The sequence below is a fragment of the Sciurus vulgaris genome (assembly GCF_902686455.1).
Source record: "Sciurus vulgaris genome assembly, chromosome: X".
Classification (NCBI taxonomy): Eukaryota; Metazoa; Chordata; class Mammalia; order Rodentia; family Sciuridae; genus Sciurus; species Sciurus vulgaris.
This window is the reverse complement of record NC_136471.1, coordinates 99,756,954-99,901,132: the sequence shown is the minus strand read 5'-3', so window position 1 is coordinate 99,901,132 and position 144,179 is coordinate 99,756,954. Positions and strand designations below refer to the sequence as shown.

The 144,179-nt window shown below is 38.1% G+C and overlaps 1 protein-coding gene across 1 annotated transcript; it reads left to right on the top strand.

The window, feature by feature from the left end:
- The first annotated feature begins 66,463 nt into the window (after positions 1 to 66,463).
- MAOA (monoamine oxidase A) lies at positions 66,464 to 136,965 on the top strand. Its single transcript, XM_079123494.1, has 15 exons — positions 66,464 to 66,724; positions 84,500 to 84,594; positions 89,833 to 89,970; positions 109,852 to 109,956; positions 110,686 to 110,777; positions 118,038 to 118,179; positions 120,160 to 120,309; positions 120,592 to 120,751; positions 121,619 to 121,715; positions 126,140 to 126,193; positions 130,009 to 130,066; positions 131,292 to 131,389; positions 133,272 to 133,383; positions 134,287 to 134,349; positions 134,524 to 136,965. Exons 1-15 carry the CDS (start codon positions 66,613 to 66,615, stop codon positions 134,668 to 134,670), a joined length of 1,623 nt encoding a protein of 540 aa, XP_078979620.1. The 5' UTR covers positions 66,464 to 66,612; the 3' UTR covers positions 134,671 to 136,965.
- Positions 136,966 to 144,179: the final 7,214 nt, after the last annotated feature.

Sequence of the window (144,179 nt, the reverse complement as noted above, 5' to 3'; positions counted from 1 at the left end):
GGATGGGGAAAAACATACCATGCACATGGACTCAGCAAAAAAGCTGGAGTATCCATCCTCATTTCCGATAATGTGGACTTCAAGCCAAAGTTAGTCAGAAGGGATAAAGAAGGTCATTTCATACTGCTTAAGGGAAGCATAAATCAGCAAGATATAACAATCATAAACATCTATGCCCCAAACAGTGGCTCATCTATGTATGTCAAACAAATCCTTCTCAATTTCAGAAACCAAATAGACCACAACACAATAATACTAGGTGATTTTAACACGCCGCTCTCACCACTGGACAGATCTTCCAGACAAAAATTGAACAAAGAAACCATAGAATTTCTCTACTTTGTTTCTTTTTTTCTCTTTCAGTCTGACCTTTACTAATACCTTCAGCTTTTATTAGATTTCATTTCTCTTTTGCTACTTTTTCATATGAAAGGTGTCCTTCATTTGACACCTTTAGGATTTTTTTTTTTTTTTTTACTAATATAGGTACATCATGGTAGCATTGTCCCATAAGGACTTTTAGTTCCCTCCCATGAAACTTGACATATTGTGTTTTCATTTTAAGTTTAAAAATCTTTAAAATTTCTTTATAAGTCTCTTAACATGTCTCTCTTTAGAAGTGTGTTAGTTTCCAAATATTTCAGGATTTTCTTTATTTTTTTCTGTTAATTTCTAATTTAACTCCATTTCAGAGTACATACCTTATGACTTGAATCATTTGTATTTCCCAGAATATGGGCTATCTGTAAGAGTTGCAGGTTCACCTGACATGACTGTATATTGTACTATTGTTAGGTAAAGGGTTCTATAAGTGTCAAAGGTCAGGATGGCTAATAATATTGTCTAAGTTTTTTGTAACCACTTATTTTCTGTGTTTGGGAATTGTTTATGGCAATTATTTGTATATAATTGCTTGTATCTTTAAATATAAAAGTAGATTTACCTATTTCTCTGTGCAGTTCTATCAGTTTTTTCTTCATGTATTTTCAAGCTGTTTTACTTGGTGAATAAACATTTCCTATTGTTATGTCCACTTTAAAAAGAGAAGGGTATATATACTACAGTAATTTGAGAGACAGATTCATGGAAATTTTCTTATATTGTTGTTAATTGTTCTATTAGTTGTTAATTTCTTGTTGTGCCTAATTTATAAATTAAACTTTAACATAGGTATGTTTATATAGGAAAAATCAGAGTGTGTATATATGTATATATATATTTATATATGGTTTGGAACTGAGGTACCAGGCATTTGCTGGGGGTCTTAGAACATATTCCAGAGAAGGGGGGATATTGTATTAGTAGATTGTGCAATGATAGGGGTCATATACACTGTGAATATGGCGAATAACAGGTGTTTTCTCAATGTTTTTGTATACTGTTAGGAAATAAAGAAACACAAGGGCACATACAAGATTTTGAGGGGTTGTGTATTCTGTGAAAACACTCCACACTTAAAATAATTTTTGAAAAAAAACAGATTTATAAACCATTTTTCTAGGAAAGCACAGAAATATATATAACCACAATGCTCGAAGGAGTGCTTTACCAAGAGGAAGCTACAATTTAAACTTCTATCCATTCCTTTAACAAAAGATTACTGTTAACACCTGGAAACACTGCAGAGCTCTTCAAAGAGGGTTTTGTTGTCATTTTTTTTATTTGCCTTTTTCGTTTTGGGATTTTTTCCCCCCTTGGGTATAGGGAATTCAATCCAGGATCACTGAGCTGCATCCCCAGTCATTATTTTTTAAGATAGATCTTGCTAAGTTGCTGAAGATAGCTTCAAACTTGCAATCCTCCTGCTTCAGCCTCCAAAGTGGCTGTGATTACAGGCATGGGCTACTATATATGGCTGTTATTTTTTTTGTGTGTGTGGTGCTAGGATTGAATCCAGGGCCTTGTGCATGCAAGGCAAGCACTCTACCAACTGAGCTATATCCCTAGCCCATGTTGTTTTTCTTAATAGCAAAAGTCAACCACAGATTCATCATCTTTTCTTAGAGAATTCTCAAAGAGTTTGGCCTAGATGAAGATGACATTGATTTCTTAAAAATGTCTTTGAGTAATGACCATTTTACCAAAAGTGTTATATAGACTCAATGCTATTCCCATCAAAATACCAATTATATTCTTAGAGAATTAGAAAAATGTCCTCAAATTCATATGGAAGAATAAAAGCCTCAAAATAGACAAAGCAAAAAGAGCAATGCTGAAGGCATCACAATCTGATCTCAAATTATACTACAGAGCTATAGTAAGAAAACAGCATAGTATTGGCATGAAAATAGACATGAAGATCAGTAGAACAAAATACAGGACAGACAAACCCATATAAATACAATCATCTAATACTTGACAAAGGTGCCAAAAAGATGTTGGAAAAAAGATAGCCTTTTTAACAAATGGTGCTGGGAAAACTGGATATCCATATTGATTTTAAAAAAATGAAACTTTCACTCTGCACAGAAGTCAACTCAAAGTAGATCAAAGACCTAGGAAATAGACCAGAAACTTTGAAAATGCTACAAGAAAACAGGTTTAACACTCCCACATATTGATGTAGGCTCAGACTTCCTTAACAAGACCCTAAAGCTCAAGAAATAAACCAAGAATCAAATGGGATAGCATCAAATTAAAAAGCTTCTGAACAATGAAGGAAATGCAAATCAAAATTACATTGAGATTCCATCTCACTACAGTTAGAATGGCAATCAAAAATACAAATAATAAATGCTGGTGAGAATGCAGGAGAAAAGGTAGACTCATATTGCTGGTGGAACTGAAAATTAGTACAGTCACATTGGACAGCAGCATAAAGATTCCTCAAAAAACTGGGAATGAAAACACCATATGACTCAAATCCCACTCCTTGGTATTTATTCAAAAGAACTAAAATCAGGCACATGAGTGTTTACAGCAGCACAATTCACAACAGCCAAGTTATGGCACCAGTGCAGGTGCCCATCAACACATGAATGAAGAAAATGTGATATATATACGCAATATAATTTTACTCAGTCATAATAAAGATGAATGAAATGATGGCACTGGCTGGTAAATGGATGGAAACGGAGATCATCATGCTAAGTAAAATAAGCCAAACTTGGAAAGTCAAGGGTCAAACATTTTATCACAGATACAGAAGCTAGACTAAAATAAGGAGAAAAGAAGGGGATACCATGAAAACTGAAGATAGATCAATAGAATAGAGGATGGGGGACTGAGAAGGAGGGAAGAGGGATGACAAAAGGAAAGAACTGTAATGAAGTTGACCAAATTATTTTATGTACATATGACTATACCACAGTGTACACCTTTATGTACAACTATAAAGCACCAGTTAAATAGAAGGAAGACCAGTGTAGTAGAGGAAGGGGAACAGGGGGAGGAAGAGAGGAGGGAAAGAGAAGTACTGGGAAATGAAATGGAACAAATAATATTCCATGCATATAGGATTATGTCAAAGTTAACTCATTATGTACAACTATAATGCACTAACATTCAAAAGTTGCTTTGAGATATGTCATGAAAATATTAGTCTATTTAAGATATGTAATTCAGTGTTTTTTTAGTATATTCAGGAGGTTGTACAACCCTCATCACTATTTGATCTCTGAACATTTTTTCACCAGAAGAATACCATACCTTTTAGCAATTGTTCTTTCTTACCCAGCCCCTGGAAACTACTAACCTGTATTTTTTCTATGGATTTGCTCATTCTTGTCATTAACATAAATGGAATTAAACAACAGTCCTCTTGTGACTGGCTTTACTTAGTGTTTAAGGTTCGTCCCTTTTATTATCAACATTCCCATTGTATAGATATGTATAAGTGTCAAATTTTGTTTATCCATTCAATTGTTGTACATTTGGATTTTCCCCCACTGTTTTGGCTATTAGGAATAATACTGCTAATGAATAATTAGGTACTGATTATTGTGTGGACATGTTCTAAATCGCCTTGGGTATATAACTAAGAGTGGAATTTCTGAGTTATATGGTCATCCTATACCTAACATTTTAAGGAACTGTCCTATTCTCTTCCACAGCAGTGGCATCATTTTACATTCCCAGCAGCAATAAATGAAAGTCCAATTCCCCACATCCTTGCTAACATTTGGTATTGTCATCTAGTCATCCAAGTGGGTGTGAAGTGACATCATGGCTTATGATGTGCATTTCTCTAATAACTGATATACTTATGTATTTATTAGTCATTTTTATGTTTTTGAGGAAACGTCCATTCAAATCCTTTGTCCATTTTTATTTTGTGTTATTTCTCTATTGATGAGTTGTTAAAAAATGATTGATCAGAGTATGAATGTTTTACTGCAATTGGAATTTAACTCAAAAGACTACAGGAAACATAGGTGTTTTTGCCTTGCAATGTGAATTAGAGAAACTATTTTTTTTTTTTTTTTTGTGGTGCTGGGGATTGAACCCAGGGTTTTGTATATGTGAGGCAAACACTCTACCAAATGAACTATATCCCCAGTCTTTGTTTTGAAACAACGTATTTGTAAAATTCAACCCTTGTATTCACTAAACAAAAACTCAGAACCAATTGGATGTAAAATATAACATGTATATTGTCTTGTCCAAAAAACGACCCTTGATTTAATATTGATTCAAATTAAGCAATCTTTGCACTGAAGTGTTTTAATTTGCCTGAACTTAAAATACATTGTTATTTAATGCACTAAAGCACATATTTATGTCACAATGTTGTTTTAAAAATGATACTTTTGGTTCCTTTCCTTAAAATCTCAGTATTTTATTTTATACCTTTATACACATTGTGAACTGCCCATGAACCGCCAAAGTGGTCCATGGGAAAACAAACAAAAGAGCCCCTGCTCCAACTACAGAGAGGAACACATCTTCTAAAGGGCAAGAATCACTGTAGCATTTTTTTTTAAATGCTACACAAATATATAGTCAGTGAGTCTCTGGCTTATTTCAATCTAATTCTGCACACTGGAGTGGCTAATACTGTTCAGATGATTGGGAGCAAAGGGAAAGATAAAGCCTTTGGCTTTTCTATGTGAGAATACATTAACCCTTAAAAGATGGAAGGAAATCAATATTTGAGAGAGTGCTGGTAATTATTGCAATCAAATTTGTAAAGCACATTTTATGTGAGCCCAAAACAGCCATGTGTGCACAGCTACATTCAATTTCACACAAATCTCTCAACTTTCCTTAGCATTGTGGGTAGCAGAGTTGATGCTGGTTTGTAAATTTCACTGTTGTCTTGTAGATGTACACAAGATTAGGTTTTCCAACTAAGCCAAATAGTAGAAATATAAGCCAAAGTCACTGGGGCCTAATAGAATACCCTCACCCCAATAAAAAACTTCTGAAGAACAGTATGACAGACCACATTTGCTGTGTACCTAGGGCAACTGTGCATTGCAGGTAGGTTCTTTGGGAATCCCCAGGATCTAGAATCCCCCACACAGGATATAGATATTTTAATATGCTGAGGAAATTTGGCTCCATGACCTAAGTCCCATTTAATTGTCTCAGAAACAAGGCAAACTAGTCAGAATAAAAGTCCATACACTAGAAAAACTAGATACTCAGGACACAACTGATGGAGGTAGGGTCCTCCTGAAGAGATAATGATACCTCTGCTAAATTCCCTAGATCTAATTTCATTATTTTTAAAAATAGTATTTCTATCGACTTCAATCCTTTGAGTACCTGTTATGTCAGGTATTATGCACTAAAGATGAAAAGATAAATGTCTGCTCTTGACCTCAAAACAGTTTGTAGCCTGGTATTAGGCATTTCAAACTTAACACTCTAAAAATAGAACTCTTCAGGGTCTCTATGCAGCTCTCCCTGACCCAGTCATACTCATCTCAATGTTACCATCTCCACTCAATTGTTTGAGCCAAAATTTGTGATCCTCAATTATTTTCTCTCATACCACAGCCAAACCATCAATATTTGTGCAAGTTCAGGCTTCAAAGTTTTCAAAATAAGATCCACTTGTTACTACGTCTAATTATCTCCACCTCAGCCACCACCACCAAGCGGACTACTTCCAAATCTGCCGGGGTCCAGCCCTAGCAGGACTCCATGGGTTCCACACTGGTAAACGGGGCGCGGGGAGACAGCGTCGGTGATGGATGGAGAATGAAAGACACAGACTCTAGTTCTGGTGCAATCAATCCCACTTTATTCTGGGGAAGGCTGGGTTTATATACATTTTTCTTCAGGCTTTGATGACAGGCTTACGATTAATAAAATCAAAGAGGTTTCCAAAGCATAGGCAGAAATTGTTTTTACCAAAAGATTATGAGAAAACACTAACCTTACAGATTATCCTTAATCACAATTATTTTAAGAATATCTAACTACATCAATGAGCTAATACAATGTTTATTTCCTTAATATCTAAACTATATGACCTAAGACTATTTTTATTATTTTTGCAGTAAAGTGATAGACAAATAGTGTCATGTGACCATCTCTACTAGGTCCTTCTGGTTAATATCTAAATTACTGAGTTAAGGGCTACAGGAGGGCAGCAGTCCCAATGGTTATTATGTACCAACGTTTATTATAGGGCTGACATATTCTTTGTAGGAAGGAATGTTGTGAAACCTTATACTTTTACCTTACCACCACACATAAACAAAACCATCATCTGAATTAAACCACCCTGTAGGAGACAGGGGGAGATCTATATCTACCTTCTCTAAGGGCTTGCCATTGATAAAATAAGCTAGTCCATATCTAGTAGCTACTGTGGGAGGTGCTTTGTGCTTAGAACTTGGGGAAACATTGTTATCTATAAGTTTCTGTGCCCCAACAGGTTCTGGCTGTGCCAGTAAATGCAGTGTTTGATTTTTAACATAATAAAAACATTCTCCTGTAGTGAGGTTAACATCACAGGGTTTCAACATGTGTTTTGTCTCCGTGATGTTTTTCTGGAAATTTGTAGAATTATTCCCATCACCTCTAGCAAGATCCTCAGACTGAAGTGAGTAATATATTATTAGGAAAACTCCACAGAATAACATCCAAGTTAGGGAGGCATACATCTGGCTACAATCCTTTTAGGATGAGTCTCTGCAATCATCCTTGAGTGGAACTCTGTCAAGCACTGCAAGGAGAGCCAGGTGCCCCTGCACAAATCTTAATTAGCCCTGCTCCATTTTCACTCCTACACAAGTCAAGGTGACATTTCTACCCAAATGTCAAATATCATGACTCTGCTTAAAACTGCCCAGTGAATTACTACTCAACTATGGCCTAGAAGATCCTACATAATCCAGTCCCTATCTGCCTCCTTTCTCTCCACTTTCATTATTCAAAGGCTCCTCAGCCACACTAGTCACATTTGTCTCTCAGCATTTAGCGTTCTGGTAAACAGAACACCTCTCTTCCCACAGGTATTCATTCTGGGGTTTCTGAGACGTGTGAATGAAAAAACCTGTCTCCAGGTCAACAGGATTGTCTCTTAAAGAGAATTGGCAGAACTGTGAACCAAGACACACTCTGAGAGGTCAGGACAAACTAAGCCATCTGTTGATGGATAGCCCCTGCAATCTTGGGGCAATATCTCAAGACTACCCCCTGGAGCTACTGAGAGATAAACAGACTTGTGTTTTACTGTGAGTTTACTGAGCCTTTGGCATTGAGGTTCTTCCAGCATTAACCTCATTGGAATTATAAAACCCAACCATTGGCTTATCTCACTTAGCATGATATTCTCCAATTTCATCCATTTGCCTGCAAATGCCATAATTTTATCATTCTTTATGGCTGAGTAATATTCCATTGTGTATATATGCCACAGTTTCTTTATCCACTCATCAATTGAAGGGCATCTAGGTTGGTTCCACAGTCTGGCTATTGTGAATTGAGCAGCTATGAACATTGATGTGGCTGTTATCACTAATAAGTGGAGGATGACACATAATGGGGGGGAGGGAAGGGTTAGTGTTAGAGTTAGAGTTAGGGTTAGGGAGGGGGGCAAGTATGGAGGAAGGAAGTACTGTATAGAGGGTAAAGAGGGGTGGGAGGGGTGGGGGGAAGGGAAAAAATAACAGAATGAATCAAACAACATTACTCTATGTAAATTTATGATTACACAAATGGTATGCCTTTACGCCATGTACAAACAGAGAAACAACATGTATCCCATTTGTTTACAATAAAAAAAAAGAAAAAAGAATGAAAAAAAAAAAAAAAACCCAACCATTATTTTCTCAGCTGTGTCACCAAAATTGTACCACTGTTGCCGCCTGCAGCAACAATTTCGCGGTAATTTATCGGAGGTGGACTGGAACTGAACTACTTCTATTATCTTTATCTGGGCTACTTCCTTGCTTATTTGCTTGTTTGCTGGTTTATAGAGGAAGAAAGGCTTTGCTTATTTTTAGTTTTAGAAGAGGGGCTTTGCTTAGAGGAATAGAAACTTTGCTTAATTTTAGAGAATGCTACTCTTTCAGAGAGGCTATGCTTATCAAAGGTCTACTACTTCTTAAAGGTGGGTCGCTTCTTGGAGGTGTGGCATGTGGCATGCAGCATGCAGCCTACGTCCTACAACCTGCAACCCCCGCATTCTACGATCTGCGATCTGGAGGTGTCTTCTTAGCCCCTCTTCTGCGATCTATCAGAGGTGCTGCTTATCAGAGGTGCTTCCTGTAGGTGTGTGTCTTATATACCTAAGGCAGCCAATCAGCTTAGGATTAAGTAGCATGGTTGGAGCATGCGCCACGGTACCAATTAAGAATGAGGAACATCTGTTGACCACTGGTGCAGAAGAAACATTAACTAATCAGGCAAAAGTAGATCACGCCGTGTTAACACTAATTATGCACCACCTCTTGACTCAACGCCAGCCGCCATTCTAGAGCTACCCAAACTTGTCTCTGCATACCACTGTGCCCTCCTCCTATTTAGGAACCCAGTGCTCCAACTCTACACATATTCAAAGAGAGAAAGTTACCTCTGTATACAAAAGAGCTGCACAACTAGCCTAGTTTCCAGGAGCTATAACCAAAGAGACTCACTTTTGGAAGCCACATACACAGTTTATTGACATCAACTTGCAGCGGAGGTGATAGAAGTGCTTTCCTAGTGGGGACTCAGTTTTTCATATGACCAAGAACCTATCCTTTAATTGCTCTTGATCATTCACATCTTAAGGCCGCTGTGCTTCAGTAAACCATGCCTCTGAAATAATTCCAGTTTTACCAACCTTCAAAGGGCTTTCACCTGTTACTAAAGCCAAAGAAAATAATCTGGCTTCAACAATGAATAGAGGTCTATGCAAGGCAAGAACAAAATCTGAAATTATAGATGGAGTTAGGGTGGTTTACCTAGGCACCATCTCTGTGAGAGGCTTCTGTTCATCTCTTTCTTTGGACGTATCTGGGGAAAAAAAGTCTCTGGTTATTATTCTTGAATACTAGGTAACCTTAGAGAAGCTCTTTTTAACGTCTGAATTTAGATTAGAACAAGCTTGGAATATCCCTGGATTTTGTATGCTTTTACCAGAGCTATATTCACCCTGGGAACATCCTCAAAGAAATGCCATTTTCAGAGTTAACACAGGTTTACTCCAGTCACCACCTTTTGAAAAAAAAATCTTTACAACCACACAGACCAAATCACTTTATTTTCAAGACAGATATCTTTTGAGGATAAGCTTAGTTGCAAGTCTGCACCCATTTCTCCTCTCCCATCGCTCCCAGGTATCCAAGGTATATCAGTGGGGTTTCAGGAATAACCATGCAGTTTTATTTTCCACAAATGAAATCAATGTTGAACATACTTTAGCAAGCAAGTTCATCCCCAAAACAACTCTATTCCAACTATAGCTTTTATCCCTCAGACATATACCATTGATTGCTCAGCAAATGGAAGGTACCTGGGGGATATGACTCTTCCCCATTTTCAAAGTTCTGGAGGTCCTCACATAAGAAGACTCTGTTGCTCATGACTCCCTGGCTTTTTGGACTAATTACCCTTGTAAATAGATTGGAATTTTATTCTATGTGTGTGGTGATGCTGGGGATGAAACTGGGAGTCTCATATAAGCTAAGGAAATGCTGTACCACTGAGGTATACCCCCTACCCCCATGAAGTATTATCCTCAGGCCTGGGGTGTAGCTCAGAGGCAGGGCATGTTCAACCCCCAGTCCACCCCCCCTCAAAGGATCTTCCTCTGATTTGGCTACTTTTTATTTGTTGGTGAGGCAGTGTTGGCACAGGGTATTGCCATTTCCCACACTGACCTTGAACTCCTGAGCTAAACAGATCTTCATGCCTTGGGCTCCCCAGTAACTGGAACTACAAGAGCACACCACTGAGCCCATGTAAATTTCTGATTTGTCACTTACGTTTAAGATTTCTTATATCTGAGTTTGTTGTATGAAGCAACACTTCTTCCTAGTCCATTCCTCCCTCTGCTTTCAGTGGCATCTGTAGAGTCCCTCTGGCCTACCAGACTGACTCAGTTCTCTACATAAATAGCTTTTCCACATCCTTGCTCAGTAGGTGCCTTCTATGCCTAGGGATCCCCACTGGTTTTAGGCCCCAAAGGCTATTACACCAAGGCCAGTTCAGCAGAACCCTAGTCCTATGCGAGTACATGAAAGAGAAGCCCAGTATGATTTTAATGAAACCGAACAGCGCCCTTGGTAAGGAATAATGGTGCAGCTGGATGAACCTTTGCAAAAGAAAACCTACCTAAGAGCCCCAAAGGCCTCTGGGAACTGAATGGGAAAGTCTGTAACATTACAGAATCCAACAGATTTTATGCACACAGAATGAAACAATTTACCCTTTCCTGGACTGGGAAACTGAGGAGGAAAGAGATATGTACAAGAGAATGGCAAGTTACAGGCCAAGTCATGGTCCCTGCAGGTCAAATCAAGCCCCAAATGCCTTAAAGCGTATCACTTCATGGCTTTAAGGTTCAATTTTTTCTACACAGCTAATTGGTTCAGGTATCTTAGAACATGGAGGCATTTAAGAGGTAGAAGGTGTTGCTCACTGGTTAAAAGTAAATTCTGAATCAGTTTAAAAGCTTAAAGAAAAAAAAATGGGTTTCCTTGTTTTCAGTCCTGAGAAATTAGGCCAAACAAAGAGTTTGCCAAAGGGATTGCCAACAGGTAATTTTAGTTTTTTAACTGTCACAGACACAGGGAACAAGTGGTGGGTGGCCCCCAGAAATAGTTTGATCTAAAACATTAACTCATTTGACCACTGAATATCCTTATCAGGTTATGAGCGAGACTGAGAAGTTTGTTGAATGTTATTTTCCAAGAGAAACCAGTGTTATAGAGGTTTTTTTTTTTAATTTCTTATTCTCAACTGGAAGATTGAGTCAGTTGTACAGAGGGATAGACAACATACAAAGCACAACTTAGAAAACCACCCAAACAACAACTTCCAACAGATTCAGCTCTTCAGAAAAAATTCATATGCTGGTGTTTTTTGAAACATTCTTCCAGGAAAACCAACCCACCCATTGGTCATCCATCTTGGTTCAAGCAGCCTGAAACTGCCAAGAACAAACCTGTAGTCCAATAAATTCAAGTTTGTTGACTTGCAGCAATAACGGAGATGGGACAAAGGAGTCATGGGACAACTCTAGATGTGAAGTGTTGTATTCTGAAGCCTTAGGCCACTTCTGTCACAGTGGTTCTTTCAGGTCAGAGTATGTTTCATGTTACAAATCTAATTTCAAACAGTTAAGTTTCCAATAATCTGATTTTTAGGGGATGCAGTTTGAGTAAGAAAGAAGTAGTCAGAGAAGGAGGTGCTTTTGATGATTTGCAGCTGCAACTACCTAAAGAAAAATTTTCTTGATAATTTGCAGCTGGCTTTATCTCTATCTGGGGAGCCAACTTGATGAACAGCGGGGCAGATTTTTGTCTCCTCCCTCTAAACTAATTTTTACTATATCACATCAGAGTTATCAGGCCCCATAACTCCTCTGTTATCAAATCTCTCTTCTTGTAGTGAGTCAACAACCCTAAACCTGCTTGAATGTGATACAGTGAAATTTTCCTTAATTTATGAAATTAGGCCTGTTTTCCATCTCTTATTAGATCTAATAAGTTCAAATAGTACCATAAACACAAAAAACCAAGGGCATTAATATTTTGCAAATGAGACCCCAAATACAAACATTTTCTTGAGTCCTAATCCTATTATAAAGGTAGGTTCCTATGTGAAAAAAAGACTAGGAGAAAGCTTTCAAGGCAACTGATTGAGCAAGAGCCTAGGAAAAAGCAAGGTTAGTCTGAATAGAACAGAACGAGATGCTGTTTCACTGCAGTGACAAAAACTTTTCAGTGGAAACAGCTGAAGTTAAAAATAAAGTTAACCCTTTGACAATTTGAAAACAATTCTTTGTTATTGCCTCCCTTATGATTTGATTAAACAAAGCCGCACACTATTAATTCTGGCCAAAAGATTTCCGGGCCAAAACAAATTATGTTTGAAAGTCACTGACATTGACTATGATCAAAATGTGAAATCCCTTCTACTGTTAACCACGAGCAGGGACACATGGAACATGGGGGTGGTGGCAGTCCTGCTAGATCTTTGGCTGGTTTTGAGTCAAAACCAAAGAACTTGCTTGGCTAGGAGAAATAAAGCTAAAGTATCATCCAAACTCATTCACTTACTAATTCTATGTCTTTGGGCAACTACATATTCAAAGCTTTAACTATCTGTGTCATGCAGTACAGATCTCACTGAGATACCTAGAGATGAAATGAGAACAAAAGTGGGTAAACTTTGAGCTGCAGGGCACTGTACATTATAAACTATTACTGCTGGTGAGCCAAAACTCTGGTCCATTTAATGGACAAAGAAAAGCCAAGGAACACCAATTCTGAGATAAGTCTAAGACAAGAATAGTACAATGGAGATCCCTATGACTTCCCCCTTAGCTCTCTAGACTTATGGTACAAAACCACTTTTAGAAGTTATTAGAGGGTTTTCTGAAAAATATTCTTGATTAAATTCACAGCTCCACCACTGAAAGTTCATTAGATTCAGATGAGAATTGGCATATGAGAGAACTAGAAAGAGAGGCAAACAATAATGTTGAGTGTCTGAAACCCTTGCTTTGTGGTTAACTCATACAGTGTTAGTCTTTAAGAAACAAAGGTGCTGGGCACAGTGGCACGTGCCTGTGATTCCAGCAACTAGAGAGGCTGAGGTAGGAGGGTCACAAGTTCAAAGCCAGTCTCAGCAACTTAGACAGACTGTGTCTCAAACTTTAAAATAAAAAAAAGGACTGGGGATAATGCTCAGTGTTTAAGAGACCCTGGATTCAGTCCCTGGTACAAAAACAGTACCTCATATACCTCAGATAAGATTTTAATTTCTGATTTCTCATCTGACCAAAGTAGTTGAGTTAATCAGGTAGAGTTTTCTAACTTAGAATTGAATGACAAGACATTTGATTTAGATGTAGAATTTTAATCCCATTTAAAAATTTAGAGTAGGAGAAAGTCAAATGTTCCTGGATTAAGTGTTCTGTCTACTATATCATTCTACTAGCACATTCTTTCAGTTATTTTCTACAGTTTCCATGCATTGGCTATACTTCAAAATGTCCATGTTTCATCTTAATCAAGGACAAAGTAAAGTTGGTCCTCTGTTCTAACTTACTGTTATGAAACCTGTTACTCAACTGAACTGCCATTTCCCAAAGGACAATGGTTGACAGAAGGAAACAGAAAATAGAAAAAAAAAGGTAACTAGAAAAAGAACCATAGCACATAAACAAAACAAAACAGAGCAACTTAGAGGAAGGAGTACCTACCTTGACTACATTCAGAAAACTCAAATACTGTTTGTCTACTCACATAGATTGACTTCCTGATGGACTGGTTGAATACTGACACCTGGGACTCATTGTTGCACTTCTCACACAGGTGTTCCTTTTAACTTTGGCTCAGATATATACCTATAAGAAAATCATGGCCATCAAAAGAGGACTGATGAAATAAGGCTAAAATCTGCATATTACACCAGTTTTTTCATATAAACCTAATGAAATCCACTAACATCTATGTATTATACTAATGGTTTCTTAGTTTTCATAAATATATCATTGCTATTATGTAAGATGTTAACATACAAGAACTTTATGTCTTATTTTTGTAACTACTCCAAATAGAAAATTATTTCCAAAAAGTTATTAACCAAAAAAGGCTACTGTGTTTCCAGTACTGTGCTCTACAATGCAATTGTTGACCTCCAACAACTGGATATATCCTTCTTCTGTCAAATGCAATCTCTACAGTCAATTCAGAAATACAAGGGAGCTTACCAGGCAGTGTTCATCACAGATTTCCTTGAAGAAAAGGAGGAATATTTCTAGAAACAGCTCTGTCCACAATGGAAAGGAATTAGGGGCTCTTTAGAACCTGCTATTGCCTGCCTACATCACCCCCAGAGTTAGCATCAACTGGATTCTGAAATCCATCTAGAAGGCCCCAAGAGGAATGTGACTGTCAAAGAAATCTTCACTAGTAGGCAGACTGTTAGCACTTTCCTCTTGCAAATGCTTCTTTAAAAAATGCTCATGTACTCCAGTTACATGTGAGATAAATGCTGCCAGTTTACTTCGTAGGCAGGGAGTTCTCCCTTGACATACTTTGTGTCGTGTGTGTGGGGGGGGGCTCTGACCAAGGAAACAGATTCAGGGGTCAGCAGGTAGAAGAAGATGCAATATGCAGTTAGGATAGTAGACATGCTTTATTCAGTGGTGATCGTGGTAATTAGCCAGCCCCCAGCTTCAGCTTCAGCCCCCAGTCAGTCCCATTTTAGCCCCACTCCCTAGCCCATTTCCATACACCCTTTTTATATGCAGGCCAAACAAAGAAGGCACACTGACATCAGACAACAGGTTACATAAGGGGAGGGCACATGCTCACAAGTTCATGTTTATGACCTTGAGTCTATTTGTTGAATCACAGTGTTTCTGGTCTTGACTAAGAATAACATAGCCAGTTACCAGCCCTGGCTATACACAAAAACATAACATAGCTTGCTGGAAGTCCCAATGAGGGAGCCTAACTATAGTCATTTTGGGCCTGCCCCAACAATCTATCCTATTAGGATTCCTTGACATACAATCTACACATCAGAAGTCTTCTGCAATGATCCCTTAGTGAGGTGGGCACAGTCCTGCTCTACAGTGCACAACAATACAAGCTATAACAACATACAACCAAAAGACAAGCTCCATCATTTATGATTACTGAAAGTTATTGCCAGTTTTATCCCATATTGGAGTAGCAGTAAAAGTCCTTCCCAGTTACATCCAACAGTTCAGGGACAGAATGGATTCACCAGGGTTGTCCAGCAATACTCACAGGCATTTCAGTGCATACCCAGCAGGCACCTCTGGTGTAGGTGTGTGTCTAGTTCACAGTGGTGTTGTGAGGACACGCCTACAGATGAAAGGACAAAGCAATCATAGGCATTAGCACAGGTAAATCACATCCATCTGGGAAAACGCATGCCAGCTTTGAGTTCTGGGAAAGCACAGTGGCTGCCTGAGGCAGCTTCCCTGGGCAGTGATACCACGCTTGTACAGCTTGGTCCTGAACTTCAGCAGACTCAGTGTGCACCAGCACCAGGGAACTCATAATTAGCCAGAGAGAAATAGCAAATGTGCCCTTTAAAATCTGTGTTCCATCTGCAGGACCTAGCCAAGTCACATGTACCTGGGGGTGGGGGGCATTCACTAGTTGCCCATGGCATTACAAGGAGATCACACACCAAACCTCTTCCCAGTGGTGCTAATAGCACTAACCAATGAAGATGTGGGGGCCTTCATTGTCCAGAACCATGTCCAATCCAAGAGTTTGCCCCCAATTTAATCCAGTGGGAACAGACAAGAGAACATTCCCTTGTTTCCCAAACCCAGGCTTAAGCACAACATCCTTTGTTGTCACCTGGATTTGTATTGGTTCTGCTGTGTGCTGCAGCAAAGCCTCCACAGGAGCTGATCCCCCTTGCTGGGGAAATTCATGCAGAGCTCTCACAGGTGCTGAGCCCACCCCTTCATGGAAGGTGGGTTGACTGCAGTCCTAAGTCCTTGCTTAAGCAGACCATTATATCTCTCTATCATGCCTGCAGTTTGTGGATGATATGGGACATACAGCTTTCATTGAATCCATAACTGAGTTGCCCATCACTGCACATCCTGACCTGTAAAATGAGACATTGGTAACTTTCTATTGTGATGGGCAGGCCATACAAGGGCATCAATGTGATCAGGGTGTGAATCATTGCATGCTGATTTGCTTGACCACAGGGCCAGTCAGACAACAAACCTGTAGCTGTATCCACTGTTGTTAAGGCAAACATGGCCCTTCTGACCTCAGTAAAGGGCCACTATAGTCAACCTGCTATTGTGTCAAAGGGATGCATCTCCACGTTACCTGGCCACCTATGGCTCCAAGGTGTCGGGGATGTGGATATTCCTGAGCACAAGCCACACATGCCTGACAAGCCTCTATCAAGGCATCCCATGTTAAAGGCAGACCCCACTGTTTGACTACATTCCACATAACCGTCACACCTGCATATTGTATGCGGCAGTACTACTAAGCCACCAAGTTGGTGGGAGGCACCCATTCTAACCACCACACTCTAAACAAAGCATCTGCTTCATCATTCCCTAGGCTAGTCAGGGGTCATGGCCAGTAACATGCCCTATAGTCATCTGTTCCTGGTGGCCTAGCTCCCAGAGCTCTTGCCACAAAACTTGTCCCCAGTACACAGCACAACTGTTGTATGTGTCACTATGGGGGATACTTCATTTGCTATCACCATTTAGCTCAGTTCACTGGTTTCCTTGTCTTACACCTGTATCAAATCAGACAGTGTCTCTTTCTGATTCCACATTCACTGCCATCAACACAGGCAGTTGTCCATGGCTGGAGTCATCAGTATACCAAAGACTGAAGAGTAGAGGTGCCTAACCTCAGAGGTATGGACTTGTTGCTGGTTCACCTATATAGGTAATAGGCCCTAGTACCTCTCTCTTCTTTTGCCCCCTGCTGACTTCTAATACACTTGTACTCTCTTGGCCCCCACTGGCTCCTGGCAAACCTGGGCTCTCCTGTACCCCAATGGCCTCTAGCACATCTGGGCTCTCTTGGCCCCTGCCAGATTTAAGCACATCAGGGCTCTTCTAGCCCCTGCCAGCCTCCTGCACATCCAAGTCACAAGGTTTTGTAGGATCAATAACATTTAGCACATTGGGTGTCTTGCCCCTGTCAGCTACAGAAACCCCTAAATCTCACAGGCATAACAGCAAATAGACCAGGGGCTCTCTTGGCCTTTGTCAAAATTATTTCCCCAAGTCCACCAACTCTGCTTTACAGGCAGAACATGGTGAACTTGGTTACCTGGGCCGTCCTTGCCAGCAGCTGCCCATCAGAACCATCAGCTGCTGCTGTTTCATTTTCTGCATTACCATTGGCTGGGCTTGCAGGCATTAATCTTCCTCCTCCTCCTGGGACTCCATCAACAATATGGGGGAGCCAGAGGAGTTTTTTTTCCAAGGTAGGGAGAACCTCCTCCAGGGATCATACTCCGGCTCTCAACACCTCTTCCTCGTCTTGTAACTTTCTCATCTTGGCAGTCTCTGGTAAGGCTGTATCAATTTTTGTTCTAGGAGCTGAAAGAAATATTCATATCACAGCCCCAGGAACTGTGTGCACAGCTCCTTGTGTCGTTTCTCTGTCTCATCTGCACTGCCACTGCCATCTTATCCTTGGCCATGAGCTGGTGTCTGAGCTCCATAACTCAGTTCACAGTCCACTTGGCTGGATCTATGTTCACTACAGGCAATCAGAAGTCTTCTCTGTGCTCACAGGGAACCCATTCACTGTATACCAAGTCTACACAGGACTCCATGTTAATAGGACCTTGGCAACTGAATGCTTGGTGGCCACAGATCCCTCCCATCCATGGGGGTTAAGGCATCTCTTACCTGCAGAACATCCTGCCAACTACACTAATTGTCATGCTGGAGTTCTGACCCAGGAAGTAGATTCAGGGATCAGCAGGTGGAAGAAGATGTAAGACAGTTAGGATAGTAGACATGCTTTATTCAGTGGTGGCCATGGCCATTAGCCAGTCCCCAGCTTCAACTTTAGCCCCCCAACCAGTTCCATTTTAGCCCTCTCTTTTACCAAAAGTCCTTTCCATAGGCCCTTTTTTATTTGCAAACCAAACAAAGAAGGCACACTGCCAACAGGTTTCATGGGGGTTGGGGGGCATGCTCACAAGTTCATGTTTATGACCTTGAGTCTGTTATCTGAATCACAGGGTTTCCGGCCTTGACTAAACATAACATAATCAGTTCCCAGCCCTGGCTACACACTTAGAACATAACATAGCCCTCCAGAAGTCCCAGTGAGGAAGCATAACTACAGCCAGGTTGGAATATCTTCTTAGGCAGAACTGGTAATGCTTAGCAACATCCTTGACACCCTTGTAAGTAAGAGGCACTCTTACTGACAATCCATAATGATGATATAAGGAGTGAATCCCTATAAAAGACCTTGGTGGATGTTTTGCTGCTCAGAAGTATTATGCACTAGATGACCTTTCTGAAATTCACATCCTTGCAGATGGTATATTATTTACCCATTCTTTGTTGAAGAATTCCTGCTTCAAGTTTGGGATACATTAAACCTAATGTTTTCTGTTCCCTTCCTATTTATATTCTATAGCTTTTTCTTGTAGTTTAAAGAAGCTTTAAAGCCACTTGGTTAAACTTTGTTTATTTGCAAGTTCCATTACTAAGCTGTCCAGTACTAAAGTGACTCAGTGAAAGCTTTTACTTGAAAAGTAAACATTTCAGATCAAATCAATCAACTGCTTTTTTCAAGCTATGAAAAAACTATATAATCATTTGCTCATCATACGTAAGTGAAAGGAAGATGAAGACATATTGATGTGTGTTGTGGGGAAACATAAATTAGCATTCACTATAAGATGCAAGAAGCATCATAAATATAATAAGGAATGAGACAAGTTTCCTGCCTTCATGGAGCTTATGTGTTCATGGAGAATAGAAAGAAAAACCAATTATTTATAGATATCAATAAAATAACTATATGTTGCCATAGATGTAGGATAAAAACAGGGTACTTAGATAGGAAATCTGGTGGAAGGTAGGGTAGCACTGCCTTGGATTGGACTGTGAGGGAAGACCTCGTTGGAAAGATATTTGAACCGAGACCTGCAGGAAGAAAGAATCGGCCCCACAAAGATTGGAAGGGAAATGCTTTGTAGTTAGAGGCAGTTTAGCTAAATCCATGAAGTGGAAAATGTAGGCATGTTGAGAGCATGAAAACTAGTGGGCTGGGAGCCCACTGATCAAGGGGGAAGTGATACAAGATTAGGAAGGAGCACTGAGCAGGAGCCAACGGGTACAGGAACTTGTAAGACCATTGGAAGATGGTGATGGGTTATGCCTAGAACAGAGAGAAGCCACAGAAAAAAACTTCAAGCTAGGGAGTGGCATGAACTGCCTTAGATGTTAAGAGGATCATTTTTGCCACTATGTAGAACGATGCACTAGAGCAGATCAAGAGTAGAACAGGGAGGGTTGGGGATGTAACTCAATTGTAGAGCACTTACATGCTTAGTGTGCACAATGTCCTGGGTTCCATCCTAGCATCACAAAAAAAGTGAAACAGGAGAGTCAATTTGGAGGCACTGCTATGGTCCATACCTGCATGAAGAAGATGCCAATGGGGAATGGTAAAAGTGAGCAAAATCAGGATATGTCTTGGAGAAAGAAAGTGTTAGATTCTCCCATGGATTAGATGTGTATGGTGAGGAGAAGGAAGGAAAATAAATAACACCCAATTACCTCTTGTATAACAGGGACAATAGGATTGTCATTTCAAATTAAATTTTTAAAAACTGAAATTTCTTTTTTATGAAATATTAATCACAATTATTTAGAATAAAGGTTTATGTGTTTGGTTTTCAAATTTTGATGTGCATTAGAATCCCTTGTAGACCTTTTTTTCTTTGCTTAAGATAAAAATTCCTGGTTCCCACCTCAGCCCTGCTGAAACCAGTTGAAGGAACTGGGGCCCAGGTATCTTATCTTATCTTATCTGTTTTTTCTTCTTCTTTTCTTTCTTTCTTTTTTTTTTTTTTTTTTTTTTTTTTTTTTTTTTTTTGGTACCTGGGATTGAATCCAGGGGCACTCAACCACTGAGCCCCATCCCCAGCCCATTTTTGTATTTTATTTAGAGACAGTCTCGCTGAGTTGCTTAGGATCTAGCTAAGTTGCTGAGGCTGCCTTTGAACTCTCAATCCTCCTGCCTCAGCCTCTGGTGCCACTGGGATTACCAGCATGTGCTGCTGTGCCCAGTCAGGCATCTGCTTTTATAACAAGTCTTTCAGGGTTCTGATGTCAAGTTTGAGACCTATTGATTTAAGGAGAAAAACATGGGATGCACAGACATAGCAGTTTGGTTAAGCATAATAGATCAAATTTACTTAGAAGTTCATTGAAGCCTTTGTTTCTGGTTAATTCAGAAATGGTATTCAGAAAACAATGATAAAGAACTCATGAATACTGCAACAAAATGTGTTTCTAAAAGATAAGTTGAATGACTGGGGAAAAAGAAAGGCAAGTATCAGTTTCTAAAAATAAAATTATTTCTCGTGTTTCTCTGAACCAATTTGATTAGTGTTGGTAAAGATATAACCAGTAGTATAATTATACATACATGTGCTTAATTTGGATAGTTTATCCAAATACCTGTTACAATGGGAATTTCAGTCAATTTATAGAATTTCAATGTGTTATTGATATTATTAGAAAAATAATGATGAATTCAATAAATATTCAATGAGAGACCCTAGAGTAGGCACTCTGGAATATTATGGAGTACCTATGAGTAGGAGACAGGAGTGGTGCTTTACCATGATGAATAAAGATGGGAAGGACAAGGGTGTGTACATGAGAGAGATTCTTAGCATATATTATTTCACTGAATCCTTATGTAAGACCACTCTGAGACTTAAGTCAGTATGTTCAATTTTGAGATGAAAATACTGAATCTGAAGGACATTGTGTGCTATGCTGTCATGCTTCTAGAAAGCAACAGAACCAGAATTCAAACCATGTCTGTCTGGTTCTAAACCCTTTTGGTGTCTTTTGTGTGGGTGCATTTGTGGAGAAAATCAAGTCATAAGTCATCTCTCAAAATGTTCAGTTAATCCTTGTTGAAAAGATAGGACTATGAAATAATTTCTAGAAGCTGAAATATTTCTTCCTCCTAACATATACGATCTTTTATCCAGTCTAACAGGAATAAATATGACTTTGGCATGATCACAAGACAGGCAGTTCATGGCATTAAGAAGTATATTTACTGGATTGTGTTGTTAAATCACTCTGCAGCCCCACTGTGACTCACAGTTCTGCAAGTATTGAATCATTGAGGTTTCCTGAAACTTGGATTAAGCTTAATATTAGATTAAGTAAACATATTGTTCCATGCAAAAAGTGTGGGTTGGTTTGGTTTTTGGCATGTTAAATACAATTTTAGGTTAAATATAAATTTGAGGAGTCATTAAATCTATATGAGGTTTTTGCCTCTGATAAGGTGTTGACTACCTTTGAGATATCATTTATCATTCAGATACAGAAAGGGCAAAGCAAATTATTCCAAACTTTTTAATATCATGAAGGTGGCACAGTCTCATGAAAATTAAACAATTTTAAATACAAGGTTTCCTGTAAATCTCACAAAGCTAAAAATGTTGATTCTTTATTCTCCACAAATTATTAGTTTCCTTGCTCTTTGTGTGCCACAAGATAAAGTCAGACTTGTAGAAGAAAATGAAGGACCTCTTTCCCATGAATATTCGTGTGAAAGAGCCCCCTTCCCCTTGCCTACCCATCATGGTGGATTACTTACCTGTGATTGTATTACTTACCTATGATCGAACAATTTACCCCAAAACTTAAGGACCCCAAGGCAAGCACTCTACCACTGAGGTACTTTCTCAGCCCTTTTTTATTCTGCGATAGATTCTCTCTAAACTGATGAGGCTGCCCTCAAACTTGTGATCCTCCTGCCTCAACTTCCTAAATAGCTTTATATTCATCTTTCTAAAAAAGCTTTTTCCCTTTAGGAACAGGATGCAAAACCACATAGCCAGAGGAAAAGGATCTGTTGTATACTAGCCTCCATTCCTTGTCCCAGTTCCCAAGGGTATCTGTTGACTGAGTGAGTCAATCTCTGAGAAAGAACACAATTATGATTTCCAGTCCTGAAAAATTTCCCAACAGATAAGGTAGAGGCAGCAGGACTATACCAGAATTGTTCTAGAAAGAACACACACAGAAAAGTCAAAAACTTTAGCTTATATTTGTAAATTAACAAATGATGTCCCTTAAGAAAGTAGGGAGGGACCCCAGCAAATTCCTTATTTACTTACAAACTTCCCACATTGTGGAGTAAAGTAGCTTTTTCTGAAGTATTTGCCTAGTGTCATCCTAAAAGGCAATAAGCACACCAATGTGAAAACAAAGAGTTTATCTGATCAAATATGAAGATGGTCACCTGGGGAGGATGCATCTAAAATTAGCATTCCCCTAGTGGCAGTAGAAGAGTATGCATTTTTATAGAATTTTCAAAAAAGAAAAACAAAGAAGGAAGTTACAGCAGACTGGTTGTTACAATTGTGTTGGGTGACAAGAACAACACAGGATGTGATTGGTGTTCACTTTTGTTATACTTTTCAGTTAAGAATTGTGATAAGAAGGAAAAGGCTTTTGCAAAGTTTATTTATTAGCTCTATGGCTTGGGGAGTTTGCAGAAGCCTGCCAAGCTAGATCAGAATGACATATGAATGAGGTTTTGCAACTTATGTTTCCTTGGGCTAAAGAATTTTGGGACCTAGGGCTGGGACTGTGTAGCTCAGTGATAGAGCACTTGCCTAGCATGTTTGAGGCACTAGGTTTGATCCTCAGCACTACATAAAAATAAGTTAATTAATTAATTAAAGGAACTGTGTCCATCTACATCTAAAAGAATAAAAAAAGAATTTTGTAACTTCACTTGTGTGTGTGACATTTTAAATTATTTTTCACTAAGAACCAGAATATAATTCCTTTTTTTCCTCTTTTTGCACACTAGGGATTGAACTTGGGGTCCTACACATGTTAGGTAAGCTCTCTACCACTGAGCTACATCCCTAACCCCTTTTAAACTTTATATTGGGATAGTCTTGCTAAATTGCCTAGGCTGGCCTCCAAATTGTGATCCTCCTACCTTAGCTTCCTGAGTAGCTGGAATTACAGGTCTATGCCAAAACACCTAGCAGGAAAAGAATACAATTCTTACTTAAATTCTGAATTTTTCAGTTCAGTCACACATTCTTATCAATGGCAGGTAGATTAGTCATGAAATAGTAACAAACTCAGATATCTCAATTACTTAACACAACAAATGATTATTACTCACATTGTACAATCAGGACCCAAGTTATAGAAGTGTCACCATCTTGAGGTTATACCATTCAGAAAATATGGACACCACTTCTGTGCACAATTCATTATACAGTTACATGATTGAAACCTCAATGCAAGGGAATTAGGAGACTGTAACCTTCATATGTATCCCAATAGTGGAAAATGAAATGGGGTTTGGTGAGCATATAGCACTGTCTCGATATGATAAGGAACAGCTATCTATCTGGTTCTAGAAAATTTGTGATGAACCTTAAAACTCTCAGTTGTTCTTACTATTTCTTAGAGTGCTGGGTATTGAACCAGGGCTCTGTACCGGCTGAACAGGTTTTCTGAGAAACATTTCCAGTCCCATCAGCTGCTCTTAGTTTTGTCAGGGTTCAATAATCCTAGATTTGAAACTGCATACTGGCAACACAGAAAAACTGCTTTTGGGAAGAGGACATTAAATTTTACTTTTAAGACAAAGTGGTACCCAGAATTTATTGCCTTAGCTTATTTATAAACCTTGAAAATGTTGGGCCATAAAAATAGTGAGTACAACCGAAAAACTGTTTCTATGTTAAGGTTCAAATATTTTGGAAACAGTTTTCACAATTTTAGGAAAATCAAAATCAATGGGAAACTGGTATTGTATCAAAACAACAAGAACCAAGATAAGCAAACTTTCATATTCTCCCTACGAAAATAAAGTAGCTCCTTATGGATGTTTCTGTGGATAATTTCTCTTAAATATGAATAAACAGAATGTTTCCAGCACATTAATGCCATCTACACTCATGTGTAAATACAATATCTGAATATCTTTTATTCATCCCATCTCTTTCTCAATTCAATAGAAATTTGATTCATTAGCAGACAGGTACCACAAGTTGCTATTCCAACTCTCCTAATTCAATAAAACCATGATTCATTGGCAGACATGTACTGCAGTTTGCCTCCTTGAAATAAGTAAATGATTTATTTTTCCCTACAAATATTTATTGAACACATAATATGTGTGAGGCAGTTTCCTCTGGAGATATGAGTGATCATAGCAGAAAAACTCCCTGCTCACTTAGGGCTTACACTGTAATAGACAAAGACAAACAGACAAATAATTCAGTAAAATAAATAGTGTGTCAGAAGGTTATACATGCTGCAGAGAAATAAAAAAAGAAAGAAGAATAGAGCTTGACATTGGGCTTGTCACAGTTTGGAGAATGAATTGGGAATTAGGGTCTAAGGGAATAAAAAAGAAGTGACAAAATTCTTATGTAGACTCCCATAAACAAAGATAAAGGTCTTATTCAGACAATTTGATTCTCTTAAAGCAGATGTTGGACAAGTCCAAGATGGCTACAGTTAGGCTCCCTCACCAAGGCTTTCAGAGGGCTATGTTTTTAGCATGTAGCCAAGGTCAAACACCCTGATTTGGTGTATGTACTTAAGGTCATAAACATTTGCTTGTGAGCACACACTCACTTATGTAACCTGTTGTTAATGTACCTTCTTTGTCTGGCCTGCCTACAAAAAGACCTATGGAAATGACTAGGGGTGGGGGCTCACTCGGGGCCTGCCCCTGCCTTTGAATAAATCATGTCAATTATCCCAACTGAACCTCACATCTTCCTTCACTGCTAGACACCCAAACCTTGCTTCCTGGGCCTGAGCCCCACCAGGATAATTGGCATAGTTGACAGGATTTTATGTAGGTGAGAGGTGGGTCAAACCCACTGGACAGTCCTGTTAGCATGGACTCTTGTGGAGAGTTGGACTATGGTAGATGGGTTCCCTGTGAACATGGAGAAGACTTTACAAGCAGCTAGCTCCCACCTATGAAAACTACTCAGAAGGCAAGTGGGTTGAATTTTTCTGATTGTCCTGCAGGTGAACATGCAGCCAGCAGGGCAGACTATGAACTGAGTGGTGAAGCCTAGGTGCCAAGTAGGAAGGTAGCAGTGGTGGCATAGATGGAATGGAGAAATGGCCTATGGAGCCACACACATGGCTGCCGGAGCCATGAGATGGGTGTTTCTTACAATTCTGAGAGCAAAAACTGATTCAGCCTTTTAAGAAACTGCCAAGATGAAGGAGTTGCAAGATAAGGAAGAGGCCTTGGAAGTCAGAGTATGGTTACTATAGGAGGATCTCCATACCTTGAAAATACCCCTCTGCCTCCCCTCTAGTGCTGATGGAATCAGAAGAGGAGGAAGAAGAAGTTTAATACCTGCAAACCTGGCCCGTGGTAAAGCAGAAAGTGAAACAGCAGCAGCTTATGACTCAGGTGGGCAGATGGCAGGGTCTGACCAAATAACCAAGTTTACTATGTTCCACCTGTCAAGAAGAGTTGGTAGACTTGGGAAAACAATTTAGACAGAAGCCAAAAGATCCCCTGGCCACTTTGTGCTTATGCTTGTAAGATTTAAAGGTGAATAGCATTATATGTAATGCCCTACAAATGGAGAGATTAGCACATCTTACAGCAGAGATTGCAAAACAGCCAATGCCATGATGGTATTTAGAGGGGCAAGAGAGTCCAGGTGTGCTAGGAGGTGACAGAAGATAAGAGAGAGCCCAGTTGTGCTAGGAGCCATCAGGGACAAGAGATTTTAGGAGGTTCTAGGGCCTGTTACCTCTGTAGGTGAACCAGAAACAAGCCTATCACCTTAAAAGTAAGGCCCCTATACTGTCTAATGCTTGATACACTGATAGCTACAACCATGGACAACTGTGGAGCCAGAGACAGACACTATCTGGTCTGATACTGCTACAAGACAGAGTAGCCAGTGAGCTGAGCTACATACTGTCTGAATGGTGATAGCAAATGAAATAACTCCCATAGTGATATGTACTGACAGTTGAGCTATGTTTTGGGGGCAAATTCTGTGGCAAGAACTCTGGGAGTTAGGCCATATGGAACAGATGTCTATAGGGCATGTTATTGACCATGCCCTCTTGGCTAGCCTAGGGTATTATGAAGCAGATGTTTTGGCTAGGGTGCAGTGGATACAGTGTGCACCTCCCACTGACCTGGCCGCATGACTGCACAACCACTTACACCATGCAGATATGAAAACCCATGTGGAATGCAGTCAAATAGTGGGATCTAACTTTAGTGTGGAATGCCCTGGTAGATGCCTACCAGGCATGTGTAATTTGTGCTCAGGAATACCACAACCTCAATGCTTTGGAGCCATGGATGGTCAGGTAATGTGTGGATGGACATGTCCCCTTGACACAATGGCAGGTTGTCTTCATTGACCCTTTACAAAAGTCAGAAGGGGCTATATTTGCCTCAATGGCAGTTGATAGAACTACAAGCTTGTTGTTTGCCTGACCCAAGTGAATCATTTTACTATGACTCATGCCCTGACAGTGTCAATGGCCTTGTATCACTGGTCCATCACAATAGAGAGTAACCATGGCACACATTGCACAGGTCAGAATGCTGCAAGTCCCATATCATCCACAGGCTGCAGGCATGATAGAAAGATATAATGGCCTGCTTCAACAAGGACTTAGGACTGCAGTGAACACACCTTCTATGAAGGGGTGGACACAGCATTTGTGGGCAGTTTTGTGAGCTCTGAATGAGTGTCCCTGATAAGTGTGACCAGCTCCTATGGAGGCTTTGCTGCAGCACACAGCGCCCCCTATACAGGTCCAGGTGACAGCAAAGGATATTGTACTTAAACTTTGATTTGGAAAACAAAGGAATGTTATTTTGCCTGCTCCCACTGAATTTAATTAGGGGTAAACTGTGGATTGGACATGACCCTGGGCAATAAAGAACCCCACCTTCACTGGGTAGTCCTGTTAGCCCCATGGGGAAAAGGTTTTGATTGAGATCTCATTGTAACACCATGGGTGACTTGTGAATGGCTCCCCTGGGTACAGGTGACTTGGCCAAGTCCTACAGATGGGACACAGATTTTAAAGGCACATTTGTTATTTCCCTGTGGCCAATTATGAGTTCCCTGGTGCTGGTACACCCCAAGCCTGCTAAAGTTCAGGACCAAGCTGTACAAGTGTGGTATCACTACCCAGGGAAGCTGCCACAGGCTCCCTTGCCAAGGCTTTCAGAAGGCTCTCTTTTTAGTATGTAGCCAAGGTTGTAAATACCCTGATTGAGTGTATATATTCAAGTCCATAGACATTTGCTTGTGAGTATGCATTCACTTATGTAACATGTTGGTAATGTGCCTTCTTTGTCTGGCCTATGTGTAAAAAAGCCTGTGAAACTGCTTGGTGTGAAGGGGATGAATAGTGGGCTTCTTCTGCCTCTGAATAAAGCATGTCACCTATCCCAACTATACCTCACATTTTCCTTCACTGCTAAAGCCCTGAAGTTTGCTTCCTGGACCTGAGTCCCACCACAACAGCAGAGAGTGATGGTAAAGATGTGATTAGGGAAGGAGGAAGTGGAAATCTTACCAGAAACATGCAGAGATTTGGTTTCCCTTTCCATTTCTGCCAATGGTGGTATGGAGGCTGAGGAACAGATTATTGTAACCAGAGAATGTACAACTCTGGAGCACCTTTGTATTCTTGTTGTCTAATTGATTGCTAGTCCCCTGGAACTGTAAATTCCTTGAAGGCAGGAATTACACCTCCTACCTACTGGGATTCAATAAATGTTAAATGAATAAATCTATGAAATGCATATTAAATGTTATGGTATAAGCAATCTGTAAGAGTAATTTGGTGGTGGCTTTACAATGTATCAACTTGGTTAGGTTTAACTACATTTTCCTGAATTCCATTTCTTATACATTTTGGTTAGGGTCAGTCACAAGAGAGATTCTTGGAAGGTTTAGAACAGAAGGAAAGTAGCAGTCTTTTTGTAGCTCACACATGATGCTAAACTACTGATTTACTCATTTCTGTGAGGTATGCCAAATATGAGTGACCAGGGACACAGATTCAAGTTACCCAGAATTATGTGTTCCAAAGGGAAAGAGGTTACATGAACTTTTTATATTCAAAAACAAAGAAAGTACATTGATGGGACATTAGGTAGGTGGGCTACAGCAAAGCAGGGAAATATTTTCTGTAGGTTTCAAATGTTACATCATTCTTAGCCTCAGGATTGGTGGAGGGTAGAGATCTGTTAATCTTAAAAATACATTCTGAGAGGTTTACCTTATAGTCACAAGAATGTTAGATAAGATACAAGTGCTAAAATAAATTACTATTTTTCTACAGGGCCTAACGTAGCCCAAGATAAGTTGAGCTCTGGACATGCCACATTCCATCTCTCTACAAGCAGAATGTTCTCTTCAACTGCATGATTGTTAATATAGATACAGCTTCTTCAGAGAACTTCAGCCTCACAGATAGCAGTTAGACCTGCGACTCTTCTTTCCCTAGTCTTTCTTCAGTTTTTCCAATTCCTGAGGCAGGTGTATGTTTAACCCTGTGATGAAGCAGAATACCCACACCACTAAAGTTAGAGGTAACAAAAACCAACATGGATTTTAGACTGGTCTTGGGGGTTTTTAGCCTGCATTTTCTCTTCTCCACTTTACATTTATCTTCCCTTTCTGACAGCCCGCCTTGTTGATTTCACAGTCTGGTATCAGATACAAAGAAGTACACAAATATGTGCTTGTACGTGCTCACATATCCTCATGGTTCTGTTACTGACCTAGGGTTTTTGGATCCAGAGTTGTCAAAATGAACAATGGACCTGGAAAGAATTTAAATGCAGGCAGGGTTTTATTAAGGACTTTGGCTTGAGGCAGAAGGGAGATAACACATGGTGGACAGGGATCCCAGGCTAACGGAAGCAAAGAACAAAATGTAATAACTTATATTGTGTTTGTTGGATAGGAAGAAACTTGGTCTCTTGACATCATTACAGGTAGAGTTAGGACTTCAGTCATGCCTGCACTCTTCTTCATGCATCTTCACGTGTCACATGTCCCCAAACCATCTTAATTCTCCACCTAGGGGTATGAGTTTTACCATATTAATATGTAAAAGTAAATGTGGTTTATTTTAGTGACTATTTTACACATACATTTGACTCTCACCACCTGAAAATACTCTTATCATCTGGGGTAGTTTTTGATGTTATTTTCAGAATAGTGCAGACCCTACTTTGTCTGGATTTAGCTGGCATATCTGTTGACTACATAATCTCAGAATGCTGAGCTGACTTTCCCAGTCTCTCATGTCCTGGCATATTATCTCATTCCCATAAAATTGAAAACTAGTTTACCTTTTAATTCATAATTTTCTGGTATGTCTCTTAGCCCCATAAGACTTAAAGCTAGCTTGGCTGTCTTTCTTCCCCTGAGAGGTTTTATCTCTTAGTTCTAAAGAGGTCCTGTTTTCCATGGGGTCTCTGACTGTGTCAGTTATGCCTCTTTACTTGTACCATAATGGATATAAATACTTTATTAGTATTCCCAGTAAATTAAAAGAAATTATAGTATCCATGAAAAAATACTAGGATACTATAACAGAAGGGGCATTCAGAAAACAACCCATACCAGGCATAGTCATGCACACCTGTAGTCCCAGATATTCAGGATCCTGAGGCAGGAGAACGACTAGAGCTCAGGAGCTCAGGTCAACATGGGCAACACAGCAAGACCTTATCTCAAAAATATTATTAGAACTGTTAGACTAAATTAAATTTGATCTAAAGCTTCCTCCATACATAGCTAACTGTAACCTAACTTAATATAAAAACAAACTGCAACTTAACTTGACAGTATGTTCTTACAACAAGTAGCTGAGTCTCAATCATAGCAACTGTGCTTTCAGCCAATTACAGACTGAAAACTGCTCAGACATGTCCAAATAAGTCAAACACCAAACTATAACCAATCAGGTTATTTCCATGTATCACATCCTTTTTCTATAAATACTGCCTATAAATTCTGGATAGAGCTCTTGGAACATTTCCTGGTTTGGGGTACTGAAAAATTCATGAATTGTTTCATTGCTCAAATATTTTCAGCTAAATTTAATTCATCTAAAGTTTTTCTTTTAATGGAACTCAAAAGCATGATAACACTTTTTAATTAATAGGCTTATAAAATATAGATGAGGAAGTCTCTGAAATTAAAACACCTTACTCACACTTTTTATTCAGTGCTGGGGATCAAACCCACTTACTCACACTTGCTCTCTAGTTCTTGCTTGTGTGTTTGCTCTGATGAAGCCAGCTGCCATGTTATGAACTGTTCTATGAAGAGGCCTATATAATAGAAAGCTGAGAATGGCCTCCAGGTAACAGCCAACAAGGAACTGAGACTTTCTAATAATCATATGAGTGAGCCTGGAAGTGGCTCTCTCCCCTAGTAGAGGCTTGAGATGACTGTGGCCTCTGTGGACATTGTAATTGCAGCTTCATGTGAGAACCTGAGCCAGAGACTCTCAGCTAAGAGGAGCCACACTCTGTTTCCTGATCCAAAGAAATCAGGAAATAATAAATGTTTATTGTTTTAAGCTGCTAAGTTTTAGGGTAATTTGTTATGTAGCCATAGATAACTAATGCCTTATGGTGGATGATCATTAAGTTAAAATAAGTTGATCTTTATTCAGAAGACACAGTGAAGCATAATCACTCATTACTAATACACATCTCAATAGAATATATGAAGGTTTGGTGTAGAGCATAATAGTTTTGCACTATAATAAATAATGTAAAAGTTGTTCTACTCCCTCTGCCATGGAGTAATATGGCAGTGAACAACAGGACATTCTCAGAAGAGGAAGACCATGGGGAACTGGGATTGTAGCTCAGTGGTAGAGTGCTTGCCTAGCATGTGTGAGGCACTGGGTTCCATCCTCAGCACCACATAAAAATAAGTAAATAAAAAAGATATTGTGTCCACCTACAACTAAAAAATGATACAAATAAATTTTTTAAAAAGACTATGGGTCCAAGACTAATACTTGAAGTTGAGAATCTGAAATCAAAAGAAAAGGAAAACTGTGTTTGTGATAAGGATCTGCCAAGAAGTATTTAGAAATGAATAACTTGCACTTTAATATACTGAGATACCTATCCCTGGGTGAATTGTGCCATTATTAATGGTGTCTACATATAAGTGTATGTAGGACTGCCTTACTGTAAGTTATAAACCAGTGCAAAAGGTCAAGTCACTCCAGTTTCAGAATTAACTTTAATTATGAGATTATTCTTTTTTCTGTCTGTTTTTAGAGAAATACGTCAATATGCTAAGTTTTGACACATTTATAAAGCCAAATAATATGTCAATCTTCCTTTGGTGAGGGGCACTCACCATGTAATTAATAATTATATTTAGGAAATATATACCATGAAAGCAATGACAACTGTGGTATTTAGATAAATGTTCAAGGATTTTGGTTTAGAAAGTGTGTATCAAGGAGCTGCCTGCTTTTGTAGATTCTAAATAGAGATTTCATGTTGTAATAAATCTTTCATATGGATTTTTAAATATTGAAGATGGGGAAAATGAACAGGATGAAATGAAATTTACATTGTTGAAATCCAAAGGAACTAGTAGTCTTAGATTAGAAAGCTTTCTCATGTGATATTTGGAGTCAGCATTCCACCAATATTATGCAATGCTCCAGAGTATTGATTTTTTAGTATTTATCTTCTTGCTTCAATTTTATGCCTTACTGAGACAGAAAAAATCAGCAAATAAAAATGTGTGTAAACAAGGACAGGAAAATATAATAAAAAATGACTTCAATAATTTAAAACTCTCTAAACATGGGAGGATTATCAAATTTGCTTTTGACTATGATAATAGGTTTGTAAAATGGAAGAACTGGCTAGAACCATTAATAGAATTTCTTATTAAAAGAATAGCATATTGTGTTTTTCCTATGGAAAAAAATTCTGCAGTGCTAAGGATTTAATCTAGGACCTGTGCACATGCTAGGCAAGTGCTCTACCACTGAGCTACCTCCCCTGCCCTTTTTAATTTTATTATGAGACACCATCTCACTTAGTGCCCAGACTGGCCTTGGATTTCAGATTCTCCTACCTAAGGCTCCCAAATAGCTGGAATTACAGGTGTGCACCACTGAACCTGAATATTTTTCCTGAAATTTATCTATTTAATGCTTAACTACTTAGGTAGGTAGTGATGGTTTAAATCTGGAAATTAGTCACTTGAGGTCTGGAGTTCTGTTTTTTCTTTCCTGAATGGGTGTGAGAAGAAGAGTACTGAAGAAATATCTGGCAATACACAGAAAATGAAAATAACTTTTCCCCACTTTCTCTTCAATCACGTAAAAGAAAGTTTATTCACAGTTGGGGATGTGGCTTACCCATAGAGCACTTTCCTAGCATGTTTGGGGCCCTGAGTTCCAACCATCACTCTGAATTTATGCACATATGATTCTAACATATTTCATTCATTCATTGAACAAATATGTATTGAGCATCTATTGCTCTATATCTAGCTCTAGCGCCCTATCTAGTTATTGGGATTACAACAGCAAGAAAAACAGAAACAGTTCCTGCCCTCATGAATCTTACATTGAATAGTAGATATAGATAATAAATTGATAAATATTATAAGTGCCATTATTACAGAGGAATCAAATAATCAAGGGAGCATATGGCTTCAAATAAGAAGTTTAAAGGTGTGGACTTCTCAGGGAAATGTAAACTAGTGACGGCAATCAGGTAAGGCTTCCTGAGTAAATGGTAGTTTAACTAAGAAATGATGCCATTAAAATGGTGACACACACACCTGTAATCAGAGCTACTAGAGACCCTGGGTTCAATCCCAGTACCACAGGGGGAAAAGAAATGTCATGAACTAAGATACTGGAAAGGGGTTTAGGGTATAGCTCAAAGGTATAGCACGTGCTTAGCTAGTGTGAAGCCCTGGGTTCAATCCCCAGCAACTCCCTTGCCCTCCACACACAAAAGTAAGAGAGAAAGAGGAGCAGTTATGCAAGTATAGGGGAAAGAAAAATATTTTTTTCTTCCACACTCATAGGTTTAGTATTCTAGAATGAACCTCTTTAACAGATTGACAAGAGAAAAATAATCAAGTTTATTACCATGTATATTTCACATATATGGAGGCAGCACCCAAGTAGGTCTCAAAGAGAGGCCTTTGAATTTTAGTTTATACAGTAGTTTTGACAAAACAATAAATTTTTAGAGAATTGATAAGAATTTTGAGTCTTTAGGGCAAGCAGCTTGGGAAAGCAAGTAACTGGCAGATAAAGGCTAGGTTTTTAAGTTTGTTAAGATACTTCTGAGACCACCTCCAGGCAATAAAGGTCCTAAGCTGTCTTCATTGGTTTTCCTTTGTTCTCCTTGGTAGAGAAGAAGACAGGATACTGTTAGTCTTTGTAAATCTATGTTCTGATTTTAGGCAAATAGAGGGACAGCTCCTATGCACCGGCTTCTTCCTAATTTTCTTTAGCACATCAATCCTTCATATTTGGGAGAGGTATATATTCTTGTATCCCACATAGAAAAGATGAATTTTACTCTAGATCTGTCAAATGAGCTTAGGGTACCTATGCATAAGTGATGATAGATTGGTGGCATTCAGATATATCTTTGGCACTGTGGATGGTGTAGGGGTGAAGAGAAATTTCTCCTCTGACCTATGAAGGTTTGCTGGAATGAATTGACAATAGATGAATAAAAGAAAAAACACAAAATTATTAATGGGTCAGGGAAAAATCACAGCATGGGAGTCATATACATGTATGAGACTGAAAGAACAACTATATAATTGAAGTTTATGTACTCTTCTTCATGGGGGTAGTTAGATCTTGAGGGATCTTAAATGATTATTAGGGGAATGAAGGGATCCATAGATGGAAATTAACTTATATATAAAAGGATTCTCTTTGAAATTTGAATAAGCCCAAAAGACTAACAAAATATAATGCTAGAAGGGATTTGTAACTCCTGTCCAGGTATGGCTACAGTCTTCAGTCTTCTGAGCCAAATAATGGGACTCCAGTCAGAGATGGAAGTGAATTGCACTCCCTTTTGTGAACCTAACCTTAATACAGATAAAAGAATTCCAGAGACAGCCTCTTTCTGTGTTTGGGGAAGGAGAAATAAGACAAAGTTAGAAGGACCTTGAATCTGAGACAGTGTCTGAGTCCTCTTAAATATATCAAAGTGCCAATTTGGGGAGTATCATTTTCTGAACACCAACATTAGCAAAGGAAGCCAGAATAACAAATTCACCAGTCAGAAGTATGGAGTGAGAAGAAAGGACACAGAGAGCAGAATCATGACAGACAAAAACATGCAGAAACAGGTAGAAGAAAAGGAAACAGAACTGCAAGAAAAAGCAGAAAAAAATCCAAGAGTGTGGTGTGCCAGAAGTAAAGGGAAATGAAAAGTTCAAGGAAAAAGGGAGTGAGGAAGGCTGGCGAAAGCCAAATAAAATGAGACAACTGAGAAATTTTAATTAGATTAGTAACAAGAAGCTCATTGATAAACCTGGCAAAGACAGTTGGAGCAGAGTGGCAGAGACAAAATGCAAATTGCTAAGGAGTGGGAGCTGAATTAGGAGAAACATCCAGTATAGGCAACTCACTCAAGACACTTGGCTGTGAAAGGAATTGAGAGAGCTACAAAGTTTTAGAGCGAGAAAATGAGACTGAATTGAATTACTAATAGTTGAAGTACAATGGGACCAGAAGGGATTTTTTTTCTTTCTCTTTTTTGCTTTGTTTTTCTTAATGGAAGAAACAAGAGCATATTTGCATTTTTCTGGGAAAGCCAGTGTAGATAAGAGGGGATTAAAAACAAAAGCAAAAGGGGTTGGGTTTGTGGCTGAGCAGTGGAGCTCTTTTCTAACATATGCAAGGCACTGGGTTCAATTCTCAGCACTGCATATAAACAAATAAATAAATAAAATAAAGGTTTAGCAACAACTTAATACAATCTTTAAAAAATCTTTTTTATTTTTTAGTTGTCCATGAACCTTTATTTTTATTTATTTATTTGTTTATATGTGGTGTTGAAAATCAAACCCACTGCCTCACACATGCCAGGCAAGCACCCTGCCACCCAGCCACAACCCCAGCCCATAAAAAAAATTTAATAAAATAAAAATAAAAGCAGAAGGACTGAGCTCAATGGTAGAGTGCTTGTCTGATATGTACAAGGCCTTAAATTCATTCCCTAGTACCACAGACACACAATTCCCTTATCTCATTCAAGAGGAAGCCCTATTTATTCTACTTCCAAAACAGGTCTAGAATTTAACTTCTATTTTCATCTCCTCTGCCTCAACATTGACCCCTGGCACTGTAGTAGTCTCCCAACTGGTCTCCTCATATCTACTCTTGTCCCTTTCCATACATATTCCACATAACAGCTATAACATAGATCATTACAATCTCCTACTTAAAACCTTCCAAGATTTCCAACTGCTCAGAAGTAAAATTAAAAAATCCTAACCATACACTGTCAGATCCTATTTGAACATTCTCCTGCCCACCTTCAAGTGAGAAAAAAAAATTTTTTTCCCTCAAACTTTATGAGCTCTTATTTGGATGGCCCCCTGCAACAAAAGACAGATTAACAAAAGCAAACCAAACAACTTTGTTAATGAACAAAGTACATATCAGTTAAGAGAAATCACAGTGACAAGTCAAATCAGGGACTTGGAATTCCACTTACATAGCATCCTCAATGAAGAACAATAAATTTGTAGAGAAATGACAGAAGGAAGGAATGAGGTGTTAGGTTTACAAGGGTTGAAAACTGTGGGAAAGTAAGTACATGGGAAGAAACTAATGGAATAAGTTTTGTTTGCAGATTCTTCCGGTACCATTTCTAAGCTGTTAAGAGTCTTTTATTTCCAATTTTTTATTAAAAATCATAAATTTACATAGGGCAATGTTGTTTGATTCATTCTGTTATTTTTTTCCCTTCCCACCACCCCTCCCACCCCTCTTTACCCTCTATACAGTCCTTCCTTCCTCCATTCTTACCACCCTTCTTATCCCTAACCCTAAACCTAACCCTAACCCTAACCCCTCCTACCTTAAATGTCCTCATCCACTTATCAGCGAGATCATTCATCCTTTAGTTTTTTGAGATTGGCTTATCTCACTTAGCATGATATCCTCCAATTGCATCCATTTGCCTGCAAATGCCATAATTTTATCATTCTTCATGGCAGAGTAATAGTCCATTGTATATATATGCCACAGTTTCTTTATCCATTCATCAACTGAAGGGCATCTAGGTTGGTTCAAGGGTCTTGAGTTGTTTCCAATAAAGCAGGATTTTGTTTTTGTTAAATAAGTGTTACTATTATTATTGAATATAGCATTGTCTTCAGGCAGAAAAGGAAGTGGATAAAGAGAACTCTTCCATTTGCTGCTTCTTAAAAAAAAACTAAATTTGTTTGTAAACTGGTACATAAAAACAAAAATTGTATATTAATGGGGTAATGTGATGTTTTCAGAGATATAAACCATTTGCTGTTTCTTAATTGCCTTCAGCTCAAAAATAATTTTATGTCAAAAAGGCATATTTAGGGGCAACATATTATGATTTCCTTCATACCTTTCCAAACTCATCCTTACCATACTTCCCAGTTCAACACACTCCCTCCACATGAGCCCCATTTTAGTTCCTAGACTATGCCAAGCTTTATTAATCCAGTGCCCCTAAACTTGCTGTTTCTCTGCCTACAACATGCTCTCCCTAGCTTTGGGCATAACTGGCTCTTATAATTCAGCTTTAGTTTCACTCCTGAGGAAGCCCTTCCTTGACAATTGTTCACAAGTGCTTCATTTTCAATGTCTATTAAAGCCCTTTGATGATTCCATCATGAGGGATAGGACAATCCTAGAAATTATCATTTATCTATGATAAATTTTGTGTTTATTGTCTATCTTCCCCATAGAACGTAGTTTCCATGAGGGCAGGGAATATGTTTATTTTGTCTCCAATTGCTAGGACTGCACCTGCATATGGCAGGTATTTAAAAATGAGTTAATTAAAACAACCAATAAATGAGGCACAAAGAAAACATTGAAATACACATAAAAGCTATAAGAATGAATAAGAAGGCATAATTAATTCTCCTTGTTAAATGAAAATAATTACAACGAGAAAAAGTTTAAAACAAAATTAATCTACACTGTCAAAAGTCATGATGATGGTTTCTCTTGGAGGTGGGTTGTAGGTGGTGACTAGAAAATCAGATTTCTAGGGAGCTGGTAATGTTCTGTTTCTCTATTTGGATGCTGATTATCTAGGTATATTCAGTTTGGGTCGTTATACGTGTGTGTGCTTTTCCCAATGCATAATGTTCTTCAATAAAAATAATTAACAAGAAAAAAACAGTTTATGTGGATCATATTGCATCAGAATAGAGTAATTAATGTTCATAACACTGGCCTAAGTCATCAAAAACTTAACTCTCAGAGCTGGGGGAATAGATCAGTAGCAGAGTATATTGCATAGGACCTTGGTTCAATCCCCAGTACCAGACAAAGACAGGAGAGAAGGAAGGAAATGTAGAAGGTAGGAAGGGAGGGAGGAAGGAAAGAAGGAAGGAAAGAAGGAAGGAAGGAAGGAAGGAAGGAAGGAAGGAAGGAAGGAAGGAAGGAAGGAAGGAAGGAAGGAAGGAAAAGGTTAAATTTAGTGTGATTATTTTTAAAAAACTTCAAGTATATAATATAGTTTTTTAAATGATTTCCACTTAAAATAAAAACAGTTAATATTAGGCTACCTAAGCATGACCATTACCTGAATAATTGACTTTGGTGGAATATCGTATATTTGAATGATGCTCATGATACACATTAATGTTATTAAAATGACCACAAGTGCCAAGTCAGGATTATTGCCTCTATTTTACAAAGGAAGAACCTCAGGTGGGTCGTCTGATTTCTTCATAGTTGCACATAGAGATAGTGGTTGCTTCAAGACCTAGAATTCATTTACTTCAGCTCCAGGAGTGGGACAGTATGCATTTTGCTATTTGTCATGAGTGACTGATAATCAGAAAGAGAAGAGGCAAAGCCAATAGAATTGAGCTACTCCAACCAATATATTAAAAAAAAAAAAAACATAAAAAACAAAAAGCAATTTAAAGAATACAAGTAACAATAAATGTTGGTGAGGATGTGGGGAAAGGGTACACTTATATATTTTTGGTGGGATGGCAAATTGGTGTAACCACTCTGGAAAGCAGTATGGAGATTCCTCAAAATACTAGAAATGGAACCACCATATGACCCAGTTATCCCACTCCTTGGTATATATCCAAAGGATTTAAAATCAGCATACTACATTGTTGCAGCCACATCAATGTTCATAGCAGCTCAATTCATAACAGCTAAGATATGAAGTCAAGTTAGGTACCCCTCAATAGATGAATGGGTAAAGAAATTGTGGTGTATGTACACAGTGGAGTATTACCCAGTCATAAAGAAGAATGACTTTATGACATTTGCTGGTAAATGGGTGAATCTGGATACTATCATACAAGTGAAAGATGACAATCCTAAAAAAACAAAGATCTATGTTTTCTCTGATATGTGGAAGCTAACCCACAATACAGAGGAGGAGAGGAAAAATAGAAGTTCAGTGGATTAGACAAAGGGAAATGAAGGGAAGGTAGGAGGATGGGAATGGTAAAGACAGAAGAATGAATCTGATATAACTTTCCTATGTATACATACATGAATACACCACAGTGCATCTCACTCTCATGTACATCCACAAGAATGGGGTCCTAATTAGAATAAGATATATTCCATGCTTGTATAATTACATCAAAATGGACCCTACTACCATGTATAAAGAAAAAGAACCAATAAATATTTAAAAAAAAAAACCTTAAAAAGAAACCAGTTGTTCCAGGTAGAAGGGTCTGCTATGAATACACTTTGTATGGCCCCCATCATCCTCAAGATTCCCCTTATCATCTCCCGTGCCGCCTCCTCACCTCTTTCAAGTAGTACCTGGCATTCATTTAAATTACAGAACTGTGAGTCTTCAAGCATTCATAGAGTCTTACCATGGTTATAACTGGGCTAATTAGAGCCATCTTTTCTTTCTTGTTGGGGCTTCAAAGCAGATAGAAGCATTTAAGCTAATGCATAGATAAACACTTCATCATCCAAGTTCAAGATCAAATTGACTTATGACCTCATCAGGATTATCAGGTGCACATTGAGTAGAATATGGGTCATTAGAAGAAAAGGAAGTAATGAGGCCTACTCTGGTACATGTTGGTTCTGAGAAGATTGGGTTTTCCAGAGTCCTATCACATCTGGAGGACTTGGTACAGGCCTCTTCATGGGCCAATAAGGTGAGTGTGTGTTCATCAAAAAACTTCTCATAGCCAGAGAGTCCCATGAGCCTCAGAGAGGGGCAATTCCACATTACAGGGAAAGCCTTAACTTGATCCAAACATAGCATAGCTTTATCTAACAGATTAGGCAAACCAAGCCACATTCATGAACCCAAGACTTTGGAAGTCCAGATACTCTGTGACACAGGAGTCTCTCCTTACAGCAAATGCAAGTTTTGCCAGTGTTTTTAACCCTGTAGTAGATGCTGTGATCTGTCATCCCAGATTCCATTTTCAGGACTGAGACATTCATTATCCCAAATTCCAGAAGTGTCTATTACCCCTCAGCTGAGTCTTTCCAGGAGTTATCATAAGCCAAAAAGAGCTAAATGTCTTAAGGTCATATTCCCTGTCTAGGAATAAATATCATCTGATTATTGGTAAAGACTAAAATTGAAAGCTTGGTCCCCATATCTCCAAGTAGGACATTATAGAAAGGGTCATTCTAGCTTCAGAGTTCCCTGGAAGATCAGCTAAGATCTTTGCACAGCTCAACTCTTCCAGGTTTTTCTTCCTGTATCTCCACATTTCAGATGTTCTCTTCAACTCTTTCAGATGTTTATCATGAACATTTTGAAATGATCCTTAACCCATTAAGTCCCATCATCCCAGATATGGGACACCTATAAAAATGTAAATTAAGCAACAAATGTACTTTTGGTTATGTTTGAAATAAATATTGTTTTTAGAGTCCCTTTGAGAAAAGTAATATGTGAATGATTAGATCACTTGAAAATATGTTTTTTGTATATATATGCTAAAATATATATACAAAGAATATATAATCTCTACATTATGATTTCCAACCTATTTTAATACATTTGTATCAATTTTGTTGCAATATTCACAAAACTGAAAACTTGGGATTTAGTAGGTTAATACACTTCTGTATACTAAGCTCTGGCTCAGTCACCTTTCTAGGGAACAAGGAACCTGACCTCAAAATATCCCTTATAAAACATAGAAGGTGTTATAAGTTAGGAAAACAGAAATTCAATGAGTATAAATAGCTATAACTAAAATATGAATGCAGCAGAAACTACCTCATTTAGAATATTGTTTTAAAAGTGGAAAGCTTTAAAGTCAATATGAAACTGATTTTTTAAGAAGATTCAGTTTTAGTAATATTTCATGCTACAGTTATTTTAAAACTCGAAATTTATGCAGAAGTGCTGAGTTTTCATTTGTGATAAATTGTACATGCATAGGCCAAGGGTTGATATTTCTAATGACTAAGAAGCTCATATGCATTAATAAATGAAAACATGAATAGTTCAAAAGATATAAATGTTTAATGATGTGAGTAGACAGCTCAAAAGCAGCAAATAAGAACAATCTCCAGTAATATAAAGTAATTAAAACACAACCATATTTTTCCTGTTAAATTAAAACACATTAAAAAATTATAAAATGCCTAAACTTGGTGAGGTTTCAATGAAATACACTCTTAACTTACTACCAGTAGGGTACAAATTGGCATAGTCTTTTGAGGAAGCACCTTAACACTTTGCATTAAAACTAAGATAGTAATATTCTTTGTTAAAGCAATTCCATTTCTTACAATGTATCCTAAAGAAACAATTCTAAATATAGAAAAAACCATTCTACATATTTTATCACATCACTAATTCAAGATGCAAAAACAGAAGAACACATAAGTATGAGCCTTGTTTTAAAAAGTCATCATATGCATTTGATGAAATGTTATGCAATCATAAAAAGTTACGAGTACATAAAAATTTGGAGAATGCCATAATTTAATGTTAAGTGAAAGAGAAAGATATATACATTCTGCATTTCCTCTCTATAATTGAATAGATAATTTCTCTTCCACCTGATACCACTCATAGATAATTATATCCTGAATCTAAACTATTTTTTCTCTCAACAATTTAAGATACTGAAAAGGTATTATCTATATAAGTTTAACATAGTTTTAAGACAATCCTTATGTTGATTATCATTAATCCATATCAATTTATCTAGGAATTAGACAGAATGGTCCATTGAAATTTTGATTGGAATGCAATACTCAGGTTAAAACATTGCCCTGTGTATCATTTTCAAGAATTTTAGGTTTCTTAAATAGTGTAAAGTCCTGAATCATTGCCCTAACTCTATTTACTCTAGAAAATGCAACAAAAAGACTTTGTCTACTGAACTAAGGGATTTTGTCTCAAGGTCATTTGACCCATAAAGGCATCAACAGTAAAGCTCAAGGACCTTCTGGCAGGAGACTACATTATCCATTAGCTCTGTACTTCAAGTTGTGCTTCATCATTAACTGGTTGGTCCCCTTGTTCTTTTAGCAGTGTGCAGCCAGAAGCTAAGGTAATGGCTTTATGTTTCATACAAATATTCTAAAGTAAAACCCATAGTGAGGTACACAGAAATGCTTCTATTATATTTCTAGAACTTTTTCTGCAGTGCTGAAGATGGGACCCAGGTCTTAGTGCATGCTAAGGAAGAACTCTATCATTGAGCTATACCTCCAGCCCTAGAAGTGCAATTCATGAGTGTAGAATGCTCATCAGATAGCTTGGTCTGTGACATACCTGACATACCTCTTTAGCCTCAATGCCCCAGATGAGTTTGATCCACTAAGAAGTCTATTCCCTGTGCTGGAGCAGCATGTGCAAAATCCCTTATGTACTACTAAGAAATGTGTTCATTCTCAAATGCTTTCAATGTTTGTTTTTTTTAATTTATGTTTCAAATGAGAAGATATAGTAAGAAATGTATCAGCTGTCCTCTTGCGATGTAACTGCAATTTTTTTCCTAATGTGCTAAAATATCTTAGCTATAAAAATACGAAGTTAACGGTTTTCTTATTTTTTACTTGAACTTTGTTACCTTCTTTTTCTCAGTAGGATGTGATATTTTATAAGAAGTTAATAGAAATCTGGAGTTTAAGAGAAGGTAACATTTGTTAGAAGAGTACTATTATTTTTCCCAAACACAGATAATTTACTTGCATTCCTTTACAAAAGGAAGAAAAAATTTTCTCTTTAGTTGCAATTATAGCAAATTCATTTGCCAAAGTAACTCTCAATATTCAACAAAAAATGGCCAGGATGGGGAGGAACTAGAGTATTCATAGATTGCTGGAGAGGAAGTAAAATAGTACTACCACTGTGTAAAAAGTCTGTCAATTTCTTAAAATGTTAAATATTCACCTGTAATCCCAGTTACTTGGGAGGCTGAGGCAGGAAGATCACAAGTTCAAGGCTGACCTGGGCAACTTAGCAAGACCCTATCTCAAAATAAAAAATAAAGGGGGCTGGAACTGTATCTCTGTGGTAGAGTGCTTGCCTAGCATCCACAAGGCCCTGGGTTTCATCCCCACTATGCTTTCAAAGTTAAATATTGATGGAAACCAGAATATGTCACCTCTTTGACATAAAAACTATTTTTGAACTAAAGGCAATTAAGAAGCAGAAAAGGGAGGAAATGTTCTCCCTATTCTCCCCCTTTTCTGCCTAAAGACAGAACGTGAACTCTCCCTTATTGGATACAACTCTTATCTACTCACAGGCAGCACCAGAGGAATCTATAAACAAATCTTATTCCATTAGTTTCATTCCAAATATTTACTTTGTACCTATGGGAAGGAAGCATTAAAAACTTTTTTCCTTTGTCCCGTCACTTATCCACAAATTTATTGTGTTTTGTCAAAAAATCTGTATCACTCCCTGCCTTGAGCTGCATTTCATTGAAATTTCTCCCATGTGATATGTATCACGTGTTAATAAACTTCCTTATTTTTCACTTATTAAGTCTGTCTTTTGTTACAGGCATCTGTCCCAATTGTGAACTTATGAGGGTTTAGAAGAAATAGTATTTCCTCCTTAACAACAAACACCTATTATATGATGTAGCCATTCAACTTTTAGATATTTATCCAGGAGAAACTAAAGTATAAATGCATACAAAGTCTTGTACACAAATGTTCATAACAACTCTACTTGTAATAACCCAAACTGGAATCACCCAAATGCCCATCAGGAAGTGAATGGAAAAACAAATTATGCTATATCTGCAATTGTCCAATATCCACAAATATCAGCAGCAAAAAAAATGAATTATTGATACACAAAATTGTCTTGAATTTCAGAATGATTATGACAAGTGAAAGAAGCAAAATAAAAAAGAATATGTTCTGTTTGATTCCATGTATACAAAATTCTAGAAAATATAAACTAGAGTAACAGAAAGCAGATCAATAGTTGCCTGGGAGTTAGATGTATGAGAAGGGCAGATGAAAATGTTAATAAAGGGGTTCAAGAAAACTTTTGGGCCTGATTAATACATTTATTTTCTTAAGTGTCATTATAGTTTCAGCTATACATACTCAAGCCAAAACATATCACGTTATAATGAATTATATATGTATGAATATGTGTGTAGCTTGTTTAATGTCAGTCATACCCAAATAAAGCCCTTAAAATAAATACAAATAAGATAAATAAAATAATATTCAACAGAACAAAGGTTTTTTTTAAAAAAATAATAAGATGTGGGGCTGGGGCTGTAGCTCAGTGGTAGAGCACTTGCCTCCCACATGTGAGGCCCTGGGTCCGATCCTCAGCACCACATAAAAATAAATAACGATATTGTGTCAATTTACAACTAAAAATAGTTTTTAAAAATACGATGTAAAAATAAAAATAATTTTAAAATAATAAAAAATAATATGGTGGGGCTATAGCTCAGTGTTATAACGCTGGCCTAGCCTGCACAAGGCCCTGGGTTTGATTCCCATCACTAAAAAGAAGGAGGAGGAGGAGGAGGGAGAAAAGAAGAAGAAGGAGGAGGAGGAGGAGGAGGAGGAGGAGAAGAAAGGAGGAGGAGGAAGAGAAGGAGGAGAAGGAAGAACAACAACAACAATTGTTCTATCTCAGAGAGAGGCATATAAAAAATTTAAAGGCTCCTAGAAATCACACAGGGCACTCACCTCACAAATTATATGCTATTACATAGGCTAGAAAACAGTAGTTGGGAATGCATATAAAGATAAACATCATCCTGCAAAAATCTCTTCTTTTAATAAAACTCTGCACATGTCCAATCTACCCAAACATCCATCAATATATAAAACTTAAAACCAATTGAAAGATTCTACATTTCACTTAGGGACAAGTGCAGGGCAGAACAGACAAAAACGATTAGAAGCCTGGGGGTCTGCCATCCCTAATTTTGTGTGCCAGGAAACAGATACCTTATGTGAGCTGGGATTATTGGATCTCCCTTCCTTGTAAAACAGGGAAATAATCCTATTGAAAGTATCTTTCCTTTGAGGATGCTTTGGAACTGCTGATTCACTCTAAGTCTTCTCTGGATATTCTTGGCAAATGGCTTTGAGATGACAAGATTAAAATGGGCTCTAAGTCTTGTTTTGAATTACCTTCAAATAAGCAGCATGATAGGCTCCCATCTAAAAATTCTGACATGGACAGTGGTGAGTGTTAGAAGTAAAACAGGTATGAAACAGGCAAGAAGATGAGAGAAAAACAAATATAAGAAGAGATTAGAGGAGGAAAAAAGATACAACATATGATTATTTGGGAGTCGGGGAAGGAAAAGAAACCATATTGCTTAGAAAGGCAGACCCTTGGAATAACCAGGGCCCCACAAAATTTACTGATGGATACAGCTTTATAAGGAGATGATGATTCATTTTGTGTAGAATAATGAATAAGGATCATCCAGGTAAAAAATTATAAAAAGGAAGAATGAAGCCCAGAAAGCAGCACAAAGAAAGGAGCAGCGTTAGGAAACATCATGCTACTTTTGCTGGTGTATCAAATGTGTGTATGCTGGAGGGAGAGGACAGGGTATGTGAAGAGTCAAACTCAAGAACCTGACACTGGACAATACAACTAACTGGACTAAAATATTCCTCAGATTTCACCAAATTAAAATGTCTTTACAATTGAAACATTAATATTTCAATAGTGATGTTACAGAGCCAGGGCCTGCCACAGAACCAACACAGCTAGGGTGTTCCTCTGTTACTATTTCTTGCAATCACACTGGAAAGATTACAGATGGTCTTTCAGAATAGCAGGTATGAGTTTATTAGAAGGCATAGGAAAGATGGAAAGGGGACACTCTCAAGGAAGACAGTAGACCCTCTCAGAGAGGAGAGTGATGGCACGCTCTCCTGCTCTCCAGTTTTATTGGGAGAACAAGAGAAATTTCTAGAGAGTCTTGCCCAGGTCCATCTCATGGCATTTGACTGACAGCAGAATTGCATCAGACTTTACAGTCCCCACTGTGCATGGTAAAGATCCAAGGTAACTCTGGGTCACTTTGACCCATGCTGACTAGTTCTAATGAGAACATGTTCTTACAGATTTTTATAGTTGGGGAAATTACCCTTATCTCCCTGAGTTCTGGAATCTGATCTGTGTAAAGGTCACAAAAGTTCCCCCCTCCTTCAGGGTAATGTCTGTTCTTATCAGTTGGGAGGAGACTTTCTTCTGGCCTGCATTTTTCCTGCAGATAGTAGGTTGTTTGCTAAGAAATGTAGCATATCTTATTGATATAAGACAGGCAAGGCTGCAGGTAAATTGCTTTTTAAAAGAAAGCATGTGGGGGACAGCACAGTCGGCCTAGTTTATAGAATTATTCCCTTAACCTTATGTTCCCACTCTTCACATCTGTTACCTACCAGTGATACATATATACGGCAAGTATAATTGCTAACGTCTTGTGTGTACCATCATTTAGAAATAATTCAGTGATTCTGGTAAGCATGTATCAAGGTATTTAAATGCATTTCTGTATGAGACATAGAAAGCCCCTGTTTTATATACATGTACAAACCAATTAGGAAGTTGGTATTGGGGAGGAAGATAATTTTCTCTCTACTCTTCATAGTTCTTAGATGGGACAGGCCCTCTAATAAAAGAAAGACTGATAAGAGAAAAACAAACAAGTATTCAATAGCATGTATATATCATGTATATGTGGGAATGAGTAAATCTCTAAGAGATGACTCTGAATTCAGGCTTAAAAACTCTTATTCTCTCAAACAAAGAAAGAAGGGTATGGGGGGAAGGTCAGTTATGAATAGATGTCCAGGAAAAAAGGTAAAGTTTATTATATACTCAAGTTGGTGACTTCTCCATTGATAAGTCTTTAGTGATTTCTTCTTAACTTTTCTCCCTAGTACTAGGGAAGAATAAGAATGGAGAGTCCTTTGATAGATATAAAATTGCCTTACAGGTGGGTAACATCTCTGTTTTGAGAGTTTCCCTGTGGCTCTCATTTATCAAAATAGTTGACTCAAAATAATTTTTGTGCTAAAAAGGAATATTTGAGGATGGCATATTCTAGTCTCCTACAGTCATATTGTGGGTTGGCATAAACTGGTGTCTTACACTAAACAATGCAAATAAGAGATGAATACACAATCCAGGTTCTTAAGGAAAGTTGGAGGTACAAGCAGTTCTTCAGGAAAAACTGAAAACTTGCTTGCAGTGGTGACTCCAAGTAACCAAAAGATAATGGGGCATGAAAGTAATTAGATTGAAATGGTGAAAGGGAACTGGGCATGGGGCACATGCCTGTAAACCCAGCAGCTTGTGAGGCTGAGGCAGGAGGATTTTGAGTTCAAAGCCAGCCTCAGCAACTTAGTAAGGCCCTACACAACTTAGCGAGACCCTAAAAAAATTTAAAAGGGCTGGGAATGTGGCTCAGTAGTTGAGCGTCCCTGGGTTCAATCCCTGGTACCAAAAAAAAAAAAGAAAAAGAAATTGTCAAAAGGGCTGCTTGCTCTTTCTGATAAGATAGCACATCGTTATTAAGCAAACAATGACTTTGACCTATGAACTTGGAGGCTTTGTCCTTTGTTCCTCGATTATGGGCAAATGAAATTTCTAAAATGGTAACAAGGACATAGTTTCTAGGAGCACTTTTCATGGAAGTTATTCCCCACTGGACTCAAAAGAAGCTAAACAACTATTCTGATCGATTAAAGGGTAATGACTGAAGAGGTTCTTGGACTCTAAAATCAATAGAGATTAAAACCTTTAACAATTTCTGAGTCAGTGCTAGTTGTTTAAGGCAGATGATCACAAAGATTTTTGTGTTATGGACACCTTACCAGTCCAGATAATAATGTTGCTAAAAGAATAAAATCAAATTTCTAAGGTTAAAAAGGAAACCAATTACATTGAAACACAGCCACCAGTAATAAAATTTTATAGTACAATATGGGTGATTCTTATTAGTGCATTAAATAGCAAGGTCTAGTAGTAGGCATTTTGAAAAATTTTGAAGAATTTCATTTATCATAATGGACTTTCGAGATACCTGTAACAACTGCTATATAATATGACAATGTCTGGGATTTTTGTCGGTGACCAGGTAATAGCTACTGCTAATAATATAGTGGTTTATCATCTATAATCATAATCAAAAGACCTGTTAATTTAAATTAGAAGTCAGTGAAAATGAGGATGTATTTTTTTTTCTTTTCAAAATCATAAATTTGCCTGGATTCTATTTGTTGACCTGAAGTTAAGAACATCTGGTTCATAGCTGGTGTGGGGGCATGCAGAGTATAGCTTAGTGGTATAGTGCTTACCAGGAATGCATGAGGCCTTGGGTTAGATCACAGCATCAAAAACAAATGAAATCCCTCTGGTCTCAAAATCTGTGGTCTTATTCTACACCTCCCATATTGAGTCTGCTAGTGTGTCCTGAGAAAATACTCCCTTACATACCAAACTATGTGCTCAGAGACAACTAACTGTCAAGCATTTCCAAATCCCTTACATTCTCAAATAATAGAAAAGTAATCTGAATTGTGTGTAGATCTGGGTAACTCTACTTGCATATTTTCTGTTCATATCATTTTATCCATAAATCTCTCTGACTTCCCTATGTCCTGGAGGCACTCTTATTTTTTTATAGCAGTAATCATGGTTTTTTTTTAACTTTGAGTTCCCTCTGAGAAAAAAAAATTCTTGCTAAATATTTATATTAGCATATCATAGATGTAAACTAGAAGGATTTCCACAAACATGGGTGATCTACAATTGTGGTAAGAGTTATTAGCTCCAAATATTTATTCCAAACATGAAAGACATTGGAAATAATGAGAGGTTGACTCATGCTCATGAATACCAATTTAAAATATTCTAAAGAACCTTCACTCCCAAGAAAAGGATGCTGCACTTTCTCTTTTTAAACATTCTTTTATGGCTCAGAAAATTTAGAATAGTGTTATATACTGTGATCACAACCTTATTTTTGAAATATTTTAAGGTTCTCATTCAAAAGTACATATCCAAAATAGACATAGCTCCAATGTCTGGCTTATCAGCTGCTGTAGTAGGTCTTATTAACACAGTTGACCATTTAAATACATCTGAGAATTCTGAATAGACTTTTTAAGAAAGGAATATTCACAAAGTTATGGGCTGAATTAAAGGAACCACCAGGAAATGGTGAAGCACCGGGGACTAGCCACTACTTGATGTGACATGGTATGGAGAAGAAATGATGTTAAGGAATCCCAGCTAAAGTTAGAGAGAAACAACCATGGCTGTGACCTCAGCTAAGCAGCGGGGGCGGGTGGGTGATGTTAGTCATGGAATAAACATCCTGATCTTTCTCTCCTGCCTTTAGTTTCTTGCCAGGCTCCGCTCCCATGGCCCAGCCCAACCTTCCAGAAGTTTAAAGGCTGGGGCACCAAGGTGGTGCAGTCCATGGGGGTCAGAGCAGGGCAGAGAAGGGCAGAAAATCACTGTGGAGGAGGAAGAAATGGAGAATAACTAGCACATGTCCTCAGCCCTTTTGAATAGTGTTTACACAAAAACAGATTGAGGAAATTGAAGGCAGTTATCTGGTTTATAATTCAAGTCCCTCTTAAAATGATGCTTTTAAGAAAGGTCTTGTTTGCCTAATGTTCCATATTGATCAAATTGTGTAGATAATTGTTTGTTTACCTTACCATTTTACTTTGCCTTCCTGGTCCCAGTCAGTGGGAATGCCTGGAGCTGTAATCTCTTAAGCAAGGCTGATTTGAACTTAATTGCTTATTTGCTCAAAGGAGGGAACTGCCTGGCTATTTTTTTTTTTTTTTTTGTAATTCTTGTGGTTCAAATTGTGTCTTGAAATATTGAAAGTTAAAGGGATAATTTGAAGAAGAGACTGGACTTAAAATTGCCTAGAGCCACATGATTCAGAGGATTCTCTGACTCTTGCCTATGTATGTGAAGAAAAGAGTAAACACGTTTATAAATGTCAGACATAGCCCCTGTAGGAGCTATCACTGCAGACAGCCAGAGCCAGCATTTTAAAAATTATTCAAAGGACTTGATTCAATATCACTGCTGACCAGAAGTCTGGGGAAAAACTGATATTGATGTGCTTGGAAAGTTCGACTTTTCCCTGATCCTGTGTCCTTGCACACAAGAACTTCTTTAAAGATGAAGTAGCTCTTGTGGTTTGAGGCTAGAAAATACCTTCAACCTCTGAGCAACTGGGATGATGTATCTCTCATCTCATCACTATACATCTAGTGCCCCAGTCTGAGTTCTTTACCTGTCATTTATGAAGGAACTCAACCATATACATTTATACTTCTTGAACCTGGGAGAGCCTTTTGAGAATTTCATTTGGTCCATATATCTCATATCTCAGAAATTCTACTCTGGTTATCACTATGATAACCAGTACAACTCCTTGGCACAGTGGGTTATAACTCAAAGTATTATTCTGATTATTTTCTATGTTTTCCCCTGTCCCTTTTCACTGTCACTGATACAACAAGGACCAATTTCACTCTTCTAGTCGACATAAAGGGTCAAATAAAGGTATATGAAAATATTCAAAGAAATTTCCAATTTGTGTGTAACGTGTGTCTTACAAATGTGTATGCCAGCTTTTCCTCTCCTAAAGATGAAATGAGACAGAGCATGGGTAAAGTAAGAAGAAATGGTAAACTAGAGACTCAAATGGAAGAGAAAGGACAGAAGAATGGGAGGAGTGAACTTTTTATCACAATAATCAGATAGATGAATAAAAGGGATTCAAAGGAGGGGCTATCTTTGAGTGAAGATTTTCCTTCCCTTATCCCTCCCAATTCATAACCTATGACCAATTCCCCTTTCAGTAATATTGAACTAAGTCTGGGGATGTGGCTCAGTGTAGAGTACTTACCTAGCATATGTAAGGCCCTGAATTCAATCTCCTATCCTTGACCAAAAGGTATAGATGGGAGTCTTGAAAGGAGAACCTCAACCTTGGTAAGGTAGAACTGAATAGGACCAGTTGGGAGTATCCTTCTTAAGCAGAACAAGAGTAGACACATATTTATTGTTCCAAATTCATTTGAACAACTAGGTCAGTAGGATTAAGATTGTGACTAACCACCCCCCCCCCCGCAATAATAGTGCCTTAAACAGAATGAAGTTCATCTCTCATGTAAAACAAGTCAGCAAATGCATATAATCTTTCTAATCACTCTGCCAGCCTCCTTCCATCTTATGGTCTCAGATAGCAATATGAGTTGTAGCCTTTATGTCTCTGTTCCAGGTAGCAGGAAGAAGGAAAGAAAGAAGATGAGACCATCCTTCCCTTTAAGCAAACTTCCTGAGAATTTCACATGAATTTTCCAGTTATATCTGTTGAACAGAATTTAGTCATACTTGGCTGTAAGGGAGGCAGAGAAATTATAGTATTTACTCAGAGAAGCAAAAACTATGAGGTCTATTTCTAAAGAAGAAAGGGAAAATAGATATTGGAGGATAAGTAAGTGTCTGATAATCACATGATCTTTTATTTACAATAGAGTAGGAGATGGGTAGATTAGAGGAAGAAAAATAAAAGAACAGAAATAATGAATAAATTCTTGGCATTTATGCTGTTTTAAAAATTGGTACATTACAATTATACATAATAGTGGAATTCATTATGCCATATTTGTATAAGAATGTAACATGATTTTGTCAATCTCATTCCCCAGGACCTTCCCTTCCCTTCCCCTCCTCCCTCCCACTCTTGCTTTCTTCTACTGATCTTCCTTCTATTATTATTAGATTAATTTTTACATTATAATTCTATAAACAAGCAGGGTTAATTGTGGTATATTCATATAGGACATAGCATAATTTGGTAGGTTTCGTTCCATAGTGCTCTCCCATGCCCTCTCTTCTTTCCTCTCTCTTGATCACCTTCCTTTATTCTATTGATCTCCCTTCTATTTTTGTGAGATCTCTTTTCTTCTTTTTAAAATATTTTTAGTTATTGATGGACACAATAACTCTTTTTTTTTTTAATGTGGTGCTAAGAATGAAACCCAGTGCCTCACAGGTGCTAGGCAAGCACTCAGCCACTGAGCCACAACTCCAGCCCCCAAGATCCCTTTTCTTTTTCCATTTTTTTCTCTCTAGCTGCCACATATGAGAAATAACATTCAACCCTTGACTTTCTGAGTCTGGCTTATTTCAGTTAGCATAATGTTCTCCAGTTCCATCCATTTACTGGCAAATGCCATAATTTCATTCTTCTTTATGGCTGAGTAAAACACCATTGTACATATTTACCACATTTTCTTTCTTTTATGGTGGGAGGCAGTACCAGGGATTCAACTCAGGAGCATTCGACCACTGAGCCATATCCCAGCCCTATTTTGTATTTTATTTAGAGACAGGGTCTCACTGAGTTGATTAGCACCTCGTTTTTGCTGAGGCTGGTTTTGAACTCTCAATCCTCCTGCCTCAGCTTCCTGAGCTTCTGGGATTACAGGCATGCACTACTGCACCTGGCTTACATTTTCTTTATTCATTTATCTGTTGACAGGCACCAAAGCTGGTTCCATAACTTGGCTATTGTGAATTGTGCTGCTATTAACATTGTTGTGCCTATATCACTACAGTATGCTGATTTTAGTTCTTTTTGATAAATATCAAGGAGTGAAATAGCTGGGTTATGTGGTGGGTCCATTCCTAGTCTTTTAAAGAATTTTCATACTGCTTTCCAAAGTGTTTGTAGTAATTTGCAATCCCACCAACAATGTATAATCGTACCTTATTCCCCACATCCTCACTAGCAATTATTGTTATTTGTATTCTTGATGCTTGTCATTGAGTGAGATAAAATCTCAGTGTTGTTTTGATTTGCATTTTCTTGAATGATAACGATGATGACCATGTTTTCATATATTCACGAATTGTATTGGTTCTTTTGAGAAATGTCTGTTTAGATCATTTGCCCATTATGGATCAGGTTATTTATTGTTGCTGTCTTTTGGTGTGAAGTTTTTTTAGTTCTTTATATATTCTGAATATTAATCCCCTGTCAGAAAAGTAGCTGGAAAAGATTTTCTCCCATTTGGTAGGCTTTCTTTTCACATTCTTATTTCCCTTGCTATACAGAAGCTATTTAATTTTATGCCACCCCACTTATTAATTCATTATTTTATTTCTTGGGTTTGAGAAGTCTCAATATATTGGAGTGTTGACCCTGTATTTTCTTCTAGCAGTTGTAATGTTTCTGGTCTAATGCCTAGGTTTTTGGTCCATCCATAATAGCCTCAAAGAATAAAATTATAATACCTAGGAATAAACAACCAAGGAAATGAAAATTATAGAACACTGAAGAGAAAAAAATTGATGAAGACCTTAGAAGATGGAACAACCTCCCATGTTCTTAGATAGCCTGAATTAATATTGTCAAAATGGCTAAATTACTAAAAGTGACCTACAGATTCAATGCAATTCCCATCAAAATACCAGTGATGTTCTTGACAGAACTAGAAAAAGTAGTCCTAAAATTCATATGGAAGAATAAGAGACCCACAATAGCCAAAACAATACTGAGCAATAAGAAAAATGCTGGTGGCATCACAATACTCAATCTCAAGTTATATTACAGAGCTAGAATAACAAAACCAGAATAGTAATGGCATGAAAACAGACATGAAGCTGGGAATGGTGGCACATACTTTTACTCCCTGTGTCTCTGGAGGCTGAAGCAGGAGGATCATAAGTTTATAGGCCAGTCTCAGCAATTTAACAAGGCCCTATGCAACTTAGTGAGACCCCATCTTGACATAAAAAACAAAAAGGGCTGGTGATGTTGCTCAGTGGTTAAGCACTCCTGGGTTCAATCTCCATTACCCAAGCAAAAACAAAAAACAAAAAAATGAAAAACAAGCAAACAACCAACCAAAAAACTCAGACATGAAGACCAATGGAATAGAATAGAAGACACAGAGACAGATTTGCATAGCTATAGTAATCTGATCCTTGATAAAGGTGATAAAAACATGTTGGAGAAAAGACAGGCTTTTGAATAAATGGTGCTGGAAAAATTGGATATCCCTATGTAGAACAATGAAAGATCTGTATCTCTCACCCTGTACAAAAATCAACTCAAAGTGGCATTTATGCCTTTTAAGAGTGGAATTATACTAAATAAAATCAGTACCAGATATGGCAATAGACATATGAATGGCAATTTTAATATGTTTGTATTAGTGTATTAAATGTAGTAATATATTGTACAGTAGAAGGTGGAATGCCCATTGCAGGACCAGGGAATAGACATAGATTCAGAACTTGAGCCTGATCAAGGTGGGTTGCAGTCAGAGCCAGATATATAATTTGCATGACCTGATGCAAAACAAAGATATAAAGCCCTCTTTCAAAAAGGACATTGGTATTAGTACATGTAAATGATGCACACTTGGGGTAACAAGAAGCAGAATACATGCATGTTACACCTGTCTCCTCAGCTCATGTACATACTCCATACACTAATGAAGTCTCAAGGGGCTTCATTCACAAAATGCAAGTTCAAAGATAAAATTCAAGAATTTCAAGACAGTGAAAGCAGGGAATTAAACCAAGGGCAAGGCCCTTCTGAGCGTGGGGCCCTGTGTTACTGCACAGGTCACGTGACCATGAAGCTAGCCCTGGAGATGTGTTATTCATATCCCTCTTCAAGAAAGGACTCTGCTCAGACTGGCCTAGTGATGCACACTCGTAATCCCAACTCAAGATGCTGAGGCAAGAGGATTACAAGTTTGAGGCCAACCTCAACAAATTAGCAAGACTCTATCTCAAAAAATAAATAAATAATAAGAGCAACTGAAGATGTGGCTCAATGGTGGTAACGTGCCCCTGGGTTTGATAGCCAGTACTAAAAAACAAACAAGCAAAAAGGACTCCATTTAGATGTAAAGAGTACTATTAGTTAACAGCCTCTAGCTGGGGTTTTCTTCAGACTCTGCTTCAGCTTTATCATTGACTTCACAATATTCTTGGGGAAGCACAAGCCAATCACTAAGCATAACAGTCTTTGTAGGGTAATCCCTAGTGTATAACTGATCAGGGCCACAGTACTTGGGACCAGCCATTAATACCCATCACAGAGATCCTCTGATGTGTGCTCTGTGCTCAGAGCTCCCTCTGTACTGGCAGCAACTTTTCAAATCTGCAATGATCCCTAATGACTCCCCCTACTCAATCCTGCTTCTTTCCCATCTCCTTTCAATACTGCTGTTCCCAATAAACCTTTCCCATTCCTAGTTCCAGCTGTTTCAGCTTTCCATAGAAACCTATCTGTGATAACTTCATAAGTAGATAATGGTGTGGTCTAGAAGAATGAATAGGAAATATCCAGGCAAAAATTCATATATAGGGAGCATGAAGCCCAGGAAACAACAAAGTGGTGACATAATAAAACATTGTTACTATTGTTGGTGCACAGAATGTATTTGTAGGAGGAGTGCAGAGGGGTATGAGGGAATGGAGAGGAGGATGGAGTGCCAAACCAGGTAATTGATACTGGTATAATACAGACAATTTGACTACAAATCTTTCTTAGATTTTACCAAATAATAAGATTCTTAGAGTTGAAGAGTTAGCATTTTAATAGTAATATGTATTTAAGTCAAGTATAATTGTTAATGTCTCATGTATGCCATCATTCAGAAGTAACTTTAGTGATGCTAGTGAGCATGTACCAAACTATATAATCACATTTCCTGGTTTTCATAATGTGCTATGGTTATATATAATGTTACCTTTGGGGGAAGCTTGATGAAGGATACAGAGGGATTTCTCTGTAATATTTTGCAAGTTCCTGTGAATCTATAATTGTTTCAAAATAAAAGCTTAAATTTTTATTTTGTGTTTCAGGGATTGACTCATCCTAAACATTTTTTTAAATTCTTTTTAGTTATACATGACAGTAGAATGTATTTTGACACATAATACATACATGGTCATCCTATTCATTTTGCTTTACACAATTGATACCACACTTGATTTAAATATTTTATTATGGTGGTTCTTTTTTCACTCAATCTTATATAGTCATTTTTGCATGCCATGATTACATCTGACCAATTTTACTTCTACTACTGAAGTTCAAGTTACCTGGTGTTTCAGTTATATGAAACAATAACCACTTCATTTTGCTCATGATTTTGCACATCAAAATTTCAGGCAAACTTGACTCTTTCTTGCTTGGAACTAATGCTGTTGCAGCCACGTGTCATCCAGGGATTTAATCATCTGAAGGCTCATCTGGGCTGGACATCCAAGATGGTGCACTCATGGCATGATAGTTATTGGTGAATTTCAGCTGTAATCTGATCTTGGATTGTTGACCAGAGTACCTAACACATGGCCCCTCCAACATGGGAATCTCAGATAGTCAAACTTCTGTGTAGTGAGCAATATCAACCACAGCAAGTATCCCAAGAGAATCAGGTAGAAACTTCATGACCTTATATGACTGTCAGTCTTTTCTGGGTGTTATGACAAACACCTTAGAATTGGTAACTTATAAACAACAGAAATCTATTATTCATAATTCTGGTAGCTAGAAAGTCTAAGACCAAGATGCCAGCAGATTCAGTGTCTGATGAGGGTCCATTTCTCATTGCCTTCTATGTGTGTTCATAAGGTAGAAATGGCAGAAAGGGTAAATGACTCCCTCAGCCTCTTTTTCTTTTTAAATTTTTGGCAGTACTGGAGATTACACTCAGGGGCACTCTACTACTAAGCTGCATCTTCACCATACCCCCTTTTAAAATTTTGAGACAGGATCTCATCATGTTGCCTAAGCTGGCCTTGAACTTGTGATCCTCCTGCCTCAGTCTCTCAAGTAGTGGGGATTATACCATGTGCCACTAAATCCAGCCTCAAACCTCTTTTATAAGGGATAGTAATGGCCTCAAGACCTAATCACTTCCCAAAGGCACCATCTCATAATATCGTCAACACCAAAGTTAGGATCAATATATGAATTTTAAGGAAACACAAACATTCAGATCATAGCGATGATTTAGCTTCAAAAGTTACATAGCATCACTTCTACCAAACTGTATTGTTTGAAGTAGCACCAGTATCACTGAAACTCAAGGATAAAGTTCTCTACAGTTTATCTGTCACAAAGCAACCAGTATTATTCTTCTAAAATTAAAGTAAAATTATCTTAGTTCTCTGTCCAAAACTTCAAATGGTTTCCTCTCTCTCAGAAAAAATAATTCCTTTGCATAGTACATAAGTCTGATAAGATTTGCCCCCAACATTTCCCACTACTTTCCCCATTGCTCACTCCACTACAACATTGTATATATGCTATTCCTCAAAAATGTCAAGCATATTTCTAGCATTATTTCTTTGCACTTGCTGTTTCGTCATTTTTGTTTGCCTAGAATGCTCTTCCCCTAGATATCTTCTTGGCTCTGCCCCTCAATTCACTGATGTCTCTACTCAAGTGTCACTCTATGGGAGAGACCTTCTCTGGCCATCTTATACAAAATATACATTGTCCTATTACTCTTTCCCTTTACTCTGCTTGAGTTTTCTTCAGAACAATTTTATCATCTGAAATATTACATATCTCTTCATTAAATTGTTGTTTTCTCTGCTCATTCTTCTCTCCCATTAAATCTAAGCTTTAGCGGGGCTTAGTGGTGCACCCTTGTAATCTCAGTGGTTCGGGAGGCTGAGTTAGGAGGCTCATGAGTTCAAAGCCAGCCTCAGCAATTTAGTGAGGCCCTAAGCAACTTAGCAAGACCCTGTTTCTAAATAAAATATTAAAAAGGGCTGGGAATGTGACTCAGTCATTAGGTTCACACCCTGGTACTCCCTGCCCCCAAATCTAAGCTTTTGTAGGGCAGAGACTATCTATTCACCCCTAATATATATCCATGATATTCAGAACAGTGCCTAGAATAGAAAAGGTGCTTAATAAATAATTCATAAACGAATCAATAGATTGACAGCCATGATGGTTCCTGAATAAAATATGTATCATCATTTTGTGGTTACAGTCATCATTTTTTAATGGGTAAACCAAAAGGAATTTAACAAATCCCCTTTGGTCACTTACATAACAATGGACATGCTTATAGCTAAATTTCTTCTTGTAATTATTTCCTTAGGATAATTCCTTCAAGTTCAATTACTAGGTTGAAGGGCATATTTTTTATGGTTTTAATTCTATTTTACCCTCAAATGGATTACTGCAATTTATACTTTTGTCAGCAACATATGAGAGGATTTATTTTCCCTCCAAACCAGTTCATAATACTATGAAAACACTGTTCATTGTAGAGCCAAATAGTGTGGCATAATTATGCAATATTTTCTTCTCTCTGGTTTCAAGGTCATGATCACCGTGCCACAAAAAGGAGAATTTGCTTAGTGTGGAGATCAAATGGATTCAGTTTTCTCAAATGTAACAAATTGCTCAGTAGTACCACATTTTTGTTTGCTTCTCTGACTCACTTTTTACTTTTCCTTTTTTCCCATTGCTGGAGAACTAACCCTCATGCAAGGTAGGCAAACAACACTCTACCACTGAGTTATACCCTTAGCCCTGACTTTCTTTAATTCAGAGGATAATAATTGCCTTCTTTAGAAGAAATAAAATATTTTTCCTCCCATCTTAGGGTCATGACCAAGACCCCTATAACAAAAGACAGATTGATAAGAGAAGGCATACACATTTTTCTAACATAAATTTTACACAGGAGTCTTCAGAAAGTAAGACCTAAATAAATATGTAAACGTGTATTTTTATGCTTAAATTTGACTAAGAGTAGATAATCATAAATGGAGAACAAAAGGGGTGATGTAATGGTAATAAACATGGGGGGTAGCAAGATCTGCTTGTTCAGATTCTCCCCTCTGTCTGTATATTCTTGAAGATAAGGGCATTTCCTTCAGGTATAAAGATAGCACCACCTGAATGGAGGTCTTATGATCTGCTTCACAGGTAAATGGCAAGGGGAAAGTGAGAGTGACCTTCCTGCCTCAGTTGTTTTCTCAAATGCCAAAGTGCAATATTTTAAGGTAGTGTGTTCTGAACTCCCTTCTTTTGCTTACCATAGTGTTAATGTCTTCAAATTTACTTATTCTATATCTCCATGGGGAAGTCACTCCATTCTTAGAGTCTACTGAATTATAAATTGGCCTATTTACTTTCTGGACTGATGACTGGTGGTCACTCAGATTATTTCATTGGATTTCTAGATAGTTTTTTCATGAGACAATCTTCCTTGTTTTCAGTCTCATTTTTTCTGGAGCGTTTCCTCAAATTCCCTTTCAGAAAAATAAGTAAACTTTCTTTTTTGTTTGTATGAAGATGACTTTCTTTGGCCTTCATAATTAATAACTAATCTTGATAAAGAATTTTTGATTTGAAATATTTTCCCTCTGAACTGATTTCCCCCCAACACTTAATACTGAAAAAAATGTCAAACCTGTAGAAGAGATAAAAGGAGAATTTTACTTAATACCAATATACCCTCCACATAGATAACACCAATATACCCTCCACATAGATTCACCAGTTGTTTCATGATTGTGTGTGTGTGTGTTATGTGTGTGGTCACATTTTGATTATTTGTTTGAATCTTTCCACAATTATTTAAAATAAGTTGACGTACTTATGATATTTTACCTCAAAGAACTTCAACCTGTATCTAAGAATAAGAATGTTCTCCCCCATGACTGCAGTACCTAAATTTTAAACTTAAGAAAATGAACACTAATCAAAAATATCTCATGTACACTTCATATTTAAATTTCCTCAATTGTCATATATCTATTGCTTTTTAATCTTTCAGTCCAGAATCCAACAAATCAAGTTTCACGTATAGTCTTTAGCCATATCACTTTATTCTCTTAATCTTTTTTTTCTGTTGATGGAACTCAGGACCTTTATTTATGCTAGGCAAGCATTCTACAACTGAGTTAAACTCCAAGACCTATTCTTTTAGTCTCTAACAGTTTTCTTGCCTTTTAGTTTTTCACAATATTAAGTTTGGAAAGCCCAGCTGTTTTGTAAAATATCTTATCTCTAGATCTGTTTCCTTGTGATTATATTTGTTAAACATTTCTAGTGAATTACAGCATAAGTGTAGTTGTAGACTTATTGCATTACATCAAAGTACATATTAGATTAGTGATGACTAGTAATCTGAAGTTGAATCATTTGGTTCAAGAGGTGACTGCCAGATCTCTTATTTGTAAAGTAATATTTTCCTTTATAGTTAATAAAATAATCCATGGAGTGATACTTGAAGACCTTGAGAATAAATTGTCTCCCCATAATCTTTTGAAGTTTTCAGTACCTACTGAGAATCCTTGCTCCAATCAATTATTACAAGAGTGATTTTTTAAAAAATAATTTCTTCTACATTAACTGACTCATATGTTTCTATAAATAAGAGCTTTCTATTTTAATTCCTTTCTTTGTATGCTTTCTTAACTTATTTATTTTTCTTTCTTTCTTTTTTTTTTTTTTTTGCAAGTCTGAGGATTGAACCCAATGATATTCTACCCGTGAGATACATTTCCAGCCCATTTCATTTTCTATTTTGAGAAAGGGTCTCATCTCACTAAGTTGCACAGGCTGGCCTGAAACTTGTAATGTTCCTGCCTCAGTGTCCTGAGTAGCTATGATTACAGGCATATACCACCACACCTGGCTTCATAATTTCTTTTGATACTCAAGTGGTTCCAATTTTGTTAGTCAACATTACTTATGGCAACCATGCGCCCTTTGATTGGAAGTAGTATCTGGACTGGGAGTCAGTTAAAAAATTATAAATAATTGAATCAACTATAAATTTGGTCTTCCTTTAATGTAGTGAGTTTTAATGTGATCCCTAGATACTATAAATGAGGAATTATAAAAATTATTACCTCCCTTGTGGTATAAGTCTGCTAACAGTCTAGGTTCCACACTTGTCTGATGTGAATCTTGTTCTATTTTATCAAAATACCACTTGGGAGACTAAAGAGAATAACTTCAGTTCACCATTTGGACAACTCTATGATCTGCCCCAAGGACACCAATGGAAGGTAAACACTGACCACTGGACTGCTAGCAAGTTGTGGTTTCTGTTCTATATCACTTTGAGCAAAATGATGTCAAATACCATGAGTTTTGAGGGTCTGAAGATTTGTTTAAGCCCACAAAGATTCCCTAATGGGAGATGCACAATTTTAAGAAGAATATGCAGAGAAATATCACTTCCATCCCTTCCCTTTGCATCCCACTCTCATCTATTTCAGAGGTTTCAGTTCATAGTCGCTTGGTTCCAATACTTATGTATATGTGCCAAGGCCATAAATTATGGTGGAAGCATATAGCAGAGGAAGCCTATTCATCTCAAGGTGGCCAGAAAGCAAAGAGAGAGACAAAAAGAGGCTGGGGTCCCAATATACCCCTCAAGAGCACACCCTGATGACCTAATTTCCTCCAACTAGGCCCAACCTCCTAATAGTGCCACAGGCTGGCAACAAAATCTTTAGCATATGGGACTATGGCAGACATTTAAGATATAAAGCATAACAATAATTATCAGTGTTTTTCAGGAAGAAACCAAACACTTAAAATACAGATAATAATTCAAGTTAGAGTAGAAGAAAACTGTTCTGTCATAGGGATTAATAAAAAACTCAAAATTTAAAAGTCACAGAATTTATACTACCTTCACACACGCACACACACACATGCATGCTCAAACACACATACATTATCCTCACAAAATCTCTTAGTTTTATGGATAAAGAAAACAATTTCCTGTAAGTATTCTGGTGATGAAGACCTGTTTAAAAAGATGTTAAATAAGGCTGTCAAATACAAATTACTCAAATTAATGTTTAGAAAACATCATCATCTCAACTAAATTAATCAAGAGGATTCTTCCTGAAATAAGTTTTAAATTAAATAAGTTTTAAATTCATTTAAATATATGACTGTATTAGTGGAAAGAATATATATGAATACTATAAATAATTTTTTTAAAAAGACTGTTATGGTTTGAATCTGAAATGTTCCCTAAAAGTTCATGTGTTAAGACTTGGTTCCCAATGCAGCAGTGTTCAGAGATGTGGGTCTTAGGAGGTAATTGGATCATGAGGGTTTTAACCTCATCAATGGATTAACTGCTAAATGGGCTATTGGAATTTCAGGAGGTGGGGCTTAGTTGGAGGAAGTAGGTCACTGGGGTTGTGCCCTTGAAAGATATATTTTGTCCCAGGCTTCTTTGTCCCTCCTTCCGTTCTTCTCTCTCTTTCTCTCTGCTTCCTGACCACCATGAGGTGAAGAGCTTTCCTCTGCCATGCATTTCCCCATGATGCACTGCCTTACCACAGGTTCAGAAACAATGGAGCTAAGTGACTATAAACTGAAACTTCTGAAACTGTGAGCCAAAATAAATATTTTCTTCTTTTAAGTTGATTTTTCAGGCATTCTGTCACAGCAATTGAGAGCCAACTAACGCAAAGACTATTGGAAGCTGCACACAGTAGCACACTTGTGTAATTCAGCAACTCAGGAGGCTGAGACAGAAGGATCATAAGTTAAAGGCCAGCCTGGGCAACTTAGCAAGATTCTATCTGAAAATAAAATTTAAATAAAAATAACATAATTATTGAGTAAATAATAATACATGCTATGATTATATAATATAGCTTTAAAAAATTAAAATGTGAATATGTATTGCATAATCACTATATGTCAGGCACTACACTAAGTTATATCCATTTGCCCATTAAACCTCACTTCAGCACTCCTTCAACCTCACTTCCCTTTGCCCCTCTGTTCTACCCCCTAATGGTTGATCTGTATGAACTACATCAATGGGCTTCCTTGTCATCTAATTTGGGGTTGGATTGGTCTATGCATAGAATCAATAGAAGACTGGAGGGAGGGAGGATGTGAAGGTTGGGTATTTATTTTCCTGGCTTCCACCCAGCAAGCTCTGAGAGTTGGGTGCACCCTGAACTAAAAGGCACCACTTGTGCTAGGCAGCCTTTTCCAAAAAGCTCCTTAGTCTATGACACTTTTACCTCTTTCTTTGAAGAATTCCCAACTTCGGCCTCCCTGTTTCTATTTATTATTTGCTTCCCTCTGCCCCTTATTCATCTGGCAGGAAGCCAGATCTTTTCAAGACTCAATCTGGGCATAACTACTTACTTAAAAATCTTGCAGTGTTCTTTGGATAAAGATAAAGGATTTTTTTTCACTGTTGGGGTGGAATCCAGGACCTTGTGTATATTGGGCAAGAGTTCTACCACTGAGCTATATTCCTAGCTCCAGACCAAGGGTCTTACCTTAGCTCAGTTGCCCTCAGCAGCCTTGTCTACCATAGTTTCACTGGCTGGATTTTAGTTACCCCAATGAGCCATGCTTCTTTCTACCACAGGTCCTTTGTTCACATTGTTTCCTCTTTCTAGAATATTTCTACATTTCCTCACCCAAAGGTAATTTCCAGTGCGGTCAGAATACCTGTTAACTTACGGAGGTGATGGATTTGAATCAGGTACCTGCACCGCACTGCTTCCAACAGACCAAACCAATATAGAGTTTAATCACAGTAACTGGATTTTGGTTGGTTGCAGGCGGCCCTGTAGCCAAGTAACTAAACTGTAACAAATTAACTAGTTAAACTGTAACCAATGGACTGGTTCACTAGGCTATAGCCATTCAGGTTGTTTTCTATGACTCACTTCTATTTTTAATGAAGTCTGTCTGATTCCTTTGTTGGTTGGAGCTGTCAAAACCTGCACGGTTTTGGGAGTTGCCTGAATCATTTTTGTTGCTTTTTCTTTGCTCACAAAAGCTCTCCTGGACATAATTGGCCTAGAGAATTTTCCCTTTTTAACACACCCTAACATTTTCTTATCACTATGGATTTTTCCAACATAACCAATTGGTTAGGGTTTGTATTTACACATCAAGTCTGTGGTTGAGTATCTCCTCTACTAGACTTTTGAAAAAATAATGGATTCTGTCTTCTGTTGCCTACATATCTCCAGTACCTTGCATTAGCAATAGGGGAAATCACATATTTGAATGAAAACAAAATGAAAGCAACATAAATAAGAAGAGAAGTGGGCAGAATCACATCAGAAAGAGCTGACTTCTTTAGATCTATGATTTCCTCTCTCAGTGTTTCAGTCTAGCAAGATAAAAATGATCCCAATTTAGTTCAGAGTTTTGAGTCCTTTTCTAGGTGGTAAAAGCTATTAAATAAGGATAAATACTACATCTATATTTCTTCCAGCTTGTTCAACAAGATTTTTGTTACAGAATGAGGGTGGTCAGGCAGGAGAAACTTTTTTAGGATAAACTTTTATAGGTAGGAGCACATATCTAGTTAACTTCTTGGAGTACTCATCATTTACCCTTGAATTCATATCATTCTTTCATCTATTTTTGAGGGTTCCAGTGATGACAAATTCAGTTTTGTAGGAAAAGAAAAAGTGGAAATTTAAGAAAGAGACAAAACTAGCAAGACAGAAGAGTGACTGCACAATAAAGTGTAAGCACTACATATCACTTTCAGAATGGGGAAACACGTTTTCTGCTTGTTTCTGTGCTTTAGCCATCCTTCGACTTTCACTTTTATATTGCCGTCCCACTTAGTCTGTGATAGCTGAGTTATTTTTCTTGCCCACTGGTTTCAATTAAGCACTTCAAGTTGAGGGGGGGAAAAACATAAAGAACCAATAATAACTAACAGGTCTCCTCCAAGTGACAGTTTCCACACCACCCCGCCCCTCTCCAGGGAGAGCATACGGCTGCGCAGACCTCACCTGGCCCTAAGTGACATCACAAAGAGGACAGACCAAGTGCAGCCAAGGCGGTGGTTTCGCGACCCTACCCTCTGCGTTCTTTTCTTTCAGATACTTGATTTTCCAAGACCTTTGCTGCCCAAATCTCTATTAATTGAAATGTGGCAATGAAAGCAACAGGTTAAGAACCCACGCAGCCACACCTACACCCACTTCCCTACTCTCGCCTGGCCATCGCCCTCCCCTCCGCAGTGGTATCGCTTGGCCACTACCAACGGCAGAGCTCCCCGCGCGCGCGCCGCGGCGGGCAGGCGGGGAAGGCGGAGCTAGGCCACACCAGCGCCTCATCTCCCCGCCTCCTAATGGGCTGGGTTCGCCCTCCCGGCCTCTGAGAGCACTGACCCGTGACAGCAGGGCCCACAAGGCAAGCGCCGGTAGGGGAGGGTTAGGGGTGGCAGGACGCCTCTGCCAGCGTCCCGCGAATTCAAGAACCATGAACGCTTATGGCTTGGCCACCTCTGTCGGCGGCGGCTGCGGTGGCGGTGGCGGCGGCGGCGGCAGCGGCGGCGGCGGTGGCGGTGGCGGTGGCGGAGGCAGAGGCAAAGACTGCGGCTTTGGCGGCAGCGAAAGGGGGCGTGAGGCGGGGCTGGTTCCCAAAGTCCCGGTCTTACCTACCGAGGTCCAGAACTCAGACCCCACCGTTGGTTCAGGCTCGAGCAACTCCGAGTACAGCACCCACTCCGAGTGGCGGACCCTCTCCCAACCACTTTCTAATGCCCAGTCTAGTGTGTCCATCGAGAACCCTGCTCAGTCCTGGAGCTCCAGTGTGCCTTCCCACCTCAGCACTAGTTCTGGCCAGAGAACTAACAACTCTAAGGCTGACCTCTGGAGCTTCAGCGCACAAGGGGTTAAGGATCATGTCCTCACACCTGCCAGTCAGTCAAACACCTTCGATAAGGCCTCTCCAGCCTCCAACCCTGACCCTAGCACTCACCGGGAATCGGTAGCAGAAACTATCCTGCCCTTGGGTTCCTCCCAAGTGTCAGTACGTGGGTCCTCCCTGACTTCTATACCTAGCTCTCTCCAGGTGTCAGTGGCAGGGTCCGAGCCACCTTCAGTGTTCAGCACCCCCCGAGAGTCGCTACAAGAGTCCACCCCGACCTTAATGTCCGGCTATCCCTGGGTATTGGTACCGGGACTTCCTATATCCAATAATCCTTCCCAAATGTCGATACAAGCACCTCCTACACCCAATAACTCCCCTCAAGGGTCAGTACATGGGGCCATCACGCCCTCTCTTGACGGCTATCCTTGGTTACCAATACCAGTACCTCGTACATTCTATATCCCTTCTCAAATGTCGGTTCAAGGACCTCCGACACCCAATAACACCTCCCAAATATCGGTGCAAGGGTTCGCCACGCCCTCAGCGTTCAGCAGTCCCCGGAATTCAGTACAAATACCTCCTGTACCCAATAACACCCCCCGAGTGTCAGTACAAGAGACCGCCCCGTTCTCAGCGCCCGGCTCCCCGCTGGTATCTCTGGAAGGATCAGCTCCGCCCCCGGGCGCTCCGGGAGTGTCAGCACAAGGGTCCGCCCCGCCCTCACTGCCCTACCCCTGGGTATCGGTAGAAAGATTGGCTCCGCCCCCGGACGCCCGGAGAGAGGGGGTAAAAGGGTCCGCCTGGTCTTCGGAGGTCCCCACTCTTATGTCCACGCCTCCGCCTCCGGAGAGTATCAACCAAAGCATGGCGAGTCGGGAGAAAGCAAGTACTGCAGGCCACATGTTCGACGTAGTCGTGATAGGAGGCGGCATCTCAGGTCAGTGTGGACCAAAACGGTGGCCTGAGGGGCCCCGGCGAGCCCAGGGTGGGGGACTTGCATTATCACTGTGGTGTTTGGGGGTCTCTCAAGTGCTTGGGAGAGTGTAACTGTGGCCAGGCTCCAAATCCTACGAAGTGGGAATGGGGGTTGGGTCCATTTTGCTGGTGGTGTGAACTGGGGGAGGGAGGCACAATTATTTTACTACTATTAAATATTAATATTTAATTAACTCTTGCTGTGCAGTTACATTTTTGGATTTTCTCAGTCCTCAACAGTTCTTTACCGTGGGTGCCAAATTTGCTCTGATTTCACAAAACAGATTTTGTGAAGACAGGTTTAATAACTGTCAGGAGATCAAATAGCTTAGCTGGGAAGTGACTGATTGATTTTCTCCCATTTAAGACCCTCACTCCTAATTCCTGAGGTGACTGCTTTGCCTTACTGATTTCACATCCTTTGCTCTAAACAGAACTACGAATTTCTGTAGTATTGAGGTAGTAGTAGTAGTAGTAGTAGTCCAGTCCTGCTCTTCTCTGAAGCACTTTTCCTTAGAAAATTTGGTAGATGAAGAACAGGGAGATAGAATCCTTTAGGAAAAGGTAAAATTAAGAAATAAAATGAAGGGTGAACTCTTAGTTTCAACCTATTACTGCCATTTTTTTCAGAAATTACAGGAAGGTGGAGGGTATTTATTGCCCAAAGGGAATTCCTTTATGAAGCTGAAACTGAGGGCCGGTTGTGCCCTTCTTTTTCTAAGAGCCCTTACTGACTTGAATTTTGTCCCTTGGATCTGGCTTGGGTTTGTGGTTGATCAAGTGAATAGTGCATTTTTGTATCTCCCTGAAAGCCTCATCATAATCGATACATTAAATTGCCATATATATTCTTATGTTTGGCAAAATGTTTGGAATTTAGAGATTGTGTTGTTTCAGTCCTAGCTAGAATCCCACACTGACCTGTCCCCTCCCCCCAGGTGTTAATAATTTCAGATATACCTACAGGATCTGATTTAGAAAGAGGGGGAAAAAGGTGGGAGGGAGTAAATAAGGTGGCCAACAGGAGCCATTTTTTTATGTGTGATCTTTTGATGAGACTGAACATATTTATATATTAATTTCGGATACAGATAGCTTTTGACTCGCCTGGTCAGGATAAACAGTCTTGATCAACAGAGAGGAAACTGACATGAACTGTTGTTTTGCAATTCCATCCAGTTCAAGAAAAAACATGCATTTATGTTGTAGCATCAGAGGATAGCAGATTCTGGTGGAGAGTAAGAAAAGGGAGAATTTCTATTGTTTCATCTTTATTTATTTATTTACTCCTTTAGCAAACACTTGTTGACTGGTATTTCCAAACACCTGGTCCTTCTAGGAAAGCATCCAGAAGCAATATGATTGTTGATCACTGGAAAATAAATAAGATAATTTGTAGTGTAAATTGATTAGGAGTTCTGTCTCCTTTTCCATCTACATGCCACACAGTTTAGGAATCTTTCTGGGATTTTATTCTTATCTTTTTCTTTGTCTCCAGTATTCCTTTAAGAGTTTTGTCTTTTATTTTTCCTCTGCCTGATTTCTTGATCTTTCTCCTTTCTCACACTTGACTCCCAATACTTGGTCACTAGTGGATGTGGATTTAGCATGTAGCTAATGAACCTTACGTTTTATGGTCTTACAGTGTGAAGTCTCTTGTCTGTCTTGTGCTAAATAAATAACAAGTTCCATAATGAAACTTCTTTTCACAATTTTGCTTTCTATTTTATAAAGAGAATGTTCAAATTACATAAGACCCCACAAAATTGGGATCTGCTCATAGTTATTATTAATTTGTTCATTTCCATTTGGGAGAAATAGAGGGCATTTCTCTATTTCTCACAGTAGTTCATGCCCTTATTCCAGAGTTCAGCTTCCTGTCCATCAGTGACAGTGGGAAAAGCACTTGGCTTTCTCTAATGTAATCTCCATCAGTCAGATCTGAGTAATTTTAATACCCAAACTGACCAGAAACATTGTTTTCTGTCTGCAGTGTCTTCCCAGATGATTCACAACTAAAATAAAAGTAGATGCAAGTCTGGCTTATGTTAGGTCCCAACATAGATTGGGTATTTCATGAGTCAGTGAGGTGCATTTTTCCCATACATTCCTGTGAACTTCAAAACACATCCTCTTTGTGTGTGCTTGGCCATATACCATGAGTTAATCATTGCTGTAGGTTTTAAATGCATTTGGGTGTTCCTTATAACTTTAGTTGAGACTTGAACACTTGATATTTTACCCATACGTTTATAACATACGACCAATACTTAGCATCTGTAGTGTCATTCCTATAATGTAACACTCAGAAGAGTACATATTCTAAATGATATTACTCAAAATCAATTCACACTAACAAAATTATAACTATCTTTGTACAAATACATATCTTGTTATATCTCCTATATCATTAATAGGATAAAATGGAATGTGTTTTATAGTCACAAAACCCTTCTTTATGTCCATCTACCAGTTAAATAATTTCATATACTATGTTAGTAGTTGAAAGGGGAAACAGCCCTGCTCATTTGTTAGTAGAGTAGTTTCTTTTTAACATACTCTGGCCCCTATCCATCATCCATTAACTATCACCAAGCATTTTTAAACTTTTTTCATGTTTTTTTGTGACACTTTCAAATTCTGAATTTTTATATCACACTGATTGTTTCTTTTCCCTTCCTTTAACTGAGTTCATATTCTTGCAAACTTCTGGTTTTAAAATGACCAAGGTTCTGTGATTCCTCGCTTTTGGGCTCTTGTGTATTCTCTTCCTCTCTTTCATATTAGAGGACTTCAGCATTGTCTTATCTATAGAAAGCTCTTACATCTCTAATTTGAATCCTTTTCTTTCTCTGAACTCCTTTAGAGTATCTTTTCCTGGATATTTAGAAATACTGTAGATTGAACACATCCAAAAGCTACCATGCCCTTCAATCCAGCATCTCTTCCTTAGTTCTTTGGTTCGTTTTAGGGGGGAAAAGGGGTACTACCATCCTTTCTATTATTCTTCACACATCCTTTTCTTTCATTCTCTATACCCCCTTATTTTTGGTGGTGTTGGGGATCAAACCCATAGTCTGGCACACACTAAGCACACAGAGGTATATTTCCAACACTCCTATACTCTTTTGGCAGGTCTAGATTCTCTTTGTGGCTATTCCTCTTCTGCCTTCCCTGTGACCATTCCTCTACCCCCATCTCCAGGGCAGAATTTTGACCCTTGAAGTCTACCTGATTATGATACTCTTCCCAGTTGTCACTCTTTACAGTAATACCTCTCCCTTCACATCTATCTTGCATGTAGTATTCTTCCAGACTTGACTTACCTTAAACACTTCTTTTATCACCTTGCTCATCTGCTCAGAACTTTCAGTGGTCTCCTATTACCAGCCTCTCAAGGTCCCTCCATGTTCCCAATTATCTGCCCCCACTTTGTTAGACAAGTAGCATTTCTAACTCTACCCCAACTTGGACTTTAACTTTAGTCATGCTTCCTCTTGTTCTCAGTACCACACTATGATTATTTTTTCCCTTCATGCCTTCCGTGTGTTTTTCTTTCTTAATTCTTCTCTGATCATAATGTGGAAATTCTTCTCTTTGCTCATTTATATCCTATCCATCCTGCAATAGCTGGAGGAAGATCCTTTCCTTGATCACTCTGGCTCCTAATAACTCCAACCCCCCCTTGTAGAACTTGTAATCTGCACTTAACAATTTACACTTATTTTCTGTCTCTTGTTTCTTAATTTATTTTAAGGATAGTGGTTGAGCCACTAAGGTGAGAAGCTTGTTCTTCCTCAGGAGCTGAGTGGCCACAAATAAAAGACCAGCAACAGATTTTTTTTTTTTTTAGTTGTAGATGGACGTAATATCTTTATTTGATTTACTTATTTTTATGTGGTGCTGAGGATCAGACCCAGTACCTCACACATGCCAGGCAAGTGCTCTACCACTGAGCTACAAACGCAGCTCCAGCAGATTTTTAATATGTGCTCTTAACTGAGAATTTCTGAGATGGCTTTCTTTAAAGAGAGAAATAAGGAAAAGAGAAAAAAAAAAAAAAGCCCATCTCTCAGGGACAATGCATATTATCGTTCATGGGTTTGTTTGGAATTTCAGACTCCTTGAGTCTCAAGGAATTTAAAAGCAATCTAGTCTGATCACCTAAGATTTTAATCCTGACAGCATCTCCTTAATGGTTATCTGACTATAGCTCTGAACACATCTAGGGAAAGTGAATGTTCTATTCCTCAAAGCAACTCATTACAAGTAGCAATAGCTCTGACTTCTGAACTTGTTCAGACATTTCTGAGCTGCTACCATGTCCTATGCAGTGGCTAGATCACAGGGATAGAGGTAAAGATGAGTAAATAGCATCACTGCCCAGAAAGTGCCCCTGTTCTCTTGGAAGAAGTAATCAAGTGGGCAAATAATTGACATGAATATAGTGAATTAGACATTAATGTTATGAATATGAACAAAGTCCAGGGACCTTAAAAGAGAAGTAGGACTTTAACAGGTAGGAATAAGAGGATGGAAAAAAGATATACCAAACAGGAGAGATTGGAGGAGTACTGGTAAGTCAGGAGAGTGTAAGTCATACAGGAACTTAATTTAAGCCCCTGGCAAAAATGTCAGGGAAGGAAAAGAATTGCCTCCTCTGCCTCTACAGATGTGATCCTGGTAGCTATTGAGGTGACCCTGGTGTGCCAACTCTGCCTATGATTTTTGTGCCAGTGTAAACTGTGAATAGTTAACAAAGGCACAGTGAAAACACCTTAGTCATAACACTGGAGTTAAAAAAAATCTGCAAAAAGTGTCTTGTATAAAGTGCTCTTAGTGTCCAAATAGTGTCTAAGCAATAGAATTCCCCCACTTATTTTTGTCTACAAGCTGAGCTCTACTAAAAGAATTGAAAGCACTAACTGCCCAAAATTCAGTGATGTAGTAAGCCAGCAAGGATTGAATTTTTCTCATCATCTGAGACAGAAAAGCTATTTTCCAAGAAGAACGACTCATGTTCTTAGTTTCAACAATTGAGTCCACAACATACCACAGTTTTCCTTTTTGCTGAATAAATCACTCATTTCTGCTAGGACCATTTTAGGCATTTTAACCCAGAGCTTGGCAGTACATGCTGTGTGCTATTACATTGATTAAGAAAAACTTCCATTTAAAGTGGTACTAATTTTTGATGACTTAGTTATTTGGATCCCCTGAAATTCAGTGCAGACCAAGAATTACTTTTGTGTCTTTTAGAACACTTTGCCCCAGTTTTGTATTTTTCTCATTAAAAATAATCCAGGAGACTTTTACTTTCCTTTGTAAACTATTTTATACTGAACAAAGAATACAAGAATTACATTTCTTTGGGTTCTGAGTTTTTAAAAAATATTAATGGTCAAATGAGTTTTGAATAGATCTGACATTTAATGGGCAATTTTAGCATTTAGCCAGTACTAATTGATTTGAATATATACATAATTCTCAGCTCATATGAAAAATGCTTTTTAATAGTAGATCTAAGTCTATATAATCCCATGGATCACAGAGACCAATAATGGAGAAAAAGAAATGTGGGAACCCATTATCATCAAATATTGGGTCATACAATCTGTGAAGTAAGGACATAAAAATGTTTTAACATATGAAAAATCTTGCAGTGTTTGGTCTCAGATATACCCAGAAAAACTGGGGTTATGTTTAGTTTTATATCACATACAGGGGCTTGCAAGAGTACTCAGCCCTGTGGTTTCTAAAATATGCCTAATAAGTATTTACCTAAAAAATATTCTTGTATATATGAGATGAATAGATTTCATAATGTTAAAACTTTTTTTCGTTTTTAGGTTTGTTTGATTAGAACTTCATAAAATGCATCAAAACGTTTTCTAAATGTTGTGTTTGAGACAAGTTGAGTTTTAGGACTCTTTTTTCACTTTATTGTCACAAATAATTTACATTTTTACCAGCAATTTGTATTTTACTTTGGGTGACCTATTCCCTGTTATATTGTCATCTATCATTGTGTATTATGCAAATTTAAAGTCTTTGTGTCATTGTTTTGTCGTTTAAGAAGTTGGGTTAAATTATATGTGACATATTTTCCGGTTTCTCTTTTTGTAATTAGTCAGCTTCATCAAGGTTCATATCTTAAGGTTTCTTTTTCGGACCTTCTCCTCAACAATTTTTTTCTTCCATGCTTCATTATGGAAAGGATTTGTATCATCTCACATGTTGACATCTTCCACTAACTTAAATCAGGTGCCTGACTCTCTACACAAGTACTCATTCACACCTTCCTGGTGGCTTCTTTGTGTTTTTATTTAAAAGCCCTTTTCTAGTTGTTGCTAGGCCAAAGTAAACAAAGTTTCAGTTATTAACAATATTTAATTGACTGAATAAGTAAGAGTGTCAATAAGAACTTAAATGCCAGATGATAGATAAGCTTTGAGAGTTGAGTTAATTACACATAAACCATGTCCAAGGATCACAGAATGTCTGCGCATAAGAGATCAAAGTGACTGAACTGGAAGCTCAGAGGGGTAAATGAATTACCAAATGCCACAAAAGCCTTCATGACATAACTTGACCTTGGGCCCCTAAAATACTGGCTACCAGGATAGTGTTTTATCTATTCCTCACCTCACTGGATTTGCCCTGTAGGCATATCCATAGATCTACACTAAACATTATTATATTTTACTTTGAGATTTGATGCTCATAAATGTTGTAACTGTTGCTTAACTGTAATTTATATATTAGGCTATATTACACTGTGAGTCATTTCTTTGTGAACATTTAAATTTAAAAATATGGGGTACCCTATAAGGTATACTGATTTTCATGTGATGAATTCATTTACTTTTTAAATTAGTATGTTTAGGATAATATGTAGAGGTTTAAGAGTTTTAGTGATTCGTTTTTTGTAATATTTTTTTAAAATTTATTTTTATTGTAAACAAATGGGGTACAACTTGTTTCTCTGAACATGAAGTAGAGGCATACCATTTGTGTAATCATACATTTACATAGGGTAATAGTTTTTGATTCATTCTCTTATTAGTGATTCTTAATCTTTTGGAGCAAAATCTCCTTTGAAAATCTGATGAAAGCTATTAGAACTTTTCACTAAAAAAAAAATAAAGGTAGCATGGTTTTGCACATGGAATTTCCTCCATTCTAGGTCAACATCTTATGTTCTGGAAACCTCTTCATCGTCACTGTCCGTTTAGTATAGTATTTGTGGCCAAAACTGAGATTTCATAGAAGTGGTAAAAATAATTAAAAAGATTATTACATCATGAGACAGTTACTGGTAATGAAATAGACCATGATGAAAACAGGCAAAACATTCAAGACAAAAACTAAGGGACCTATATTTTTAATTTAAATAAGCCCTTAATAAATAAGAGAAGAGCCTAACATGTTTTGAAAAGAAAAATTTAGGGAGAAAACATTGGTAAAGGTAACAGAAGACTGTTGTGTTTGATTACAATTGATTACTTTTAGTATTTTCCCAAGATATGTAAAGATTTTTGTATATTAAAGTCATTGATGTTAAATATGCATTTATGATTTAATATGCATTTGTATTTGCTTAGAAATATCATTGACCATTGAAAGCATTTGACAAAATTCAGACCTACATGGAAGAGGAAATTTTGGTCAGAGGATGTTCTCTAATTTATTGGTCAGCCCATTTGTCTATCCATGACTTATATGAGACACAGTACCCCTTTATGCAGCATGGGTTGGTTTTAGCTATAAGCCTGAAGTATTGTTAGTATAGGTTGAGCATCCCTAATTTGGAGATCCAAAACATACTTTCCCAAAGAATTTTTTTTTCAAAGTATCTGTAATGCTCCAGAATCTGAAACTTTTTGAGCACCAACATGATGTCATAAGTGGAAAACTCCTATACCTGACCTCATGTGATAGGTTATAATAAAAGCAGACACATGGAAACTACTGTATAAAACTATCTGAAGGCCATTGTGTGTAATGTATATATGAAACATAAATGAATTTTTGTTTAGACTTTGGTCCCATCCTCGAGATAGTTCATTTTGTATATGCAAATATAACATAATCTGAAAACAATCCAAAATCTAAAACATTTCTGGGCCCAAGCATTTCGGATAAGGGATACTCAGTCTCTACTTGAGGTTGGATCAGAAGTTCCATGGGGCCAAAGAGAAGGGAGTAGTAGTTCTACCTAGAGGAAATAATAGGGAAAGTATATCATGGAGAAAGTAATGCTTGATGGTAGTGTCATTGATTTTAGATAAATTCTGAAATGTAATGAAGATGACATTTAAGGTGACCATTTCCAAATTAAATGAGTTAGCTGCTGTGAGCTATGACTTAAAGACTTCTCCTTGTGTTGCCTGCATTTATTCATTCAATATTCATCAATTGAGTGCTCACTATGGACTGTGAATAAAAGTTTTGGGTTTTGCTGTCTGCTTTCTTGCTTTGGGAACATTGCCTTGAAAACTTAAACATGTGTTGATATTTGACTATACTTTTTATTGTCCTTGTAGCATTCATTCCAAGAGTCCCAATGTGCAATATGCAAGAATTCTGTTGGCCAGGGACATCACTAAATAATAAAGATTTAATTTAAAATGTATTATTTAATGGAGGGCTGAGGATATAGCTCAGTTGTTAGAATGCTTGCCTTGCAAGCATAAGGCCCTGGGTTCAATCCCCAGCACTGCAAAAAAAAAAAAAAAAAAAGGAAATGGAAGTCTGAAGCCTGTGAGAGGTTTAAAATGTATTATGCAATGAACTCTATGCACATTCCTGGGTGAGTTGAAGAAAAATGTCACTTTTAGGACTACAGAATAACTGTGTGAGATGGCAGAACATAAGCTATAGCTATGCCAAAGCTTTGCTCTAACACTCTTGACTTTTGCTGTAGGCATAGTTCACCTAGGACCCTGCTTATTGGAGTTTATTTTCATAATTATCAAGTAATCATAAGAGATGAAACTAGCTTTTCCCAATGGTGTATACATATCAGTGTGTTTTGAGGCATCATTTCTCAGAAAGCTATCTGCTACCCCTTGCAGGTGGAAAAATTCTGAGCTTAGTCTTTTTTCCCCCTACAGGACTTCTCAGGGCCTTTAATGTACCAGTGTCCTCTGGGAATTTCTCAGAAGGAGAAGCAGTGTAACGTCTCCCAACATCATTGATATTTTTCCTGAAGCATATTGCTGAAGGACTAATGTCCTATAAAACATTTTGGGAACTATGACTTTAAACTAGAGCCTGTCCTAGTATGCAAAATATGAGTACAGCTGAGTAGAATGCCAGCTGTTTCAATGAAAGAATGGGGGCAAATAATGAATTAAGGGATAATTGCATTCCCTAACTTAGGTGAGACCCATTTATCTAAAGTGAAGATGAATGTTGAACAATAATCAAATAAATTAGAACTGTCTAGACAGCCAGTCTGTTGAATTCAGGGCAAATTGAACTTAATTGTTAGCTTTCTTATATTTATCATTTGAGACAACCCTATCTGTTTAGTTCATTAAAGGTGAAGGATTATAAGCTTTGACCTTTTCAAAAGCATAGAATGATTTCTCTGAAAAGAAGCACAAAGTGCAGATGGATATAGATGTAGATTAGATAGTTCAATAGATAAATAGGAATGGTGTATGTATCAGGAACAAGTTTATATGTACATTGATATTCTCTGTTCTCTTATGCTAGAAAGTGCAATACTGGTTTAAAGATCAAAAACTGTACTAATAATATTTAAAATCCGCTGACTAATGCATAAAGGTTAAAATGACCTGACACCCTATTCTTGTCAATCTGTCTTGGTTGCTTCAGATAAAGACAATCTAAGCAGCATTAGACATTTCCCTGTTGCCCTCATCCTCATGAGCATTGTTTTCATTTTTTAGCATATGGTTCTTCTATTGTTGCACAAACATTTTAATACCCGAAACTTAGCAGGCTCTATTCTAGGAATACAAAGATATATATATATTCTGTTCTCAAGAAGTTTATAACACACATTTAGCCTCTTAAGGCATCTCAACCAATACTTCTCACACAAGACACTTGCTCTTTCCCCATAATTCATTTTACCCTGGCTGTTTCCAACTTAGTAAGTGGCACCATCATTTACCTAGTTGCCCAGGTCAGAAATCTCGGAGTCATTCTTGACTTCTGTTTTTTGCCTTACACCACAGTCATTCGAATGGCAAGCCTTGCTGGGTTAGCCTCAAAATATATCCTGAGTCTGACCACTTCCCTCCACTACAACCACAACCACCCTCATTCAAACAATTGTCTTTTGCCCTTGTCCAAGACACCATGATCTCTTTCCCAGAGATCTGCCTCTTATTTAGTCTCCCTCCTTCCTTCCTCTCTTTGCCTTTATTGTCTGCTTCCTCACAGCAACCAGTATGGTCTTTTAAAAAGATAAGATAAATCACCCATCTACTTTTAATCTTCAATGGCTCTCCTTCCAGGCATAGACCAAAACCCAGAGACTTTGCCAAAATGTACATGGTGTGATGTCATTGTGTCTCTTTTTAGTCTGGTCTCATTTTCTTACTCATTCCCCTTTGGCTGTGTGAACTTCTTTGTTGTTCTTTGAGCACATCAGCCTTGTTTTTATCTTCCCCCACATACTTGCATGGCTCACTTCCCTACTTCATTAAAGTCTCTGCTTTAATGTCACTTCTAAGAGGCTTTCAATGATGACCCTATGTAAAAAATCACTCCCCACCACTGTTGCACTCTCCCCTTATTTTGATTTATCTTCATAGTACTAATACTTCATTAATATTTCATAACACTTAATATTTGTCTATCTTCCCACTAGAATATAAGATCTGTCAGTGCTTGTTTATATTCACCCCTGCATCACAACATCTAGGACAGTGATTAGGTCCTAGTAGGAGCACAATGTTATTTGTTGTCTGAATGGATGAAGGGATGAATTCAGCTAGGTTTATGATACTTGGTGAAGGTTCTAAAATAATTGGCTAGTACCTGCCATATGAAGTTAAATAAAATTGGTAATGGTGGGCATTACTGCATAATTTCTGACTTTAGTGCCATTATGTTGTCACTGTAAGCATGGTACCAAGCTAGTCATGGCCAAAGGTCTGGAAGTCTTCCCAAATCCCTGGCAAGCTGGCTATAGTGTCTCCATAGCACCTTTTATATTCCACTATTATACTCTGGAACACAATGAACTTGTTCGTGTATTTATCTTAAAGAACAACCCTGAGAAATCCTATGTACATCCCAAGGAAGTTCTTTCCCACAGAGTACCCTTTAGGAAAACCTGTGTTAGAGAAATCAGGACCAGGGAAGTACTACTTAAGATAGTACCTGAAATTACAAAAGGTGATCAACACAACCTAGAATAGCATAAAGAAGTTTAAGGGTGAACAAAACCTCAAGTCTTAGAAAACAGGTCATCAGAGACCTCAAAAATAATGATAATGATAACAACTCATAATGATGGAACATTTACTACATACAGGTAACCTGAGTAATTATGTTATCTTGTTTAATCCTAATATTAGCCACCAGGTAAGAACCACTATTCTCTCCTTTTACAGATAAAAAAAAGCCTGGAGAAACTTGCCTAGGATTATCATACACTCTATAGTGGGAACTCTTCCACAACCTCTGTATCCATGGGTTCCACATTTGCAGATTTAACTAATCTTGGACAAAAACATTTGAGAAAAAAATGTCATCTGTACTGAACATGTACATACTTTTTCTTATCATTATTCCTTAAACAGTATACTATAATAACTATGTACATGGCTTTATAATAGGTATTATAAGTAATGTAGAGATGATTTAAAGTATATGGAGGATGAGCGTAAGTTATATGCAATTAGACATCATTTTATTTAAGTATCCACATATTTTGGTATCCATGGGCATCCTGGAACCAATCCCCCAAAGGTACTGAAAATATTAAGAGAATAAGATAAGACTCTGCCCCAGTTATGTTTTATTTGGCTAATTTATTATAGGATTTTTTTTAGCTGTGAATGCCTTTCAGTAGGATCACATACCATTGAATTTGTGAGGGTTTTTGAATTGCAATCTCTGAATAAGACTCCATTCATTAATAAATTATTTTAACAAATATTTCCTGATTGTACACTGTGTGCCAGACTCTCGCAATATAGCAGTAAGCAACAACAAGCGAAGACTCTACTTTCATAGTGGCTTAATTAAACAATTACAGGAAGTGTGTGTATGTGCATATGTGCATGGTGCCAGGTAATAATGTGTTCTAAGGAGAAAAATAAAGATAGTTGAAACAGAGTATGACAGGTGACTATATTGTTTGTCTACATTGACAGTGTGGCCACTGAGTGCATTTTTCATGAGGAATACACCATATTTCATTGTTTTGGGGGGGGGGCAGGTCAAGGATTGAACTCAGGGGCACTCGATCACTGAGCCACATCTCCAGCCCTACTTTTGGTTTTATTTAGAGACAGGTTCTCACTGAGTTGCATAGTGCTTTGCTTTTTCTGAGGCTGGCTTTGAACTTGTGATCCTCCTGCCTCAGCCTCCTGAGATGCTGGGCTTACAGGCATGTGCCACTGTGCCCAACTTTTCATGATTTGCTGTAGGCAAGAAATGGAGACAACAGATCATGTGTTATAGAAGAAAAATCAGAAAGTATACACGAACTGGAAAGGGTGGCATGAGTCAATGGAGGAATTTCTTCTTTTCCTCTGCCAATGTGAATTTGCTTAAAGAAATAAGAAAAAAAAAGGAAACTTGGCAAGGTAGGGGAGGCAGGGATAGGTTTCACCCTAAAAGGATGCCTGAGATTTATTACCCAGGGAGAAAAATATAATTTTCTTGAGGGGTTCATCACAGATATTAAATCCCAAGGTGTCCTATATCATTTCTCTGGGGACAAAAGCCATTCCATAATGTTGTAAATACTGTAGAATCTGTGGGAACACAGTTTCCATGAGCAGTGGCTTTAAGAAGCTGGAGCTTGGTTTGAGGTTGCCATGGCAACACCTCTGCTGGCTGCATGCAACCTCTCACCCAGGCTCTCCTGTTCTAATAACCAGGGCTAGCATTGCCTGAACTGTCAATGGGGTGTGCTTTTAGCAAACTTGCTATAAAAAAAAAAAAACCCTCTCTAAGAAATTCTGTAATATTTTGGTTTCTGTAAAACCCAAATGATTGAAGAGAGTGACATCAGGAGAAGAATTGTATTATTTTTAACTTATCAGCCTATTTAAAATACTGTGACAAGCCAGGCATGGTGGTGCATGCCTATAATCCCAACCACCTGGGAAGCTGAAGTAGGAGGATCATGAAGTTCAAGGCTAGCCTTAGCAACTTAGCAAGACCCTGTCTGAAAAATAAAAATGACTGGAATGTATGGTTGTGGTAGAGCAACCATAGGTTTATTCCCCAGTAACACAAAAATAAGTAAACAGATAAAAATACAATACTGTAATATGATTAAACATTTGCCTATACCATGACCCACAGTTTTCAAGTTTTTGCATTTGAAAGTGATCAGATCACCTTATTCACACCATAAGACCCTAACAAACCAAATTCTTTGTGAATGTACTTTCTCTCTCTCTCTCTCTCTCTCTCTCATTTATTTGTAACTGTAGTTTCTCTGGGCTCTCTACTCTCAAAACCAGAGAACACTTGTGGGTCCTGGGATCATTTCTCCTAATGACCTCTGTTTGCCATTATTTCAGAGAGGGTTCCATAGATTTTGCCATTGCCCACTTAGATCTCTTCCCTCAAAAGTACATGAGAGGGAATCACAGACTTTTGACACTCAGACACTTTAGATGTAGTCCAATGAACCTCTTTCCCTCAGATCCTATGACACAGTGAATATCATAAATACTTGCTCATTTAATACACTATCATGTTGTAGTGTGAAATCACACTCATGGTCTGAAATCCACACTGCGTGTGTGTGTGTGTGTGCATATACATTACATACATACCATGGAAACCCGAATGCTGCAAAACAGGTGTCTTCCCCCACCCCCATCCAGGTTGTTAATAATTTAACACCATACCTCTATCTTTCCTTACCTTGATGGGGATGCAGGTTTCTTACTGTAGATTCTATGTGACCCTCAATTGATGGAAAAAGGAAAGAAAGGAAAAGTTATAATACACAATGCTCTTAGTTTTGCTTTAAATCTATATTACTTTGAAACAAAATGAAATGAGATTTAAGATGAGATTTTTTCTCTTTTAATAATAAATGTGAAAAAGTAAACATTGACTACAAAATCTATTTTTATATTAGTCACATTTTATGGTGACTTGTCTTCAAATTTAAGAACCTTTCCAAACAATTTGAGTGCATTTACCAAAAATGTGCTAAATAAACATTTTGCAAGATTATCCATGAAGTCAGGTATACTTTTTTTTTTCTATAGGTAATCTTTGAATTTTATAGTGACAAGGAGAAGGTGGAATGCATAATGATACACAAAATATATATAAAAAGGAGTTAGAGAGTATAATCTAAGACCTATGCCTAAAAGTAGACATCATCTCTAGTTTCTGTCCACTCAAACCAACAGCCACCATTATTAGACAAGCTTTTCTGGACTGTAAGGGTTCGCCTGTGTTTTGTTTATGACCTAATGAGAATTCAAAAATAACTATTGTGTATTTTCCCAGCCACTCTATTATCATGAAAGTTCCTTATCAGTGTCTTTTTTTTTTTATACTTGTGAATAGAACTCAGGGGTGCTTTCCCTCTGAGCTACATTCCCAACCCTTTAAAAAAATTTTTTTTGAGACAGGGTCTCACTAAGTTGCAGAGGCTGGTCCTGAAATTGTGATCTTCCTGTCTCAGCCTCCTGAGTCACTGTGATTACAGGTGTGTGCCACAACGCTCAGTATCAGTGTCTTCTTCACAATGAACATGCAACTAAAAAATTACACATATATTTAACATCTTAGAAGAAATATGTTTTACACATACAATCATCCCTCAGTATCTGAGAGTGATTGGTTCTAGGATGCTCGAGTTCCTTACATAGAATGGGTAAGTATTTGCATAGAACCTATGAAATCCTCTCGTATACTTTAAGTCATCTGTAGTTGACTTACAATACATAATACAATGTAAATTCTAAGTAAATGGTTGTCTTACTGTACTGTTAAGGGAATAATGACAACAAACATCTGTACATGTTCAGTACAAATGTAATTAAAAATATTTTAAAGCAATGGAATCAGAGGATGAAGAACCCATGAAGACAGGGAGCCAACTCCAGTGAATTTTCTTAAATAAATTAAATCTTCCCTTTAAAAATCTAAGACCTTTTTAAAACCATTTTCCCAAAACCCTTTTAAAATATTTTAAACATATTTCATACTTTTTTCCTTCCCCCCCTCATTACTGGGGATTGAACCCAGGGCCTCACACATACTAGTTAATTGCTCAACATCCCCATCCGCCCTTTTAAAATTTTGAGACAGGGTCTCACTGAGTTGCTGAGGGTTTCCCTAAGTTGCTGGGGCTGGCCTTCAACTTTCAATCTTCCTGCCTTAGTCTGCTGAGTAGCTGGGATTACAGGTGTTGACCACCACACTTGGCATAATCCATGTTTCTTAAACTATGAGTTCAAACTTTCCTTGCTGAAATAGGGTTAATCATTATTCTGTAACATGAAAACAACCACTTCTGTCACATTTTTTATTTGATTTAATTCTATCCAAACTGCAAAAAGATATTTGTCACTTGTATAGTCATTATGCTGGCTTAGTAGGCCCGCTTAACCTTTTTCTTTTTGTCTTCTGAGTAATGTGTGTTTATTGTTGGCCCTGAAATGCATTCACCAAACTCATTTGGAGTTACATGCTAGATTAGGTTTCATAAGGCTCCATGTAGGGTATGAGAAATCAGATCCTTTGCTTTTTGATTTGGTTATGGTCATATCAGCCACTTGTTTTTCTTATCTGGAATATGGGAATAATGAAATATACTCCAAGGAATGGGTGTGACAGGCAATGAGGGAAGACATCTAACATGAATCTGCAGGCTACCATAAAGGCGAGATGCCTCCAGGGGCACCTACAGGTCCTGCTAATAAATGTTAGATTCTTTTGTTTATAATTTTTCAAAATGATGTTAATTTCTTATAATTCTCCAAAGGCAGCCAATGAGAGCTTTTGCTTCTTTGGCATTGTTATGAACTCATGTATTTAAGTTGCTGTAGTTATCTTTATTTGGTACTCAAATTGTTCCAACTTTGGACAGTGGAAGTTTATACAGATAGGCTCTTGCATCTTTTTGACATAATCTTAGTAGTCTCTGACAGTCTTCTTGCTTTCTAGTATGTTCCAGGCTCATTGTGTATATTTCCTGCCTCAGATATATTAATAGTTTACAAGCCTCAGTTCACTGTAATGATAATTGAAATTTTAGAAATCAAAATCCAAGTGTTTGGAATGCTCATTGCTACTGGGTAGGTTATTTTTTCTAGCCCTTCTCATTGGATGGGATGAGGAAATATTTGTATTGACTATATCCAGATATGATACCAAAAATTCCTATTCATACTTAGGACTACATTTTTACTTAATCTCATCTTCCTTACATCTGCATTTTTTATCTCCATGCCCATAATCCTTCTTACTGACACCTGCAAAGATATAGAATATAACTGCCACGCCTTAGATATGGTCTATGCATAACCTTCTTTTCAAAATGTACAGTATAGAAATGGGAATGAAAGAGTAACTTTATGGTAGAGACCCAACAAATAATTCCTTACTAAGTGATCAGATCAAGGTCAATGTAAATAAACAATCAGTCATTTATTTATTTATGTTAGTTATGCCACTGGGGATTAAACTCAGAGACTCAACATGGTAGGCACACACTCTACCACTGAGCTACATCCCCAGTTCTTTAAAAAAAATTGACACAGGGTCTCACCTATTTGCTCAGACTGGCCTCAAACTTGTGATCCTCCTGCCTCAGTCTCCCACATAGCTGGGATTACAGGTGGGTGCCACCACTCTTGTGGTATCAGGCACTCTTGATATAATATTAATCTACTACATGTGCTCAACTTTTCTGATTTTACTATGTTAAAATATCTTTATTAAAAGCATTTATTTACAGATGAAAACCTGTTCTCAGCTTTGTTTGAACCCTTTGAATAAAGTATTAAGCCATGATTCCTGTGTTTTGTTAACTTAAAATCTAGTGAGGGACACTAGATCTAGGAAGAGGGTAATCTTAATATAAATCATAATAGGTAATGATAAGGAATTTTAAGTTAATCATAGATGTGCTGAGAACCGGTGTAACCAGGGAGAATCTTCAGGAAAACATACATTTCTGTTTATACAATCAGGATTTCTGGAAGCGGGACTTAGAGAATTCCCTAAATATAATTTGATTATTACCAGAAAACAGGATACACATTATCAAAATTATTACATTTTTGTCAACCAAACTGAAACACAAGATGACTGAATTAGGAGATTTTTGAATCCTTTATGTTAGATAATAAAATAAATAATTAGTAAAATTCAATAACTGAATAATAAAATTCAGTTCATCAGTGTGATCAGAATTTCTTAGAAAAACATCAAAGTCAATGGAGTGTGCACAATGCCCTGCACTCGTTTTATGGGTAGACCTGGTTAAATCTTACATGTCTACCATTTAGATGTTAATAGTTCTCTTTTGTTTTTCCTTTAGGATTGGCTGCTGCCAAACTCTTATCTGAACATGAAGTTAATGTTTTGGTTTTAGAAGCTCGGGACAGAGTTGGAGGAAGAACATACACTGTGAGGGTAAGTGATTAAAGTACTTACATATGATTTATCTCACTCAAAACTGTAAGTGGGACCTTTGGAAGTCACAGCACTGGAGGAGATCTCAAGAATTCATGCAGTTAAGCCATTTGCCCTCCAAAGCCCTTATCTACTTCATGAAGCAAAGGGTCATTCTCATCAACAAGCACTCACTGAACAATGATAGCCTCTGACCTTCAGTTGCTCATGTTTTAGTGAAGACAACAAGTATGAACAAATAACTTTAATACAGTGTCATAATTTCGAAACTAGAGACCAAAATCGTCAAGTATGTAATGTCTCAGGTAGGGCTATGGTTTTGCTGGACTGGAAGTGACTGTACACCCCAAACACACACACATATGCATACCCACACATATCACACACACTCACACAGTGTAGGCTCTTTGTTTATTTATTCAGCAGTACTCAGATGAACGAAGTGTGATGGTCACAGTAAGCAGGAATAAATGTATGTATTTTTGTGCAACTTTTCCCTTGCCTTTTTTGTTCAATATGGGTCTGGATAATATGAGGAGAAACCACAGTTCTTGCTAAACCACTGTCCTTTTTATACCATTCTGGAAAAATGCTCACTTATATTTTTTACTAAAATATTTACTACTAGTGTGTCTGCAAACGGCCAAATCTGTGGGAGCTGATGGAAGTACACAGGGAGAGGATTCAGGGTGGGAAGAAATAGGGCCAAAGATAGATGTTTAGTGAGCATACAGATTAAAGAGGGGGTGGGCAGAGACAGAAGGAACCAGAGAGAAGTTGTAGAGGCAGAAGAGGAGGACTAGACTAGAGCAGTGCTACACCAGTCAGTGAAGGAAACAGAAAGAAAGGGATGCTCAACAGAGTCAGATGGTAAAGAATGAAGGCAGGGAAGAGGCCCTTGAATTTTGCAATTAGAAAGTCATTAATGAGACCCTTTGCTAGAACAAATATGAGTGGTAAAGACTGTGTGAGGATCAGCAGAAAGGGGAAAAAAATACAGACTTGCTGAATTGACTGGAAAGAGAGGATGCACATATCTAAGTGGAAGATGGATCAGTTAGAATGATAATAGAATGGCCTAGGCAATGATAATAGCAGTGGATTAGGCCAAGCAAATATTCAATAATTTCACAGAAGTCACACAGGGTTTCAGCTTTGTCATCAAGGCTTTAGGCTATTGCTGTCCTTCCACTCTGTCATTCTTTGCATGTTGACTTATATTGCCTTCTGGTAACAAGGTGGATGTTGTGACTCTAAGCATTGGGTCCTCTTTCAGGGCAGAAAAGATAATGACCTTTACCTGAAGATTCAGGTAGACATTAGCTTCAGTTTCATTTGACAGAGTTGGGTCACATGGGTACCCTCAGCTGTAAGAGAGTCTGACATTGAATATTTCCAGACTGCAGAGTGTAATCAAGCATGGGAAAGGGAATCCTAATGGTTATTGCAATAGCCAACTGATGACATTTGAACTATGAACTCTTTAAGTCACACCATGCCATGCCCTTTCTCTCATTTGGGTCCTATCTTGCTAGATATGTGAAGATTTATCTGAGACCTTTTCCCACTTTAATTAGTTCTAACAGTGTTCCATAGCCTTGCTATTCCAAGTGGGATCTTTGAACCTGCAGCCTTGACATCACTTTGATGGAAATACAGAATTTTAGGCCATACCTCAGACCTGCTGAATCTAAATCTGCATTTTGACTAGCTCCCTAAGAGAGTCTACAGATGTGCTGTTCTCTGGTATATACATACTTGTTTAACTTAATGTCAATTGAGATTGTTTATTTGGAAAATTTCTGAGTACTTCTTTGGATACAGTCTGCCATAGGTTTGGGAGTGAAGACACTAGAATTCTAACCCCTGTACTGACCTGACATGGTGTCTTGGGTAGGTCCTGTTAGCACTTCACATCCCAGCTTTCTCATCTCCCTTTATCTTCAGATTCTAAACAGTGTGTGGTAGTGCAAAATAATGGTTGCATATTCTGCCTTATGCCCTTAGTAGATATGATTCTTCTGTCGTTTTTCTGAAAAATACTCCTTCATTTTGTAGGTAGTTATTAAGTTGTGCCTTATCCCTATTTTTCTTATCTCTAAAACCTTTTGCTTATTAAATAGGAGCATCAGTCATGTTGCAGATTTTCAGTTAAGAACAAGTTTCTTTGCATAAGGGAAATGAGAAATCCAACATGCTTGCCCCAATCTATGTTATTGGCCTAAGCTGCTTGGACATGCTGCATCATTTATATATGTCAGCACCTGACAGGAACCATTAGTGCATATTCAGCATGATATCATGTACCTCTTAGGTTTATGAGAAAGGAATCTCAGAAATGCTTGAAGTTACCACTTAGCATTATTATTTCATATGGCTAGAAAAAATAGAAGGCTTTTAAAAAGGAAAAAATGGTATTTAATGAGAAACTGAATCATATATTGTTAAAATTGATTCTAGTAGCATTACCAATTAGGATAATTTTTGCAGAAGATGTCATAAAATCTATTTTACATCTTTAAGTACTGATATGTCAAAGATGGTATTTCCACCTGACAACTATTTGTATGGATTTTCCATTAGTTCAGAACTTCCCATTTTTTCTTAATATGATCCTCCATGATTTTTCAGAGCCAAATTAATATAGTTGAAATGCCTCCAAGGCCCCAAAACGATGGTGTATTTGTTTGCTAACATTCTTACATCTTGGTGGCCTCCTTAAAGGCTGAGTAATAAGATCTAAATAAAGGCCATAAAGACAGAGGTGCGACATAGCAGAATACTGTATTTCATTTCTAGTGTCGTCTAGTGCTGAACCCAGAACACCACACATAGAATGTTTCTGCTTCGTAAAAACCATTCTGTAAAACGTCTCACTCTTCTTACTACTTCAATTAGGATCATTCACTTTAAAGAGATTGTCAGTGTTCTAAAGACATTTGGAAACTCTCAAGAGTCCTCTTGCTGTCTTTATTAAAGACTAGGAATTTATTGGAGTCCTTGTTCTCCAATCTTTAAATGGAAGTTGGAGACTAGAAGTTTGGAGGACAGCACTGAAAGTTGGTAAAAGAAAACATAAGGATTATGGTGGACAGATTAAAGAAGCATTTTGTTTCTGCTATTGTGGCAGCATGGTGACCCTGAATAACTCCCTTCATTGAAGTAAGAAAAATGATGAATAAAATATACCATACCCTGTAAAAATTAAAAAAATTATTTAAAAATATATATACTGTACAGATCTGACAGGGAAGTTAGACATTTGTATATTTCCTGGATATTGAATAGGCATCTCAAACGCAACTATCCCAAACTAAATGTTTACCTTTCTCACTGAGACTGCTACTCCAGCAACCTTCCCCACATCAGATGGCAACTCTGAAAACGCTTGGGGTCATACTTAACACTGCCAGACCTACTGTATTCTTCCAGTTAATTCTCTTGCCTTTTATTCAAAGCATATTCAGAATTCAGTACTTCCCCCCACTTTCACTGCTACCTCCTTGCAGGAGCTGCCATCATCTCCAGGATAGATGACCACAGTAGCCACCTGATTTCCCTGTTGTCACTCTTGCTCCCAATAATCAATTCTTAGTGCAGCAGCAAGAGTAAGACTTTCAAATCTAAGTCAGACCTTAGCATTTCTGTGCTCAAAATTTTCCAAAGGCTCACCTTGTCACTTAGAGTAGAAATCAAACTCCATACAATGTCCTGTGAGGCTTTACCTGGCCTGTTTCCCAATAGATTCACTAACCTTATCTCTTTTCCTTATATCTTTTCCTTGCTCACTCTCTTCTAACCACATTGACCCTCTTGCTATTTCTTAAACATACCAAGTATACTTTTGCCTTAGAGTCTTTACACTGACTCTTCCTTCTGCCAGAAGTACTCTTTTTCTATAAATAACAAATTGGCTAAATTGTAACAAAACACAGAGACTAGAGGAATTACACTGCACACACACATACACACATGTGCACATGTGTACACTCAGACATCTTCAAAGCATCAGAGAACCAGAGAGCTAACAATGTAGTGAAGAATCACTGGGCCAGGAGCAAAAAAGTTTGACCTACCTTTTCCTGGGTGTTAGAGGGAGTTGTTGACCACTGAAGGTGTTGCTGGGAGACTGAGCAGTTCTTTTGATAGTTTTGTGAAGCTAGAATAATAGAATGCCAATTCCAGAGCCCAACAAAGTTTGTGTGTATGTGGGGGAGGTTTTGGTTAACCCCTTGCTTTGGGTTGGGCTTCATCTTAGGACTAATGGTGAACTGCAAGAGTACTAGGCCACATATGCATTTCGACCCAGTTTTAAATCATCTTGACACTGAAAAGGAATAAAGTTTTTTTTTTTTTAATGATGGTTAGTGTCTCAGGTGCTGGGTAGAAACAAACATAAATCCTATCTGAGAAAGATATTTCCTAGGATTCAAATTACTTCTGCATGTTTTTCAAGTATGTAGAGTACCACACAATAAAAAATAATCAGGTAAGCAAGGAAAAAAGGTGACATTCACACATGAGAACTGATATAAACAACAAAATAGAAATAGAATAGACCCATAAGAAGTTATTACAAAAACATAGAAGAATTATAGTTCACCAACATTTAATTTATTGATCAAATCATTGGGAAATGTGTTAGTAAGTGAAAAAAAGTAGAGAAATGCAGTTAGGAAAGGAAAAGAAAACAATTTCAGTTTGAGAACTTGCATATTTATAAATAATTTAGTAGATATATGAATATTTTTATGCTTTTTAATATTATTTTTCCATGATGTATTCTTCCATGGAAGTATTTTAAAATATCATCAAGAACCCAGCAGTGTGAGCTGATTTAAGATTTTGTCTGGTAGAAATCAGGGAATTAGCTCTAATAACTCTCTGGGTGGTTCCTCCAGCAATAACTCCAGATAAAAGCATACATAATATCTTAAATGGTTTGCAGAGGATCTAGACTGGCAGGATTTACTACAGAGTTCTTTATTCCCTACATGTTGTATTGCTGTATCAGCCACACCAGCAGTTCTACAAATGAAGGTGCTTAGTCAAGTGTCAGACAATGTCATGCCCCAATTCTTGAGGGAAAATGATTACTACTTTCAGTTGTACTTTGTAAGGGAGATGTAAGGCACAATTTAAGTTTGCAAAATAAATGGAGTTCTTTTTTATGAGACATAAAGACTTTTTATTTCTGATTCTTAACAAAAGCCTTCTGACCACTTTTTCCTTCTGCAGAATGAGCATGTTAATTGGGTAGACGTTGGTGGAGCCTATGTGGGACCAACCCAGAACAGAATCTTACGTTTGTCTAAGGAGCTGGGTCTACAGACTTACAAAGTGAACATCAATGAGCGTCTGGTTCAGTATGTCAGGGTAAGTCTAACTTTTTATCCAGGTGACCAGTGGGGGAGCATTTTACTTAAGAAAACATTTTATTTGTGTGTTTGTTGGTATTTGTCTCAAAGCAATCATAAAAAATTAGGCTCTCAACTTTAAAGTGTTATTCTACCTTTCTTTTCTTTTTTTCATTTTAAAAAATTGCTAATGACTCCTGGAAGCACTGTGGGAGATCATGTCTCACCTTGGTCCTCTTGCCCTCTATGGTTCTTACAAGCTATACCTCCATTCCCCTTCCTAATACATTTGCAGAGCCCCAGGGTTAAGGGTGCCTGCAGACGTGCTTACACACATACACAACACACACACATACATATACTACCCCAGGCAACTCCTGAGTCATTTAGGAGCCATCTCTAAGGCCCCAAGGAACCCAATAGTTTGAGGCTACTTTTTTAACCTTTGAACTAGTCCTTCCTTCTCATTCTTAGCTAGATGTCTTTGAGCACTTGATAATTTCCTTTGTACTTGGCTCTGACTCAGGAAGTCTAGCTCCTGAAGTCTAGTGCATTTTCTGACTGTTTAAACAAGAGATTGTTTAAACTTGAGTTGTTCATATCTACCCAAGAAACAGCAGCTGTTGTCACTGTTATTCTTTCTCATTGAAGTAAACATGGGTGACTGGAATCTGGAAATGTGCCTTGAGAAATTAAGTTTCCTATCTGACATTGCAGCCCACTTCTTGGAACTTACATCAGTAGGGCAGGGAACATTTACTCATTCTAATAGCAGGCTTCCCATGCCAGAAACCACATCATTTATCAACAGACACATCTCTCCCTGACTCCACTGCAGGCAGTCACTGTGGGTCTGGAGGCTACAGCACTTAGGGAGTATCCTGGGAGTTAAAGACACTAGTGATGTGTGCACAATGATGCCCAAGCAGATCAGGAATCATGGCAAACTCTGATAGCCATGTGGTTTGAGATAGTTGGGAGAGTCTGGCAGTGACAAATGTAAAAAAACAAACCAGTAGCTTTTGGAAATGCTGTTGGTTCAGAGGTTAAGGGAGGACTAAAGAAAACAGCCAGGTGCGGTGGCACACATCTGTAATCCCAGTGGCTCAGGAGGCTGAGACAGGAGGACCACGAGTTCAAAGCCAGCCTCAGCAAAGTGAGGTGCTAAGCAACTCAGGGAGACCCTGTCTCTAAATAAATATAAAAAAGGGCTGGGGATGTGGCTCAGTGGTTGAGTGCCCCTGAGTTCAATCCCCAGTACCAAAAATAATAATAATAATATGAAATGGCAGTTTGGGATATATCTCAATGGTAGAACACTTGCCTAGCTTGCATGAGGCCCTGGACTCAATCCTGAGCAGGCATTAAACATGTACACAAAGTTCTTAGCAATGTTGGCACCATCAGAAGGGAAAATACCTTTTGCTTCCCCGATTTCTCTTTTCTGCCCACTGTGGGATTTCCCTAAGCTAGTAAGAAATAACAGTAGTAAGAATAATAGCAGCTAATACTCATTGAGCCCTTTTACATTCTCACATTTAATGTGAGAAGGGAAGCCTGCCCCTTTGCAATCAACTACAAATTAAACAGTCATGGAAATTCACTCTCAACTCCAACTGGGAAGCAAATGAATGTGATGATTACTTGTCAGCTAAGCAGATTCACACTTATTATCTTTTTGTCCCTAAGAGTCGGGCATTGAGAGATTTTCATTTTACTTTGAATAAAAAACATACAACTAAGTACATTTTATGCATGAACTCATTAGAATCTTATATCTACCCCACTAGGCTGCTTGATTATCCTCATTTTGCAATGAGAAAACTGATGTTCAGAGGTAAAGTGACTTGTCAAGGTTATAAATCTAGTAACATTTTATTAATTCTTGAATGCAGGCTCTTCATTCAGATTCCTAATGTATGGTCTCAGAAATGAAAAAGGGTTCTGAACAAAAACAGAGTGGGCCTCCAATATTTGTTTAACCAAACACATATCTATTGTAAGGTATCTCACCACCAGTTTCACTGAAGCTTGACTCATGATGAGCAGATGCTGTTTTGAAAGACCACTCTTAAATGTTCAACATCTCTAGTAATAAGAAAAATGCAAATCAAAACCACCCTAAGATTCCATCTCACCCCAATTAGAATGGCAATTATCAAGAATACAAGCAACAACAGGTGTTGGCGAGGATGTGGGGAGAAAGGTACACTCATACATTGCTGGTGGGGCTGCAAATTAGTGCAGCCACTCTGGAAAACAGTGTGGAGATTCCTTAGAAAACTTGGAATGGAACCACCATTCGACCCAGCTATCCCACTCCTCGGCCTATACCCAAAGGACTTAAAATCAACATACTACAGAGATACAGCCACATCAATGTTCATAGCTGCTCAATTCACAATAGCCAGATTGTGGAACCAACCTAGATGTCCTTCAATTGATGAATGGATAAAGAAACTGTGGCATATATATACAATGGAATATTACTCAGCCATAAAGAATGATAAAATTATGGCATTTGCAGGCAAATGGATGAAATTGGAGAATATCATGCTAAGTGAGATAAACCAATCTCAAAAAACCAAAGGTCGAATGATATCGCTAATAAGTGGATGAGGACACATAATGGGGGGAGGGAGGGGTTAGTGTTAGGGTTAGAGTTAGGGGGGCAAGAATGGAGGAAGGAAGGACTGTATAGAGGGAAAAGAGGGGTGGGAGGGGTGGGGGGAAGGGAAAAATAACAGAATGAATCAAACAACATTACCCTATGTAAATTTATGATTACACAAATGGTATACCTTTATGCCATGTACAGAGAAACAACATGTATCCCATTTGTTTACAATTAAAAAAATAAAAAAGAAAAAAAAAAAAGAAAGACCACTCTTCTTTTACTTTCTTATTCTTCTTCCAGTTTCATGTTCCTTTATTTACATTTTGAAAACTGGGGAAAAACTGGAAATGTATAGGTACATTCTCAAACTTGGCACCTACTAGTCTCCCAGCTATGCCCACTCTAAAACATGATGTTAAGGTGGGATTTTAAAAGGGTTCCCACAGCCAGCTTCGGTAATTCAACTCCTCATTATCCTTTTTTAAATTTTTTAGTTGTATATGGACACACAATACCTTTATTTTATTTATTCATTTTCATGTGGTGCTGAGAATTGAACCCAGTGCCTCACACGTTAGGCAAGCTCTCTACCACTGAGCCACATCCTCAGCCCTCCTCATTGTTCTTGATGGAATCAAGTTGCAATTAGAATGAGAAAGTACTATTTCAGAATTTTGACTGTTGAAGGTTATCAATAAATCACGATATGCTGTCCAACCTTTCTGACAGAACCTATGAGTTATGTGTTATTAGTTAAGTATCAGGCTTTCCAATGACAGTGGATTTTTCTGGGCTTCATAGGGAACCCTGCTTTCTAGAAATCCTGGTATGATCATTTTATATTTTGAGAGGGCATTGCTTCAAGCTTTATTAGAGAATTAACCTGTGGAAAGTCTTAAAGAAATGTTTCTTGCTATATCAGGTGCCTAAGTTAAAGAAAGAGAGATGTTAAGGATAGTATCTATGGTCACTTTCTTTGTTGCTGCTGCTGAATCCTTCTCTAAGTTAGGTCCATGCCATCCTTGATAGTTCTATTTCTAAGAAAAAGCACAATTTCACCTTTCTGGAGGTGGGAGCTACTCAACTTCTACCATATTTTTATTATACAAAAACGCAAATGTGACTGTCACATATATAACATACTAGAGAAAGGAATCTTGTTGTAGCTTTGGGTTTGGTAGCCTGAGGATGCTTTCAAGAATGTAATTATTTTTAAAAGAATGTAATTGTTAACTTCTGGCTTGTTGCCATTGCATGGTCATACATATTAACATCATAGTAATATCGAACATGCAGAATATGATAGGTTTGGTGTTAAGACTTGTGCTTCAGCTGCACTTTAGACAGCAAATAGCATGTTTAAATCTTTACTGCAGTAGTTGATCTCTCAAAATCAGCCTCACTCCTGCAGTAATGATAAAGATGGCTCTCCTTTACTGAGCCCCATATCACAGAAAGGGTATGAAGGCAAGATATTTAGTTCAATAATATAGATAAGATTGTCAATAACTCCACTTATTTAGAATTTAAAAACATCACAACTCTCACTGTTCTCTCCACTTCTGGGGGAAAATGGATTTTTCTAGTAGGATAAGCTATTGGGTTAATAATATAAATTTTCTTTGTGACACTGTGCATTGCCTTGTGACAGCCCTGGCTCTGTAATCTAATACAGTACATTCTTACTATAAATAACAATGGAATGACTATAGTGAACAGGTTTTATGAATTTTATGAATTGGATATGGCTTTATTTGGAAGATTATATATCTATCTGTGAAATTAATATAAATTAATTGTGTTGTCTTTAACCCAAAAGGGGTGGATTTTAAATGGCATCAGTTAAATATGTTTAAAATGTTTTCTGTCATTTCTTTTCTTTTGGATGATAAAAGAAACAGCTGGCCCTGAATGCCTATTAGACTGATTCATTACTTGCATTAGTAAATAAGATGGTTCATCATTTAGTTTGTTTTATTAGTGAGTTTTGTTAAGTTGGGGTGACCTTATATTAAATTTTGCTGGCTACGTCTTAGAAAGGAAAGAGGAAATGCCTAGTTCCTTTCTTTACTTTCTTTGGGTTCCTCTAGAAAACAATTGCAGGTAGGGAGAATGGTGTGGAATGGGAGAGCCCAGAGTTATACCAAGGCATTTTGCCAGAGCTGCTTTGCAGGAAAAAATAACATATCCTGCATCCTTGCTTTCTCCCTGCTTTTCACATCCTCTCTAATTAAAACTAGGGACTCTAAATACGTACCACACATTTGTTTTTAAGAGAATGGCATGATAAAGACTTATTTAAAACAACAAAGGCTCTCTTGATACTAATAACTCAGCAAGCAATTTTGCTAGTATTAGTTCTATTCTGCCTGCAGCCATTTACTCCTGGTTTCTATGCCTATGACTGAAGTCAAAAGCTCTTCAGAAAGTGTGTGTCCTGGAATGTTAACTAAATTTTGTTGGTTGCTAAGAGATGAACTCAGTTTTAACCAGTAGGTTATACAGAAGGCAGAGGATGTGTTTTTTGTTAATTTGTTTTAATGCTTATCAGTTATAATTGTGCTTTGACCCCTTGCTTAAGACTGTTTCCTTTGAATAAGGGACATTTAATTTTAAACTTATTTTAGCACCTTTTTTATATTAACTCATGGAAAGCAGTTCTTTTGTCTCCAAAGGAAGTTATATTTTTTACTTTTAGCACCTCTTGGAAGGAAATTCAAGAAGTTAAATATGTTAAGTGGTTGTAGGGATATTGCTTGTCCTGTCTCTACTTTTAAATATCTAAATTCATCCATCCTGATTCCATGCTACTAATAATGCCTGCCATCTACATGTAATTATAGACATTTTACATAATTTGAGTTTCCCAATTATAAGAAGTTTTTAAAAAGAGAGGCTATAAAAATTTACATATTTAGCTATCAAATCAAATATAAATATATATGGATAAAGAAAATGTGGTACATACACGCCATGGAGTTTTATTCAGCTGTGAAGAAAAATGAAATTATGGTATTTTCAGGCAAATAGATGGAACTAGAGACCATTATGTTAAGCAAAATAAATTTAACTTAGAAGGTTAAGGCTCATGTGTTTTCTCTCATATTTGGAAGCTAGAGAGAGAAGAGGAAAACAAAGGTGGAGTGGATCTCCTAAAAATCAAAGGGAGATCAGTAGAGGAAAGGACCAAGGGGAGGGAGGTAAGGTGGGGAGGGAGTGTGTAAATTCTGGGGAGTAATATTGACCAAATTATATTGTTATAGTGTGTACATGTACAAATATGTAACAATAAATCCCATCAATAGTACAACTATAATTCACCAATAAAAATGTGGAAAAAAGATATATGGAGGTAGCTTATTAAAAATAGTATTTGGCACTCTCCACTAACGCATTTTCTAAAGAAAATACCATATTTGCTGCTGTGTGTTCTCAGAGATCTTAATGAGAATTACTCTTATAAAATTACACTAGGATTGGAGGTAGCTCAAAGGTAGAGCTCTGGACTAGCATGCCTGAGGCCCTGGGTTTGTTCTCCAGCACAGCAAAGAAAAAGATAAAAGGAGAAGAAATGGCTATACTTCTCTGGGATAAATCTATTTGGTTTCTAAAATATAGAGTTTCTACTCAGCAGAAGCAACAGCCCAATATAGTGAAGCAAGATTAATTGTTAAATATTTTGTCTTCCTTTCACTTTTTTTCTTCCACAAGAAATTAATTTAAAAAATAACTATAGGTAAATGGCAGAAAGATCAATAGAGGGAAGGGAGTAGGGAAGGGGAAGGGGAAGAAGAGATACTGGGTTCTGAATTAGAATAAGATATATCCCATGCTTGTATAATTATATCAGAATGGATTCTACTGTCATGTATAACTAAAAAGAAATCAATAAAGGAGAAGAAAAAATTGTAGCAAAATAACAATACATAAAATACAATACATTAAACTTACCATCATCACCATTTTTAGGTGTACAGTTTAGTAGCATTAAGTACATTCACATCTTTGTACAACCATCATCATTGCCATTTATCCACAGAACCATGGTTTTTTGTTTTGTTTGTTTTTTTGTTTGTTTGCAGTGCTGGGGATGGAACTCAGGGCCTTGCATATGCTAGGCAAGTGCTCTACCACTGGGCTACATCCCAGTCCCACAAAACGCTTTTATTATTCCTTCCATTTATTTTTTTTTTCTTTTTGAGATGGATTTTGCTATCACTGAGCCTGGCCTCAAACTTGGGATTCTCCAGCCTCAGCCTCCCAAATAACCGGTATTAATGGCATGCACCACCATGCCTGACTTCCTTCCCTTCTTTCATTTTTGTTCAGTACTGGATTGAATCCAGAGGCACTCTAAAACTGAGCTATATCCCTAACCTTTCTTATTTTTATTTTTTTAAATTTTGAGACACAGGGTCTTGCTAAGTTGCTCAGGTTGACCTTGAACTTGTGATTCTCCTGCCTCAGCCTCCTGAGCACCTGGGATTACAGGCATCCACCACAGCACCCACCTCTTTCATTCATCTTTAATAGGGGCTAATTCACTATAGAAATTTTGTCTAACCATTCACTGAGAAGTAGTACTAGAGTCACCTTGGCCTGATCTTCTCTGACAACCCAGAAAATGGAGTAGGGCAGATGCAAAGAATTTCTCTCATGCTCAGTCTGCAGAACTTTGCAATCACCTCCTCATGTGAGACCTTGGCATTTGGGCAAATGGCCAAAAGAACTTTGTAAATGGAATGAAATTTTAAGTAAGCAGCTTCCCCAGGAGAAATCGTTCTCATCTCCATGATAAAACCTAACTTCTGGAAGTTCTGACCTCTCAGGTTAGATGTAGGTTACCTATTGGAGATTAAAATATCTTTCTTCCCCCTCCCTCTTTGCTTTTTTCTTTCTCCCTATTTCCCCATCTGCAACCTCTATCCCATCCCCACAGCACATATGCACTGCCCCAATCACAAAGCTCAATCATGGATCCTGAATTTTCAAACTTCTGCAGTTACCTTCTAACAGGTAAATCCTTAAAAACTCTCCAATGTCCTATGAATCTTATACCTGGTCAATTCTGAGCACTTTCTGAAGAAGGAAAGTTCACTTGTCCCATGAGCCCACAATGACCCAGCCAGAAAATCTTTTCTGTTGTTGCCCATCCTGCCACCCAACAGGACTGATGACTGCAATGTGGCTGTCTCAGGTATGGACTCAAAGCTTTTTGACGTCCGAGTTGAATTCAAAGAATAAATACCTTTTGAAGACCTAATGGACCTCAGAGTTTTAGTAAGTGACAGTTATTCCTACTTTAGAGATGAAAGAAATTTGTAAGAATGGCTGTTTGGCTCAAGGTCCTATAGAAATGAGAGAGAAAGACAGATGTGAAAGCTTAGTCAATTGCCAATCTTCCCAAACCCAGAACTTAACACTGAAAAGAGACAAATCATGATAATAATGTTGATACTTGATATTCAAGCAGCCTAGTACTGTTTTCATAGCATTCCATTTTATGTTTTGCTTTGTGTTCGGGTTTCATGCAACCAGAAGAAAATTCTCAATGAAATCACAGAAACTTTAAATGTTAATGGCCATTCACTATAATGGGAATTTTGATCCTAAAGACTATGGAAGTGGGTTCTTTTCATTTGAGAAGACTAAAATGTCATGTAAAGGTTTTCAAACGAAGGAAATGATTACTGAACTTATCCATTTCCTTTCATTCCTGTAGTACTCCTGTAATTTTTTAGACTGAAATGATACATGGTGAACTGCAAGCTGATATTTAATGTTGTGTGTTTGTCAAAGTACCTAGTGGCCTAGTTTCCACAACTGTATCCAAGAGATAAATGTTTCTGAAAAAAAAAATCATCTTCAGAGACAATGGGAGGAAATCTCTGGCTCACATTTGCTGACCTGCCACAGGTTATAAAAGTAGACCATTGGTGCAATTGTTAATCCACATAATTATTTGGGCACCCACCACTGGAATAGTCCTGAATATCAACAAATTCATTCAATCTTTAGATTAAAAAAAATACTTTTCTGAAAGTCAGATGCTAGGAGGACTGTACTGAGAGTTTGATGGCTACTGACCCACTCTCCCCTCCACCCCATGCCATCATCTTTTCTCTGCTCTCATGATCCTGAAGCCATCATTGAAGTGACTTCATCCAGTAGAAGGACAAGGCTACATCTGCCCCATCAGTATGATACATAATGTGGATGCCCTCAGTTAATATCCCAACTAGCAAGCTCTACTTTACTCATCTTTTCACCTTCTGTGACATAATTTCTTACTGCACTGTCTGGAGACAAAGAGGGAAGAGATCAGGACACAGACTTAACACAGAAGCCCGCAGGGCATTTGCAGTTTTAGCTAGATGTGCAAGGAATGTCCTTTCATCTCTTCTGTTTGACTCAGTGTTCTGGGATGATACAGCCATTTGTTCAGAATGGATACAAATGAGAATGTCCTTCCATGGGTAGCACATGGAAAATAAGTATTCTGGTTATCATGGCTCCTCTTTCCTGTTTTGTACCTTGGGCTCCTGTCAGGACCAGTCAGAATGTGAAGAAAGAATGCCTGGGGAAATATTTCCTGAGAGTTCTCTAAACAACATCAATCTTGAAAATGTTTTGAAGTAGAGAGGGTTAGGTAGATAAGTTTTGGAAGTACTCCAGATACCCATTAGCAAATTAGAAATCCTATGAGGTCTGGAAGTGAAAAAGCCTGTTTATAAACCAAGATTTCCAAGATTTATGATCACGGAACCTATTTTCCTATAATATCTGTAAAGATCACAGTGAGAAATACTAACATAGTAAATGATTTTATTAGGTTCTCTAATGAACTGAACCTTCCATCTTTTTCTGTTCCCTTCATCATTTTACACATAATGAATTCTGGTCAATTTGATAGCAATGTTGAACCTGATCATTTTGGAAAAAGTTCATATGTGGAACTGATATTTAAAAATCAATGCTAAGTTGACATTCACTAGAAGGTTTCATTTGAGGTGGAGAAAGAATGAATCTTTTTTGCAGAAATTGGTGGGGTCCTTTCTGGGGCCTGGGAAAGCTAGATGTTATATCAGTTGGGCTATAAAAGCAATGATTCCATTCCCATTTTTTTTCTTTTTTTCTTGTAATACTATAGATTGAACCCAGGGCACTTGAACACCAAGTACATCTCTAGCCCTTTTTATTTTTGTGATTGGGTTTTGCTAAGTTCCTGAGGGTCTTGCTAAGTTGCTGATGCTGTCTTGAACTTGTGATTCTCCTGCCTCAGCCTCCCAAGTTGCTGGGTTATTCCTTCATTTAACAAACAATTTTTTTGGAGCCCCACTATGCATAAGGCAGTGTAGGGGATATAAATCCCTGTGAAGCATAGTCTTTCTTCTCAGGTGCATTGAGACTAGTCAGGGAAGTGAGACACGTACATAAATCAGTTAAATGCAGTGTCATGACTAGCAAAAGCTGGGGGCTTTTCTCTGCAGGACTAGAGCAAACAGAAGTGGTTTCTGATCTAGGCAACTAGGTAGGATCTTTGGAACCATGACTCTCTCTGGTCAGTATTCCACTCAGACCTATAACCTCCAGGTCTAGAAGCATATCCTGATAGACTCTCAATGGGGGATCCAGCTCAGTGACATTGCAGAACTGATATTCCTGACATGGAAACTGAGACATGAGGAGTCTGAACCAAGAGCTTAGAGACATGAACTCCATGTCTCATGCCAGGTACCAGGTGGGTTTAAGCAAATTATACATGCACAAATGCATACATCCAAATGCACATACCTCTACATATATTTTAAAAGCCTAATATACATATATAATGTAGACCTCTGGATATTTTCAGACTTACTAAATTTATCCACAGCTGCCCAAATTTATTACCCTATGATGCATCTCATTTATGACCATTCCATGTTACTTGACAGCAATAAAAAGCAAGAGAAATCAAGGGCATAATTCTAGGTATAGTAAAATCAAGGATATAAGAAAGAAGAATAAATTGACTGACTCCTAAAGAAAAAAATTAAGAGCAGATATATATTAATGCAGGAAATGGACATCCACAACAGGAAGGATTATTTCCTTTAAGTTTTTGAAGTTTAATGAACATAATGATTAATAAGAAACAGTTTACAAGATTAAGTATTTTAGTCATTTTGACTATTCAGAGAATTTGACAATATGCATAGCTAAATGAATAAAAGTAATTTTATACAAACAGTATAATATAATAATGACCAAACTTTAGTGCAAATCAGAATAACCATCATTGGTCTAGATCATCAGTGGAATTGATTCCTTGGTCCCATACCACTGATTTACTAGGTCTAATGACAGAATTAGTATACTTTGCATTTAAACAAGCACCCTGAGTGATTATGATGCATATTATTCTGCAAATTCAGTAATACTGTACATGAAAAGGGTTGGATCCCTGAAAAGTTTATGATATTCACACACATTTGTATATCAGTCTGTAGACTGATATCTCAACCTTAGTATTATTGATGTTTGGGATCAGATAATTCTTCATTGTAGGGGCCTTCCCTATACATTGTAGGATGTGTGGTAGCATCCCCTGCCCAGTTGTGACAACCAAAAATATCTGGAGACATATATGAATATATCCTGGGGAGCCAAATCCTCCTTGGTTGAGAACCACTACTCTATAGGAACCAAGGCCACTGCAATCTGACTTTTTTTAGTATGAATACTGATCTATCTATATCAAATCTATAATGAATGCTATCTTTCCTAAAACTCTAGGTTCTCAAAGAAAACCTTCCTGAAATGGCCTATCCACCCATTCTGTAATGTCTCAACTGTTCCACTCAAGTACTAGACACATCAGACACCATTATTTATGTGGATTTTGGCATCAGATAAATTTTCCCTTAAACCTTCTATATGAGTATTTATCACTCACAGTAAGTGAGGGATCACAGTATAGTTCTTTACTAGCCCCCCACATATAGAACCTGGAGTCATTGTTATAGAAACTCCTAGTGCATTTTCAGTCTTTATAATATGAACATACTGACTTGGGGGACGAATCTTAAAGTTAAGATAAGGCTCAAACAATAATAACCCAATCAATAAAGCTTGGTAGAATCTAGACAGCAAACATGATGGATTCAGAGCAAAATGATGTGAATTGTTAATTTCCATCATGTGTCATTTAAGACAACAGTATCTTTTTCATCTTGTAACCTGCTCCTTCATATCCACTTTCCTCCCTTGTCTACCCTACTATACCTAGTCTATATCCTGGGGAGGTGAGAAGAACACTCTTTGGGTTTTAGAAGTAACACAGCCACACTGGAACATGCAGTTCCAATACATTTTCCCATTAATTCATAAAGCAACCAGTTCTTAATGAGGTTTAAAATAAGAAAGGGTCACACAGCAGGTTCAGCGTGAGCTCCTTCACCATTTGATTCATTGACCCAGCAGATCCAGTGATACTGGAAATGTCATGGTAGACAAAGGTGTTGTCTTCAGCTTTTGGTAACCTTTAGTAGAAAAATTTGAGCAAATACCTGTTAAGATTTTAGAATGAAGCTATACATGACCTTTTTTGCTGACAACTGCCCTTCATTTGGAAAGCAGTTCCTTGCTTATAGTCAGGTCCTGGTATAGATTGAATAACTGACCAAGTGATCATAAGTCCAAAATTTGCATATGAATGAATCATAGATTCAAATTGTATTCTACTGAATTACAAAGTTAGCCATGCATCACATTCCATTATAAAATGGAAGTGATACCCATGAGCCCAGACTGAGCAGATTCAGGAGGCACAAGCAAACTACTTGAGCAGGGGTTATTTCAGGCTCCCAAGGTGACCATTTATCTCACTTCGGTTCTTCTCCTTCAACCCATACATATGACCTCATGGAGAGTGCCCTAAGAATAGTAAGAGGATAAAAATGATAAAAACAAAGACTTAGATTGCAGAAGGATTTGTACCTTCCACAGTTCTCAGCTGTAAGTGGATGGTCACTACATTTCATCACTTGTAGAGGAGCCCCCAAGGTCAATGGTGAAGGCATAGTCTCCCAAAGGTAGAACTTCAGGCAGCACATCTGCTGTCCAGCTAGTGCAGAGAGAGTCCATAGATCTATGGGTTAATTTTTTAATTTTTTTTTTTTTTGCCCAAAACAGACCTGAGAACATTGATTGTGCCCCTAAAGTAAATCTGGAATAAGTTCCTAAATAAACTACCTTCAGGTAGGGGAATAAAAAGGTATATTAATGATCTATCTTATATATGGGCAACTGAAATTCAATGTCTTTAGAGACCCCCTGAGGAACTGTGTGAAATGTGCTACAGAATTGCCCCACCAAGAAGAGGAAAACCAAGATTTATTATTCATGCCCTCATTGGCTGGTGTTAGCCTTGTGAATGCCAGATTTCCACCATTTTCATGATGTCCTGCTCTCAGACTGAACAAAGTCCCAGAAGAAAGTCCTCAGGCAGTGAAGCATAAGTTCAGTTAAAGTAGGAAGCTAGCAGAGGTCTAGGAATATTCTACTATAGCTCATGGTAAACTCAGAGGTAGGATTTAAGTTACGGTATAAACAGCATCTGCTACAGTCTGAATGATGGAGCTATGCTGATCATGAAAAACTTTGAAGGACTCACACTACAAAACTACATTAATCAAAACAATGTGGTATTTGCGTGAAGACATATATAGAACACAATGGAACAGAATAGAGGATCCAGAAATAATCCTTTACATTTACAGAATTGATCTTTGACAAGGGTGGCAAAACAAGAGAGGACAAACAGTTTATTCAACAAATGGGATTGGGGATGTAGCTTAGCATGCACCAGATTCTGGGTTTGATCCACTCAACAAATGGTGTTGGGATGATTGGATATCCACATGCAAAAGTATGAAGTCAGACTTCATCCTCACACTATGTACAAAAATTAACTCAAAACAGATTTAATGCCTAAATAAAAGGGCTAAAACTATAAAATTTTAGAAGAAAAATGAGTAAATATTTTAAATCTGGGTTAAGCAATACTTGAATTGATAACACCCGAAGCACAAGCAACAAAAGAAAAGTTAGATTAATTTGACTTTATAAAAATATTTTTTAAAAGTTTTGTTATCTGGATACCCTCAAGAAACTGAAAACAACCCATAGAATGGGAGAAAATATTTGCAAATTATCTCATATTCAGACTATGTAAAGAACTCTTACAGCACAATGGTAAAAAGATAGACCACCCAATTTAAAAAAAACAACCTAAAGACTTGAAGAGACACTTCTCTAAAGAAGATATATAAATGACCAATAAGTATATGAATAGATAATTAACATGATTAGTAACTGGGCGAATGCAGAGCCAGATGAAGAACGAGGCACAGTAGCATATACCTAGAGTCCCAGCTACTCGGGAGACTGAGGCAGGAGGATCCATTGAACCCAAGAGTTGGAAGCCTTCCTAGGCAACATAGTGAGATTCTTCCTCAAAAACTAAAAAAAATAAAAAGAAAAAAGAAAAAAATCAAGGTCCAGGGATTTAGCTCAGTGGTAGAGCACTTTCCAGGCTTGTACAAAACCCTGGATTCTATCCAGATAAACACAAAAATTTAATTAAAAATCACAATGAGATGCCACTTCACACCTTCCAAGATGGCTATACTCAAAAAGTGTTGCAGATGACAAGGAAAATCACAATGAGATGCCACTTCATACCCTCCAAGATGACTATACTCAAAAAGTGTTGCAGAAGACAGGGAAACATTGCTAGTGGGAATATAAAATAGTGTGTTCACTTTGGAAAACAATTTAACAATCCTTAAAAATGGAGTGGGGAAAATGGGGAGTTACTCCTTAAAAGTAAGGATTTCTTTTGGGGGTGATGAGAATGTTCTAAAATTTGATGTGATAATGATTGCAATCTCTGTGAATATACAAAAAATCATTGATATGTAACTTTAAATGGGTGATTTATAGGGTATGTGAATGATAGGTTAATAAGACAAATAGTCATTTTTCCTCACAATGTAACATTTTCATCCTTTTCCTAACTGCCTCCTTCTCCTGTGTTAATGTTGTTTGTGAAAGAAGAGAAACATATTTAAAAACTTCTTTGCTAATGATCCTTCATTACCCAAGAGCCTCCAGAAGAAACTGTGTTGTTTCTATCTTAATTGCTTTGCTTTAGATTTCTGTATATAACTAGAATTTCTTAGGAAAAATGGCATAATTATTAATTTAAAATCCATCTTGATACAAGGGCATCTTTTATACCTGAGTGTAATGCTTCTCTTTTTCCAGAGATGAGGCTGTGAAACTCAGAGACCCACTGGATGAGCTGGTCACTGTGTAAGCCTTGAGACAAGGGTTGAGAATATAATGAAATACCAGCATGAGCAAACACACAAGAATATATTGCCAGTCCTTGAAGTTGTGTCAGAAGCTGTAGATAGCAATTTGGTACTTAAAAACATAGAGGGAGAAAACCCATAAAAAATGCAAACCATTGTGCAAATACAATAACAAAACCAGTTGGTATACGAGTTCCCTAGTGAAGTGGGAAATGGGTGGGTAAAGGAAAAGGAAAAGGCTAAGTAGGGGACCCAGGAGATTTAGTGGCTCAGAGAGTGAAGGTTCTTGGTGAACTAGGTGGCGAACGGGGAGAATCAGCACAATCTGATGGGTAAGTGTCAGAAGCAGCCAAGTAATAATGGGATGCACCCATCCATCCCTTCAGTTCTGGCTATAAGGAGCTCGTTGATAACTTTAGAGAAAAGGGCCCCTGTGAATTTTTGAGGATGCAAGTCAGATTTTAGGAAATAAAAGGATATGAAAGAAACACAGGCATCATTTGAATTTGACTCTTGAAAGAAGAACACAGAGTTGGGGGGTATAGCTCAGTGGTAGAGCACATGCTTGGTATGTATGAGGCCCTGGGATTTGATCCCCAGCACCAAATAGTAAAAAGTAAAAAAAAAAAAAAAAAAGTGAATGGCAACTGGAAAAGATAGATGTTTTCAGTGTTGCTGCATAGAGTTGTAGAGTACAGAGGCTTTTTCAAGGTCGAGTGAAGGAAGCTACTTATGTTTCAAGAAAGCTTGGCTGGGTTGGGGTTGTGGCTCAGTGGTAGAGTACTCACCTAGCATGTGTGAGGCCCCATGTCTGATCCTCAGCACCACATAAAAATAAAATAAAGGTATTGTGTCCACCTACAACTAAATATATATATATATATATATAACAAAGCTTGGCTATCTTAGCTACCTCCATTTGGAAAGGGGAATAAAATTGTTTTATTAACCTTTAATACAGCACAATCCTGCCATCCTATTTAGTGGGTCTCTTTATAGATGATTTTTTTATTTAAATCATTTTTATGAACTACAAAAAAGAAACTATCAGAAGATTTCTCTTACAAGCTTTTTCACAAAACAGTGGGACTACACAGGTTCCAAGGAATTCATATGAATTGGATAGGCATGTCCCTAAACCAATACAGAAACTGTTTATTTTCTAGACGATTAAAGAAAGATATTTGGCAGCTTCTGCAGTGACCTATGATACTGTAATAGCGCTCACTTCCTTTTTGCTTAACTAAATCATGAAAGTACAGAGAGATGAAACTTTTCAACGTACCAATCAGTAAATGCTACTTGCTTGCTATAAACTTGGCTTATCTTATAGTACCAACAATAAAGTATAATGTGGGAGCCATAAACTGTCTCCTGTCAATAGCCTCCTGTTATGAACATTGGTAGATTAAATATGTGATTTCTCAAAGGGACTTAAGTATTTTAGGTACAATTCCAGGGACATTGTGTTCCACTGGACATCGATAATTTCTGCTGTGTCAGTACTTTTGAGATTAAAGGTCATTTTGGAAAAGTAGTAAAGTTTCAGAACATAGACACAAAATAAATTTGGTACTAATACTCTAGATTTTTTAATTCCTTTTATTTTTTAAAGAGCAGTAGTCATTTGAAAGTCTATTCCTACAGCTCCTGCCTCACCATCTTAGGTCACAAAGATATTTCTTGCTGAGAAGTGGTTTAGGATTGAGAAGCTGCTATGCCTTGGTGAGAAACTATAGGATCACATTTAGGAGACATAAGATCCCTGCTTCTCAGGCAGTCCTCAGCCAAAAGACATCCCCAGGAACCTCTTACTGAATTGCTTTAGGGATTCATACATATGACAGTAGTTGTGAACTGTCTAGTCTAGAAGTAGGCCATGGAGGAACTAAGCCCTTTCATTTACTTGTGAGAAAGGAGGAAGTGTCCTGTAGTTGCTAGTTCCCCACATATATACATTTCTTTGTGGCAGATTTAGGTTTTCTGTGCCTTAAGAACAGAGAAGCCAGAAAACAATGAGAGTGTTAACAGGATGAAAGTTTGTCATAGAAGGTCCTCATGGTCTTCTTTTAGAACATTCCATGGCTCCCATTCCTAAGGAGATTGCCAGGCCAGAGTCTCCTCTTTTCTCTGAACACTCCACTTCTCCTGCCTCATTTGTGTTTTATCAAGGCTCAGATTACGGGATGCTTAGGCATCACCCTGTGAAAAACTTTACTGGGAATATGGAACACATTTTGTTGAATTATATTTGTAATGCTTTTCTTAATGTCTCTAGATGATTGAGAATATTTAAATTTTGTAAATAAAATATTATTTTTCAGAGTAGAGATAAGATTTGTTTGAGACTATTCTTGAGTAGAAGTGCATTGTACAGAGGAAAATGGAGATTTTTTTTCCTGATTTCAATTTAGGGAAGAATTATAAAAAGAACCAGCTGTTCTGAAAGCTGTCCAAACTATTAATTTAACCCCAGACTCTCTCTTCTCCATAGCGATTTTTGTGTTCTCTGTAAAATGTCTCTGACCATTTTTCTCAGAACATGTGCTAGCATTTTTCAAAGTTGGCCATGTTTCCTTGGCAGTCTTCTTATACCCCTGGGCCTTCTTAGTCTCTATTTTTACTACTTCAAAACAGAAAAGATGCATGTGGAAGATTTATAAGTTTCACATTTCAGAGTTCTCTTTCTTTTAGTGGGGAAGTGTAAAATGTCTCTAGAACAAACCTATCTCTACATTTCATCAACCATGTAGGAGGCAGGAAAGCACATTTTATGAGCAAAGGCTTTGGGAGCAGGAAATTTCCGTTCTACTATTTACTAGCTACTGTCACTGGGCTTTAGTTTCCTCATTTATAAAATGGAAATATTAATAGTGCTTGCCTTCATAGGGTTGTGGAGAGAATAACATGAGATAACGCGTATGAAGAACTTTAGCCAGTGCTAGACATGGAGAAAGATCTCAATAAATGTTAGTGATGATGGTGGCAATGATGATAAAGGATTTAGAGTCTGAAAAGTTGTATTGCTCCATTTCAACATAGCATTTTCAGATGAGAAATCAGATCGCATAATCTAGCAAGGTTATTTGAATTTGCTGTGTGGAAGGGAAATTTACTTCTTTGTCACTTAATGGATGCCATATATTCTTACTCAACTGGGGTATATGTGTGTATGCATGCATGCTGTTATATTTTGTGTCCCTGCCTTGAAAACCAGTTTTTCTTGAATTTGTATGAAAAATCTAACACAAATTTTGGTATTGTGCATTACACGCAGTAATATTTCTGCAAATATTTAAAACCAAATTCTCATGTAAAATTTTACTAGTAAAAATATTTTTATCTTATTAATAGTTAGAAGAATTTATTTTGAAAGTACGGCTGTCCCTCAGTGTTTGCAGGAGATTGATTCCAGGACCTGCTGTGTAAACCAAGATCTAAGGATGTTCAAGTCCCTTATATTAAATGACATAATAATAGAAAGGCATAGTATTTACATACAATCTACATACTTCCTCCCATATACTTTAAATCATCTGTGGATTGTGTATAATGCCTACTGCGATGTTGATACTGTATAGTTACACTGTATCATTTATGGAATGCTGAAAAAAATCTGCACATGTTTAGTATAGATGCAATTTTAAAAAATATTTTGACCTATGCTTTTTTGGATCTGTAATTTCAGAACACAAGAATACAGAGGGCTAACTATAAATGGAATTAAGTAAGACCTTAGAAACTATCTAGCCTTGGTCTCTTTTCCTAAGGATTCAACCTCACTTACCCTTACTTTTGCTTAGCACAGTGTGTGTCACACAATGAAATAAAGTAAATGGTTGCAAAACTGAGCTGTCTTCATGTTAGGAATATTGGTATCAAGCCATATAAACCTACTTGTACTAACAAGAAGTTTACTGAGTAGAAATGAGAGGAATCACAGAATCAACATGAGGCTGAAGGACTGCACTTGAGAATGAGCACAGGTTAGGAGAGCTCTGGCAAGTTAGGGGCAGTAACCCTAACTATGACCTTTGTACTAGGAAACATCTGCACAGCGTACTGCCCCAGAGAAAGAGAACCCACATGTCACTTTCTTCTATACATGGGTGATGATCTCCAGGATCAGAGTATTCTGAGGGTGTATGATTGACCAGTGTCATTTAACAGGCTCACAAGTGGGCTATATAGGGAGGTATGGGGGAGGAAGAAGAGGAAACTAACCCATTATCTTCTGTAATGGCAGTTAGTACTGAGGACCATCCTCCCTACCTAGCTATACACAGAGGACTAGAGACAATTTCCCAAAAGAAACCATGGTACTAGTATGAAAGGAGAAAGGATGCTGGGCAGCCCCAAATGGCAAATGTCCATTATTCCACGTTGCTAACATTCTGATTCTTGACATCAGACATAGTCTATCATGTAGCCAGTCTTGATTTAGCCTGTATAAACCTTAAAATATGGTCTGAGATAGTCTACTTTGCTATTAATGTCATTTATATTGTCTCAAGATAGTCCTCTATGTCCTCATCTTGTTCTCCTCTGGGCAGGAACATCCTTCTAAGAGATTAGATAAGAACTCAGGAGTTAGGAATATTATACCCTCAGCATTAGATGCTAGGATGAATTTACTTATTTATTTACTCAAATAAGTAGAAACAAATCAAAAGCTATGATATCCTGTAAGTTAAAAACAACTAGTACAGCACTGGGAAAATGTTGATAATTTTATTAAAGTTGGGCCTGTGTAGGTACAATATATTTACTTTTCATCAGAGGGAATGCTTCTGATATAGTAAAGGATCCTGTTATTTTGAACATGACTATCTTAAGTTGGTTGGTTCTTGTATTTTTTGAATGCCATTCTAACTTAAGATATCACTCTTTTCAACTAATACTCTTTGCTTTTATGTTTCAGGGTAGAACTTATCCATTTCGGGGAGCATTTCCTCCCGTGTGGAATCCTCTTGCATATCTGGATTACAATAATCTGTGGCGAACGATGGATAACATGGGAAAGGAGGTAAAATGTGTGTTCAGTTTGCATATGACCTATTCCTGAAATAGTAGTGACACCTGTTTTATATCCTTCCCTGGGGCAGGGAATATTGCTCTGGACATTGATGCATATGATTTCCAGTGCACCAACAACTCAGCAAAGCTGGTAGATTTTCTGCTCAACAAATGGATAAAATGAGCACCAAGAGGTTATATAATTGACCCAAGACCACACAGCAAGGGAACCAGTATTCAAATTTATTCCTGCTGATACTAATTCCAGTGTACCTTTGATCCTATGCCATTAAGCATTATATGACATTTCTGCCAAATATCTCTACTTAAGGTAATCTTGTCCATTGTAATACCACTTTAAATAGTAAAGGAAGGAAGAACTTGCTGCCCCAAGGTTTTGTTACTTAGTTTCAGGCTCTATAAATTTGAATTGGGACCTAAACTGGGTATTAGCTTTCAACATAATGTTATTATTATTATTATTTTCATGATCATCCTAATCATAATTACACATAAATTTATACATGTTCTTATATATAATTATGATTATCATCATTATTATTTTATCAACAACATTAAAGCTAAAGAGCTCTTCCACACATACATAGAATTCCAAGCCGATCACACATTCCAACAGAGACCAAGAAATAAATTTTTAGAGGTTCTCATAAAAGCCTCTTTGAGGGTTGGTGGTGGCATTTACCATAATACCTGAGCATGGGACCTCCTTTCCTTGCAGATTCCAGCTGATGCGCCCTGGCAGGCCCCTCATGCTGAGGAATGGGACAAGATGACCATGAAAGATCTTATCGATAAAATCTGCTGGACAAAGTACACTTGATTATTTAAAGTTTACTTTTTATCTCCCCCTCTGATCCTTTCTATCCTGTCTCGAGCTTTATAAGTAACTTATAGGAAAAAATGTTAAGAAGAATTCTAATAATCTACCAGTTGATAGTAACTTTGAGGGCACTTTAGGTACTTCAGAGCAGGTTTGAACTGAATGAATAAAAAAATTAGGTACCTGAAATAGGACATCTTTTGATGAAAGAGTCATATGGTCTTCAATAAAACCAGTTAATGATGTTTTTCTATTATGTACAGGTTGCCTACAAAAGTTGTTTGTGATGATATTTGAAAAATAATTCCAGAGATGTAGAATAATTGGAAACTAGAGGGAATCTAGGAAAATAAAAACTATTTAATAGTCTCAGTTAAAATCTGTGTTATTCCTTTAGTATCTTATAGTTCACCAGTACATTTATGACTTAATGACAGAGATACCTGCTGACAGATGTTTTCTTAAGCAATTTCATGGTTGAATGAACATCCTAGAGTGTGTTTTAACTAAGATGACTACTACATCATTAGGCATATAATCTCATGTGACCACCATCATACATGTGATCCACTGTGGACCAAAATGCCATTATGTGGAACATGACTGTATTTATTTTACATGTGTTTTAATCTATTAATATGCATGTTTATGTACATATTAGCACATATTTATTTGGGGTCTACTATATGAAGGTACTATGTCAGACACTGAATAAGGAATGGTGGTGAACTTGTCATGAAGCTTATATTCTAGCAAGCAAGACTTACATTGAACATATAGTCTAAGAGAGTGCCTGCAACAGGTGCAAACTCATCTGATTTGAGAGTAAAATAAAGCATTTCTTGATGCAGCATTCTTAAAACTGAAACTTAGGAATTAGTACATGAATTTAAAATGACCTGCAGGGGTCATGGGGGAGAGACAGGAAGGATGCATGGTTTGGGGGATAGTTTCTTCTCGGAACAGCCCTCAGGACAGGACATGTAGATGGTATTGGGGTGTAGTATCTTCTAAGAATGGTACAAAGAGGCTGTAGGAAGGCAGGGAATGTCAGATATTGTAGCAGGATGGTATCTTTTGTCATAGGAATGAGTTAGTAACAAGGCTTAGGAGTAGAAAAGAACAGTGTGCGATATGTTGTATGATTTGGGGGAATAATATCACACAATAATGAGTTACAGATGCTGAGAAGGGTGGATGATGTATATGTTTTAGTATCTTTTAGGAATGACCACAGGGCCAGGGTGGGAGACAGAAAAGGTAAATGGTATGGAGTGGATAGTGTCTTCCAGGAATAACCCACAAGGGCAGGGAACACAGGAATAGTGGATGTCATCATGGCAGGAAGATATCTTCCTCATAGGGACTTGGAAGAGACAGAAGCGTAGATGAGGTAGGGATGTATATTGCAGGAATGAATCAAAGCTGCTGGGGGGGAAATAAGGTAAGTTAGATGATGTAGGGGGATACTATCTTCCAGGAATGACCTACAGGGGCAGATAGAGACAGGATGAAGGGATAGTGTTGGGGGGAGGGTAACTTTCAGGAATTATCCACCGAGTAGCATCTGGGAGACAGGAAGGATGGGTGTTATTTGGGAACTGGTATTTTACAAGAATGAGCCAGGGTCAGAGGTTCTAATCAGGAAGAATGGATGGTGTGGCAAGATGGTATCTTCCAGGGACAACCCACAGATGCAGAGAGGCGATAGATGGAGAGTGGATTCTGACAGTAATGATAGTTTCTTCTGGGCATGTGCCTAAGGATTGGGGGGGAAAGATAAGGAAGCTTGTGTGTTGGGGGTAGGCAAGAATATCTTCCAGGGACGAGGGAGACAGGAAGGGTGGATGGTATTAGGACAACATTGTCTTTCAAGAATTATCTACTGGGTGGAGGAGTAGGGTGGGAAGATAGGACACAGGGAAGTTGTGATGGTATCTTCCAAGAATGAGCCATTGTGACTGGGGGAGGGGGGAAACAGAGAATGGACAGTGAAGAGAAGGGGATAGGATCCTTAAAGACTGATTAAAAGGAATTTTGGGAACTCAGGTAAGGATAGAGTGAATGGGATGATATCTTCCAGGAATGATCAACAGGAGCAGGAGGAGACAGAATGGATAAAGGGTATTGAGGGTATATCTTCTATGAATGAAGCTGGGGGAAGAGGAGACTATGGATCATGTAGGGGTGAGGGCAGGTTATTGGGAAGTAGCTTCCAGGAATTAGTCTTAGGGACTGGGAATAGGCTGGGAAAGGTAGATGTGGTGGTAATGACATCTTCCAGGAAGGACCCACAGTGACAGACAGAAAGGTGAATGGGGTAGGGTGATGCAATCTTCCAGGAATGACCCAATGGGACAGGAAAGATGGATGTTGTGGCAGGTTGGTATCATCCAGTAATGCACAAACAGGCTTGGGGAAAATGGGAAGATTATATGTTTTAGGAATGGAATGATATCTTCCAGGAATGACCCAGAGGGCAAGGGGAAGATGAGGGATTGAATGGTGAGAATATTATATTCCAGGAATTCACATCAGGGCTTAGGGGAGACTGGTGGAATGTGTAAATAATACTTTGCAGTAGAGACTCAAGGGGCAAGGTAAAACAAGATGTGTAGATGGAGATTGGGGTGTGTGTATGCTGGTATCAGAAGGTGGCACTGGATAGTATAGGAAAGAAAAGAAGAACAGATATGGGTAGGATGGTGTCTCCCAAGGATCTTGGTCCATAGGGGTAGGGGAAACAAGAAGGGTGGATGTCGTTTGTAGAATGGTGTCTTCCTGGAATGATCCAATGCATGTGGGTGGTAGGCAGGAAGCATGGATGTTTTGTGGGGGTTCTGATATCTTTTAAGAATGAGCCCAGATCATAAGGGAGATGGGAGGGAAGGTGGATGAGGAAGTATTTCCCAGGAAAGAGTTAGGGTCCAGGAAGCAAACATAAAGAATAAGTAGTTTGGTAAGATGATGTCTTCTGGGAATGACCCACAGGTACAGGGGTAGATAGGAAAAGTTGGATGATGTAGAGGGGTGGTATTTTCCAGAATTAATCCATGGGTATAAGAGAGAGAAAGAAATGGTAGATGTATGTTTCATGAATGATCCATAGGAGCTGGAGGACTCAGAGAAAGTTGGATGATAGAGGATAAGATATTTCCCATGAATGAGCCAAAATCAAGTTAGGAGAAAGAAATAATGGATGCTAGGGCAGGAAGGTACATTCAAGGAGTGACCCACAGAGGGATGCTAGAGGGTGGATCCTGGAGAGTGTGGTATCTTCTAGGAATACACCATAGAGGGTAGGTAAAGACACATGTGGGAGTGTGTGGTAGATGATATATCTTCCAGGAATGACCCATAGGGGGAGACAGGAAAGGTAGACATTTTGGGGAGGGTGGTATCCAGGAATGACCCATAGGGGGTGGGGGGAGAGAGGCAAAGTAGGACAGTTGCTGGAGATGGTATTTTTGTGTTGGGGCAGAATGGTATATTCCCAAAGCAGCGGTGGGAGCAGAGTAGGGGCAGTAGTTGCAGGGAGGAGGTTAGACAGGATGGTGGGTAGTGGTTGAGAGGATAGTGTCTTTCAAAAGTACTCCAAAGGGGAGCTAAGGGAAACAGGAAAGGGTAGATGTGGTGTGGTGATGTATATTCCAGTAATGACCCAAGGGTACCTGGGGAAGACAGGGAAAGTCGGATGATTTAGGGGGGTGGTGTGTTCCAGGAATTACCCACAGAGGCAGAGGGAGAAGGAGAAAAGAAGGGTGGATGATGTTTGGGAGATGGTCTTCCAAAAATGAGCCAGGGTAAGGGAGATAGTGTATAATGTAGCAGGATGGTATATTCCAGGACTGAAAGGGGTAGGGGTAGGTGAAAGAGTGGGTAGTCTGTCTTGGGGATAATATCTTCTCCAGGTACAACACAGAGGCTGAGGGGAAAACAGAGAAGAGTAGATGTGGTGGGATGTGGGATATTGCAAATAAAAAGGGCTGGAGAATCTAGCTCACTGGATCACCCCTGTGTGCTCCTGGGGAAAACTACAAAACAACAAACAAAAAAGGGTAATGGTATCTTCCTCAAATGAGCCAGAGTCAGGGGAGAGGAAGGAAGAGTAATTATGGGGTAGGTTTATATCTTCTGGAAATGAGCTGCAGGGGCTGAGGTAAGACAAGGAAGGTATGATATTTTATGGGAAAAAAAGGAGGGTTGAGCAAAAGAACTGCCAGTTTGGAATGATGTTGTATTCTGGGACTTGCCCAAAGGAGCCATGGGGGATTATATGGTGGAAAATGAAGGGGGTGGGGTTAATAGTATCTTCATAGAATGATTTTCTTGGTCTGGGGATACAGGTTAGTCTAGAAGTGATCAGGATGGTAGATTCCAAAAATGATCCACAGAGGCAGGGGGAGACAGGATAGGTGGTTTGTTTGGGGGATGGTGCATTCCAGGAATGATTCACTGTGTTTGGCGGGGAAAGCAACACTTCCTCTGCCATAGGATTTTGTGAAGATGGTATGTTCCAGGAATGTTGAAAAGGGGAGACAGTGTGAATGGTGTTGGGGATATATCTTCCAAGAATGATCCAAAGGGTTGGGAGAGGAGGGGAAGAGATGGTGACTTCTGGGGGGGGGGGGCAAAGGAAGTATCTTCCAGGAATTAGTTGTGTGGTCTAGGGAGAGGCAGGAAAGGGTAGATATGGTAGGGATGGTATCTTCCAAAAATGATCCACTGGAAAGTGTAAGGGAGACAAAGTTACATGTAGGTGGGATGGTATAATTCAGGAATGGTCCACAGAAGCAAGGGAGCAGTGGTAGACTGGAAGGTGGATTCTGGAGGGTGTGGTGTCTTTCAGGTATGCACCATAGGAGATGGGGGAAGTCAGGTGGAGGTGTGGTGAATGATGGTTTCTTCCAGGAATGACCCACAGATACAGGGGGAAACAGTATGTGTGGATATTTGGGGTGGATAATATCTTCCAAGAATAACTGATAGGGATAGGGAGGGAAGACAGGGAAGATAGAAGGATTTCAGGGGATGGTATTTTCTAAGAACTGACCCATGGAGTTATGGGAAAGTCTGGGAGGGTGGCTGCTGGGGAAGGATGGTATATTCCAGGAATGATCCAGAGAGGCAGGGGGAGGCAGTATGTGTGAATGGTATTGGGACAATGGTATCTTCCTGGAATGTGGATGGAATGGTGGGAAGGTGGGCATAAAAGGTGGAAATTGTCAGGAAGGATGTTATTTTCCAGCAAGGATTGCCACATAGATGTTGGGTGAGACAGGGAAAGTTGGATTATTTGGGAATATGGTATGTTCCTGGAATTACCCACAAGAACCAGGGCATAGAAGGATGGAGGGGTACAGGGGATGGTATCTTCCACGCATTTCCCAAGGGGATTGGGGGAAACAGGATGGATGTATTGAATTGAGTGGATGATAGCTGTTAGGAGTGAGCCACTGAATAGGGTAGGATATACAAGGAGTTTTGATATAGACGAAATTAGATAAATCACCCACAAGAGGCAGGGGGAAGTTAGGTTGGATTTTGGGAGAATGGCTTTCCAGGATTGATCCACTGAATGAGGGGTGCAAGAAGCATGAAAGTTGGGGGATGGGGTTTGTGGTTTGTCCCAGGAAAGAGCCAATAACAGGAGGGACACTGGAACCTTGCATAGTGTAGCAGGGCAGTATCTTTCAGGAATCATGCACAGGGATTGGGGGAGACAGGAAGGGTGGATGATATATTCCAGGTATGACCTAAAGAAGATGGGAGGAGAGAGGGAAGGATAGAGGTGGTAGGAAGGGTATGTTCTAGGAAGGAGCCACAGTGGCAGGGGGATACAGGGCAAGTTGTGTGCTATAGGGGGATAATATCTTCTAGGCAGAGAGAACAGGGAACAACTTTTGTGAGGGTCCTGTGAAGGGAAAGATATAGACAGGTTTAGCAGCTGAATGGTTAGTGTGCCTGGATCATAGAGATAATAAGAATAAATGGTGATTGGGCACAGTGGCACATGCCTGTATTCCCAGCTGCTCAGGAGGCTGAGACAGGAGGATCGAGAGTAAGAGTGAGGCGCTAAGCAACTCAGTGAGACCTTGTCTCTAAATAAAATACAAAATAGGGCTGGGGATGTGGCTCAGTGACCAAGTGCCCCTGAGTTCAATCCCCAGTATCCCACCCCAATAAAAGAATAAATGGTGTCAGGGAAGGTTGGGTACTGGTTGAACAGCCTGTTGTGCAATATGTATTGGCTACATTTGAGATTGAACCTTTCTGTTTTAGACTATTGAAGGGTTTTAAGCAGAAGCTTGGGGATTTTTTTTTAGTTTTATAATTTTAAAAGACCTCATTGCATATAGGACAGAAAAGAATATGAGAGGGAATCTGTAGGCTGACCAGGTAGGAGCTCCCACTTTTGTGGGCCTGGTGAGAGATAGTATGCCCTGAACTAGGGCAGAGGCAAAAGAAATGGAGAATAGAGGATGTTTGTTAAAATGGGTAAAAAACAAAAGTCCCTAATGATCCCCAATAAGCTCATTGACCCTTAGACACAAGTATGCTTAGCATATTTGGAGCTAACCCAAAATTAATTAGTTAATTAATTAATTTCTTCTTCCTCCTTCTCTTCTTCTTCATCTTTGCTTTAATTTTTTTTTTTTTTTTTTTTTTTTTTGGTCGGGGATACACAGTACTGACTGGGGATTGAATCCAGAGGCTTGTGCATATTAGACAAGTGCTTTACCACTAAGCTACATCCCCATCCTTTTTTGTACAGTATCTTGCTAAGTTGATGAGGCTGGTCTCAAACTTTCAATCTTTTTGTGTCAGCCTCTGGAGTAGCTGAGATTATAGGCTCCATAATTTCTTAACAGAGGGAGAAAACTTATCTTCCCCAAGACTAAAATGCATTCCTTTGGAACTTGAGCCTATGGGGATTTTTGTTTTCCTCCAAAAGCAATGGAAATACTTGCTAAACATACTACATTGCATTTTTTTTATGATACTGGGGCTGAACCCAAGGGTGCTTTACCACTGAGTTGCATTCCCAACACTTTAAATATTTTATTTAATTTTGAGGCAGTATCTCACTAAGTTGCCAAGGCTTGCCTTGAGCTTTCAATTCACCTGCCTCAGCTTCCTGAGTAGCTAGGATTATAGGCATGCACCACCACACCTGGTTCTACTTGCAATTTGAAAACATGTGCTCCTGTGAATCATGTACATATTGTCCTCTCTTGTTCTGTGAACAGGACTGCAAGGCAGTTTGCTTCTCTTTTTGTGAATATCAATGTGACCTCTGAGCCCCATGAGGTATCTGCCCTGTGGTTCTTGTGGTATGTGAAACAATGTGGTGGAACAACTCGGATATTCTCAGTCACCAATGGAGGCCAGGTACGGCATGCCTGTTCCAAAATTGTAACTGTATTTGTAATTTTGCCCTCATCCAGCACAATGTCATAATAATTGATTTAGTATTTCCAATCATGAATAATTAGCAGTGTAAAATGATCTCAAAAAACATGTCTGAAAAAAATTTCTCCTTTCCTTTTTCTATTCCTGAAAAGAAGTTCATAGGTAAAGAATGTTTCATTTTGAATTAATTCTGTCCTGGGAATTACATTCTTTCCTTTTGGAGGTAGGAAAAATTAAACAAGTTAATATAGGAGAAGCTAGAAAACTAAAATAAATTAGTTTCAAAAAAGTTTTAGTACTTGTAAAATTATTGTACTGAAGCCATCTCTATTCTAAATATAAGGCTTTTGTTCCACTTTTTCATAGTTATTTATTTATATTAACTGTTATATAATGGAAACGACTGTTCTAATTAACACAGTGATTTATGACCATTCTTTCCATAGTAAATTCTACAGTTTGGATTCTAAATTTTTGCTGTTCCATTTGTATTTGCCCAGTTTCCATACCACTTCCATAACTGATAAGTGAACTCATTTGATTCATTGACTGTACACATAGCAACCTGGTAGCAAAGCCAGAATTCTAGTTCCCTGGTTCTTCAGACTCTGAGATTCTTTCCATCAAAGCTCCACATTCAAAGAGAATGAGTATCTCTTTTCTAGGATTGTAATGCCTGGGAGGGAAGAGGTTTAATTAGTAGCAGTTTATTTCTAATTATTCTCTGTTCTTTGAGTACCAGAATTCTGAGTACATTTTACAAGGTGTAAAGTCTTTCTCCCTCAAGTGAACTATTTTTCTTAGATCATCAGAAATTCCCAAGTTATTCTTGTGACACTGAGAGTTATTGCTCATTGGACACTTAGTTTTGGCAAATGCAGCACTGTTGCATTTTTAAGTGTCTTTAATTATAGGCAGAAACCCCACATTAACTCTTCTTAACCTATATTTTACTTTGTGAGGTAGCTTTATGATACATGTTATTTGTATCATTCATTTAGAAAAGTCAGGATATTTCTAGATAAACCCTATAGGACTTTATGTAATGTACAGTTCAGATTATGAATCTCAAGTCATTATCATGAAACCTTCCTAAAGAACTTAAGTTTACCCTTTTACAATGTAATTAATATAGAGGGGTAGATAGTGAACAAGATTGAAATAGTTTGTGATCTTTACTATACTAAAATTCAAAGTAACCCTTGGAAAACACAGGTCAGATTATAGATTAAATGGTACCTATTTCTTGAGGAAGGACAAGTTATGAATTTAGATTTGAACCACTATGGGGATACTTTTACAAAGAACTTTAGTGATGCCATAAAATAACAGTCAGTTATAAAAGTTAAAAAAATTACTGTGTGGCTATTCATGATTGAGGCACTTAACTGTCAACTGTGGACTGTGCCTCAGTATACTGACATGTGTTTTTAGCCATCCAAAGAATATTCTACAATAAGCTAACAATATTCCACTGGTTCTTAGAAAATGCACCCACTGGGACAAGCACAGTTCCCTCCCCTTCTCAGGGATCCTTCCATGCTCCACTCTCTTGGTCTGAAGCCCATAGACTTGCCATTTCCATTCAATCAGGGCAGTATTGGCATAGGGGAACATTTTTTTCTGATGTGTAATTTTATATACTAGTAATAGCTTTTCAGGGCTGGGAACTATACAGAGGATAACTGTACAGAGAATCCAATTTATTTTGTATGTTGTCACTGCTCAGTGTTATTCAAAATGTTAAAGATGATATATCACACCATCTGCAAATACTATGATTGTGTTTGAGGTGATATTTTGCCTTTGCCTCTATCCTGATGGTTCTTCCAATAGGTAAGTATTCCAAGAGTGGAGGTCTGACTGTGACTTTCTGGAAGTTTTCTAATCAGTGGCAAATAAGATTTCCCTCCATTAGGCTTTTACAACATCTCCTTTCCTGCCTACCTCTACCTGTAGGAACGGAAATTTGTAGGAGGATCTGGTCAAGTGAGTGAGAAGATAATGGAACTCCTTGGGGACCGGGTAAAACTGAGCCATCCTGTCACCTATATTGACCAGTCTGGTGCCAACATCACCATAGAGACACTGAATCATGAACGCTATGAGGTAATTTTAGTCAAAAGGAGTCTATAGTAAATATGCCTTGTGTCTTCTACAACTTCTAACCAAATATAATCAAAACTGTGGTATAATTAATGCTGGTGTATTTCTGCCTCCTTTCCCAATTTGCCAGCTTGGTTGGTTGACCCACCTTGCTCTGTTTCGTTGCATCGAATTGTCTAATTTTGCATGTTGTCACTGCTCAGTATCATTCAGAATATTAAAGATGTTTCACACCCTCTGCAAAGACTTGTGTTTGAAGTGATATTTTGCATATGTGTGCTTTAGTGCAGATATGTAATTAGTGCCATCCCTCCGACCCTGACTGCTAAAATCCACTTCAGACCAGAGCTTCCATCAGAGAGAAATCAGTTAATTCAGCGTCTTCCAATGGGGGCTATCATTAAGTGCATGATGTATTACAAGGAAGCCTTCTGGAAGAAAAAGGGTAGGCTGCTCTTATTCATGCTTAAACTGTAGTAAGTGAAGAGAACCACATTATTTTGGTAATATTGAACATAAGGCACTGAGCAGAAAAAGATAAATGTTTTCAGTTTGGTAGAGAAAGGATCAGAACTCTCAATTTTTTCACAGTGCCCGGCAACACAACATGACCTCAAGAGCTCTTGTTGGCAATGGGAGGGAAAAGATGGCCCACAATGAGAACACCAGTTGGGGGAGCCACCTTTGCCCTGGCTCCTGGTACTTGTCCTGCCACTTATTCTTCTTTAGCAAAGAGAGGCCAGGGGGTTCTGTGTAAAAGGTTATGTTTGAAGTTGGATATTCCTAGGCTTCAGTTACTTACTAGCATCAGTCTGTAAGCATAAAATGGTAAAAATACATACTGTTCTGGTACTGTGAGAATTAAATGAGACAGAATCAGGGACTTAGAAAACTCTCCAGATATTGTGCCTACTGTTGATTAATTAGTTTTCTGCTCATACTCGCAGGATGTCTTCTCACAACTTCTTCCAGGGTTGATAGAGATAATTCCCTTTAATATATAGACTCCCCCCAACTTTTCTAGCATTCAGGGCCATCTTACCATTTTTCCCATGCATTGCCCATAAGCCCTTTATGTAAAGGGCCCTTTTCTGTGAGGTTGAATAGATATCCTTGTATATTCAGTGTGCATATTTAACAGGAAATGACTTCTAGGGTTGGGGCAAAAAACAATAGTTTTAAGATTTGCTTTCCTCTTAGCAAAATAATTTATATATAACATATATATATATATGTATGTATTATATATATGTATGTGCCTCTAATGTGGGTTGATCTTAATCTCTTATTGATTGATTTTCTCCTGGATAAGATTACTGTGGCTGCATGATCATTGAAGATGAAGAAGCTCCAATTTCCATAACTCTGGATGACACCAAACCAGATGGAACACTGCCTGCCATCATGGGGTAAGTTAGGACTAGGTGTTCTTTATTTTTCAAATTGTGTTGGTGTAGATGCTGGCAAGTATATTGTTTTGGAATCAAATTCAAGCAATGATAAATAACCCAACAAAAATATATCATGTTTCCATGTGTTAAGATAATCATAGTAATGTTTTGCATGTGGCACAAGAACACTGAGAAACTACTAAAATTGATACCATTTTGAACTTATGCCTATACATGTCTTTCTCTCATAAAACCTTCAGGTTAAGGATGGAGTAGACAAAGCAGCTAGACAGGTAGAATGGTAACCAACCTTGCCTACATGCAGAATATCCACAATCATTCTGGAAAGACAACTGCTTTACCCCATAAAGTCTTCCAAATACAGCGTTTCTGGGCTTTATCCTTTTACTCATTCCAAACACCTGCTACAAAACAATTGTTAAGCTTTTCCCTGAGATACTAAACAGCTGGATGATCCAGAGGAATAGTTCACAGTGGAGCCAGGCCTGAGTGAATGGCATAGCACTTTTTTCTGCTTGGTCACTCTATAGTTACCCTTCACCTCTGGTACTTCCCTTACCCTTGGAAGTGCATGGATGGTGCAGGGTGTGGTTCTCTGCATAAAAGAGGATAGCTGTGTGCACATTTGGAGGAGGGGGGAGAGCTCTTCTCTTCTGGACCACCTGCCTGTTTGGGACTAGGGGTCCAAAGAAGGAAGTAGGATCTCCACAAAGGAAACACTAAGGGAGGACCACAGGCTCCTGATTACCTACCCTTTGGCCCTCTAAAAAACTATACTAATAAAAACTTCATTATTCTATCTCACAAAACAAAAGAACACAGCTTTAGTAGCAGTCAGTCAACTGACTTTAGACATGACCCAGTGGTTTCTCACTTTGCTTCTGGGAAATGCATGCCTCCTGCCTGAAGGGAGATATGAGCTCATGCACATCACATCATTTTTAGAAAAATCACAAAGTCAAAATGAGCAGACTAATGTCCCATAGGACGTGGAAGGCAGGCTGTGCTACTGGGCTGCTAACAAGGCATTTTGGAACCACTTCCCTGTTTGTTAAATTTTTAAAAATAGCACCAGACTCCCTGAGAAAGGCAGATACTTACAACATAATGATCATAAGAACAGCACATCCTCTTCATCACCTAACCCCATTGAGTAAGAAAAGGGTACAGTTATTTTGGCAGTTTAATATTCACTTCTCTAGGCCAAAGGAAAGCAGAAGGTTGGTAGACAGGTTTCAGGAGAATATCAGTTGTAGACTAATCCAATTATGGATGGAAGAACATTGATATTCTTCTTGTCCTGGTAATTAGATTTACTGACATGTGCCTTACTGGGTTAGCTTCAGCTGTATTAACTGAGACATGTGCAGCAGGACACTTCCAGATGTTAATGGGTTTATTTAGGCAGTTCCTGAAGAGTAATATTCTAATCTGTATTTATTTATTTACTTATTTATTGGTTTTATTTATTTTATTGACAAAAGATTCTACATATAGGGTATAATGTGATATTTCAATACGTGTCTGCATTGTGGCATTATCAAATCAGAATAATTAGCATTTCACCACCTCATAATTATCATTTCTTTGTGGTAAGAACATTTAAAATCCTCTTTCAATTATTTTAAAATATACATTATTATTAGTAGTAGTAGTAATGAGGCTTAAACTCAGGGCGCTTTACCACTGAATTTTACTCCCAGCCCTTTTTATTTTTTATTTCAAGACAGGGTCCAAGTTGCCAAGGCTGGCCTTGAACTTGCCATACTCCTGCCTCAGCCTCTCAAATCACTGGGATTACAGGAATATGCCATTATGCCCACTACAATACATTATTATTGACTGTAGTGACCCTACTATACAGAACTTATTCCTCCAGTTTAACTGCAACTTTGTATCTGTGGGAGACCAGAATACATCTCCTTAAAATGTGAAGGGCCATTGAGCTGAAGACAATTAAGATACAAGGGAGCTCTCTGCCTTTCCTGTTTGCCTAAAAGCAAGGCAGAGATTTAAAAACAAAAGGTCTCTCTGCCCTCACCCTATAGTTAGGCATAAATTCTTCATTGGAAACAACCCTTGATCAACTCAGAGACAGAGCCAGAGAAATCTACAAGCATACTTTACTCCTTTAGTGTCTTCCCATATGTTGACCTTCCCATGGAAGCTTTCCTTTCTCTCTAAAATGTATTGTTCTTTGTTAGATATACTTATAAAAGCCAGACTTATACCACTACATTGACCCATGTCATGTGTACTTCACAGTTAATAAAGTTGCTTGTCTTTCTCTTGTTAATCTATCTTCTGTTACATAAGTCTGTCCCAACTATGAATTTATGAGGTTGAGGAGAAATTGTCTATTCTCTTTTATGCCTATTGACCAGCTTCTCCCGTCTTATCAGGACAGTTACTCCACCCAGCACTTTGTTCTTGATAACGAAAGCCTTGAAGATATATTGCCTCCACCCTGCTCTTTGCACTTGGCCAGGAAAACCTCAAAGACAGAGGTGATAATTACACAACACTGTTTGTAATAACTGTCACCTTTTGGAAAGCGGAAAACAACCTTGTACTTTAGAACTGTGGAATGCCCTCAACACAAAGATAGCATGCATGATTTCCATGATAAAGTACCAGTGAAAGTTGAAGAAAATTTGTCCATAGTTAGATAAAAGAGATTATTTCATTTCATGACTTGAGATTTTGACAGAAATAGTCAGCACTAATTGCCTTTTGGGAAAGGGACTATAAAAACACATATGATGAGTTGACTACAGAGGTTTTCGGATAAGTCATTTAACCTTCCATTAGATAGCAATGGTTTTCTTTTAAATATCGGATAGGCCTAAACTTACTGATTCTTTCATAAACCTAAAATTTAACTAAACTCTTTACTAGTGAGTCATAACTTAAGGTGTGAAGTCAAGCAACATTATGAGTTTATCTCATAAAGTTCAATGGTTTAAATGTCTTAAATAGTCCATAGCTTCTTCAGAAATAATATACTTTGGGTTAACATACTTCATGTTTTTGCTTCCCAGAATGATCTCAAATAACAGCCCTAAAGTAATCGCCAATTCAATTGAGGAACAGTTTAACTTGCGGGTAGTGCCCAGAGAAAATATGGTTTTTCAACTCCAATCTATTCATCTTTTTGGTCTGGAACCAAAGAAATATAATTTTAAAAGTTTTTTGTATTTTATTGCAGTGCTGAGGATGGAACCCAGGGTCTCCCATGTGCTAGGCAAGCTCTGTGTCACTGAGTACATCTCCAGTCCTGTAAAATCATTTTCAGATGGAGAAATAATTTCATTGCTTTATGGCTCATTTGGATTTGTGCATGTGTGTGGTTCCTGGAATCAAACCCAGGGCCTTGTGTATGCTATGCATGAATTCTACCACTGAGCTACATCCACAGCCTTCATTTGGGTTTTTGAAATCTTTCTAATAATAGTATAACTAAGAATTTCATGTCACAATTCAATTCTTTAAAATATACATATAATTAGTAATATTGGTATAATAGAATCTGTTTGATTAAAGGGAAGCAGATTACATCTGAGTGTAACTGAGTTACTTTATTGGGGGACTGTTTTAGATCAGTTTCCCAGGAATTCATCTTGGAAATAGAAATTTGGGTACAGGAGTTTATTGGGAAGTGCTGTAGCAGTTACTACCTTTGGGGAAAGGGAAGGAATTGGGATCAGGCCAAGGAAGAAGTTGGGTTCTAGTATTGTCTCAACAAAGACCTCATCATTCTCATGGAAAACTCTGGAGCTAGGATGGTCCTACAGAGTTGTCCTGAACTGAGGTGAGGGGTTGGGCAATAAAGATTTCATCAATCTTATGGAAAATCCTGGAGCCAAGATGGCCCTTCAGAGTTGTCCTGAACCTGAGGGGGTGAGCCTTGGTACCCACCCCATCCTGGAGCTGGCCATTGAAGAAGGGCAGAAACTTGACTGAGGCAGTTCTCTCCTGCTGAGTATAATTGTTGGTGAAGGTTTCTGCTGTGGGCTAAGGTTACCAAGTACAAGTCCTGAAGAGGGAACCTGAGGTGTCCACCATGGCATCCACTACAGACACATATTAATATTTGTTTGTCCAGATTTAATCAAGTATTTGACCAAAGCAATGCCAGTATAATCATTTAGTGCAACATTATTTCATCCAACCTCTGATTTCTACTGTATACCAAGTACTGTGTTAAATTTTACAAGTAGGAAGTGACCTTTCATTTAGGAGCTCAGGCTAGCAGTGTTTTGGACTCAGAGGGTGACTGAAGACAACATGGTGTTTGCTCTAGTATAGGAGGGTCTGGGAGAGTTCATTAATACTAAGTAGGTAGCAGTAATGTAAGACTTAAGAAGGGGCAATGCATAAAAGACTGCAACCTGATATTTAAGTGTGCCTTCTTTCTCCAGCTTCATCCTTGCCCGGAAAGCAGATCGACTTGCTAAGCTCCACAAAGAAATAAGGTAAAGAATTTATATCTGCATTTTAGTCAGCCTTTTTTTTTTTTTTTCACTGCTGTGACTAAAGGACCCAACAAGAACAATTATAGAGGAGGAAACATTTATTTGAGGGCTCATAGTTTTAGAGGTCTTAGTTCATAGGAGGCCGTTTCCATTCCTTGGGGCTTGAGGTGAGGCTGATCATCATGTCACAAGAGTGTGGCAGAGTGAAGCAGCTCACATGGTGATCAGGAAGCAGAGAGAGAGAGAGAGAGAGACTCTACTCTCCAGACACAAAATATATACCCCATAACCATGCCCCCAATGACCCACCTCCTCACTTCCTTCAGCTACACCCTACCAGCCTTCAGTTACCACTCAGTTAATCCCATCAGGGATCACTTCACTGATTGGGTTAAGTTATAATACAATCATTTCTCCTCCAAACCTTCCTGCATTTTCTCACACATGAGCTTTTGGGGGCCACCTCACATCCAAACCATAACCTGAAAAATAGATAAAAGGCAAGTTTTATATTGTTTTCATTGCACTAACAATACTAGAATTTCACAAGTATTCTCAACCCCAACAAATCAACCTTTCAGTATTTTACTATGGTTCCTTTGCCCATATGAGTATATTTAACTCAATTTTACACATTTGTATTCATTTACAGTGGTTGAGAGGTAGAGTTTTCCTGTAAAATGGATAGAGAAAAATCATAAAAAATATAAGCTAGACGAAGCCCTCTTGACTTAATCACATCCCTAAAGGCCCCCACCTCTTAATCCCATCACCTTGGGAGTTAAGTTCCAACATACATGAATTTTGGAGAACATATACATTCAAACCATAGCAGCTAACTTGTGACAGGAATAGCAGATAACACATATTCTTTTTCATTACAGCATACTGAGCTTGACATTTTCTTTTGGATTTCCTGCTTTCCCTCCTTATTATTAATAAAATAAATACCAGCCTGGAGGTAGACATTTGGTTATGATTTTACACAGTGACTGAACTTCTCAAAAGTTCTTGTAAGGCAAAAACCTACTGAATATATCATTGACAAGAGCAGTGGCTCCCAGAACTGACTGCATCAAAATCTTCCAAAGGATGTTTGGAAAATATATTTTTCTGAGGCCTATAGATTATGATTTGGTAGGTTCAAGGTACAAGGAGCCTGAGTATTTGTATTTTTAACAAGCTTTTCAGGTGATTGAGTATCCAGATTTAGAAACCAGTGGGTAAATTCAACTACAAGATAATTTGCATGGTGACTTATTTGGGCCTTCATTTGAAATACATTCTATTGATTTCAGAACCAAACTAAATAAATGCATTGTTCCATGCTGGGTTGTAGCCCAGTGCTAGAGCATATGCCCTGCATGTGCAAAGACCTGGGTTTTATCTCCAGCACTGAAAAAGGAAAAAAAAATTCATTGTTGCAATATCCTTGCATTACATATATCCCCCAATGGAATTCTAATGGGAATATGGGAAGAGAACAGTAATTTCCTGTTGTGTTTTTGCGAACCTGTCCTTGGATCATCTAATAATACATGTAATAATACATGTTAAATGGCTGTATTTCTACTATAACTGGTTTTATCATTCATGGTTTGAAAATTAACTAAAATGGAGTTTGGGTTTCACTCTGCTTTAATAAAGATTTTATTTTGTGTCCAGAAAATAAGTTAAGCATCATTAAGCATTTTAGAATATTGACTGTTAATATCCTTGTTTTAAATTGACTCAAAATATCTGAATTATTGCTTTTAACACTCTTCTGTGGTAGATAAGAATCAGTCATCTCTTCATAGAGTTGGGGAGAGGGCCCCACTCTAGGCTGAGCATGGACTTTAGTTCACCACATATTTATTGAGCATCTACTATGAGCAGGATGCTCAGAAGTGTAGAGCCTCACCCTGCCATTAATTAGCTGAACGATACTGAATAAGTCTCAGCAGCTCACTGAGTGTCAGCTTCCTCATCTCTGAAATTAATAGCATAGATTAGACAGAGAGAGACAGGTGAATAGTAGCCTTGAGACTTCTTATCTTTATGATTTCTGATGTGTGAGCAGCCCCTTGAAGAAAACCAAACTTTTCCTGACTTCCCTGGAATTTAAATATCTACCTCATGTTGTATGACATCATGTCAGTAGTGGCATTTGCCTCATCCTTAAAACCTTCCATAGGAAAAGAGCATACCAAGCATCATTTATAATTCCATCACTTCCTCCTGACTTAATCCTCTACACCTATGAGAGGGATGTTCTGAGAGTTGTATAAATGGTATGTGAGGCTTTAGGGATAGATTTATAAGTTTACATTGCTTCCCAGATTATTTAGAGAAATTGGGAGCATGTTTTAAGAATATTTTCTTTTTTGGGGGGTGGGGGAGTAACCAGGGAATGAACTCAGGGGCGTTTGACTACTGAGCCACATCTTTAGCCCTATTTTGTATTTTATTTAGAGACAGGGTCTCACTGAATTGCTTAGTGCCTTGCTATTGCTGAGGCTGGCTTTGAACTCTCGATCCTCCTGCCTCAGCCTCCCAAATATTTTCTAATGTAATTGGCAAGATAAATAGTATTTTTAAAATCTGTTCCTTTTGTTACCAGTAACCTTGACCTCCTCCTCCTGCTGCATATTTTTGGCCATTCATCTTGCCAGGTTTTTTTTATTGGTTCTTTTAGTTATACATCTTTTATGCTTATCTTACAGATTTGAATTTAACTTTTTGCCCCATTTTTAATGAATATTTTCCATTTGTTTGTTAGTCTTTTAAAAATATTTTAGGGACATTTTCACATGTTTAAACTATTAAAAGTAAAAAGGGGATTACAAAAAGTATATAACTAGGGCTGAGATTGTGGCTCTGGTTGAGCACTTGCCTTGCGTGTGTGAGGCACTGGGTTTGATTTTCAGCACTGCATATAAATAAATGAATAAAATAAAGGCCCATCAACAACTAAAAAATTTTTAAATGTAACTGGTTCAGTATGAACCTATTCAACCAAATCCTGAAATAGAACCATTAATTTCTAAAATTGGTGAGTTTAATAATTAGACCTTTAAATTTTTTTTCAACAGGAGTAGTGAGTTTAAAATGTTTTTTTTTTTCTTTTAAGACAAATTTAGGTAAATGTAACTACTGATTTTTCAGCTATAATACATACCATATTCTATACAGTTCATTTATGTAATGAATTATGAGGGTAGTCAAAGATTTTTGAGGTAACATCACATAGTGTATTGTGTTCATCCCCAGATACCCTTTGGAGAACAGTATCCTAGTCCACAGACCATTCTATCCAAGTGACAGATTACTAAACTGAAATGACTTTAAGCCTCTCTCAGAATAGCATATCTAATGCTTAAAATATTAAATCTGTTTTATATGTTTTAGGTGTTTATAACACAAGAATAGAATTAAAGGACTTGCTATCATATGAACTACATATTTAAAAATAGGATCTTTCTATAATTATGTATATTCCAGGAAAGTTATTTAGAATTAATTCCTAAGAATATTTAATCTTATTTTCCTCATTTTTATCTCAGGTATTATAGTAGAGAGTAAAAGAGGCAAAAATGTAAAAACGAAGAAACATTCTGTTGACTCTTCAAATCAAATGACTATTGAGGCAGAGAAAGTTAATCTGAGTACAGAGATTCACTGAAATGTTTGCTTTGTGTAGTTACAGAAGGCCATTGAGTTTCATTTTTTTGTAATAAATCCGGTTCATTGGTGAGTGTCCTGGACCTCATCGTATTTATTCTGTACCCATCAGTTATTACTTCCTTAACAACTTTTTTGGCTCTTTTTTATAGGAAAAGGAAAATCTGTGAACTGTATGCCAAAGTGCTGGGATCTGAAGAAGCATTACAAGTAAGAAACCCCCCAGGTTTAGCCCCTAGCAGGCTCTGCTTGCTCACTGGAACTGGTAAAGCAAAGCAGATTCTGGATTCCTGACAGTCTTATGAAGAGAGTTAAGAAGAGGTATTCTTAACTTGAAGGATGAACTTTGGCAGTTAAAAAAAAGTAACCATTAAAAAGTGGTGTCAGGTGCATGGAATTTCAAAACTGTGGTTCCCTTGTGCAGTTTAAATGTTTGCTGAATAACTAGCAACCAGTTGTGATCAGAGCCTGGAGTGGCAGGATATATGTTAAGAATCGGTGAGATTGGTTCTCAGAACAGAGGTTCTGCCCTCAGTCAGTATCAACTGCCAGATGTGAAATAAAATCCCAAATATGCTGCATCTGTTGGTGAATACATAGTAGTATATACATGACAGAACAGACTTAATCTAGACTCTCTGCCAGGGTCAAAGTCATAATAATTTAGTTTTTCATGTGGTGACTCAATTTACAACTCATTTAGAAACTGCAATCGTTTTAACCCACTATTGGAAGTAATCAGGAGAAGGAAAGGACTTCCAAAGAACCCACGGATAGCTAGGGGCCCTTTTGAGGGGTTACCTGTAAATTGTTCAAATAATAAATTTTAAGAGTGTGTTAGGGAACACAGAGAAGATTCTCTCATGCCCCCTTGGAACATTTTCTATCTTAATTGTCCCCTTTTTAGCAAGAATCCCAACATTCAGTTTTCCAGCTTAGGGAAGGGATTCTGACCAAATCCTTTCTTAGGTACTGTGACTGTCTTCTTCTTCCTCCCCCTTTTTTGCAGCAGAAACACCTGGGTAGAAAAGGAAGTGAAGTCCGTTGTTTTAGAGACTCCAGAGATTGTAGCAGATCTTTCCACAAGTTGATCATTGATGGAATTTCCTAAAGACTTAGCTCGAAATTCTTCAGCATCTGCATAAAGATGCTGTCCCAGATGTTGAGATACTTTGTCTCCCCTAGATGAGAGTTTGAAAAAAATCATAATATCCATGTTTTGCTACTTGACACCTCACAAAAGGCCATTACTTGGTAATATCATGTTTCCCCTTCAGCAAGTTACAAAAACAATGTTTTCATCTTTTTATTTCTTTTTTTTCTTATTCTTTTCTTATGAAATTTTTGATAAAGTAAAGCACATAAGAGCCTTCATTGTGACTTATAGCATTTCAGCTTTTTTTTCTCTTTGGAATCTTTTCTTTACTAACTGCAGCCGGTGCATTATGAAGAGAAGAACTGGTGTGAGGAACAGTACTCTGGAGGCTGCTACACTGCCTACTTCCCCCCTGGGATCATGACTCAATATGGAAGGTACTGCCCAAGCACTACACCAATTATTACAAGACCTGCACCACATTTAACAGAAGGAGTGTTCAATGAGAATTCTAGAAATAGGTGTCATTCCTATTTCTAATGTCCTAGATAGATAGTTTGTATCTTTCTGCATGTCCCCAGAAAAAGAAGGACATCAGCAAATAGAACAATAGAGCACAGGGAACAACTTCAGGTGTCAGCAGTACCTCTTTTTCTGTTTGAGCTTTTTTGTTTTGTTTTTGAGACAGGGTCACCCTAAGTTGCACAGGCTGGCCTCAAACTTGTGATCCTTTCTGCCCCAGTCTCTGAGTAATTGGGATTAGTCAGCAGTACTTTGAGAATGAAGCAAACTGCACTGCCCTTCAAGGGGCTGTCTTGAGTTCTGATTGACATTTAGTCTCATACAACCACTCTAAGTTCCTTGGTGCCAGTCTATACGGAAGGACTTTTGATGCATTAATCCAATATATGTGTCTGGTCAACAGAGGACTGTTACATGTTTTTCTTCAGTGGAGATAATTCCTTGCTGTATACAGTTGAATGGTGAGGAAATGAGATTCACCATGGCAGGGGTGGGGGATGCAGTGATCCACCTTGACTTTAGAAGCCCCTTGCTCCATAGAAGCCATTATTGCTATGTGTCATAGGCATAGCACCCAGGGTCACTTGTTCAGTTACAAGAGACACCACACTCAAGGAAGCCCACAATGACAGTCTCCTCCAGGTATTTACAGTTCATTCCCAATCCATGGATGCAGTTTACCGTGTAGGAATGGGTAAGGTAGCATATTTCACATAAGCAGTGTCCCCTGGTTACATATGTGGTATTACACCTTCATCTGGTTTCCAGATGACAGAGCTAGAAAGGTAACATAAGGTCATGTTTATCCACAAGAAAGAAGCATTTGTTAACCCTTTCCTTTTGGAAGCTTGTTTGTCTTTTTCCTCTTGTGGTGCTGAGGATCTAAGCCAGGGCCTCACACATGCTAGGCAAGTGCTCTATCACTGAGCTGCACCCCCAGCCCTATCTTTTTTTAACTGATTCAAACTAACTTTGTTTGTGAGAGCAGGGTTTATAAACTGAATTAATTCTGTAGTGATATAGAAGTGTAGAATATAGGGTCAGGAAGAGATGAAGCGCGGATTCCTGAATTGGAAAAAGTGCCAATGGGTTGAAGTGAAAGCCTTTGTGGTGGGGTGGGGTGTGCAGCTTGAGAGAGTTCATGGAAGTGGCTACAACCCTGAGAAGGCTGGAGGGGTCAGTTGCCCATTCGGTCTAGCCCTTCCCTGGTTCTCTTTGGCAGGACCTCTTTATAAAAGGAGGGCCATTTCCTTGCCCTCAGCTGTTCCCCAGGGAAGTCCAGAGAATTTACAGTGGTTGTAATTTAAAGAGACAGACTCATATAATCCCTCATATCTCTCTGCCACAAATAGTCAATCTCTGACAGTCAATTTCTATCTTCCCACTTGCTGTAGCAGTCCCTCCTAATATACTGAGAGCACCTGCATGACAACTCTGTGGCCATGTGTGATCTCAAAAAGAATGCTCCCTTGGAAAAACAGTATGAGGAGCAGAATGGACCACAAATAGGAAACACACAGCCAAAAAATCCGATTGTGGATTGAATGCATGTTCTCCACATTCCAATTCTGGCTGCCTTGAAAATGGTCAACATCACCTTCAGGGACTGATGATCTGACCAGCCTCCTTATGTACAGGTCTAGGAAATAAGGGGTAGCCTTTTGAGGAACCTTTTACCTTGGGCTGTGTTTTATAAATAATTTGAGTTTCCTTATCTTCTGCAATGAGGTCAGTCATTGGCTCATTTCCCCTCAATATCATCCCTGGTAACTTTGTGTGGCCTCTGTTTCTTTGTAGGGTGATTCGCCAGCCAGTAGGCAGAATTTACTTTGCTGGCACGGAAACTGCTACACACTGGAGTGGCTACATGGAAGGAGCTGTTGAGGCTGGGGAACGCGCAGCTAGAGAGGTAAGAGAGGAAACCAAAGTGTTTCCCTCCTGAGTCTCAGCAGCATTTTTGGCATCTGGTCTTTCTGGTTCTTCCGTTTAAAAAATTTTGGATGGGATTTATGACATTTTCATGAAGGTGTATATTTGCCCTTTTTTTCCACTGACATATTATAATCAATCATACATATTTGTGGGGTAGTGTGATATTTTGATACAGTGTGCAATGATCAGATTGGGGTAATTAGCATTTCCTTCACATCAGACATTTATCATTTCTTTGGAACATTCAGAATCCTTTCATCTAGCTATTTTGAAATGTATAGTAAATTATTAACTATATTCACCCTACTGTGCTATAAAACACTAGAATTTAGTCCTCCTATATTTCGGTACCTACTAACCATTCTCTCACTATCACCTCTCTCCTCAACTCCTCAGCCTCTCTCCTCTCTCCTCAGCCTCTGGTGGCCTCTGTATCACTCTCTACTTCTTTTTATATTGGTGCACTGTAATTATACGTAATAGTGGAATTTGTTGTTATATATTCTGTACTTTAAGATAAACTTTTTTCAGCTTCTGCATGTGAGTGAGAACTTGTGCTGTTTGTTTGTTTTTGTGTCTGTGGCTTATATCCCTTAGCATAATGTCCTCTAAGCTCATTCATGTTGTTGCATATGACAGGATTTCATTTTTCTTTAGAGCTGAATAATATTCTATAGTGTGGTGTGTGTGTGTGTGTGTGTGTGTGTGTGTTTGTGTGTAACATTTTCTTTGGCCATTCATCTAGTTCTTGACACTAATAGAATCTGTATATTCATTTCTCTGCTCCTCACTTATGGGGCTTAGATAATAACCAGTAAGAATTCAAATCTGACACACCTATATAACCTGATTTCATAATATCACCGTGACTTTCTTTCAGGTCTTGAATGCTCTGGGTAAGGTGGCTAAGAAAGATATATGGGCACAAGAACCTGAATCTAAGGTAAGTTTGGCTATTCCATATCCATAAACCAGTCATAAAATTCACATTTCCCTTCTGTTAGCCTCTGATTTCATTACAAATGCAACTATCCAGGTATACCCATGCATGATATTACAGATATTTTTTCTCCTCATTGGAAGAGTTTTCTACTAATGATCTGTGTTCATTATCTAGGATGTTCCATCAGTTGAAATCACCACCACCTTCCTAGAGAGAAACCTGCCTTCCATATCTGGCCTGCTGAAGATCATTGGGATTTCCACCTCAGTAACTGCCCTCTGGATTGTGTTGTACAAATACAAGCTGCTGCCACGGTCATGAAGTTCCAACCTCTGGCTTGCTGTGTCCTTGTTCTCAGTACCATCACCATCACCATCAAAAGGAAAATGTGGAAGAACTAAAGGCTGTATCATTAGGCCATTTAAGTGCACTTGATTTAACCCTCCTCAGTTTAGTCTGTCTGTATTAAAGTAAGAACAACCCAAAGAAATACCTAATTAATTTCAGTAAGATCAAGCTCCATCTTGTCTATGTAGACTAATTCATGTTGATTGATAGAATAAAACCTTGTGATTGCTGTCTTAATTTCAAAAAGTTAATGTGCTCATGAGAATTTCTGTGTCCTGTTCTTCTTACTTTTGACAAAAATCATCTGATGATTTTAGAAATAAAGCATTTGACTTTCTGTTAGATATGGAGTAGGTTAAGGCATAGCTTATAACTGTCCTTAGGCACTGGTGAAGTGTTGGTGCAGAACCTAGAGCCTCACAGCTTCCTGGGGTGACTGGCTCCCACATTAGATAAATAAGGAGATAAGCAGGGTGGGGTCACAGACATGTGGTTCCTTCAGACCAGGATGGGGACATCTTGTAGTCTGATATCCCAGGAACCTCCTGGCCACTTCTAACTTCTGTGAATTTTCTAGACATCTAGCCTTAGCACTAGGTTTTTGTACATTGTTCTCTTTTACATCTTACAGAGGAGAGTGTTTACTGAATTCAAATGTTTAAATTGATTTATTGTAACTGTACAGCTCCCTAGATGAGCAGAGTAAAATCATGGCAAGAGGCCTCCCTGACTAGCTCCATGTGAAACCAACTACAATGGGCACCTTCTTTTCCCTTTAGAACATGGTTAGACATCAATTGATCCCTATCAGTGATAGCATACTATACCAATTTTAGGAAAACGGTATTATTTCAGGTGATTCTTTACTGTCTGAAGACCTCTAGGGTCATATATATTTTTCTTTTGTTCTTATGGCCATAGAATTAGACAGATCTATTAACTTACATGTGTCTTCAACATCGTTAAATATTAGCATATCAATTTCTATCCAGTACTGAAATATACATGAAAAATTCCTTGATTATTATTTATATAGACTGTCAAATACAGAAAGGGCTTTATATAATAACCTCCCTTGCATTAGTTATTAAGTTTTATAACAAACTTGAAATTGAGTGATTTTTACATATGAAGACTGATTTCTCTATCTTAGGAGCACTGTGGGCCCAGAACAGTGCCCACTTCTTATCTTTCCCATTTTAAAGATGTCAGCTTTTTAAAAAACCCCTCCCAAACATTTCAACCATAAAAATACTTCTTGTTAAAATATAAATACATTTTTATTTAAGAAAAATTAAAGATTGCCTGAGGAATTCATCCAATCCAAGTTTATTACACCATTAACTTGATCTTAAATACAAACATTTCTGGATCCTGATGTGAGGACTTAAGGTCTTCCAAAGTTTTGCCTATCCTAAGAGCAAAGAACTGGATTTTTCTTCCTACCCTTTATCTTACAATTCAAAAGCATTTTTTGCTAACTTAAAAGTTTCATTAATGTCTTGGATATACTATAGTTCATAAGGAAATGCTGCATATTATATCAAATAACAGCGAGAAATCACATCCCTAATCTCTTGCAGTTGTTTCTATTCACTTACTGATTAACTCAGTCCTGACACACCTTGAAAAAACTTCTGAACCAGCAACAGTTTTCACAGTAATCAGATTGTTAACATATTGAAATCTTGCATGTGGAAGGCCTCCTAAGTGTGCAGTTTACCCTCTTCTCCCACAGTTTAGAAAACCAATTTATCCTAATCACATCAACCCTGGTAAGCTACAGATTGGGTATTAAAATGAATGCCAGTCTAGATGTGCCTAAACATGAAAGAGGAGCTGAGAATACCTACCATATATGAGCTCACCCAGCACGTAAATACCATAGATCTTTGCTCCAAACCAGAGAAACAAAAGTCAGTTTAAGAGGTTGATATAGAGCTTGGCTCCATTAAGGCATCCCCTTCAGTTCTGAAGGCTAAGTTGACCTCACTCCATAGATAGGTCAAGAATTAGATTTAAGAAGTTCATCTGTTTGTCACGGTTAACTGTTAAATAAGGTGTCATACTCCACTAAAGAAAAAAATATTGAGGGATTGTGAACTATGTCTTGTTTGATTGTGAACTTGGTGTATAATGTTCCATGTCTAAAGTTTGTCCCAGTGCTACATGTGGGAGTATGCATATGTGTGTATTTTGCCACTGAAGTAAGATTTTGCCTGTAAGGTACTGTTTTATTTGTGAATAAAGTGCACTACCCCCCTGATTCAGACCTGCCTCCGGTATTTGTTTGATAAGAGCTGTTTAGAAGGTTTGGTGACCTCTCACAGCAGGAGGTCACAATGATGTGTTGCCCATGGAGGACAGACTTAAATAACTAAAAAGAACAATTTTTAAAAAATTAATTGAAAATACAGTTTAAAAAAAACTACTTGGTATTGAGACTGCAGATTCACAACATTGGGTTTGACTCTCATGTGGTATTGAGGTTGTCTGGGACCTGATTAAATGCTGGAATACTGAAGTCTGCCCAACTGGACCGCAGGTATGGATTCTGAAGCAAGCATTCTCACCTAACAGCTTATGATAACCTGAGCAAATCACTTTGATTCTCTGCCTCAGTCTCTCCATTTGAGAAAGGGTGAGTTGCTTATGTGGTTTTTTTTTTTTTTGTCTTATTTTGTTTGTTTCTTTGTGTGGTACTGGGGATTAAACCCAGTGGTGCTTTACCACTGAGCTACATCTACAGCCCTTTTTATTTTGTATAAAGGTCTTGTTGAATTGCTTAGTCTGGTCTTGAATTTGCAGTCCTCCTGCCTCAGCCTCCTGTGCCACTGTGCCTGGCCCTAGATGGCTTCTGAGGATTCTTTTCATGGCAGTATTAATGTGATTTGTGTATTTGGTTGTTTGTACTATTTCTAGTTTTACTTGTTTGTGTGGCAGGGGCAAGACATTCGGCCTTTGCAAATCTCGGTTGACTCCTTTTCTTAGATTGGATTCCCTGGAAACAGACTGTGTATGCAACTGATCCTCCCACCTCATCTTCCTCAGTAGCTTGGGCTACCAGCACATGCCAACACACCTGGGTGCATTATTCTTTAAATGGAAGAAAAATAACAGGATTAGAGGAACCAAGGAAATGATTCAATTTCGTCCTCAATAAAGCAGCCCCATCTACCCATTACTAACAAAGATCAACAAGGAAAATATGCATTTACTATCCAAAACAACAGTCCAAAATCCAATGTCTTCAGGAGTCAGACAACTAAAATGAAGAGCAACAAACAGGAAACATTACAAATGATGAGGACTATGACTGACCAAGGAATCATTTGCCCCACTGGAAGGCATTAATATTCAAATTCTTTTAAGTGATTACTGACCAATCAAAACACATTTAAAGGTTTGCTTGTCTTGCATATCCAAATTGTCCTCAAGTACCTGATAAATAAATATAAAATTGAGTTTTGTATCACTTGAATGACAAATTCTTTTCAGATGCCTTTGATTTTCCAAGAAATGAGTACCTACATTGGCAACCATTTTATGAAACTACTTGGAGTAAGAGAGACCTGGTTTAGAAGGGCAAAGATGGGAAAACAAAAACAGGGAAAAAAATCCTCTTAGACAAGCCCTCAAGAAATATCCCTTCCCCCAGTTCATATCTCCTGCTATGTCAATGTCATGATTAACAAGGGCAGAGCTAGATTTTATTGGGGAAAAAATCCTCAAAATTAGATACAAATCACCACTCTTTTGTCAACATTTCTTCTCTGCTATGATATAATTCCCACAAGTGGAACATCAACATTGGGTTAACTTTCTTTTATTTTCCTTCCCCCTCACCCCTCCCACCTCTCTTTTCCCTCTATACAGTCCCTCCTTCCTCCATTCTTGTCCCACTCCCACCCCCCATTAAGTGCAATCATCCGCTTATCAGTGAGATCATTCCTCTTTTGGATTTTTGAGATTGGCTTATCTCACTTAACATAATATTCTCCAATTTCATCCATTTGCCTGCAAATGCCATAATTTTATCATTCTTTATAGCTGAGTAATATTCCATTGTATATATATACCACAGTTTCTTTATCCATTCATCAATTGAAGGGCATCTAGGTTGGTTCCACAGTCTGGCTATTGTGAATTGAGCAGCTATGAACATTGATGTGACTGTATCTCTGTAGTATGCTGATTTTAAGTCCTTCGGGTATAGGCCAAGGAGTGGGATAGCTGGGTCAAATGGTGGGTCCATTCCAAGTTTTCTAAGTTATCTCCACACTGCTTTCCAGAGTGGCTGCACTAATTTGCAGCCCCACCAGCAATGTATGAGTGTACCTTTCTTCCCACATCCTTGCCAACACCCGTTGTTGCTCGTATTCTTGATAATTGCCATTCTAATTGGGGTGAGGTGGAATCTTAGTGTAGTTTTGATTTGCATTTCTCTTATTACTAAAGATGTTGAACATTTTTTCATATATCTGTTGATTGCTTGTACATCTTCTTCTGTGAAGTGTCTGTTCATTTCCTTAGCCCATTTCTTGATTGGGTTATTTGTATTCTTGGTGTAGAGTTTTTTGAGTTCTTTATATATTCTAGAAATTAGTGCTCTATCTAAAGTATGAGAGGCAAAGATATTCTCCCACTCTGTAGGCTCTCTCTTCACATTGACGATAGTTAACTTTGCTGGGAGAAAGCTATTTAGTTTGAATCTATCCCAGTTATTGATTCTTGCTTTTATTTCTTCTACTATGGGAGTCTTGTTAAGGAAGTCTGATCCTAAGCCAACAAGGTGAAGATGTGGACCTACTTTTTCTTCTATAAGATGCAGGGTCTCTGGTCTGATTTCAAGGTCCTTGATCCATTGTGAGTTGAGTTTTGTGCAGGGTGAGAGATAGGGGTTTAGTTTCATTCTGTTGCATATGGATTTCCAGTTTTCCCAGCACCATTTGTTGAAGAGGCTATCTTTTCTCCATTGCATATTTTTGGCACCTTTGTCTAGTATTAGAAAATTTTATTTATTTGGGTTTGTGTCCATGTCGTTTATTCTGTACCATTGATCTACCTGTCTATTTTGGTGCCAATACCATGCTGTTTTTGTTACTGTTGCTTTGTAGTATAGTTGAAGTTCTGGTATTGCGATACCCCCTGTTTCATTCTTCCTGCTAAGGATTGCTTTAGCTATTCTGGGTTTCTTATTCTTCCAGATGAATTTCATGATTGCTTGCTCTATTTCTGTGAGGTACGTCATTGGGATTTTAATTGGAATTGCATTGAATCTGTATAGCACTTTTGGTAGTATGGTCATTTTGACAATATTAATTCTGCCTATCCAAGAACATGGGAGATCTTTCCATCTTCAAAGGTCTTCCTTAATTACTTTCTTCAGTGATTTGTAGTTTTCATTGTAGAGATCTTTTACCTCTTTGGTTAGATTGATACCCAAGTATTTTATTTTTTTTGAGGCTATTGCAAATGAAGTTGTTTTCCTCATTTCCCTTTCAGCTGTTTCATCGCTTGCATATAAAAATGCTGTAGATTTATGCGTGTTGATTTTATAGCCTGCTATTTTGCTGAATTCATTGATGAGGTCTAGAAGTTTTCTGGAGGAGGTTTTTGGATCCTCTAAATATAGAATCATGTCATCCGCAAATAGTGACAGCTTAAGTTCCTCTTTTCCTATTCATATCCCTTTAATTTCTTTAGTCTGCCTAATTGCTCTGGCTAGAGTTTCGAGGACAATGTTGAATAGAAGTGGTGAAAGAGGACATCCCTGTCTTGTTCCCGTTTTTAAAGGGAATGGTTTCAGTTTTTCTCCATTAAGAATGATGTTGGCCATGGGCTTAGCATAAATAGCCTTTACAATGTTCAGGTATGTTCCTACTATCCCTATTTTTTCTAGTGTTTTCAGCATGAAGGGGTGTTGTATATTGTCAAATGCTTTTTCTGTGTCAATTGAAATAACCATATGATTCTTATCCTTAAGTCTATTGACATGATGGATTACGTTTATTGATTTACAGATGTTAAACCATCCTTGCATTCCAGGAATGAACCCCACTTGATCGTGGTGCACAATTTTCTTAATATGTTTTTGGATATGGTTTGCCAACATTTTGTTAAGGATCTTAGCATCTATATTCATCAAGGATATTGGTCTAAAATTTTCTTTCCTTGATGTGTCTTTTCCTGGTTTGGGTATGAGGGTGATATTAGCTTCATAGAATGAGTTCCGTAGGGTACCCTCCTTTTCTATTTCCTGGAATACTTTGAGAAGTATTGGAATGAGTTCTTCTTTGAAGGTCTTGTAGAACTCGGCTGAGAATCCGTCTGGTCCTAGGCTTTTCTTGGATGGTAGATTTTTAATGGCTTCTTCTATTTCATTGCTTGATATTGATCTGTTTAAATCGTGTATGTCCTCCTGGTTCAGTTTGGGAGGAGCATATGTCTCTAGAAATTTGTCAATGTCTTCGGTAGTTTCTATTTTGTTGGAATACAGATTTTCAAAGTAGCTTCTCATTATGTTCTCTATCTCAGTGGTGTCTGTTGTGATATTTCCTTTTGCATTATGTATTTTAGTAATTTGAGTCTTCTCTCTCCTTCTCTTTGTTAGTGTGGCTAAGGGTTTATCTATTTTGTTTACTTTCTCAAAGAACCAACTTTTTGTTATGTCAATTTTTTGAATAGTTTCTTTTGTTTCAATTTCATTGATTTCAGCTCTGATTTTAATGATTTCCTATCTTCTACTACTTTTGCTGTTATTCTGTTCTTCTTTTTCTAGGGCTTTGAGCTGTAATTTTAGGTCATTTAATTGTTGACTTTTCATTCTTTTCTGGAATGCGCTCCATGCAATGAATTTTCCTCTTAGTACCGCTTTCATAGTGTCCCAGAGATTTTGATATGTTGTATCATCATTCTCATTGACTTCTAAGACTTTTTTAATCTCCTCCCTGATGATTTTTGTTATCCATGTTTCATTCAATAGCATATTATTTAGTCTCCAAGTGTTGGAGTAATTTCCTTTTTTTACTTTGTCATTGATTTCTACTCTCAGTCCATTATGATCTGATAGAACACAAGGCAGTATCTCTATTTTTTTGCATTTCCTAAGGGCTGCTTTGTGGCATAACATATGGTCTATTTTTGAGAAGATTCCATGTGCTGCTGAGAAGAAAGTGTATCCACTCGTTGATGGATGGAATATTCTATATATGTCTATTAAGTCTAGGTTATTGATTGTGTTATTGAGTTCTATGGTTTCTTTGGTTGGATTTTGTTTGGAAGATCTATCTAGTGGTGACAGCGGTGCATTAAAGTTGCCCAGAATTATTGTGTTGTGGTCTATGTGATTCTTGAAATTGAGAAGGATTTTTTTGATGTACAGGGATGCACCATTGTTTGGGGCATAAATATTTACTAGCGTTATGTCTTCCTGATTTATGGTTCCCTTAAGCAGTATGAAATGTCCTTCTTTATCCCTTCTGACTAACTTTGGCTTGAAGTCCACTTTATCTGATATAAGGATGGCAACCCCTGCTTTTTTAACTGAGTCCGTGTGTGTGGTAGGTTTTTTCCCATCCTTTCACCTTTAGTCTATGGATGTCTTTTTCTATGAGATGAGTCTCTTGCAGGCAGCATATTGTTGGGTCTTTCTTTTTAATCCATTCTGCCAGTCTATGTCTTTTGATTGGTGAGTTTAGGCCATTAATGTTCAGGGTTATTATTGAGAAATGATTTGTATTCCCAGTCATTTGGCTTATTTTTGGCTTTTAAGTTGGCTTGGTTTCTCCTTTGAGTGGTTTTTCTCTAAGGTAGTTCCTCTCTTTGCTGACCTCCATTGTTGTTTTTCATTTCCTCCTCATGGAATATTTTGTTGAGAACATTCTGTAGTGCAGGCTTTCTATTTGTAAATTCTTTTAACTTTTGTTTATCATGGAAGGATTTTATTTCATCTTCAGATCTGAAGGTTAGTTTTGCTGGGTATAGGATTCTTGGTTGGTAACCATGTTCTTTCAGAGCTTGAAATATGTTGGTCCAGGCCCTTCTAGCTTTTAGAGTCTGGGTTGAGAAGTCGGCTGCTATCCGTATTGGTCTCCCCCTATATGTAATCTCATGCTTTTCTCTCGCGGCCTTCAAAATCCTATCTTTATTTTGAATGTTAGGCATTTTCATTATAATGTGCCTTGGTGTGGATCTGTTGTGATTCTGTGCATTTGGTGTTCTGTAAGCCTCTTGTATTTGATTTTCCATTTCATTCTTCAAGTTTGGGAAATTTTCTGATATTATTTCATTGAATAGGTTGTTCATTCCTTTGGTTTGTATCTCTGTGCCTTCCTCAATCCCAATAATTCTTAAATATGGTCTTTTCATGATGTCCTATAGTTCTTGGAGATTCTGTTCATGATTTCTTACCATCTTCTCTGTTTGGGTGACTTTATTTTCAAGATTAAATATTTTGTCTTCATTGTCTGAGGTTCTGTCTTCCAAGTGGTCTAGTCTGTTGGTGATGCTTTCCATTGAGTTTTTTATTTGGTGTATTGTCTCCTTCATTTGAAGGATTTCCTTTTAGTTTTTTTTTGAGAATCTCTATCTCTTTGTTGAAATGATCTTTTGCTTCCTGCAGGTGCTCTTTCAGCTTATTGGTATCATCATTCATTGCCTGCATTTGCTCTCTTATCTCATCCTTTGCTTCGCAAATCATCTTAATCATGTATAATCTGAAGTCCTTTTCTGACATTTCTTCTAACATACTGTCATTGGATTCTATTACTATAGACTCTAGATTTGTTTGGATCATTTTCTTCCCTTGTTTTTTCATGTTGTTCATGTATCTTCCCCTCTAGCCCTGCAGATCTGGGGTATTGCAGATTTCCCCCTATAGGCTTATAGTGGCCCTATAGGTTTCCAAAACCCTTTCTTTAAGGGAAGATCAATATTAGCAGTGCCCAAATCAGACACTATGCAATCCTAGACCAAATAGCCCCTATGGGGACAATAACATCATGTCAATAAGGGAGAAATTGACTCTGAGGGAACAGGTAAACAGAAGGAAAAGAAAGCAAGAAATGTAAAGAAATAAAAACTTAATTTTTTTTTAAAAAAAATGAGAAAAAAGAAAATCTACTGTATAATAGTCATATACTAATGAAACCTCCCAGTGTTCAGTAGCCTGATGTATGAGAGGTACCTGACAATGAGCTTCAGGCTTCCAGCAGGCGTCTCAGGATGGGTTTTGCCCCACCCGAAGATCAGAGCTCTGGCTTCCAGGATTATCCAAGATGGCTGCTCTGGCTTCCAAATGTGTTGGCAAATGGGGAGCTGCAGCTCAGGGGTGGACGTGGTCAGCTGGAGGTCCTGGAGACAGGATGCAGTTGGTCCTGCAGTGGTCCTGGAGGTCGGGTGTGTTTGGTGTGGTTGTGGGATCCAGGAGGCCGGGTGCAATCAGTTAGTCTGGGTTCCCGGTGATAGGGCACAGTCAGTTG

Excerpts from the sequence above, each read along its gene's own strand:
- MAOA (XM_079123494.1), top strand. The coding sequence starts at position 66,613 with ATGTCCACGCCTCCGCCTCCGGAGAGTATCAACCAAAGCATGGCGAGT. Across the intron at positions 126,194-130,008 it reads AAGCTCCACAAAGAAATAAG|GAAAAGGAAAATCTGTGAAC; the intron begins GTAAAGAATTTA and ends TCTTTTTTATAG. Across the intron at positions 133,384-134,286 it reads GGGAACGCGCAGCTAGAGAG|GTCTTGAATGCTCTGGGTAA; the intron begins GTAAGAGAGGAA and ends ACTTTCTTTCAG.